The sequence below is a fragment of the Solea solea genome, chromosome 11 (genome assembly GCF_958295425.1).
Source record: "Solea solea chromosome 11, fSolSol10.1, whole genome shotgun sequence".
Classification (NCBI taxonomy): domain Eukaryota; kingdom Metazoa; phylum Chordata; class Actinopteri; order Pleuronectiformes; family Soleidae; genus Solea; species Solea solea.
In genome coordinates this window covers 23405821-23549999 of record NC_081144.1, presented here as the reverse complement: position 1 = coordinate 23549999, position 144179 = coordinate 23405821, and the positions used below count along the sequence as shown (strand labels likewise).

At 38.8% G+C, this 144179-nt stretch overlaps 3 protein-coding genes across 3 annotated transcripts; 2 read left to right on the top strand and 1 right to left on the bottom strand.

Moving 5' to 3' along the window:
- The first annotated feature begins 26452 nt into the window (after positions 1-26452).
- si:dkey-8e10.3 (serine/threonine-protein kinase SBK1) lies at positions 26453-31443 on the top strand. Its single transcript, XM_058641924.1, has 4 exons — positions 26453-26682; positions 27915-28077; positions 28963-29165; positions 30463-31443. Exons 2-4 carry the CDS (start codon positions 27915-27917, stop codon positions 31129-31131), a joined length of 1035 nt encoding a protein of 344 aa, XP_058497907.1. The 5' UTR covers positions 26453-26682; the 3' UTR covers positions 31132-31443.
- A 4465-nt stretch (positions 31444-35908) lies between these two features.
- On the bottom strand, positions 35909-52219 carry LOC131468226 (scavenger receptor cysteine-rich type 1 protein M160). The gene is made up of 19 exons (XM_058642251.1): positions 52104-52219; positions 51395-51703; positions 50512-50619; positions 49292-49501; positions 48415-48609; positions 46992-47146; positions 46766-46910; positions 45565-45876; positions 44736-45035; positions 43186-43476; positions 42006-42311; positions 41319-41609; positions 40921-41193; positions 39876-40054; positions 39632-39740; positions 39336-39494; positions 37073-37159; positions 36275-36385; positions 35909-36102 (listed from the first exon to the last, which is right to left on the bottom strand). The coding sequence occupies exons 1-19, from the start codon at positions 52183-52185 to the stop codon at positions 35909-35911; spliced, it is 3816 nt and encodes a 1271-aa protein (XP_058498234.1). The 5' UTR covers positions 52186-52219.
- A 27236-nt stretch (positions 52220-79455) lies between these two features.
- On the top strand, positions 79456-135380 carry opn7b (opsin 7, group member b). The gene is made up of 6 exons (XM_058644111.1): positions 79456-79774; positions 121126-121213; positions 121344-121506; positions 124092-124219; positions 133040-133374; positions 134178-135380. Exons 1-6 carry the CDS (start codon positions 79769-79771, stop codon positions 134661-134663), a joined length of 1206 nt encoding a protein of 401 aa, XP_058500094.1. The 5' UTR covers positions 79456-79768; the 3' UTR covers positions 134664-135380.
- The last annotated feature ends 8799 nt before the right edge of the window (positions 135381-144179 follow it).

The following is a 144179-nucleotide window of genomic DNA, read 5'->3' as shown; positions in this document are numbered from 1 at the left end:
CGGATGCTTATTTGTCCTCCTTTTTGGAGTACAACTTATATATCGTATGTAGTGCTGCTAACTGCAGTTTTCATAGTTGAATAATCTGTTGATTATTGTCTTGTTTAATCCATAAAATGTCAGGAAAATGTTGACTGAACGAAGCCTCCGACTGATACGCACAAGGGTAAAAGTGAACTACCACATAGCTCAGCCGAGGCTACAGCGTTAGCAAAGAGCACTGAACCTGCTTTGATGGAGAAGCTGCTCACTACCACTTTTCCAAAGAAATATTTCAGAATTCGGTCTGAACTTCTTGCAGAGCTTCGTAAGTCCCAAACGGCTCTCAGCTCTGGACGACCACAAGAACCAGATTTCAACCCCAGAGTCAACGCTAACTGGGATGTGTGGCTAGCCCGCGAATGAGAAACAGTGTGCTAACTTGAATCAAGGAGAACCGGCTTCTTCAGCAGAAAGATGACAACCTTGAAAACACGTGGGTACTCGTACCGAACAAAGGGATTTCATTTGGTTACAAGTCATTGGATGCAACAAGTTTGGACACTATTGGTCACTGTTTAGTCAAACAAGAGACATCTATACTTCCTTAACACACCATATCCAGGACAGACCCTCAAGCTTCCTGTCCTATACAGGATGCATATTGTAAAGGGTATGGTCTGACTGTCATGTGTCCAGAATACCCCCTTGTCTCATGTTTACTTATTAATGTCCATCATTAACACATTTAAGGATTAAACATTAGCTAACTAGCATTTGTCGGTTTAAGGTTACTTTAAGGAGACAATATGAATATTCAATGTCAAAATGATACTTTAAATGTGTAGAGAAACAAATCATTTATTGTGTCACTGATCACATGACAAACACAAACATAACAAACTGTGTAATAACAACAAAGAAGAACTGTCCATCCTGAGCCCTTGTCCTTGTGGATGCAGGGAGGTCAAAGGTGACACTGGGCTGGTCAGTGGTAGCTCTCTCTCTCACACACACACAGAAGCTGGGGCTTATAAAAATGCAGCAGGATGGAGCCATAAAAGCCCCCATTTAGCTGTCAAATAACCCCCGATTTATAACGTCTGCACACCCTCCGTCGTGTTGTTCGTCTAGATATGAGATAATCACGGTGATCTGTCCGCTCACATGGAAACAAAATGTAAATAATCACTTACTTTCATACACAAACGTTCACGCCATCATAGCCGTTTACTGAAAAATCCATACTGTATCAATAACCTTTATTAACCTATTGTGTGTGTGTGTGTGTGTGTGTGTGTGTGACATGTGGCAGGAATTCCATCTGGTGCATTCAGGTGTAAAACAATCTCGTAAAATGTAATTTTGTGCAGAATACATTTCACACACTGCAGAAAAAAAAATCGATTCTCAAGAAAGTGAAATAAACCTAATTGTTTTCTACTGTTCTGATGTTTTTTTGCCTAAGACAAAAAAAATATTTTATGAACCAGGTTTTGCACGAGGAAATGTTGTTTTTAAATAGCTTAAGTAGCTTTAATTACAAGTAATACGTTTTAGAGCATGAAATCTGAACTGCTCCTGCAAAAAGAAGCTACAATTTGATGGTGAATTTCACAAATTTTACTCCTTAAAGCGAAAAAGTAACCTGTAATATCTTTCTTTTAAAGTGGAAAAACTTTATTATTTTTCTTTTTTAGGCACAAAATAAGAACAATTTGACACCCCCTGTACAAAGGTATAAATTCTTATTAAAGAAATAATTTATTTTTTGTTTTAAGGGAAATGACAGTCTGAAAGTGGTTGGATTTACAAGTTTTCTAGCCAAGCTAAATTTGTTGACCCTGATGGCTGTATTTGTTTTCTTAAAATGAGAACATTTAAAGCACATGTAAGAATATTTGTCTTATTTCTAGTCGGGCTGTTTTTTGACCAGGCTTTGGTGACGCTCTGTGCTCTCTGAGTGATTTTGTTTTATTTCATTTTCTTGTTGTTTCGGCACACGGACATGAGCACAGCTATAGTTCAGTCTTCACGTGTCTGACTTTCTGTACATTGAGTCCTCGTGTGATGCAGATATTCTCTATTCACGAGGGGCAGCTCCTTCTCTGAACCCCAACCCCAACCCCGCCTTCCTCCTCCTCCTCCTCCTCCTGTGACGCCACCATCACAGTCGCCCTTATTGAAAACCAGTTGCCATGAAACAAGATTGGAGAATGAAGTGGCAGGAATCCTGTGATGCAGAGAAGGCTGAGGCTTCAGGGGAGATGGAGAGAGATGAGAGAGAGTGACACTGACAGATGGAGAGATGGAGGGTGACAGAGACACACAGATAACAGGAGAGACAGAGGTGTGTGTGTGTGTGTGTGTGTGTAAGAGAGAGAGAGAGAAGGAGAAAAAAGAGGAGAAAATCTGAGAGGCTTCAAAGCTAGATTAATATATTCTTAATTTCTCATTTGCACACTTACTGGTTCTACACTGCAGTCGACTGAACATCTCATTAAAGAGCTAATTTAATTAAAATTGCTCATTTATTTTTACATTTAGGCTTAAAATCTCAATTTACAATAATAATCAGAATGAAATGTAGGTCTTATATTATTATTTTCAATGTATTGTGACTAAATTGCAGTATCTTGTGTTTAATATTAAATATCAGACCATTTCCCAGTAGAACGCCATGTAATTCAATTTACACCAACTATTAATGTGACATTGTGACGTATCAATTACTACGTTGATTATTAGCCATAATCCAAATCGATAACTGGCTAAATTAATGACATTGAATGCTTTATATTTCCCACCTCTTTTGAAGGATGTTGCCCTGAGGAACTTTTACATGAACTAAAATTATCTATCTATCTATCTATCTATCTATCTATCTATCTATCTATCTAACTAACTAACTATAGCTAACTTTATCTTTCTATCAATTACCAGGTAGCTAGCTAACTAGCATTTAAACATTATGTCGTGTGAAGAGTCAGACTTTGTGTTTCCTCCGCACACAAACCCTGGTGTTGCATTAGGATTTGGTTGTTTGGCCTTTGAAGTACAGAAAACCACAACATTGACCACCGCAAAGTGCCTGAAACACGTGCTTTTAAAAAAAAGGTGGAATATTTATATTTGGACCCATTCAAACCTCACTCGAGAACAAAACATCCTCTTAATCTTTTACAGCTCCAGGAACAGAGGGGCCCTCTGGATGCGACTGCAACCATCAGCCTGTGATCCTGTGATTGATGAGGGCTTTAATGGACAGTGTGGCGACTGAGAGCCCGGCAGGAAATGCCTCTCATCTCCCAACCACTCATTAGCAACAAGTGCAGGAACAAAGTGGTCTTTTAACACCGTATTGGCAAATGTCGTGGTTCGTGTGTGTGTGTGTGTGTGTGTGTGCATTTTATATGCGAGCGTGTCCATAAATGTGTGGGTGAGGATGTGAAACTGGCTCGCGCTAAACCTCCTAATGGGAGAATATTTGATAAGAGACACTGACACCACTCAGCCAGACAATAATGTAAACACAGATCCATCCTCTTGGCTTTTCTATTCCGAGATGGCCCGCTTTCTTGGAAAGCTAAATGGAGCATTAGCAGATGGTGTGTGTGTGTGTGTTTGATTGTGTATTTTAGAGTAGTTTTTCTTTACCGCATAGTGGAAGTTATTTTCTGTGTAACCAGATAGCGAGAAGGGGAACACGTCTGAAAGGTTTTAATGTATAAAAAAAGAACATTAGGAAATTATTACGGTGCACCTAAAATATCTGTTGTATCGCTGTTGCACGTCAGTCTTCACCATCCATCTCATCACGAGTGACAGAGCAAAGTGTGCGGGACAAAAAAGCCAAGCCGCGTCCAAAGTTGTCAGAATGTGAATCATGATGGGCATTCAAGTACAAGACGGGAAAGCCTTTGAAGTCAAGGAAAAAAGAAAGAAGCGTTGAAGAGAAAAAGAAGAAGAAAAAAAGTGCCCGCCCTCACTTTCCCTCTTTTTTCCAGCCTCTTTGTGTCTCTGTGAACTTGCAATCCTTGGATGAGACACAAAGGACCGTGAGGAGAAAAGGCCTCGGAATCAGCGCGACCGCCACACACAGATCCTTTCACTGAGTCCGGTGTGTGTGTGTGTGTGTGTGTGTGTGTGGAACCCCCCCCCCCCCCCCCCCACCTCTTCTAAGAAATGTCTTCGTCTTCCCACATTTTACCCCAAAAGGAATGTGGTCACTAAATGAAGCAGAAACCAACTGATCAAGAAGGAACATAATGGGAAATATAGCATTTTTTGTAAAAGAAAGAAATATAATATTTGGCACTTTTCCATGATACAGTTCTAGTACTCGACTCTCGACTTCTCGGTTTCTATGACTTCATAGTTCCTCCTCAACATGGGCGGGGTTGTCATAGCTGCGTGAAACTGCCGTGACGTTGGTTTTGTGCGTAACACAAACACACAAACTTGTAAAGCAGTTGTTTTGAGTGTAACTGAATCATTAGAATCAGTCGATTAAAAAGCATGAACTGAAATACCACTGAACGTTGGGTCGTGATTCGAACTCACGATCGCCCGGCTTTCAGCGGTGCTGTCACTAAATACACAGGCTCCTCTGTGAAATATTGACATTTCACACCTATCCTTTGCTAATGTTTGGACATTAACGTTTTAATGTTTTCAGGGATTTTTAAGTCTTTTAAACTGATTTACTGTTGGACATTGTTCACTTTGATTCTTTGAGTCTAGCGGTGCCGAGTTGAGTGGTGCTAGAACTGAGCGCCATTGGAGAAGGTATAACATGATGAATTAACTTCAAATACAGGAAATATTTCAATCATTTAGTCCCATGACAGATTTCACAGGTAGACACACCTCCTCCGGTGCCTACGGATTGGCAAACTGCAGATTACAGATTATATTGTATTCGATTAATCCAATAAATGAGATTATACCTTTTTTCCAACATACCTAAAGATTGTATATTGAAGTTTGTCGATAAACTTGAATGGACATTGTTAGGGCTACAACGGTTATTTGATTATTATTCGTTTGCCAAATTAATCGCCAACTATTTTGATAATCAAGTGGTTTAGTATTTTTCAGCTTTTTAAATGTCAATATTTTCTGGTTTCTTTGCACTTAATAACAAATACATTTGTGGACAAAACAAGATATTTGAGAAAATCATCATTTCCAGGTTTGAGAAACACTGATCAACGTTTTCTGACATTTTATGGACCAAACTACTAAAATTAATCGAGAAAACAATGGACGGATGAATCCATTATGAAAATAATCGTTAGCTGCAGCCCTCGACATTTTATTTCATGAGCCGCACACTGGATTCAGGCTAAACTATAACAAGGTGTGACATCAAGGGCCACATGTGGTTTGCTGTAATGACTGGAGGTCAGTGCTGTGATGACCGAGCTCCGAGATGGTCTAGGCCTCACGTAGAAGAACTCTTGTGAAAACTTCCTAGTTCACTTCCTTGGCTGTGACCCCCACCCATTCAATCCCTCCCACAATGACCCAGCATGGGAATGCCAAAGGAGGAGGAGGAGAAGGAGGAGGAGGAGGAACAAGGCTGCCAGGCAACATTCCACGGCTCAGATTCCAAGAAATAAAGAAGAAAACTCTTGCATGGAAGGGTGTAGGTAATGGAGGAGGAGAGTGGAGAAGGCAAGAATATGGGTGAGAGTGGAGAAAGAAGAAGATAACAACAAATGGTATTGGTAGGGAAGAGGAGGTATGTAAGGGGAGGAGGAGAGAGGAGGGAGGCTTGTAGGCCGGACCTCGTTGCTCTTCCCATGGTCTGCACGGACTCAGGACCACACCGGGTCGTCTTCTTTTCTCACACAGCGCGGCCCTCAAACATCCGTCACGTCCCATTACTGCTGATGCCCGGCTCACAAAGAGAACTGGAAGGGCATGAAAAAATTGGGGTCAAAGTGAATTTGAAGGCATATGATGAGGACCATTAAGGTTATGGGGTGTCTTGTAGAGCGCGGACCTTTGTCTCTCCGTGGCGTCTCAAATTTAAGACCAGAGAAAAGAGACAGAGAGTGTCGGGCCATCAACGGAGCAGCTTTGATCATTTTAGAGATGATGTGAAGCTGCTTGTGTTAAATAGACATTTTGCAGAATACATTTGCTACAATTTCAAAACATTTATTTCAGTCCACAGTTGCATTAATTATCCACCATGACTTGGACCCCTGCTTCTCCAGCACAGTCCAAAGATTCTTACTGGAGTTCAGGTCTGGACTCTGCGGTGGCCAAGCCATGTGTGAAAACTATGACTCATGCTCCCTGAACCAATTTTTCCAAACTTGAGCCTGATGAATCCTCACACTGTCATCTTGGAGTATTCCCAAAAAAGCCCTTGTCCTTCAGTATATTTACTGAGTCAGCTGACCTTTTTCTTTTGGGCAAATAATATTGCTGAGCTTGACCAACAACACTGCCCATCATAACACAAGCTCACACAGTCAGCAGACTATAGGAGAATGGGACTTTGTTTTGGCCGGGAACATCAAAGTTTCTGGAAATTTGGAACAGCTTCTCAGTCACGATAGTATCCAAACATCTGGGCTGTTATGTCCACTGTAATAAAGAAGTAAAGACAGAGAACAACACTGAATTAAAGCAGTATTGTGTGGGCTGTCGCAGTCACCAGCCTGCCAGCAGGTGGCGCTATGCCCTTGGCTTAGTTTTCATGTGCTAATGTTTTCTGTCTCTTATCTCGTGTGAAGCTTCGAGCAGATCAGTCATTGTACGGCGAAGTTTAAAGACCACTTCCTGTTTCGTGGCAAAATGGTAGCAGAATTCAAAATGGACGACTTCCTGTTGGGTGAAGTTCACATTCGTAGACGTTCAGGGACAGTCTCTTGTGTTATGTATGAAGTTTTGAGCAGATTAGTACGGCAGAGTTACAGGCCACTTCTAAACGTGTGAATTGCCAAAATGGACGTCAAATTAGAAATGGCTGACTTCCTGTTGTGTTGAGGTCACAGTCCCAAGAGACTTTTTTGTTCGTCTTGGGCGGTGACATGTTTCCACCAAGTTTCGTGGAATTTGGTGCAATTTCATCCTCCCGGGTTTCCCCTTTTGCGGGTGCTACTGAGACACACATTTCCCTTATTTCATCATATTTTTCGCCAGTTCTGATTTGTGTGTCAATTTTCAAATGTGATCCTTTGGGGATAAATCAAAATAGCTAGGGCCCTTATTAGGATTTTCTTGTGAGTTGGTTTCTTGTTAGCAAGTTTACACTTTACTACTCAAACGATGTGTTTTTACCATAGATACTGGTAGATTTGATAAAAGTAAAAACACGGCTGATGTATGCCATGATAGCTTGCTAGGATTTTGGACTCAGATGCTTTCCAGTCCCTCAAAACTTAAAAGCACAATATCTTCCTTGTTGAGTCTTGTTGCACCAAAAATTGTACACAAAAGTGTCAAAAGTGCTACATGGAGCTTGTGAAGTCGTCATGTACAACGTGAGCAGACAGAAAATGTAGAGGTTCTACTGTAAATCACAGGGTCTGTGATGATATTTTCCAAAGGTCAGTACCTGGTCCAGATCTGGTCTCATTGGACACTTTTAAAGTGGTTTTAAATTATTCAGAAAAACCCGGCAGTACATGTTTTGTCCAAAAATGGTTGATTATATGATTTTTATACTACACTTTGATTTCTAAGGTGTATTGTATTATTCCTGCATTATTATTTATGCTGTATGCTGGAACTGGTTGTTATCTGTATACTAACATGGATGTGCTACTGCCTGTCTTGGTTCAGGACACTCTTGCAAAAGAGATTTTTAATCTAAATCTTGGACCTGCATGGACCGACAATGTGTGATTCTGGTCTAATTCCAATCTGATAAATGTGATATTGTTGCATTTGTGGCACCTATACCTTTGAATAGGATTCATATGCACTTTTAGCTCAGATTTTCTTCATGCATATCTGCACACATGTCCGAAGCGACCGTTGCGTGTGGCCTCAAAACTCCGCCTCCATGAAAATACACAGACACGTGGTGGTGGCGGCTGAGCTGAGGCTCTTCTGAGACCTCTGGGTTTTTTTTGGTGGGCACCAACATGTGCCTGAGGTTGTCGTGGAACTCATTATGCACGTGAGTTTGACCATGTGGCCCTCTTTATCTCAAACCCCCCCTCCTCCCCCCTGCTCCTCCTCCTCCTCAAAGAATGTCCAGGAGGCGAAACTTTAAGAGACCGACAGACAAAGCATTTCCTGGAAAGCTCCATTTCCAAAAAGGCGCCAGAACCACAGAATGTTGTCATTTCCACATCACGTGTAGGATTTTTTTTTCTGGTTGTCTCACTACATGTTGCTGTGCATTGTTTTTGGTGTCACCAGAGTAACCATTAACTGTTGTTTATTGACTAATGCAGCAGAAATGTTTGAGAGATAAACATCCAACGTCATTAACTCACTCATCAAGCAACATTAATGTTAAAATCCCTGGCACATTTGTGCTCGGACCCTAATTCTTGTTTTGATTTCAGGATAACCATATTTTCTAGTGCACCACTTGATGCACGTACCATGAGTGTTTACATCACAATCTACTGAGAACACATGGAAACACATGAACACTGCATTTACATTTACAGGTATTTTACAAAGGAAGCTGGAGCTTCCTGAAAAAAAACTGCCTCTCTCTTCTAACTGTGAGCATTCAAGTTTTATTGTACGTAACCTACTGAAATTTTTTTCTAGCAACTTTCACTTTTACTCCACAACATTTTTCAAAAATAAATCACTTATAAATCACTCGTTTTCTGCCAGTATCTTGACAGAGCTCCACCATGTGTGTAAAAACTCACCGCTGACACTCCCACCCTCCCTCCTGGAGAGAGTTTATCCCAAAGATACTTAAAAGTGCAACAGCAATAAACGGCCAATTTGGTCAGACAGTCGTTTCTTCATCCTCAATTCCTCCAACAACGGTTTTCTCTGCTTCTTTTTCACTGCCAGCACATCTTGTTTGCATCTAAAATAACACAATCACTGCCTTGATCTTGTAGCCGGACTTCACTTGCCCTGAACTTGCACGGCTGGTTTTCCGCCAACAGACAGTCGATGGAGTGGAGACAATCCTCCCTCTCTCTGCGACAAGACACTGAACCATCACAGTGACTCTAAATGTGATTTAAAGAGGCACAATGTAAGGTTTCAACTTTCAAATAATGTTTCCATGATTGTTTTTTTTTGTCAATTTTTTTGGTGTCACAACCCCTGGATTTATTTACCTTTGATTTTTAGTTCTATGTATGGGTTTCAGTTCCTTGTTCCCTGTTTTATTTTGTAGTTTTTCCCTGTCAAATTTAACTTCCTGTACTGTCTTTGATTGTCTGCCCCGCCCTAATATGTCTCACCTGTGTCTTGTTAGTCTCACCTGAATTTGATTGTCCCTGTCAACCTCTAGAGTATTTAGTCTCTTGCTCCTCCGTGTCCTGGTTGGTTCATTTTGTTTATTTGCGTTACTTTGTTCCTTTTTGCATGTATTTCCTGTTCCTGTTCTCCTACCTCCACCTGTAAGGGGATCCAGAGAGCAAAGCCTGCTTTGTGTTACTTTAAAAGAAGTTAATCTGCAGAGAGCATGAATGTAAATATGCCAGAAATAGCACAGTTGCTAAATGACGTCTGTTGTCTTAAGGCGGGAAGCGTAAAACAGTTACACGGAAATAACTCACAGTCATTGACGTGATATGAAGACATTGTAATCAAAAAATAGCAGCGATCACTACTTTATACGCAGTTAACCTTGAATTCTTTGCTTTGAGACAATGTTTAAGGTTTATTTTGAAGGTTAAGTCGTCGTCAAAGTCCCAGATATGAGCAGGTAGTGAAAAGTGGTCATTAGTTAACAATGATGCAAGGATCGCTGGTAGAATGACTATAGGGGAGCTAAAAATATAGCTTTTTATGTCCTTAATAGAAGGTTTGATCACAAAGACAGCAAAAAGAGCTACGTAACATATTAAACAGTCAACGTAAGGAGAGAAAAGGTAGAGCAAAGTATTGCGTGCGTCACATCTTTCAAAAGTAAACATGGATTTATTTTGATTTGAGCGTCTGCAAAAATAACCCAGGTGCTGTGACATCAGGATGTGTGACAGTAAATGCACTGACATCATTTTGTGTACCCACAAACACACAAACGCACAAACACACGCACATGGCACCTGCAAACAACTGTGCACACAGAGGAAATATCAGCAGCGCCACAGATGCGGTTGACGTTATTATTTAAAATAATGTTTGAACGTCGGAACACACTGGCTTGTCACGTTGTTTAAAAACTCATAAGCAGTCGTGTAGAAAGTACCTTAAAGGTGATTCTTTTAAAGTCAAAGTACAAGTATTTTACCTGAAAATGACTTAGGTAAAAGTCTTAAACTTTGACACTTACTGTACTTACATGAGGAGTTATGAGCCATGGGTGAAAAGTGTAAAGCAATTCATCAAGACTAGAAAAGCTCTATATAAATACAGACCATAATACCAACTCTTCTTCTTATGATTTTATTTGGTAGTAACAAAGATAGATGAAATGTAGTGGAGTAAAAGTCAAAGTTGCTAGAAATACAAATAAGTATTTGTACCGTGTACTCCATTATACAGTTCTTGCACGAATCGGCTCATCTCGACTCGTTAATCTTGCTTTTCCATCAGGGTTAGCACGTGACGAATCACGCTCACGACACTCTCTGACCGATCAGGCACTATCAGTGATGGAAAAGCAAAAAGAGCCGTGCCGAGTGGTGCTGGAACAGTGTCGTGGAAAAGTGTGAGAGTATTTAACACAGATTACTTCTGCTGCAGAGCTCAAAGACTGCACTGGAAAACAAATTGGATTTGTTAGAAAATGCGATTTCCAATGGAAATGTTGTCGTGTGTGTGTGTGTGAGAGAGAGAGAGAGAGAGAGAGAGAGGATGCATCCAAACACACACTGCACAGAGTATTAGCTCGACATAGAGAGAGAGGGAGAGGCTGAATACATCAGTGGCATCATCACGAATGAAGGACATTTCAAAGAGAGTGGATGCAGCAAACGTCTGCTGTTTCTCTGCACTGATCATTAAAGTTTCTCTGATTCCTGCCGTGCTTACATGTACTCTATATATACATTATATATATATATATGTACTGTTTGTGTGTGTGTGTGTTTATTTATATATATATATGTGTGCCACAACCACGACTGACCATATGTGGACACACGCGTGTCAAGAACTTTTATATACATACGATCGAGTGTCTTCTCTCTGCAGTCGACTGAGTCTGTGTGCGTGACGGCGAGTGAGTGAGTGAGGGAGTGAGGGATGGATGGGTGTGTGTATATTTAGGTTGGTGCTGATGCAGTGCTGGGACTCCACACTGCAGGGTCTGGCCACCGGCCAAAAACTCCTCTGTTACCAAGGAAACGGGGCTGCAGCCTGGCATGGAAGGGGAGCGACCCCAGGTTTAACTGTTTTTGGTCTTTGGTCTGTGGTCAAAAATTGTACAGACGTGCATGTTTTTTTTCAGACAGACAGAAAAATACGCTTTTTTTGTGTTAAAACAGGAAGCAAAACGTGTCACATGTTACATCACGTGACCCAGCTGAGGAAGACCACAGGAAGTGGTCGAAACATGTCAAGGTAATCAAAAAAACGTTATTTTTCTGTCTGAGTGAACAAAACTTAAGCTCAATATTACTAAGAAGAGCAGTAAGAACCTTTTTCTGCAGACATACACGTTTTTACATGTTGTGTGTAAATGCTCACATGATAAAATCTATGCCAGTTTATGTCGAAGAGTCTTTCATTGAGTTTCGTACAACATGAACACTCCCCACACCAAATTCCATACAGAAATCGACGATTTAACGCCACAGTGCACAGACGTTGCTGATCCACCGCTGCCTCCTTGAGTTAAATTAACGGTCAGTGTCAATGTTTATCAATCTTTTAAAAAGTGAAAGTTTAAGTGTTTATCCTTGGGCTTTAAGGACACTTAACTAATGTTAACTGTGCAATATTCATAAAAACAAGATGTGCAGTGCATTTCTGTTCATGTCATTTATTTATGTCTTATCTATATCAACAATAAAGCTTTCAACCCATTTTATAGACATACATATTATGTGTTTTCTTAGATAAGATTTATCTGATTGATTATTAAATGGGAAAATACATGAGGGGTCTTCTGTTGTAGAATGTACAGAAGCATAAAAATAACAGCTTTTATTATTAATAATAATAATAATAATAATAATAATAATAATAATAATAATAATAATAATTGTACCGAATGACCAAGCAATGTCAAATACAAATGTTTGAATGTCCTCGTGGACACCACAGGACAGTATGGACAGTAAACTGTGTTTGACTTTGTGATATGTCATTGTTTTTATTTAAACCCTGTGTGGGAGGCTGCCCGGCAAAGGAAAAAAAAACGGCAGGGAAATTCTTTGAAAATGACTGAAAAGAGGAAGGAAGGAACCAGAGTGACGAGACACAGTGGTTGACCACGCTGTCCTCTGGATGGAGCAGATAAGGTGGACGCTTGTTTTCTATTCTGCTTTCACCTTGACTTTTCTTCTCTATTTCTTTGCTCTGAAAACATGTGACATTGTTTTTCCTCTCAACGCTGACCTCTGTTTCTCTGTATTTTTTTTTTTTATTATCACAGTTTGATACAGAACTGAGATTAACTCTCATGTCACTGGGGAACACGGCAGTGTAACTTTGTCCTCTTTACATGCATCAGAGCGCCCTCTGCTGGTGTAAAAATGGCTGAACAAATGGTTCAAAGTGCTGTTATGTTTTAGTGCTTATTAAACTCACTCTGCTGATTATGGAATTCATGTTAATATCTATTTTACATACCACGTCAATAAATCAAGTTACTTATACACATCTATCGGTGTACAGATATTTATGCATTTCACCCCTTCTTGTGTTTTATTATGTTGTTAAATGTTAAATTGTTAAGCATGCTGAGCTGCATTTAATGCATTAAATGTGCAGTATTAATAAAAAAGTATAATATTAATACACATTGTAAATAATATAATAAATAATTGCAAATTGACCAAATTACATTGACTGTAAATGCAGGATTATTTAGCAACATCAAAACTGTGTCTATATGAATATACCGTAAACACAGCCTGTATAATCTATCATAAAATCATACAAATATATATTAAAAGAAAATGGGAAAAAACTAAAACTAAAGTTATGAATTGAATTTGTCTTTGATATTGTATTCAGTATATCTCTTGGAAATCTATTATTCAGATGATATTTGCCTTTGGAAAGAATGATTTATATACAGTGAAACGTCTCAGTGGCCACTTTAATAGGCACACATCACATGACACAGGTGGTTAATAACACATTTTCCTGTGCAGCGTCATGAAACCAGAAGTTTGTCTGACCTCTCAGAAAAACTGTACTGAGAGGAAAGTCATTCTGTCTCAAGGGTCGTTGTCGTTTCTTCAAAAACAAACTCTTCTGTCATTACGTGAAAAGTGAACTTGCTAAAAAAAAGCAAAACTGAACAAAACAGGAAGAAGATAATATATGTGGGGAAAGTGGCTTCCTCTGCTTCCATTAACTCCAGCAGTTCCTCTTTCTGTAGAAGTCCACTTCTGTCGCATTTTACTGTAAAAACATTCCTCTTCCTGTTTTAACGCATTCATTCAGTTATACTGCAAATAAATACACACACACACCCACACATACATGACCTTTCCCCAGTATCACCATGACCTCTCACTCTGACCTCAGCAAACACGTCCTGACCGTGGATGTGGAAACCTGACGTGTGTGTGAGAGTGCTGACTGTGTTGACTCTGTAAATCGGTCACTAAAGACTTTACCTGTGTGTAAACACTGAACACACACCTTACTGTGCCTTTAAAAAAGTGACATTAACACACCTGGAGAACCAAAGGGTGAAGCTATAAAAATTGTATACATTCAACCAACATCAGCCAAGTTTTTGTCAGGATACACCTTCATTTGATGATCTTAGACAACACAATAAATGAATTATTTTCTTCATGCGAACTTGATTTTTTTTTTTTTTGGTTTAATTATTACAGCCTGGCATATGTCAAAGGTTAGGAGAAACATTTATTTATATTACACATATATTATATTATTGTTTTGCAATGTCAGATTTTATAAAATACTCACATTAACACACCTAGAGCATTTTTTAAAGGTTTAAACCAACCTAATCATACATATCAAACATTAATTAATGTTTTAAAGTTTTAAACCCTTAAATTGCCAAGTTTTTGTCATGAAGCATCAAAAATAATGATTTGAATGGGTTTCAATGTGGACATTTTTGTGCATAAGGTGTGTTAGTGTGAGTATTTTAGTTCACGTTGTTTAAAAAATAAAGAAATACATGAAAAATTGAGAACACTCGGAAATGGCACAATCTGGCATAATGGCATCATTTATTTAACAACATGCATGAAAAAAGGATCAAATATTCTAGAAATTAAAAGCCAAAATACACAAAAATGTGTCTGAAAAATTACTGCTTATACACAAATAATCAATTATTAATCAAGTAACTGGTTATGGATGAGGCTATTATAATATTTTATATTATATTGTATTAAATATTATATATAATGTCAATGCATGTCTTTTAAAAAGACTAGTTTAGATTTAAGAAAAATTAGTTTGATTGAATGATGCAGTTTTAACCTGTGTGCGTGTGTGTGTACTTGTCAGGACCAGTCGCCCTTACGGAGACCAAAACCCTGGTCCTAATGAGGGAGAACCTGAGTTTTGAATTGTGGTTAGGTTAAGGTTAAAGTTAGCCAGAAACTGGTTATGTAATGTCCTCCGATGTCATGGAAACCAGAATGTGGGTGTGTTAATACTTGTATTTCTATATTTGTGAGGTCTAAAAACCACATACATCCATAAAACATGTCTTCAACTGACAATGTAATCATTTACGTACCCGTAAGGAAGACAGGTCCCCATTATGTGAGTGTGTTGTCATTTAGGTCCCCACAAGTGGGTACAATTACACGGTACTCTGTTGGGACACTTTGGTTTTCATGTGTTTACTTCAGGTCACTAAATATTATATATAATATCAATAGAAATTGAATCACATATCTATTTTTGTATTTGTTATGACCTAACCTTGGGTTGAGCTTCAATCCATGGCTGGATACGCTGGTTGATGTGCGCCCTCTGCTGGTTTGAAACGAAATTACACCTCATGTGAGGTCCAGATAAATAACACAATACTTGTGAAGTTAAATGGACTGTGCTGGTTATTAGAATTCATCCTTTCATTCATTGGTAAATTTACTTATGGAATAACTTTTTTATCATTTTACAAAATACATTAAAATTAGACACTTTTGTTTTAGACAAACACATAGTTAATATTTATTATTCTTATTGTTTTTCAGTTTCATTCATTTTTATTTGAACTGACTTGTTTGCTTTGTATATGTATCTGTTATATTTGACTTTTACCTTGTGCACATTTGTTTACCTTGTTGAAAGAAAACTTGCTTAGAATAAACAATATACATTTTTAATTTGGTTACATTTTAAATAATCAACTAACTTTTAATGATAAACATACTAAAACAAAGCCACACTTTCATTGACTGTTACGTTATGTCACAAAACATTGTGAGGCACAGCGGTAATGGAGTTTTCTGCTTTTTTATCATCATTTATGAAGCTTTCACAGTCATGTTTTGTATTTACACAATCTGGTTGTTGCATTAGGATCTAAAAAAAAGAAAAATGTTGTCAGGGTGACATCAGTGCTCTAGTTACACTCGGTCATGTCATGTGTGCAGATCGTGAGGAATCCAGTTTCTTCTCTCCGAGTTAAGCACAGGATGAAGCACGCCATGTGAGAATAGAACAGCTGAGTGTGTGAACACAAATCTGTCAAATGTGACGGAAACGTAAAGTTGCTGCAGCCCACTTTCAATTTTAAAACTCTTAAATGTCCCACCAAGAAACGTTTTTGCATATTTTTGCAATTTGCATAGTTTTGTCAACCTTTTACTGAAGATTTATGTGTAAATGTTTTAAATAACAAGCAGAAAATAACTTATATTTTATACTTTTATATTTTATTTTATGTATTTCACAAACATCTCTTAGAAATAATATTAGGTGTTACAGATATGGTAGTAGATTAGGCACTAATTTAAGCACAAAATTGCTCTTGTCAGGACTGATATTGTGATTTTTTTTAAAAGACGAATGTTAGATGGTTTGTGAAATGCTGCCTTAAATTATACCTTTATTCTGACTGTGTGTGTGTGTGTGTGTGTGTGTGTCAACCATGTGCTGTCATTCATGTATGATTGTACTACTATAACTCTATAAATAATAATGATAATAATTATTATAATTATTGGTATTAGTAGTTATAACAGTAGTATACATTATCCATAATTAGTCTCTAATAATCTATAGTAGTTATTATAGTTTATTACCAAACAGAAACTTAAAAATCCATTCATTAATTCATTTAATTAAATAATGTTTTTATTTTTTTTAAATCTTTTTTCCACCTGTAGTATCTCACACTTTGGGAGTCACTAATCTACAGTAGTTATATATAGTACTAGTTGTTATCTATATAGCACTTCTCAAAACAAAGTACTTCATTAAAAACATGTAAAAAAGAAAATGTAAAATAGAAAAAAAATGCATTTACTTAACTTTACTTTACTTAACATAAAATAATAAAAACACTAAAACTTAAGATTTGCCAAACAATAAATAAAATTAAAGCTCCTGTCAGGACTTCATTATGATTTCAAATTAAAAAAAGGACGTTCCCTTTATACTACTGTACTTACTATACTACTTTTTCCTTTCATTGTCACTAGATGGCAGTATTTTCTTCTTTCTACTGTATTTCACCACGTCTTCACTGACCTTTGACTTTAGTTACACACACACACATACTGTAACTAAAGTCACAGTATGTGTGTGTGTGTGTGTGTGTGTGTTTTGTGGTCCCCCATAATAAAAGTCATCACCATTTGACAACACAATAAATGGAGGAATCTGCTGTGGTAGAATCACAGTTAAAGTCCAATGCCGTCGACGACGTGTCATCATGACATGAGCTTATAAACCTGACACTGACCCCACACTGAGAACTATAAATACTGAGTGAGGTTACTCGCACCTTTCTGACAATGTGAGTTAATGCACTTGCGCTGCTTTGACTGTAGGAGCGGAAAATAACTCAAATAATGAATAGTGACAACGACATACCCACATTAATGTGGGATTATAGTGTTTGTAATAGAATAGAGAAGAATATCATAGAGTTACATGGCACGATGGCATCATATCTATTTAGTATTAAAAGGTTGAATTCATCATATGATCAAAGTTAAGACGTGGAAAAAATGTGTTATTTTATGGAAGAAAAGTTTTACTTTTTCCGGAAAGACACATTTTCAGACTGTCGTAAAATCACAAATTAAAGGGTATAGTTTTCAGTATATAAATAATATGATTAGACAGATATATATGTTTGCTAATCATTTTAAAGTCAAGAGTGTGGTTGTATGAGACACACTGAGCTCACTGTGCTGTGGGGACACATGGACAAACAGATTTAAGCAACTTAATTCAGTTAAATTTTATTTGTATAGCACCAAATCACAACATACAACATCTCACTGTAGGCACTGTACATGGACAACATCATTGAGAGCAGAGAAACAACAACAATTCGTAGAACATGTTCTCCACTATGAGACCGCCTTTTTGACAGGAAATTGTCTGTAAACCATCACTCTTCCACACCAAAGTCCATAGAGAAAATCTGTGTCTTGCAAGGCCACAGGAACTGCTGGTCTACTGCTGCCTTATTTGGTACGTGTTGCTTAGATACATCTGGAGGAAGGATTTCAAACACTGCACATTTGCATCTCACTTAGCGCAGTCAGCAGTGACAATGTGTCAGTACCTCATATAGCCAGCCTTCAAAAGAATGCTCAAAGAAAGAATACAGAAAATAAAGACCTGCAACGGGTTGTATATTTGAATGAAAAATGTATGTATATATTTTCAAAATGAATGTTATGGTGTACCAGTGATTATTGGGGCTGCTAACAGGTTATGGAGGCTTGTTTAATCTAAAGTTTTGAAGCGAATGAGATCAACAACACTGAGATTGTGTTGTCATCTTGGACACTTTTATGTGAGATGCAGTCATTGAGACATTTGCTTATAGTGCCACCTCCCTCCAAGTATTGCCACATGCCCGCCGGCCAACTTGAGACCCTATCATCTGCCATCGAGCTATTCTTAGAGCTCCACCACAGACGAGACACACGTCCACGATACCTGCAGTTGTTGACAAAACACAGCGTGGCGTATCCAGCAACTTGGAGGTCCTGTGTGGATTACTGCCTTGGTGCTGTGCCTGGACACATTTTCAACACTCTGTCCCCTATAAAATCTCTGTGGAATCCGTGTGCCACCCTGTTACTCCATGATAAGAATAACACAGCATAGTGTAATGCACAGGCATAGTGGTGGCTCAGCCTCATACCACACAGTTTTTCCAATTAACACCAGCCACAGGGTCTGCTGTAGACCCGAGACAACCACATTGTGTGGGGGCTGTTTTGGATCCAGATTCAGGATCAGATGGAAAAAAGGCTGAGAGTGGAAAAAGGGGGAGATTTTGTGTGGTAACATGACTCTGGTTTGAGTCTCTCGGCGCTCATTCCATTGTTTGATATTTGCCTTGGCAGGAACACGAGGGGCTCATAAAACATTCATCCTGAACATGACTTCTGTAAACCCACCAGGACTTAGTCCACCAGTCATCATATCTGTCTCCTCCGGCCACCTGTGCCGCTATCAACGCTTTGCTCATTTGTCACTGTCCGGTTACCGGAGCTTCTGCCCCACAGATACCAATACTGGAAGTGGAGAAGAGCAACAGATTTTTCGTCCATTATTCCATAATAACATGATGTAAATCACGTCACTTGAGAGAGAACTAGACTTCTGCACCTCCTCTTTTTACAGGCTCTTTTTACAGCCTTGTCCGGCATGTGGACAATGATGAGAATCTTTCACCACTGAGTTGGTTCAGGAAGAGGATGCTCCACCTAGTGGCTGTTTTGTAGAACAACCACCAGATCAGTAAACTTGCACTTAAAGAGCCAAGTAGATTTAAGTATCACTGTAAGGGCTTTGTACATTCAGCAAAAATGCAAATACATTGGCTGGATAGATAGATAGATCACAAATAATCATGTTCCCAGTTATTAATTTATCATGTATGTTTACTCCCTCATGCTGTTTTATGTTGACGACCATCCCAAATATGTGAGTCAATGACCGAGGGATTAAGTGACTCTCCATACATCATCACAAGACGGTCCTGCAGGGCTTTTGGCGAATGGGCTTCAACGATAATGAATGGTCTGAGTGGGTCATATTTAAGATAAAAGTTAAGCATATAGGAATAAATCATTACTTGTTTTTCTTAATGTCTAATTCCATTTCAATGTCATGTAACAAATTACTCTCCAGAAACTCTGGCACCATTAAAAAATTAGCTGATTATACGGAAAATAAACTTGTGGCATTGAGGTCTGACTGAGGTCAGAGGTACAAGAAATGGCATGTCAATCTGAGACCATACCCCCACAGTCTGTCTTCACCCACTCTGTCAACACTAGTACAGCCATAAACCCCATTCCTTCTCTCCATCCACTTACTAACCCTTCTATATTAAGCCCTACAGACCTCCTCCTCTTCCTCCTCCTCCTCCCCACGTCTCACTATCACGCTGCTCTACATACACGTTTCATAAGAGGTATTCTGTCGTGTATTACACCTTCACTACTCAGTGATCTCCAGTTACTGTTTATTGTGACCTCAGATTTTATGTTCACAAACAAATCTGCAGCCGCGGAGTCAATGCACATTGTGTTGTACAGTATTTAGTATGGGAGAGATTTTAATGTGTTGGGACTTGATTCTCCGTGATGACAGTGAGCAATCCATGTCTGGTCCATGTTTACAAAGCTTTGGGTTCAAGCCAGGTGTCACTTTATCATTAGGAACGACTATGTAGTTTCTATAAAAATGAGTTGTGTCATGGACATTCTCCTTAGTTCTTCCCAGTTCTCTAACTTTATCACTCATGGCTTTCTCTTGTTACATTTTATGTCACAAGTAGGTTTTAAGACATTTTATATCTTGCAAAATACTAAAGTTAAGGCGCACATTCCTTGACTATTTTAAAGTTAATAAACAAGGCTGCATGTATCATATGTCATAAGAAAAAAATTTAGCGATTTAGAGATTTAGCCAAATAACAATACAAATGACTTAATAAATTAGGCCCAGCTAAAGAAATCTCATAGCTAAGTGTAGCTATCACATGAAGATGGATGTAAACAAACATTTTCTTTGTTAATTAAACACAAAAATTAAAGAACAGAAGCCAAACTATCGTCTGTGATGTTAGCTAACAGGAGAATGGACATGAAACAACCTTTAAAGTTGGTAATGAATCACAAAAATCTATTTATAGAACAGACTAAAGCTAACTTAGCCTAGCTCCCTTTTGTGAAGTAAGCTAGCATGAATACACTTGAAATCACGGCTGTTTTGATAAACAATATACTAGCATTGTTGATATTTATATAAAAAAACAGACTAAAGCTCAAGACAGCCAAGTTATCACCTGTGCCGTAAACTAGCATGTGAAACAACCAGTGCTAAAGTTAGCCAAACGGAAACAAAAACATGGGGAACACTAGTAAAATCAAAATGCACAACACCTAAATAATCAATTAACTTTGTCAATTTCACTTTATTTATGTAGTTACATACAGTATGTAACAAGTATGAATACTTGAAAATAAAGCTGCATAACAGAATCAGATCTGATCAAATATTCCAAATTTATTTACTTACTTTAAAATATATATGAGGGTCATTTAGCATATAGCCTTTTGGAATTGTTTGCTTTACCCTTTCAAATTGGTGTTAAAAACATTCAACAAAAGTACAAATGTTCTCTTATGTTTCATGTTTTTAAATGTAGGAGTAGTTTAACAGATATCTTATTCACCAAAACCAAACAGCTTACATCTCAATAAAATGTTAATAAAGTGCAACAATCAACAATCATACATTTCCAGGACTTAATGACAGAGAAATATCTTCATAATGAGTGTTATAACCATTGAAAATCAAAAATTAAGGCCACTGTTGGTGAGTGTAAAGCTGCGTGTATGTATGAATGTATGAATGTGTGTAAAGATGGTGTGAGTCATGCTACATTACAATGTGAACCATCTGTCACCATGAGTTGGACATGTAAAGATGCACTTTCTCACGCCTGAGGGGTCCAGAAGCATTAGTGATTTTCGATGAACGTGTTATTCCACAGCAGGTGCTGACATCCTGCATGAACATGTCTACAGTATGTTTCAGTTTGTGGTGGGGTGAAGCATTGTCACCCAAGCAGAATGGGTGAAACTATTTTTTGAAGCATATTAATATGTAAAAAAGTGTCTGTAACTACAGGGAATTGGTGCATGTAGAACGAGTGAAGTCACAACCTCACATTAATGGCTTGGCCAATACTTGGACCAGCTGTTCGATGGGACCATGATAAGGGGGACACTTTTGGAAATGATGACACATTAATGTAGCTTCACACAGTGCTATATTTCTCGGTCTTAATGTGAAAGCATTATGCTAAATGTCATAAGTCATTCAGCATTCTGTCCGTTTGGCTTTTGTTCAGCACTCAAAACAACTGCAAAACAAACCCTACTAGAATTAAGCCAAATATATTTCTTTGCTTTAAAGAAAATAATTCTGACAATAATGTGAGTAAATTTTGCTTGGCTAGTATACTTAAAACTAGCATGTAAATGTTGCCACTTTCAGAATGTAATGTTCCTTAAAACAAGGAAAACCAGAAAAAAGAATCTGGACAAATGTATTAAGAAATGTTTACTTACAATTTGTCTTCCTTTTGTTCACCCTAACCCTAAGCTGATTATAAGAATGTATACACAATTAATACAGTATTACAATGTCTTATATTTTCACACACTAAAATCTGTGTTTTAGTTTGGTAATTAAAGCTTATTAATATCTTATTATCACAAAGTTTGATGTTTTTTTTTTTTTACAGTGCAGTTCATGCTTGCCAAGATTATTTTATTCTTCGGCAAAAATAAGAACAATTTCCCAGAAACAATGCTTATTTTTCTTTCTTGAAACCCGATTTTTGCAGGGTAGGTTGCAGTTTTGGCCTTTGGTCTATTCATTATTTTGCATTGGTCTCACTGACATCCTACACGTTTTGTACAAATATATATATATATATATATATATATATATATATATATATATATATATATATACATATATACCCGCGACCCTCTGGCAGAGGATAAAGCGGTAGATGATGACTGACTGACTGTATATATATACATATAATAAGGACAATGGTAGAAAAAAGTGTGAAACTTGGATGGGCTTCGGGACTTGATAGACTTCAAGAACAATGTGCTGTTTACCTTCTTTCTTCGGGATCAGTAGGCAACACGAACAACCTTTGTAAGTATTAATACTACTGCCCTGCCAGCATGTTCATGTGATCCCCATAAGGGTTCTATTCAGGCTGACAATAATGGGTCCCAAGCGGGTTTGTCTGTGGTTTCCATGGTGGCCTCACCTGTGTTTGCCCACATGGGCATCCCATGTTACTGAAACCATATGGGACCTGCATAATTTGCCCACTTGAAGCCAGTGCCCACTTCATAGCTTTTGCATGCTACCTGGGTACTAAATCTGCATGGTCTAAGGGCAAACACAGGAAATCACAAACAAACCCTGTGTCACATTGTCTTTCCCCCTCCTAAGGTGAGTTTCGTCCCAACTGCTTGTGGCCTTTTAACGGCATTGAAATAAATACTGCCTGTCGGTGCCACGTGCAGGTCGTTATCAGACTGGACCCGACTGGTAATTAGACGTGGGATCTTTGGGCTGCGTCAAAGAACTTCAAACAATCGTTTAAGAGCTTTTGAACTGTGATGGATACTTGTAGACTGGAGAGTGGAGAGGATGAGAAGACCTGTGACTGACAACTTCAAACTTTGGAGGGCAACATTGCACATCTCAGTGAACAGCCTGCCAAAATGTATTATCATTATTATTATTAGAAGAAGAAGAAATACTTGGAAGACGACTTTGTTGAAGAACTTCTGAAGTGTGAAGGGAAGCATTACAGCTCTCGATGTACCAGAAATTATAATTAGAAGAAGTAGAAGACTGCCCTCTCTTGAGGACATTCACCGCGTCACGCTTCCTCAGGAGAACAGCCACCACCTCTTTGCCCTGTGGCTGGTGTCACATGTTGGCCATGACATGCACATCACATATTCAGGGACAGTTAAAAGCAATTTACATTCAAAATAATGCATTAAAAACCCACTCACCCACATTTGACACCCATCGGTTCCTGGTGAACTTTCCATGATACGAGGATGAGGATGATGAATTTGGACTTAATGTTTTGCCCTGATGCTTTGGAACAGATAGTCTTGGCTTCATTTTCACTCCGGGAACATTTTGAGTGCGTCTCTAATATTGATGATGGAAAATCATCTTAATCCTTTCACTGATACCTCTGAACTGACAGCTGGAGCGACACTGCGTGGTATATCTTTGCACAGTTGATCTCCAAATGTTTGCCACATGGAACGGCGACAGCGGTTTGTGAGTCTTAGCAGCTCGGTAATTTCATTCCGGTCGGACTATGAGGGGCAGCCGCTTGGTATCGTAATGGGACAGGAAGTTGTGTTACAGACATTGGCGCCTGGCGTCTCTCCGTGACTTCTCGGTGCACCATCTTGGGATGTAAAAGATCCCAAACATGACATGACCGCATGTCTGTGGAGACAGCGTAACATGATGATCACAAACTTCAAAACAAGCTGCACAACATAACTTTCATGGTGGTGGCCTGACTCAACTCTCAGGAGGGTGCGCTGTGATGTTACTCAAACGCTGGCCACAGAGCAGAGAATAATATGTGTGGTAGAAAAATAGATACACAACATTTGTCTGTATGTAGCTTATCGCTTATTCTAAATAGACTGTAATTAGCTCATTTGATAATCAGATAAAGCTTTGCTGCATTACGTCTAACCCTTTTTACTTTGAAGGGGTCAAACAAAAGTGCTCTTTCAGGCTTAATACAAATTATCTCCAACAAAATGACCTTTGTAGCGTTTGGGAAAGTGAGCAGCGCTGAACTTTGGCGAGCAACACCTCATTAACCCTCCGTGGCCCTGCAGAGGCCGACACTCCATAGTATCTGTTTGCTCGCCTGGACACATGGTGCCCTCAGAATAACTACGAGGGGGGGTCACACAAATGAAACACTGGCCAACTCATCCACACACACACACACACACACATACAACAGCAGCCCGTTAGTTTGGCGCGGGTTGGAGGTGACATCCAGGGGATTTGTTTGTATGTATGCCACTGCTTGAGTGCATTCATGGCTTATGATTCACATAAATCATGAACAACACTGACCTGAACCCAGATCTGTTTCAGCTGTTTCCCACTATGAGGGGGAAGTTCTAACCAATTTCACTCCATTAATGCAGGGAACGTCTGTCTGTTGATGGCGTGACTGTCCATCAGGTCGTTTGACAGGCTTCAAACTTGGCAGGTGACTCACTAAGGGCACCAATGTGTGCAGAACTTGGCTAGTTTGACGATGTTCGGATAAGAAATGGCAGAGATGTTCCGTTTGATTTGCGTAGTTAGCAACTATAGAAAAGATTGAATGGGTACTGCACTACTGCATTCAAGAGGACTTGTCAAACACTTTTAAAGCTTAACTTATAAATGATACAATTATAGAAAAACACTGTCTTTGCGATATAATGTCTTATAGTTGTGAAATACACTTTACTCCCTGGTTTGTGTCTTTCCTTCCTGTCCTCTCTCTCTCTGTGTGTCCTCATCTTGCAGGTTGTAGGATCCAGAGGCTATTATTATTATTATTATAATATAATACATATTTACCTGTATGTTTGACTGTCAAGATTTTGTTTCTGCGTTAAAAATTCTCAAATCACTGTCCATCATCCATCCGTAATTATTGTTATAGAATGAAAAAATAAATACCCAAGGTACAACACTTACTGTAGTCGTAGTTGGGAAATGGATTGCTTGAAGGAACTGTATCCACCTCTGCACCACTAGGGGGCGAAACACCCCTTTCAGATTGTTAGTATTTGGCACTTTCCAGTTCAGCATTTGGTTAATTGTTTATATATTATAATTATAATTGCTTGTCAAGCACCAATCCAGGTCTGCCTACCATCTATTCAGCCATTTTTCACCACTTAATCATACAGGAGGGTCGCGGGGGAGCTGGCATAGGGGGAAAGGCAGGATTTTTGACTGTGGGAGGAAAATGGAGAATCCAGAGAGAACCCGCAAACACACTGAGAAAACAGAAAGGTCTAACCAGGGTCAGAGCAGGTGACTTTTTTGCTGTGAGGCAACAAAGCTAGCCACTTCACCACTGTATGGACCCTCCCAATCATCCATTTATACACCCATTCACACATAATGCATTTCTTTAAGCTGAAAGAGCATAAAATTGTTGTCCTCGTCAGTCCAAAAGAACGTTATTGTATTTATTATTTCCAAGTTTCAGCCAAAGGTGGGAACTGTGGAGCATATACAGAGCGTCTTGAGAGCACCTCGGGTCAGACCAAATGTGTATACATGCAATGTGTTAGTCTGACTTTGAGAGAATCAATTTAGTCCAATTTCAGTAGAACTCAAATGTTTTCATGTATTTTTAAGTCAAGTTTTTGTTGGATTCCCACAATAATTTGTTTTCTTCTGAGGTCACGTAAAAGTTTTATCCAGGCAGTTGATTTTGTATGATGTAAGAAGCCTTTTCTCATCCTATAGCTACTTTAAGTACTGGATCTCTTGTGTCTCTGGTCTTCATTTGTGCTTAATTACATGTCCATATGCGTCTGTTATCCTAAACTCTTGACCTTTTTCACAAGCAATTATTTATCTATTTACATAAATTTAGTTTAATTTACCTTTTTTATGTTTTGTTTTATTATGTTTTTTTTGCAACTGCCAGTTCAGCAATGCAAAACTAAAATCCTAAATTGAAGAATATGGTTAGTGCGAGGAATCTGTGGCTATCAGAGGTTTACACTTGGAACATGTGAACTGATGCTAATCATGTGCACGGGGATTACAAACACCTAGAATATGCAGCTGTATGTGGGCCAGTGTATGTGTGTATGTGTGTGTGTGTGTGTCTGCCCTTTGCACAGGCAGTTTGTAATCAGCTGTCACAGTGGAGTCTGTCAAAATCGCAGCAGTGGAAACGAGGTTCAGTCTCAACACTGATCCATGCAGCAGCAGCAGCAGCAGCAGCAGCAGTGAGGGCAAAGATTCATCCCGCACTTCTACAACAAACTGCTGTGTTTGTCGGTTCTGAACATGGTTGTGTGAGTGTGTGAGAGTGTGTGTGTGTGTTTTTGCCTGTTTTCAGACTTCAGTGCCTGTTTTAGGAACAGAGAAGAAACAAAGGTAGGATTGCAAAGTAATCAATGAATAAGCATGGTGAACATGAAGAAATCAGTGTCATTTGTGCTAAATATTCCACTTTACATTGTCTTCATATAAATGATGTATTATCAAGAAGCCAATGAGCAATGGCAGGTTGTTCTGCATCCATCTGCGCATCGATATGTTTCACCCCAATGTCTTTCAGTTCTCTGACTCATGATAATGCTATGCCACGACATGGTATCTATGATGTTTCCCGGTTCCAGATGTTGTGTGTGTGCATGCATCGGCTATCACGGTAAAAGTTAATCAGCAGTTAACCGCTAACCTTTTTAGTAAATTTACTGTTATTGCCCCGAAATTTTAAGAATCAACATATAAAAACACGAGTTAACCTGCAAGTGAGGCCACGACTTTTGTTACCTCTTCAACAGTGCAATTTCCAAACAGCTGGTTGTCAATCTGGAGACTGTGATGCTAAATGGAATAGACCACTCTGAGATTGGGGACCAAGAAAATCAGATTTTTTTTTTTAAATTTGATCTTTACAAAAACGACAAAGTCATGCCTTTATTCAAATAAAATATAAAATGAAAGAGAATTCAAAGAGATTCTGTTGCTAGAATTGACAATGAACAACTATTAGCATATAACACACAATAATTATTGACGGTACAATAAGGGAAAATATAGTTTGTTTACGAGCACATTTTTGTCTTCGTAACACCAGGAGACTATTGTGGGTTTTTGTCTCCGACTGAAGACGTTTGAACCAAAACATCTTGTTTTGTCTGTATGATGCAACCGAACTGGGGTCACTACAGTTCCCCTTATTGTTTTTGTTGTTCCAAGTATAGACTCTCCATGGAAGTTGCAGCATCAGAAAACATGGTGCACATTACCGTGCACCATATACAGTCAGTGCGATGGTTGTTCATGTTGAAGATAAGTGTTCACACTCACCTTACCCGCCTCCAAACTGCAAATGATGTGACCACCAGTGTCACAAACTTTTTTGGAGGACGTTTCCTCAAAGCTGTTTCACACCTGCTGAATAAGCTGCTGTGAAGGTGCAGCTTCCAGAGTTCATGAGACCTAGTTTCTCAGAGTTTTGTGCCATTCCATATAAATGTAAAGTCACTGACAGTGGTGATGGTTTATATGTAAGCTACAACAAATACAATACTAGATTCAGAACATTTTCATAGTGTAATAACCTGAGTTTTCTTCTTTATTTTGTTCTGCGTATGGAGATGATTGAGCTGGGCCTCGCTGACGGCAGCCTGATCGACGAGCTGATGGAGCTGACGGCTCAGAACATCAGTCACCTGGAGATCAAGGAGCACTTCAACGTCGTCAAGGAGATTGGCAGAGGGAAATATGGCAAAGTGCTGCTGGTGACGCATCGCTTCAGGGGTATGTCGCTGCAGTTTTTAATCTCTGACAGTGGAGACTGAGTCTATTAAAAAATGAAACTAATATAATCATGTTCATAAAATAATTCAATAGTTGAAGCAAATAGAAAGGCTTTATTTTAAGTGTAGTTGACACACACAAAAAAAAATGTTTGTCTCACCTAATAAAATGTACACTCACTAAAATAAAGTCGGAGATGACACAGGAGATGTCCAAAACTGCCTCCATTAGTCAGTTCAAATGTTCTATTTGGTGATTTCACTGTTTGAGATTGTTCATTTTGATTACCTCAGTGACTTCTGTGTACAGTCAAAAACAAAGACTGCATGAGGGTAAAATACAGCAGCAAACATATTATGAAGATGGCATACACTAAAGCTTGGGTAGATTTTATTAGGTGAGCCTTTTAGGGAATGGTTAAAAAATGCTTTAAATGAGAGGGAGTGTCCATATCACAACCTGATTCCTAGTGTCGGGCACAGTCAGGGCTGATCTTGTATCACATACTGGACTGAACTATCACTTTCTGCTTTATTTAAATTCAATACACAAATGTTAGGAAATGGAGGTTTGAAAGACAGTAGTTTAAGGTACATGTAAAGAAACGTTACTTTTGTTTTATGTGAATATAGAAATTTAGAAGGGAGACGTGAGATTCTTTACCTGAGCAAAAAAGAAAAGCACCCCATGAATGCCATTAATGGGTGAACGGTTTGAGGTTGTCGTAAAGCAACAGTATTTTAGCTCATTATCTGAATGCAATAATCTTAATCAGTCTCAATGAAGTAGTCATAGATATTTCTCTGACTGTGCAATTGTATAAGAAAAAAGACTGAGTACTATTATTAGGACTGTTAATTCACCCAAAGTATGGATGGTCTGCAGGGACCCCCATGGCCTTGAAAGTGATGCCCAAGGCCTCGACTAAGCTGCAGGGCTTTCTGCGGGAGTACTGCATCTCCTTACACCTGTCCCATCACCCCTGCATCGTGGGCCTCTTTGGCATTGCCTTCCAGTCTAATGAGCACTACTGCTTTGCCCAGGAGCTCGTCATTGGCAGGGACCTGTTCGCTGTCATCCAGCCAAAGGTGAGTCGAACAAGACCAAGAGACTTAAGGGCTTTATTTTAACAATGATCCCATGATCGGAAACATGGGAGGCAAGATCAATAAACATTAGTCGCAGAAGCAACTCTTTCGCATCCCTCGGCATTAAGGTATCCTTCCATGTCTGAAAGAGACGCAGTTGACTCCAACCTAAATCCACTGGCGATGCATTTAGACACTCAAAGCAGAGCTGGGGTAAAATAAAAGTCAGAGTGTGAGCCAATAGTGCATATCCATTCCATGACAGAATGTGAGGGTTGGGGACCAGGATAGAAGGACTGTGGTGAAGGTCCGGGCCAAGGATTGTGGTTAAATATCCAGGTTAGGCTTAGTGGGTATCCACTGTTGGCTCGCACTCTGACTTTTATTTTAATGATATCATCAACATTTCCATGACAAATACTATATCATAAATTATTATAAACAATTTAGCATGCATTCCTCTTGGCGTCTAAATGACCCGCCAGTGCGTTTACTATGGAGTCCATTGAAATCCCGTCTTTTTCAGACATGGAAGAATACCTTGTGCTGCTGAAGGACGTGACAGGGCAGTGGTGTACAACTGTCTTTGGATGAGAACGAGCTGACAGAAGATGTCGCTGCATTTCAAAAGGGTTGAAATCAGTCTCTCATCACAGTGTTTCATTCATATCTGACCTATTTGTCCAGATCACATCAATACCACACATACATGTGAGCTATGGCCTTTAAAATCAAACCCTATATGGCAGAACATCATGAGGAACATTTTTCCAATGCGTGTATTGGTTGAAATGTTCCTGAACTTATAGGACAGCGAATGCTGTGGCAGTAGTCCTCCACACACTGCCGGTCTTGCACTTGTGTTGTCCAAGGATGCACGGAGACCAGAAGATCCAGGGGTCAAAGCGGTTGGAAGATGATCAGCTCTATTTTTATTTCTTTTAATTGAGTTAATCCTCTCGGCAGCCCATGGTTGCTGGTTTGAATCCTGACAGGTCAAGGACCAGGGTACATCTGAGCAACACACACCATTGGTCCCCATTGACTGGGTTAATTGGACACTCAGAAATTGACACCAGCCATGGAGGGAACTCACCCAGTTTACCCCTTGTGCCAGTTCCAATTCCGGATAAATGTCAACTCAGATATCGCGGGTCGCTGAAAAAGCAGTGGTCTCCGCTAGAGAGGGAGAAGCCAAAAGAATCTTTATTAAAGACAAAAACAGTATCATTTAAAACTGTATCAGGCTGTCGGACTGTTTTTGAAAACGTCTCTCCTGCTCTTTTAACTTGCCCAGGTGGGTATTCCAGAGTCTTCGGTCAAACGCTGTGTCCTCCAGATCGCCAGTGCTTTGGAGTTCATCCACAGCCATGGCTTGGTCCACCGCGATGTCAAGCCTGAAAACATTCTCCTGCTGGACACTCACTGCAGCCAAGTCAAGCTAGCAGACTTTGGCCTGGCCCAGAAGCGAGGGACCCTAATACGATTCATCACAGGAACCCTGCCCTACATGGCCCCGGAACTGTGCTCCATGGTTCTGCTGGAGGGCCAGACAGAAGTGACCACTGCACCCCTCAGTGTGGAGCCAAGCCTGGACACCTGGGCGTTCGGAGTGGTCATCTTCTGCATTCTTACGGGCTACTTCCCCTGGGAGTGCTGCATGGACTCAGACGACTTCTACCAGGAGTTTGCTGACTGGTGCAGGATGGAGGAGAGACCTGACACTGGGGAGGATTTTCCTCCTCTGTGGCAAAGGTTCACTCCAGAGGCCATGGAGATGTTTGCTAAGCTCCTGGATTTGGATGCAGGAAGGAGGTGCACAGTGGGGGAAGTGAGAGCATACACGGAGAAGGACTGGCTTAAGAAGCCTCAGGATGAGCCGAAGAAGACAACGGAAAAAGAGAAAGTCGGCGTCTGCAGAAACAGCTCTGGTCATAACAAGATGGAGGAACATGTAAACGCTTAGTGACTCAGACTCTTGTTTAATCTTTGGCTTAATGCACACAAAAAGAATCTGCTAATGGGGTAAGCTAATTTAGCTAGGCTAGAATACTTAAAACTAACTTGTAAATCTAGCTACTCTCAGGCTATAATGTGCATTAAAATGGCAAAAACAGGCCAAAAACTAGACAAAACTATTGCCCCAGATTTGAGAAAGTTGTATATACCACAAACAAAGAAACTCATATAATAAATGTTGTGCTTCCTTTACTTGGTGAAACTGACTTAAGAATGTATACATTATAATTTCTTAATCTGTGATGGTGAATTTATTTTACCAGTGGAGAAGAAAACACAAACCAGGAGCAGTTGGGTTTTCATGCAAACCATTGTTTTAGTTTATTACCAGGTAATTAAAGCTGAAAGTAGCAGATAGATGTTTTTTTTTTCTTCAATTAGATAATTTTTCTTGTGAAAAACCGTTTTAGGAAAGGAAAATGTAAATAGAATTGTGCTTATTTTACTTCTCTAGGAAAGTAATGTGTGTTTTTTAATTTCATGGTTGTTAATAAAGTCTGTGTTACTGAATATTTCTGTTTCAGTTCTTGCTGTGTTTAGTTAGTAAAAAACCCAAAAACCCACTGTTTACTGTGTGTGGACTAACCGTTAAATAGTTTTCTGCTATTTATACCTTTGGAAATATTCAATGTCGTCTAGTCTGCCATTTGATCTGAACCTTGGAGAGAGTAAGCGAGCCAAAAAAACAGTGAAAATGGGATATTAAAGATGGGAACTGCTGACTCAGCATTACAACTATTGGGAGTTGTAAAGGAAACAGGAAAATGTCACAATTCGCAACCAATTTTCCTCAATAAATGCACACGTTTAGGTTAGGTTAAGATAAGGTATAAAAATGTGATTCCAGACACACAACCATCAATTGTGAGTCACTCTTAGTTGTCAAAGTTGCCTTTGTTCCTTAATCCTCCTGGATCACTGCTCTTGTTGGTTCTTCAGCACAGATCAGATTTATTTATTCCCAAAGTCCATCAACATGTCTCTGTCAGAACCACTTTAAATGGCCAGATGAAGATTCTTCTCAATATTGACAGAGACTCGGTCAGACAGTTTAACAAACAAGCACCAACACAACTAAAGAATGGCCAATTGTCTCTGCATGTCCACATGTCCATCTGTGTGTCCTGACCGCTCCTGCTCACTCTGTCCCCATAAGAGAAGATGCCAGTGCCTTTATTCTGTATATTTCTGGCACATACTAAAGGTTATGTCCTACAAACAAACTTGGTTGTCATAGCAACAACAACTTCATAACAAAAACTTGTAAGGCAAAAGATGAGACAATTTTGCCAAGAGGTTAAAAGCCGTCTGTGTGATGTCATCTGACGTCACTGCAGTGAGTTTTTGCAGTAATTTTTTTAACGTGAAACTTCTTCACGAGAGGAGGAGAAGAAGGTTTTTGATCTTAGTTCATAATAAAGGAAAGGGGTAAAAGGTGAAAAAGTATGGGTTTCACGCTGCTCTCCGTGTGTCTGACTCCTTACAAGTGCATCACAAATCTGGTCTTCTATTGCTTCGGCTGTAACGACGCGAGACGGAAGGAGACGTTTTCTTCTCAGGAGAGGATCTATAACCCCAATGATGTCATAGATGAAGACGTGTGGTAAATTGTCCACCTGAGAAAATACTGAGCTCTCAAAGTAACACCATTACAATACCATGGAGTAAATGGAGGCAGATTTATTCCCAGTAAGATCATTTTTACCCTGTCATCATTGTCTTCTCTCTTGCCCAGGAAAACTTCGGCATGCAGACCAGGTCACCGGAGGATCAACCCTGACGTCGCGCGGTCTGAAGTGGAAACGCTGTGCCCTCTTAACCACAGCCAGAGTCAGTCGGTGTCGCAATTTCTGAGTTCCTAGTTGAAAAGTTTAAACTGAAATGCCCTCTCAGGATGGATTCCCAACACTGTTGTTTCTTCTACTGTTATTTGAACTTCTGTCTTATTTTTAACACACAAATTAAGTCGTACACATGGTTGGTATAAATCAGTTTTAATCCATGGACAATGGCTGCTAGCCCCAAGGCGCTATTTCCGATTTATCAACTGGAACACGGTCAAACACAGTTGAACAACCAGAGGAGCGTGAGAAGGTCATTTTGTCACATAAGCAGCTTTACCAGAAGAACTGTGGTACAACGAGTTGGTTCAGAGTTTGAGGAGCTGAAGTTTGTGAGCACTGAATAAAATATACATTATGCATGGATGGATGGATGGAAAATAAATTATTAAACAAGACGTTAGAGAAGATATAGAATGGTTGTTTGTCTGAGAAAATCTGTGTTCTTACATCAAGGCCCTCAGGAGTTGTTGATCTACTGCTGCCTTCGCCATGAAATTCATACGTGTTATTTTGTAACTTAAATGTCTGAATTCCTTTGTTTGCACAGACTTATCAAACAAGGCAGCAGTAAAGCGCTGGCTCCTGTGTCCCTGTGAGCTAAAAACACAGATTTTCTCCATGGATTTTGGATTCAAAAGTGAGCGATTTACAGACATATTGAGCGAGCGAGGATATTCTCGATTATCCACTGAAGACTTCAAGTACGACTACATACTGTAGAGCTCGAATCATTTAAGTTGCCTCTTAAGCCTCACAGGATTCCAGTGCCGGCTGACAGAAGAGGCAGAATGAAAACATGACTTTGTCAACATACAGATCACCATGTCGCTGCCGTATCTATTTCATCTACAGCCAAACAGCAGACTTCATTCCACACCCTGCTCTCCCAGCAAAGCCCCGTGAACAGTGTGATGTTTACATATCGTACCAGAGTTACTGCTGCTTACAAATGAGTCCCTGTGGGTGTATCACTGGCTGTGATCTCAGCAGCAGCAGAACCGGCTCTCGCGGTGAATGTGAATCCCTTGAAAGCAGTATTCGCTTGTCTGTCAGTGGCTTTGAGACGGTGGACATTTGTAGCGGGACAGCTGCTCCTTACACGTCTTTTGCAATGGGGACAAATGTTTGAGTGATTATAGAGAACTTCCAAGTGCACCGAGACGTAACTGCACGCCCAATGTGTGCTCGTTTGTTTATTTGTTTGTGGACAAACGCAGCAGATACATAGATAATTAGTTAGAAATCAATTCATTAAAATAGATGAACTTCCTTTTATGGGGAAGCCCACGGCCTACAGTGGAAAAGGGGACTTGGTTTGTAACCGGAGGGTTCAAATCCCGACAGGTAACAAGGGCTGGGGTTACACAATCTCCATTGATTGGGTTAATTGGACGAAAATGTGTCCAGTTGCCTTCATTTTAAGCACTTAACTCAGAGTTTGTGCGGACAGCAAGAAATCATTTTGTGTTTTCTTACTGTACGTATGACAATAAACTCTTTGAATCCTATAAATGTGGGTGTGTACGTGACTAGGTCGCCTCGGATGGCAGCCACGACATTTGGGTGCAGTGGAATCTAGTGCCATTCTGAGTTATATCCATAAAAATGCACTTTTGGGGACCTTTTCATGCACAAAAACTCTCCAATCTTACTGTAAATCACATCAGGACCTGTGATAATCGCGATCTGACCGAGTTTTAGTTTTATGATACGTTGAATTTTGCTGGAGTTTTACATCAGAGTGCGTTTGCCCCGTCTCTCAAATACAAATTTCAGACAAAAAGCCCTTGAATTTATGAACTTGCGTGCCCACTTTGTTGAGATTGTACCCGTTGTGTTTCGTAGAAACGTTAATTTTACTGACAGAATTGTTTTGAAAACGTGAGAAAAATCACAAAAGTGCATAGATTTCACACAAACATGTGCCGACTCATAAAATTTTACTTAACTTTAACCTTTTTCCAGACTTTTTAAGCACCCTGCACATTTTGTGTTCCCACAAGCCACGCAGCACAGACTTCTAACCAGAGAGACTTTGCCTTCCTTTGATCTGTATGCAGGTTACCATGGCAACCAAGCTAGAGGAGGTGCATGGAGATGTGAGGGTTGCCATTCATTCATACAGTATTTTAAATGTTCTTATTTCAAGTTAGCATATTATATTAACTTTCAATTTGCACACTTTGCACAGAACCTTTTGGTCAACTGATGTCCTATAGACTTAAACCTTGACTTGACTTGAGTATTATGCTGATGTTTCGATGCTTTGTGGAGAAAACGGCTTATTGTGCTGTGTATCAAACTATACATGACAAAGATAACATACAGTTTGATACTCAACATCTGAGCCGTCTCCAAAACCTCAGAGTCTCAGCGTCCTCTTTAGACATGAGAAGACGTGTCAGTTATACATAATGTATAAAAGGCTACACATGAATAAAATGGATGACCTTTTATACAGTGAGATATTTCTTGAATGTTCTTTATTTCCGTGCAACGACCACATTTTTTGTTGACTAATAAATGAAATAACTCACATTTTGTGAATCATTTTCAACACGTTTTATAAAAAAAATGTATAAAGCGAAAGACAAAAGCAGGTGCATTTTAAAGAAAAACACAAAGATGAAATCACAACTTCATACATTTGAACAAAAACTCTACATTATACATGTATTACTACAAACTGTATAAAAATAGCTTTTGGTAATACTTTTCTTTTTTGAATGAAAACAGTTTTCTCTGTTCATGAACGCTGTAATTGTATTTGCACATTTAATCTTAAACACTTTACAAAACGTCTGATGCATAAAAGGCATTTTTTTGTATTTGTATTTTGGTTCTGACTGAAGGGGAGCTGGGTTTTACCCAGTGTTTTTCTCACCCTTCGTCGTCTTCTGACGAAACATAATCTCCCTCCTCCTGCTCTGTTCCTGGAGGTGCCACAGCGCCACCTACACCTGAGGGGTTGGGACTGCGGTGAACTTCAGCTGTGGTCTGTGAGATCTCAGGAGCCGCTTCAATGTCGTCATAGTTTTCCCCCAAGTCGTCCACCTCGTACGTCACCGTGTCCGCTAGAGAGAAGACGAGAGACACTCTGGTTAGGTTTCTAACAAGAACTGTTTCATTCATTCATTTTACCAATATAATGTGTCCATGTATCATCATTATTTACAATTAAAGTTAGATTGAAAGTCACATGCTCTGGTTTTATTGAGAGAACTGAAGATTGACGGAGTTTAAAACCTTGTGTGGGATGAGACGTGAGAGGCTGAGCCTTCTCTGCTTCATCAATGTCATCGTACGAGCTGTGAGGGTCGTTCTCTGCGACCGCGACTTCAGCCTCGTATCTGACTCCTGCAACAACAATGACGACAACGTGATCAAACCAAACACAGACGCTTTTAATACGATTTCAAATCACATTATATTAAAATGTTTCATTTTGTAATGTAAAACAATATGTCTTTATAAAGCAAAATGTTTAATTTTATAATGAAAAAAATTATGTCATTATAAATATAAATATAAATAAATATAAATAAAGTAATCTAAAATTAAAGCAAAATATTTCATTTTATAACGTAATAAATTATGTCTTTTTAAAGTAAAATGTTTCATTTTGTAATGTAAAAAAAATTTCTTGATTAAGCAAAATGTCTCATTTTATAACGTAAATAATTGTCTTTTTAAAGTAAAATATTTCATTTTATAGCGAAAAAATGTCTATATAAAGTAAAATGTTTCATTTTATAACATAATAAATGTCTTTAAAAAGCAAAATATTTCATTTTATAATATAAAAAAGTTATGTCATTATAAAGCAAAATATTTCATTTTATAATGTAATTTTTTTTCTTTTTAAAGTAAAATGTTTCATTTTGTAATGTCAAAAAATTGTCATTATACGTAAAATGTTTCCTTTTATAAGATAATATGTCATTATAAAGCAAAATGTTTTATTTTATACAGTGAAATATTTCACTTTGTAACGTCGTATCAGTTCAAGATGGAAATGAAGAAGAGGACATTTTTCAGACTTACTTGAATCTTCCTCGTCATCATTTTTGCTGACTTCTTCATAGTCGCCACTTTCAAACTGAATTTCTTTTCTTGAAACTGTTCTGGCTTCTGTTAAAAAAAAGCATTAGACCTTTACCGATGATACGTGACAAAAACACCAGGCAAAGCATTCACTTATTCATATTATGTTACATTTAACAGTTGCAACATGAATCCTGTAAAATAGAAGCACTGATCACAATGTCTTAAATGGGAATAATATACAGTAAAGAGGTTATTGCAGAAACACTGGCCTCTTGTGGCAGAATGTGTCTAATACACAATTTGTTTCAGACTCATCCAGGCACTAAGTCTCCGTAACCCAGGTTAAAATAAAAATAAAACGAACCTTATGTGTTGCCTCATCAGTGTTTCATTGTAAGTTGAGGAAAAGAGCTGCCACAGCTTTTAGAACTTACACTTACACAATAAATAAACAAAATAAATAAGAGTTACTTCCAGGTCAAGTGAGGTCACTTCCTGTTTCAACCAGAGAGACTCTGGCCGTTTCTCAATATCCATACTTGTGCGTACTTGAGCGTACTTGCGTACTCCCGTACTTGTGAAAACGTCATCAGCCTCAGTCTAAGTTCTGTTCCAATTCTCAAGTAAGCGAACAGCGAGGACGGTTCTCATACCCGGAAATGTTCTTGCTCCGCCCATTTTTACCAAGTATGCATCGGAGGTGACTTAAGCGTACTTGCGATGGCCATGTATCCCAGAATACATTTCGGCGGAGCATAGCAGCAGATAATAGAAATATAAATCTGAAATAAATATTTTTCTGTGTCCCGGAACAAAGTTTTAACATCATTTGAGGCGAGAAATGAGTCATATAGAATTCAAACATGTGGTTTGTGTATGAAGATATGAAGTATTTATAGTTTGGCAGCGACGTTTGTCGGAGGTGATCAGCTCAGCCTCTGCGGACGTTCGGCGCTCACTGTGCCCGGCACAGAGCAGCGTTACCTCGGCCTGTCCTGATGAAATGATCCGCTGGCTCAGACGTCGCTGTCATTAGATGCTCGGTGTGATCCATAGATTTGTTGTTGACGTGTTATTTTGTTTTTAATGGAAACGTTTTGACCTGAAAGTTTGAAGGTTTGTATATTGTTAATGTTTTATTTATTTTAACTTTGAATTTTAGATTTATATTAAAGTCGAGATTTATATTTAAATATAATATGTAAATATTAGCTATGTATAGTATAGTATGTAGAGTAGTATATATTTGTACACGTACATATATGTCATACATACATATATATATATATACTACTCTACAATGCTGTAATATATCTATTTTCCACATTGTATTATTTGTATTGTATATTTTAATAGAAATAAATTAATAAATGAAGCCTCTAACAGACTCACCTGAAAACCTACAAACAGAAAAATGCCTCCAGTCATCGGTGAGTTTATTTGTTTATGGACTTGGGTTGACCACTAAGCCTCTTGTCTGTTAGCATTTCTCTGTTTTCCACTTAATGTCATATTAATAATGCTTTTAATAGTTATGCTAGCGCTCTCTGTGAGGCTCTTCGTTTGTTAGCATGTTAGCATTTGCTGTTTCTAGAGACCTTTTTTGTGTGCGCCTGTTGGGATTGACATGTCCCAATTAATTTAATGATAATAATAATAATGCATTTATATTTATGCATTTATTAGTTATCATGTTAGCACACACTGTTAGGCTTTTTGTTAGCATGTTAGCATTTTGATAATGATGATTATGTTGAAAATCATGTGTGTATACAGCTTTATCACTGATATAGTTTTAACAGTTCATTAATTATACTTTGACATTGTATAGGTTTGAAAGAAGGAGGAAAAGGAATTCTATCTTCTACAGAGTATGGTAGGATCCTGAACTTTATTTAAAAGTAACTAAAATGATAATTACTTCAAATTGGAACTGGAACAAGTTTGACAATGCATATTTTACTTGATTAAAATGACAATACATTGTCATATAATCGCTTTAATCCCCTAATCCCCAGCCTAAATCATAGTTTTTGGACAGTGGGAGGAAACTTGAGTAGCTGGGGAGAGGTTATGCACACACGGGATCTGAACAGATGACCTTCTTGCTGTGAGACAACAATGCTAGCCACTGTACTGCCATGTGGCCTCTTGCTGTAATCAACACAACATTATTATTTGGACTGCATATTTGTGTCGTACTATCCAAAGCTACATTTACGTCCTAAATTGGGAACATGAAGCAGAAGGAAACACTCACCTGGGTTTTTCCAGAAATTCTTGACTTTCTTCAGGATGCAGATTTGTATAAATATAACGATGACAATGATCAGAGCCAAACATAGTCCCACAGCCAGGATAATGGGTACTATGCTGGTAGAACTCTTTCTGTTATTTTCATCTGATTTGCCCTTATAACCTGAAATCAAACAAAACCACATGAAGCTTTCTGCTTTGGCTTGTGGAGAAGGACAAGTTTTTAATTTTAGTTTTTGTGATTCATGTCAATCAAAGCAGCAACTGGTGGAACAAGAATAAGAAATTTGGCGTGGTCACCGTTACAGTAGATGTGAGCGGGTATGACTCCTTTACAGGACCTCTTAGTAACGCAGTACTTGACGTCGTTGTGGTCGTCGGTGCAGTCCAGTGCCGTCTCCAAGTTTTTCTTGAATCAAAGTCAAACTCGTCTTAAAGTTCACCCTTTTCCATATAGTCGAGTAAGACAACAGTGTGGTGGAAACAGAAAGTCACAGGTTCCGATTTCCTCAGAACAAACATAATGGTATAAAAGAATATTTACCAGCCTTGTGTTTTCTCTTGTGTGTATTCTGTTGTTATAACCATCACAGCCGATCTCGTGGCACAGCTTTTCCATTAATGCCATGGAAAGGTTCAGGGGACACATTTCCTTCAAGCCATATCTAGAATTAATTAAAAGCTTGCCTCCACATGTTTCAGTCGTCGTGAAATTTACACTACCTGTGAAAAGGAAAATTGACATTGATTAATTTTCATTTGCATTTGGGAACAGTGCAAGTTTTAAGGAAATAGGCTTACAGTATGTGGCTTTTTTTTTCATGTCTTATCTGTCCACTCTGCCTAGCTAAGCCGATTTGACCCTAGCTTAGCACAACAAATGTGGGAGCAGAAGTTTAATGGTGTCACTGTGGTAGGACAAGATGGTCATTTGTTGTGGTGTTTGAGATTTAGGTCATCACATTTTTAAGTATAGCTTGCAAGGCTAGCTGCTCTGTTATACATAGATGTGTATATATATATATATATATATATATATATATATATACACATATATATGTGTATACATATAAACACATGCTCTTCATTCTATGGAACGGCAAAAATTACACATTACATGTGCAAATGGAATACAGCATATTTTCTGTAAAATAATCTTAAAACTTTGCTACCTACAGTATCTGTTTTAAACGGAGAATACATTCTTTAAGCCAAATAACAATGGTTCAATTAATAAAATATCTTAATATTTTTATTGTTTTTTGTCAGTATTAGGTTTTTACATCTGGAAACTGAAGTTCATGTCACTTTCTCATACCCTGCACCAAATCCCATTGAGAAATTTGTCGATTTTACATCACGGCACGCAGTAGTTGTTGATCCACTGCTGCCTCCATCAGTGAGTTCAAATGTGTTATTTTGTGAATTTGTTGTTTTAAAATCCTTCATTTGGATATATCATAGTGACAAAACCTTACGAAACAAGGTAGCGGCAGACCAGCAGCTCCAGTGTCCTTGTGTGCTAAAAACATGTGTTTTTGTCTATGGAGTTTGGTGTGGGAGCGTGAGTGTGATTACGCGAACCTTACCCACACAGCTAACAAGCACATAGCCTGTGTCACACTTTCCCTGGACTCTCTTGCACTGGCCAAGTTTATAATGGAAGTCATCACATTGGACATGGTAGTCCTCGTAAGAGAATGGCTGAATGCCAGAGGAGGAGTATTCGATTGCGTTGCCGCATTTCTGTTCTTGGCAAACTAAGTGTGCATATTTAAAGTTCCAGTTACTGTAACACACGTTCCTGCGATTAAGGGTTACATAACCGTTGCATTTGTCTGACAGGGTGACACGCGGCTCATCTAGGAAGGAAAGAAATATCATGATTTAACGTTAAAGGAGTACACGATAGTTGAACGGTATCTGTTTATTTCACTTTGTGTGACTATTAAGAGAAATGACAATCAAACAGTAAACTATAATTTACCTTCACATTCAATAAAGAGCTGCTCTCTCTGTGAGGACGAGGTCGATTTGTTTTCACAGTCCCAGATATTTTTGGGGGCCTCTCCACATCTGAAGCTTCCGTTCCAGAAGGGAAGCTGCTGCGATGTTTTGTAAACCTTTTTTGACTTGAAGCTGCCACATCTTAAGTCCTTACAAAGCCTCTTTCCTTCAGTTTCTTTCCAACCGTTGACAGCGACAGCACTTTGTCTTCCTTTGGAGTGAACAGATACGGCTCCACTGCAGGTCTCGCTAGCCTTGATCTTTCTCCAGTCTGAGATAAAGAGACGAGAGTTGATGAACTCAAAACAAAACTCACAGATTTGAGCCACTTAAAAGCTATATCTACACTTGCTGAAGTATGTGCTGGTTTATCTCACTGTGGATGACCTGTACTGCTTGGAAATGTTACTGCAAAGGAATATAATTGTGAGGGAACAAAGAGTTTACTGCATAGGAATGTGAAGGGTACATCAAAGCAATGTAAAGGTTACTGTGAAGGAACGTAAAGGTTGCTGCAAAAGTTTGCTCTAGGGGTGGCTCAGTACTATTCTATTGAACTTAGTCTTTTTGAGGAAAAGTGTTTCTACATAAAGAGTCAGATGCTGGAAAGAGTTTAGGTACGAGTGGTTTCAAATATAATTTCGAGGATAGAAAATATCGTACAAACCAGAGCAGATAAGTCCAGCAAGAGAACAGGGAGTGTTTGTAAAACTGATGTTACATGCTGATAATGACTTCACGCCAGTTTCGGAACACTGCACTTTTGAAAGGGTGCGAGTTGCCTCCGGTTTCGGTCCAAAGTATTCAATCCAATTGACCCCTTGGCCGCACTGCAGCTGCTCACACATGGTGTGTTGTGCCTGTTTTTGTTGAAGAGCATCAGCACACACGGGCAGCCACTGTCCTTCAGAGTGGACCTCCAGGTTTCCAGAACAGTTGTCTCTGGAGATGCTAAACCTGGGCATGACACTGCCTGTAAACGACAACAACAACAAAAGAGACACAGTTTTCAATTGTTCAAATGTCCATGTGAGGATTATATGAGAGTTTATAGATTCAAGGATTTGGAAGAAGAACAAAACACAGGAACCAAGCGGTTCCATTGTCTTCAGATACGAAGTTCAAAGTACCAACACTTTTTTTTACTGAGCGTAAAAACCAATCGATCTATCAACTTGTCAATCCTTCTGTCTGTCCTTTCATTTCGATCCATCATCCATTTGTTTATTTATTTCTATTTGTCAGTCTGTCCATGTCTTTCTCTATGTCCATCCGTCCATCTGTATGTCCATGTCTTTCTTTCTATCCAGGTTTCCTTTGTTTTTTTCTTTCGTTCTGTTGTCCACCCACTTCTTTCTTTCTGTCCACTCCTCCATCTGTGCATGTCTTTCCATCTAGCTGTCCTTAGTTCCATTTTTTCTTTTTCTGATGTTCACCCACTTCTTTATTTCTTTCCATCCACACACCATTCATTTCTTTTTATCTAATGTCTGTTCATTTTGTTCTGTTTGTCAAAGTTTGTCCATGTCTTTCTCTCTGTCCATGTCTTTCTTTCATTCTTTCGGTGCATCCATTTCTTTCTTTTTATCTGTCTGTTAATTTCTTTCTTTCTATCTGTCCTTTGTACCATTTCTTTCTTTTTTCTGTTGTCCACTCATTGATTTCTTTGTCTATCTATCAATCTATCAATCTATCTATCAATCTATCTATCAATCTATCTATCTATCTATCGATCTATCTATCTATCTATCGCAAACTAACTAGCATCTTTCTATTGCTAACTTTTTATCTTTCTATCAATTACCAGGTAGCTAGCTAACTAGGGCCTGTCTGTCTAAGCAGTTTACCTGAACAAACAACGTAAGCAGGTGGACACACGTGTTGTTCACTCTTCATGACGAAGCTGTAGTGTCTCGGACTCGTCGTGTGTTTCGTCTTGTACAAACTCTTGACCATCACAAATTCCTGTCCAGGTAGACGGTCGGCAGCCTGGATGGCGGTTCCGCAGCCGAGGCTTTGACACAGCTCCACCGAGTGTGCGTTTGTCCACGAGTCTGCACACACACCCCCACACCGTCCGTCCAGACACACACTCACTGTCCCCCAACACTTGTTTGTCATGGTCACTGTGATCGTTCCTGTGGACACAAAAACACAAGCGGAATACTTCTATTTATATAGTCAAGTATGACAATGTAAACTTCCTGTCAGGCCTCCTTCTCTGGCGCAGAAGAATAAAACATTTTATATAAATAAAAATTAATACCTGAATTAAAATGTTTTTTTTTCACAAAATTCACAAAAGATTATTTAAAAGAAAAACTGAACAAGCAGGACATGTTTGCTACCATTAATTCAGGTACTTGAGAAAGTGTCTTGTTAGTTTAGAAAAACTATAGATTTTTTATTAAATTATTAAATTATTCAGAAAAAAGAGCTGAATATTTTTTGTAGCTCAACGAATCAGAATAGCAGCATTAATAGATTTCTTCATGAAACATTATCTCAAATTCAGGGGAAAATTAAGTCTTTAATTTTGAAATATAGTAGAACACATTCAGTAATGTGAAAGTTGAAATAAATATTGAGCATATTTTCAGAAAATATTTAAATCTTTAGGAAACATGATCTAAGCAGAAATGTTGTTTTCTAAACAACATTTTGTTAACAGTTTCAGAAAAATTAATATTAACTTGTTAACTCAGAAAATGCAGGACAATTTTTGTTTAATTTATATTTAAAAAAAATTATTTTAATCTCCCTAGTTTGTCTTTTCCCTCCTGTCCCCTCTCTCTGTGTCCTCATTTCGCAGGATCCAGATTATATTATTATTATTATCATTATTAGTATTACTATTATTAGTATTCATATTATATAATTAAAGTCGATATCAGTTTAATTTTTTCTAAATCCTTTTTGTCCATTTTTCCTTTCACCCCAGCCTGCTGAGGCAGATGGCTGCACATCTTTAAGTCTGGTTCTGTCAGGAAGTTTTTTCTCTCTCCACTGATGCCTCTAGTGCTTGTTCATTGTGTGAACTGTTGGGTTTCTCAGCTCTCCATGTTGTTGTCAATGTACAGTGCCTTAAGATAATGTGTGTTGTGATTCGGCGCTATAGAAATACAATTGAATTGAATTAAAGTTTTATATAATTTATTCAGGAAAGATTGTTCAGAAATGGATTTTTTCAATTAATTGAACAACATCTTGTTCATAAAAACCACAGCCAGAATTTTTTTTTTTAAATTCTGTTAATTAAGAATAACGGAGCCATATTTAAAAAAAAAAAAAGAATGTACCAAAGTAAAACATTTATTTGGACCTTCTCTATGACCTTTAAGATTAAAAATAACAATAAAAAAATGTATAGATAAATAGATATTTTTAACCATGTTACCTGAGCAGGTGACGTTTGCTATGGTGTGTTTGTGGTCATGTGAATTTGCGGCAGCATCGCAGTCAAACAGAGACGTGGCGTCGGATGAGCAGTTGTAAGAGTGATCCCAAACCTGAACGTCAGCGGTGGCGTTCGGGGCCGAGAATTTTAACGCCTTCCCACAATGCACCTGCTTGCAAACAGCGTCCGCTGACTCTTGGGTCCACGTGGTCGCGGACCCGGACAGCCAGTGGATGTCGTTGCCGCTCACTATCCCCACCGAACCAGAGCAGGAATTATTCAGAATCAACACCTTGTGGTCTGACAGGAACAAGAGAGGAGGAAGAGACAGATTAGTGTATAATAATAATAGACCCAGCCCCCAAACTTAAAAAAAACATTTGTAAAATGTTTTAAAAAAAACAATGCTTGTTGTTAAATGTGGAATAATGAGCAACACAATCTATTTAAAATTAAATCTAAATAATGAAAACAAAGATTCAAAGATTGTTGAGATCCCTGTATTTTATTTTAAAACTCACATTCAGCGTGCAATTTTCAATTTGTACGTTTTTAATGCCATTGTTTTTGATATTATACATTTAGATTGTTTTTTATTTTAGTTATAACTTCTAGAATCAGTTGAATGCCTGTGTTTATTATAGACTTACTTTACACCTTGATCTGCTGCCCCCTGGTGGCCAAAAGGGCGCACATTTATTTTCCTTCTCTTTTTTTGTGTATTGATAGTTTTAATGTCTTTATACACTGATGTTAGTGTGATATTGTCTTTTTTCTTTACACTTTAATGACAGTTAAAGAATAGAAACATGTAAGAACAAAGACTCACCGTCACAGGTTATCTTCACTGCTTCTGTCCCAGATGCTTTTTTAGACGTTTGTGTAAAACACTCAGAAATGCTGGAAGTGGTTTTGCTGCAGTTTAATGTCTGGGTGAGAAAATCCCCCGAGCTTCCGCCGAACTGTTGCTCAGGACTGTCGCTCTTTTGTCTCGGTCCACAGTGGATTTGTCTGCAGACGGTGTCCGAGTTGTCATCTGTCCACTGATCTGTGGACACTTGTTTCCAACTGCCCTCGTACAGGACCTCCACTCTGCCCGCACACTTTCCAGGAGCGTCCGCCAGTCTCACGTCTAAACTTTCTGCACCGGAAGAAAAAATATGAACAAACACAGACGGAAAGAAAAATAACTAGGACTGCACACAGTCATTACAGGGCCCTCACGTCCAGATGCAAGTCGGGGAGTGCAGCAGTTCCCTGACCTCACTTTTGAATCTTATTGGAAAATGACACTAAAATCCAAAATGGCCGACTTCCTGTTGAGCTGAGGCCACGGTTACGGTCAACTTTTTTGTTCGTCTTTGTCTATAACATCTTTCCACCAAGTTTCAGGAAATTCAGTGGAACTCGATGTATGGAAGTTATAGGGCACTTTATGTTTCGTGGCGAATGGTCGAAATTTACCAAAATGCCATTTTTAATCTGCAAAACCTTTCGATAACTTTTCACCTTTGTTGTGTCTAGTACAAATTGTCGTGTTTTTTTATGTCTGTTCAGCAAACGTGCACAGACGTGTTCGCTCATTTACATAGGGTGCATATCGCCAAAAATGCAAACCAAAATCCAAATTAGCTGACTTCCTGTTGAGTTGTGGCCATGGTTACGATTGACTTTTTTCTTCTTCCCACCATGTTTGGGGAAATTTGATGGAACTCAATTTCGTCTCCGTTTTCACCTTAGTGGGTGCTTTAGAGCCCTAGAGCAACGCATGGGTCTACTATGCCAATATCGCATTTTCACAGACCTGACCTCCATGCCAAGTTTCAAGAGTTTTAATGCACGTTAACCCCCTAAAAAATGACCGGAAAAAGACATTGATATAATAATAATAATCTGAAGGAAAACAATAAGCTCCTCGAACACATTTGTGCCAGGAGCTTGTTTCAGCCCCTGCCATTTGTGGCTCGGGCCTTAAATATCTATTATTATTATATATATTATATATAAGTATCTTTCCTGTTGTATCTCACCTGCGCAGACGACGTAAGCCGTGGTGGAACATTTCATGCCTTGGTCATGTATGGCCTGACAGTGCCACAGTGACGACTCGCTGCCTAAACAGCGGACGTTGTCCATTATTCCTGGTCCCGTAGACTTTTTCTCATAACTGATCACCTGGAGAGAAATATACCTTCATATCACAGAACATTACAGAGACTCTAATGTTTTAATATTGAGCCATGAATGAAAGCTCACTTTGCCACAGTCCAGCTCTCTGCAGGTCACCTCAGCTTCTTTCATGGTCCACGTGGAGGCGCACACAGAGTACGTCGCTCTGTTCACTTCCATGTGAACGGTGCCGTAACATCTGCTGGCTTCACCACGGTCCATCAGAACCACTCTGACGCTGTCTGTGGAGAACAGAGTCAGGTATGTGATTCTGATGATTAAATCGGCGTTCTCTAACACACACGATTCAAATGTTCAGCTCGACTTTAAAGATTTGAATCAGGCTTCACTCGGCTCTCAGCCCATTTCTTGGCATATAAATCAGGCAGTGGGTGGAGTTCAGTGACACTTTAATCTGTCGACTATTTTCTCAATCAGTTACTTGTTTGGTCCATAAAATGTCAGAAAATGGTTTAAATGTTTTTTTTAATCAGTGTTTCCCAAACTTCATAATGATGATGTTCTCAAATGTCATATTTTCTCCACAAAATGATATTATTCAGTTTGAATTAATCCTTTGTACAAAAGAGGATTGGGGACACATGTAAAAAGTAAAAAAAAAATAAAAAGGAAAGAAACAAAAAAAAACACCCTGAATGAGATTCAGTCAGGATTCTTAGATTTCAAGTCAGATATCTATTCTGGGATTTTATGTCAGAATTCTTAGATTTTAAGTCAGAATTCTATTCAGAGATTTTAAGTCAGAATTCTTAGATTTTAAGTCAGAATGTTTAGATTTTAAGTCAGAATTCTATTCTTAGATTTTCTGTCAGAATGTTTATATTTTAAGTCAGAATGTTTAGATTTCAAGTCAGAATTCTATTCTGGGATTTTATGTCAGAATTCTTAGATTTTAAGTCAGAATTCTATTCAGAGATTTTAAGTCAGAATTCTTAGATTTTAAGTCAGAATTCATACATTTTAAGTCAGAATTCATAAATTTTATGTCAGAATGTTTAGATTTTAAGTCAGAATTCTATTCTTAGATTTTCTGTCAGAATGTTTAGATTTTAAGTCAGACACCTTTTTTTTAACAACTTTTAATTTAAAAGTTGTTAAAAAAAGAAAATTTGAGATTCAAAGTCTGAATTTGACTTTTTTACATTTTTCTCACAATTTCCCCCCCCCCCCCCAAAAAAAAATCCCAATTGTGGCCTATAATCCTCTTCTGTGTTAGGATTCTGTGCCTTTGTTATAAGAAGCAAATACATTTGAAAGAAATGTTCAAAGAAATGTTTTAATTATTTATTAAAAGGAACTCAAAAGTAGCAAAACAGTTAACGACTAATTTATTAATTGATTTTAACCCTATTTGTTTCGCACTTTTTATTGTGCCTGTGTCAGATGTCACCAACTTTAAAAAGGAAAACAAATTCAAAATTCAACAAGATGATTGCATATTGTATGTTTGTATATTGTAAAATGTTCAGCCCTAATTGAACTGACTTACCTGAGCATGTCAGCTCTGTCCCATTGAGACTGAGTGAAGAACCACAGTTCATCTGCCGACACCAATCATCAGGACTGCTTACATTTTTTTTAAAAGGAACCCATTTTTCTTGTTCCTCCATTTCCAGCTGCCCAGAACACACACTCACACTCTGTTTCTTCTGTCTGTTTCTTCTGAGCTGCAGTCGCTCATAACCTACAAAACAAACCACAAGAAAATATCGAGTATTGTATTTTTTTGTTCTTCACATCGTGGTCAACATTCCTCAGCTCCACTCCGATCACAAACCCTGGTATATTCTAGGGATGAGAATCGGTATCATTATTGGACCGATACTGGTCAAAATCACTGGATCTGATATCGGAAAGATAAAAATGTAGAATCCGATACGATCCAAAAATCATATTTCGCAAACGTAAATCAAAATCAGCAAAAGCATTTTAGCTGAGCCATGTTTGGGCCGTTTATTTCCTCCTTTTAGGGAGAACAATATTTGTGACACAGTTGGAGAATTGTCTTTGAAATGACTCAAATGTGTTATTCTAAAATGACTATCTGAATAATATCAGTAGATACTTAAGTTTTTACATCATTATCGGGCACAAAAAAGTGAAAAATCCTTAGTTTATAAAGTACAGAACAGTATTTCTGATTTTCCTCCATGTACCACCAGGGGGAGCTCATGTACCACTGGTGTTACAGTACACGTTATCCAGGTACGTTAGTCTGACTAAGACTAGCTCGATTTTAGTCGGACTTAAATGACATTAAGAAAAACAAATTATTGTCTTAGTCCGGATTTTTAACATCTGTAAACACTGTAGGTCACAACACACGTGTGTTCGTGTGTGTGTGTGTGTGTGTCAGTGTTTGTTACCTGTGCAAATGACAGAAGCAGGATGTTTGCACTCGGTCGACTCCTGAGTCACACACTGCCACAGATTATTCAGAGGCTGAATGTTTCCACAGTCCAGCTTCATCTTCCTGGACTTTGTAAACTCCTTCCAGATCATCCAGTTGTGCACAGCTATCTCCTTAGATTTGCCACAGCCGAGGCTTTCGCACACATAATCCGCTTCTTCTTTACCTTCACGTCGGTAAAATAATCATTATCGTGGTAGTAAACCCAGCACGGTAACACTTTACAATTAAACATTAATTAACAATAGATAACTCTGTTATGAGAATTTAATTAATGTTTTTAACTAACCGCTAACACAGCCGCTGTTGATATCAGTAAAAACTGTTAACTGACATTTGTTAAATAAGTAACTTGTAAATGTCTTTATTAAGTTAACATTTCTTAGTAGAAAAACAAGTAGAAAATGTGTTTCCCTGAAGTGAAACTTAACTAGGATTTCATAAATGTACAGACTAAGCATTACTCAACTACAATTAAGGATTTGTTAACCATTATTACCCTTTTATTAATGCTCCGTGTGGTGCCTATTGTTAGGTAGGAAACATGTCCGACAAATATTTAGTATTGTTGTGGTTATTTAAGCATTTAAGCAAAAAGCATTAATGGTTAATAAATGCTGATTCAGCAATTCCATTAAGAGTTAGCTGGTGTTAATGGCAGTTTTGTAAACCTTTAAAGTATTTGAGTTAATATCTTGATTTACCTGAATAACATTGTTAAATATTTAGCTGAAACGTGAATTAACAGTTAGTAAATGTTTATTACAGAATTAAATAACTACCATCAAACAAAGGTACTACAAATGGAAAATGTAATTACCACCTATTGATGAAGTATATTAATAGGTAATTAGAGGAGTCAAAAATAAAGGTGTATATTGGAATCCTAAAGGGAACTGATTTTTAAGAAATTTAATAAAACAGTCAATATGAAGTCAGTTACAATAATAATGATATATTCAGAATATTCAACTTAACAATAACAATGAAATTGGAAGGGATTGACCATGTTCTCAGATTAAGATGTGTACATTAAATTGAAAGGAAAATTCAATATATGACATTTTCAAAGACAATGTTGGTGGATTTGTTGGATTAAACTGCCATAAAAGTAGGTAATAATTGTGATAAATTAAAGAAAACCAAAAATAATACTGTGTGATGTTAAACACTTACCCCAGTTTTCAGCACAAAAGTAGCCTGGCTGTTTTTTCCCGTCGACTGAGAACGTAAGAGCTCCAGCACATTCAAACCCGTCCAGGGAGATTTCGATTTTATCTACAACTGCAGTCACACAGTAAAAACAGTGTTAGCACTGTTAGCCCGCTTGTTTCACAGAATATCTGACAATTTAAAGGTGTACGTGTTCTTAAAGGGAACTGTTTAGGTTATTTGTAGTGAGGTTCTATGAGACATTTTCACATTATTAACACTTGGGACACGCTCGCTGATAAATTGGCGGCCGATATGGACAGAAAGCAAACAGTAAACAGGTTTTAGCCGCACAACAAAAGATTCACCTGTTAAAATCTGTGTCCGTTTAAGTCTTTCATATCTTAAAGAACACTTTTGCCACATCATCTCTCTGTGAGACAAACATTTTTGGCTGGAAACTGAAGTTTGTAAAATGCTCGCTCCCTCGCGCCAAAGTCCATAGAGAAAATCAGCGTTTTTAGCTCACAGAGACACAGACGCTGCTGGTTTACTGCTGCCCCGTGTGGTAAGTTTGTGTCACTGAGGTGAATCCAAACAATGGATTTCAAACACAAAATTCACACAATAACACATATGAACTTAGTAATGGAGGCAGCAGTGGACAGACAGCTTATGTTTGTTGTGATTTTAAAAATGCTGATTTTCTCTATGGACTTTGGTGAAGAGGACCAAACGCATTACATATACTAACTTGTTCTTAAGATGTTGTAAGCTGAATAAGGTGTTTTTATAAGTGTCTATGTCCAGAAGTCAGTGTTGATAATAAGTTAATATCTCATATAACATATAACAAACCAGCACTCTGCCTCTAGACAAATGTAGTAAAATAAAAGTCGAGTCTCACGTGAGCATTTGATTTTCTTCACCGTATCCTTGAAGTATTGGCTGACTCCTAGACCGGGATAATCGCAGTCAAACAAATGATTCTCGGTCCCGTTGCATTTCACTTCGTTGAGCCACACGTCCCCGGACGGCTTTGGCACGTCCTCTGTGGCGCCCTCCACTGGAGTCCCACATTGAGTGCTTCTGCACACCACCTCCTCCGTGGCTCTGTTCCAGTCCTGATCCCCGACGATGCCCCATTTGTTCTTGTATAAGATTTCAACGTGACCGTGACATGGATGCTGTCCACCGCGCAGAATCAGCCGCATACCTGCAGTTGTACGGAGGTTGTAGGATTATTATGGGATGTATAAGGGCAATGGGTTTGTTATTGTTGTCCATGTCTTAACTTTTCCATGGAAACATTTTTTATTAAAGCATTTTAAAAAGTTTATGAATATTGTCTGCTCAGTCTAGAAATTATGACGGAGCATTAACGACCAAAGTATTCAAATAAAACCAATAAACTTGACTCTTATTGTACATATTATAGTTACTGCTGTTCCTTTTACATAAATCATTTCTATATTTGAGCTTTAAGCACCTGCATACACATTATGTCCACATATTTTTTCTTCATGAAGATTATTTTTATTTTCTTACTTTAATTCTATCTAATTAACATTTTTTAATTAGATTTATATATATCTATATATACATATATATATTACCTGCGCGCTGCTCTATCTTGCCGTGTACGTGTGAGATCAGCAGCAGCTCAGTGTGAGCGATGAAGACGAGCAGGAACCACATGTTTGTTTCAGCTAAGACCCACAAGAGTGAGACAGGAGAGACTTCAGCACAGCTCTTTTTATTTGACAGGGACGTGTCGATGAAAAAAGAGCTGATCTGTGTGTGATTGACGTCGAGATCGCAACTGTGCAGGAAGGATAAATAACAGCTAGTTATTGATTTTTGTAATAACTACATAGATTCTACATTTTTAAGAAAAACAGCTCAATTTAATAAATTACTACATTTTGATGAATATCTTTCAGTAAAAACACAACCGCCTTGTTGTCTTGTCTTTAAAGTAAGTAACTAAGTTCTCTTAAGTCTTTAAGGCGGGGTCCTCAAACTCGAAATGACCAGGAGGCCAGTGAACTTCTAGTCTAGTCAGGAGGGGGCCGGTCATGTAAAAAAAGTTTGGGAAAAATGAACTGTTTAGTGATAAGAAATTAAAATTAAATATGAAGTGTTTGTTTTAATGTATGATTTACAAAAAAATATGATTCAAAATGTATCTGTAAATAACAAAAAAAGACATTTATGATGCAAAATGTATCTGTTAATAAAAAAAGACATTTATGATGCAAAATTTATCTGTTAATAAAAAAAGACATTAAATCAAAGTAATAAATAGACAATAGTAATTGAATGTTGAATTTAATATGTGATAAATATAACCTAATGTATTAATGTTATATCAAAATAAGTATAGGGCCGCAGGACATCAACTGTGGGGCCACAAGTTTGAGACCCCTGCTTAAAGCAGTGGACGGCGTTGTTATTCTTCTTAAAATTCAATACCATAAAAAACAGGATCAGGCCCAAAATGGAACCTTGTGGGACGCCATAAGTGAAAGGAGGCATAGCTGAGGAGGATTCACTGAAGCAGTACAGTATGATAATAGGATTATAATAAGATGCTTTCAACGTGCGCTTGTTTTTTAAACTCAACTTGGTTCAACATTACTCCATTTATTGTTAATAATTATTGCTATATTCTTCTTTGATAAATAACATTTACATTTTTAGAAATAAATATATATATATAAACATTTAAAATTCAGGTTTTGTGAGTGCTATAAAAAATATACATATTTTATAACCTACTAAATTACTAGGCAAATTATTACTTAAAATAAATTCATTGAAAAAAATTCTGAATTATTACAGGCCAATTATATTATATGAGAAAAGCAAAATATAGAAGGTTTCAGCACTTGAGTTAGTGCAATAATTATATTTGTGTAATTAGATTCAGACCTCAACTAATGAGACAAGAAATTCTTCAAAGAAAATATATTTTTTCTCCGTATAATGATTGCAAACAATTATTTTAATCATCTTTACATCATTTTTTAATGGTCTTAAAAAAGTAATTTGTCTTCAAATTGTAAATCAAAATAAAAAAATGCACACGTTAAATATAATATTTAACATCAAAAAATCATTCATAGAAATCCAGTATCATAAGATTTATTTTTTTTTTTAATCAACGTACATACAATTATTATTTATTTGATAGTGTTTTTTTATCTTCTCATTTAAATTTTGACAAATATTATATATGTATATACTATATATAAATGTACATATTGTTTAACTCTACAGTTGTATACAGAGTTAATGTGCAATTAATGCTGTTTTATTATGAGAAAGTTGAAAGAGTTATATTCTTGTTTTTGTCAGAAAGTATAAAATATTAAAGTTACCACACACATCAAAGGTCTTTTTAATTTGTCACCAAATATCACGTATGTGCTCAGTTGACGTGTACGACACGACGGTTTCGACCACAGGTTTCTCGCTTATCAGCGAAACGATCTGAGATTGCGCTTAACTGACTCGACCACCCGCTGGTGGGCGCAGCTTAATGTCGACTGAGCAAAAGCCACAAAACCGGTCTTATATCTAAACAGGAAACCTTCCCCCGGCTCATTTACTTTTCATCTCAGGAAAGTATTGTGCAATAATAATAACAGAAAACGGATGAAACTGTTACATGAGTTTAAAAATCACATTATTGGTAGTTTTGGAAGTTCACACCGAAGTGTACATTTATGTTTCTGTTTTACCCGAATAAATAAGTGAAGGCGTGGCCACGGCAATCCTTGGCGTTTTGGGTGAATTTCGACCATCCGACACGAAACAGGAAGTGCCCTTTGACATCAGCACACGTTGAGTTACACCAAATTTCCCGTAACTTGGTGGGAAGATGTTATAGACCAAGACGAACAAGAACATAACCGGGGCCTTAACTCAACAGGAAGTTGGACATTTTGATTTGCACGCTACGTAAATGAGCAAGACACATCACAGGCAAAACTTTGTCAAAGGGTTTTGCGGATTCAAAAGTGAGACCAGGGAACTGCTGCACTCCCCGACTTGCATGGGGGACACTTGCGTGGGGACGCGAGGGCCCTATAATGACATCCTAGTTATTAATACCTTTTAGAAATTGGACACAGATACCGACACTGTGGAGGTGTGTAACTTAATTTATCTTAATTTAAAAGAAAAATATATTCATCACCATGTATTGCTTTTTATTATTAAAATTGATTAAATGTATGTTAGTGAAGCCTGCGATTGAACAGGAAGTTGTAGAGTAATAAATGTCTTCCTATAGAACAAAAAAATGCAACCAACTAAATCATATATTACTTCTTTATTTGATGTATTTTGTCATTTAGTTGTTTTATCTCACTTGTTTGTTCGTAATCCAAAAAAAATAGTATTGTCAGAGTTTAACCAATGAATGATGTTATTGATCCACTGCTGCCTCCATTATTAAGTTTAAATGTGTAATTTTTTTTTCAATCCATTATATAAATTAATTGTTTCAGATTGACATCAGTGACACAAACTTGACAAACACTGCAGCAGTGCAGCAGCTCCCGTTTCCCCACAGGCTAAAAACGTCAATTTTCTCCATGGACTTTGGTGCAGGAGAGAAAAAGTAAAGCAAGGCGACAAAACTTTAGTTTCCTTTCACAAAAAAATGTTGTCAAACCACACGAGATCATGTGAAGAGCTCAAACACAAAACATGTACTTAAGGTGGGTGAAAATGTTGTTTCCTTTGGTTTAACGATTTAGAAAAGTAACCCGTGCTTTTATTTGATCAAGACTTGACTGCAGTGAACTGAACACACTCAGATCACAGTTGATAATAAAATGATGATTTTATCTTTTAACAGGCACAGAGAGATAATAGCACATCACACCCAGTCTCACTGCTCTAAATATACATTAAGATGTTTTTTAAATGTTTGTATGAGTTCAAATACATTTTAATCACCAATTCATTCACTTTAATTTCTGAATTAAAAAAAACAACATATTTCTTTATTGCAGATGGTAAACAATAAAGTGTTGTAAAAAATGTTAATGAAGTAGGAACTTAAGTTTTTAAAAACAAACAAACACAAAAACCAAATACAATGATCTTAATTTAATTTACCAAACAAATAAACAAACAAACAGTTAACACAAGGTCTTGTTTTTTACAACTAGAACAGTTTTTAATACTTCAATGGAAAAATTTAATTTTAACTTTCTCTTTTGATTTAATTTTAAATTTCTCTTTTGATTTAATTTTAACTTTCTCTTTTGATTTAATTTTAAATTTCTCTTATGATTTAATATTAAATTTCTCTTTTGAGTTAATTTTAAATTTCTCTTTTGATTTAATATTAACTTTCTCTTTTGATTTAATTTTAAACTTCTCTTTTGATTAATTTTTCTCTGATTGATTTAATTTTAGGGTTTAAATGTGATTTAAAAGTCACAGTGTTCTTTTGTTACAAGTCAAACATGACTCTTTTTTTCCCTGGTGGTGGAAAAGAGTAAATGATAATGATAATATTAATAATAATAATGATAATAATAATAATAATAATAACAATAATAACAATAATGATGACTAATCTGTCTGCGTTCCAGCTCTGTAGTTTCACCAAAACTATGCAAAACCATCAGCATGGGCTCCTTATACTATTACTACTACTACTACTACTAATAATAATAACAATAACAAAATGACTGAAACTACATAATATTTAATAATAATTGTCTCTGCAGTAGTTTTATTACTGACACACACTCACAAAAAGACGCATCAGATTTGCAAAAGCATCTTTTCACCACTAGGTGGTAGAAAGAGACAGTGTCTTTGAGCTTCAGTGGAAGACATAACTGTCGTAAATGTCACTATTTATTATTATTTTGTTTGAGATTTTTCATGGAAATCAATATGGAACCATTTCAGGTGAAAGGATAAAGTTGTTCATATTTAGATGGATGTTTTGACAAACAAATTATTCACTTCTTCATTTGTCAGATGACAGGAAAAACATTTTATCTGCATGTGAAACTGCGTGTGTGTGTGTGTGTGTGTGTGTGTGCGCGCAGTTTCTTCCTGTGCTTGATTTTATCACTTTAAAACATGTGCAAAGTGTCTTTGAGCGCAAAAAACACTTTAAAAACGCTAAAAAACACTTTAAAAACGCTTTAAAAGTGACATGTGAATAAAATGTATTATTATTCTTATAAATTAGATTCTCCAGGTAGTTATATACTTGATCCAGCCTTAAATCCTTGTAAAATTGAAACTTGTGCTCTCATATTCTAACAGTGAGCGGTCTCTGTGGTTACGGCAGAGAAAAAACATCCTGTTTGGTAGTTTCCTTTCGTGCACCTGCAGCTTCAAGATGGTCCAGATATGGAGCGGCTGTAAATGGTATATCAGTGGACTCCATTGCGGGTGCATGTGTGTACATCACTGTATATAAACACACTCTTCAGCAGCTATAACCTCTTAAATTAAATCCCAGGTTTGAATGTGTTATTACACAACCTGAGATTAACATTTTATTTTTAGAGTTTTGTCTGAGTTTATAAATAAGAATTTAAAAAAGGACTTGAGACTTGTATTTGAGAAATTCCTAAATTTCAACAACCTGACACTTAATATAAAGGAGCAGCAGGTGGATTTGTCAGTATTTAGACCAGGGTCTGGTCTTTTGGAGGGAAAAAATAGCAACTATTCAATCATATTATGATATTCCATCATGATATCTCATTATCTTTCATTTCATTTATTTGATTAGGACAATGCACGTTGATCAACATATCTGCAAAAGCATCAACATTAATATGCCGGACTTAGCGCATTTGCTACATTTCATCCATTGTCCTAAGGCAGGTGTCATAAAAAAAGCTGGTGGCTATCAAAGTCCAAGGTTTTGTACTTATTAACAATATTACAATAATGATAACGTGTAGGTTTTTTAAGTAGTTTTAAGTGTTCTCTTGAAGTGAGCCCTGCGGTACTCCAGCAGAACAATATGAAGACAGCGAATCACCAATTTGAACTGCCTGTTTTCTGTCTGACAGGTATGGTTTCCTCCAGCAGAGGACGCTGTTTGAGAAGTTGAAATGAGTTAATTTGGCATAGCACAGTAGAAATATTTGTAGTAATTGACATTTCACAGAATTTCAAAATAAAAGTGTCTCTGTTGACATGGAAATATATAGTACCCAATAAAAATGTATTTATGATGCAAAATGTATCTATTACTGAAAATAAATATAGATAAATAACATTATAATGACTTTAAGTATGGAGGAGAAGTCTGTTAAAAGCCTTCACTTAATTCAAAATGCTGCAGCACGAGTTCTGACAGGAACTGGAAAGAGAGATCATATCACTCCAGTGTTAGCTTCTCTACACTTGCTCCCTGTACAGTTGGGAATTCAATTTAAATTCCTCCTCCTCCTCATGTACAAAGCACTTTAATGATCAGGCCCTTTTTAAAGAACTAGTTTTACCTCATCAGCCTAGATCACTTCTGTCCCTAAACACAGGCTTACTTGTGGTTCCCAGAGTCTGTAAGAGCAGAATGGGAGGCAGAGGCTTCAGTTACCAGGCTCCTCTTCTGTGGAACCCCTTAAACCTTAAAAAGTCTTTTTAACCCACTTAAAAGACTTAAACCTTTTTGATAAAGCTTACATAGGTTCACATTAGGAGAGGAGGGGAGTACAGAACTTTCAGGGCCAACCTCAATAGGGTCATCAAGTCCATCCAGATTCACACAAAGGTCAAAAGTCCATACACAAGACAGAAAAACCAAAGAGTTATTCCAGTGTGTGTAGAACAACGTAAACTGGAACTTATTCAACAAGATGATCGACATGTTGTAAATCCATAATTCAGTGAATAAAGATTTAGCAGTTTTTCTGCAGATACACAACCCTACATGTCAGCAGTATTGTGTATTGTGTGTGGTGGCGCTGTTGCACACATACTTGGATATCAATAATAAAGGCCGACAGAAAACAATCAATTTTGAAAAGCCAGTCTCCATCTAAACTCCCAGTCACCGCTGTAATTCCCTTATTGTGTCCTTGTGTGAGCATCGGGCGTAGCATTGATTAGGCGGCAATTTTATCCGTGATTGCATGTATGCATAGCTGACCCCATATCTGCGACTATAAGCTGCAAGGCTCCGATGGCTGCACAAACACTAAGCAACACAATTACACACACACGTAATCATGCACATACATTTATGATACGTGTTAAACTTTAATTACCCCCGAGATGGTGTTACACAATACTGATGACAGCTTATAGGACTTGTGTGTGTGTGTGTGTAAATAAGTGAAGAGAGATGAGCATCACTGCTATTTTCCAAGAGCTGTCTAGGCTTAATATTTAAAGGGGAAGTTTGTAGTTCCTAGTGACACCTAGAGGAAACTGTAACTTCCACAGAGGTGAAATGACCTTGGTGTTTGCATCATCAACACACTCACGCAAAGGCAGGGTGCTATAATGTTCATCACAACAGTGGAGAGATGAACAACGAGTGACAGAGTGAGTGCCTGGTTTACAGGGGAAAGATAAGTCACTGTTAGGCTGCTGCATTCACACCAAACGCAAAATTATGCGGCGTGCCATTCACGCCACGGGATCACTTGTGCACTCGGTGCATTTGTGTCTTGAACAGTGTTGTAATGTAACAAAGTACAAATACTTTGTTACTGTTACTGAATTTTCACATACGTATCTGCACTTTACTCCGTTATTTATAGTCCTGACAACTTTTACTTTTACTCCACTACACATTTCCGAGATAAAATGTGCACTTTTACTCTGATACATTTCCGTTAACCGTCTTTATTACTTGTTTCTACAAAATAAAAGGCCAGGTTTCTGTTCCAGACGCCGGGTTTCAGCTATCAGCTGTTTCAGCTCTCAGCTGTCACCTAGCAAGCTCACGCAAATAAACCGCAGATTAATGTGCCTTAAAACAATGAAGTTTAACTTATATCAAGCATGTTAGAAATAATTACTTAAATCCTTTAATTGATTAAGCTGACCAGTGGCGTGCACAGACATTTTGTGTTATTATAGCAGTGAGAGATTATAAAAAAAAAACATTACAGGCACTGTAGCACAAGTTCAAGGTAATTACATATTGATTTATGTCAACATGTTAAGAACTAAAGGTGTCAGAACTGTTCAAAGTATCATGAGTGAGTGAAGAGTGAGCATTGCCACTCTAAGGTGCTATAGCACCACCTAGTGTCTACCTGTGCACGCCACTGAAGCTGACTTAAACCTGAGAATGTCTTATATTTTCACACTTTCTTATATTACCACACCAATCTGTGATAGTGAATTTTACTTCTAATATTTACTTCTATATAGACAACAAATTAAATAAACTCATTAAAATCAGTCAGAGATGTAAAAACTGTTGAAACCAGGCATGAGTTCAAATCTGATTAAATCAGATAATATCAGGAAAATGTTTTTAAATGACCAGAAATGTAAGAGATTTGAGTTCCTATCTGTGTACAAGAGAAACATATGATCCTGGCAACTGGTTTTCTGGTGTTCGCCCTCTATAGGCCACAGTGTCTCACACACTCACGGTCACATCCACAGCTGACATTATAATCCCATGAAGCTCTTCCTTGTTCACGGCAATAAATCCCTCCACCTCTGCAACAGTGAAGTTCACAAGAGTAATACATTGTACATCTCCTCATCCTGCTGATAAAAAACAATCATTTGAGACTGAATTGAGGTCATGGCCTCGTCTCTTTTTTATAATTTATCTATTACTCACCCCTGCTGGGCAAAAATAAAACTTGCATGACTGTACATCAACAGTAATGTAACCTTTCCTCTGTTTTGAAAAAGAATGGGGAGGGTCATGGAGAGAGACAAGCAGATGCTAGTGGAGATGGAACTACGAGTGCAAATATATGTTTTGGAAGAAAGCTCTGCTCTAAATCTACACATTTTTTTGGACAAAACTCCAGATTTTCTGATGGCGATCTTGTCTACAAAAAAACTTAAGAAACGCTTCACAAGTTAAAACCGATGACAAGAATTTGTGAATTGGGCAACATTCAGTAAGTTTTTTTTTAACAATTGTCTGATATTTACACCAGGAAAGTGATTTAAAAGGAAGGAACAGCAGAAAGGCCATCATCTGCTACTCTCCCACATGGAGTCCCCCAAGGCTCCATTCTGGGGCCTATTTTATTTTCAATTTATCTGCAGCATGGCATCGCTTCATTTTAACGCTGATGATTCCCAAATCTACATGTTATTGAAAACTAATGACCCAAGTTCTGTATAGCGCTTGTTTGACTGCTAAGCAGACATTAAAGCTAAGCTCATCTTGTTAGGACCAAGGGGTGTCCACAACGTCCCAGTGTAAAAAAAATAATACTGTAACTAATCTAACTAAAGATTTTAAAATGGATCTACAGATACATTTGGTGGTTCAACTGCAACTTTCATTGAAGGTCAAGTCTTTCCTTTTTTTCAATGATTTTAATTTCTAGCATTTTTAGCCAGGCTGCCCTCTCTTGCTTGCAGTTAGTCCAGAACACACAAGCACTGGTCTTGCCCCATCTTACCTCAGTGATCCTTCACGTCCTTATTCACCGTCACAATCACTGAGGTCTGCAGAAAGATTTCTTCTTGTGGTACCTACTACCTAGGTTGAGATGAAATCACTGGGGAGACAGAGCCAGTGCTGTGGTGAAACAAACTGTTTTATTTGTATATACAGTATATATTGTTTGACTTTGCTTCTGTGTTTTATTTCTTTTATGTCCTGTTTTTATTGTTTTTTTTTTTACACTGCTTTTAGTTTACATTGTTTCATATCCTGTCTGTTTTGTACAGCACTTTGGTCAACTCACTTGTTTTTAAACGTGCTATAGAAATACATTTGGATTGGATCATGACGTTTCAATGTCTGGGGAATATTATCAGCATGCAGATAATATACGTATGTATGTGCTTATTAAGTGATATGACAATAAATAGATTGCATGATTGTTAAGCAGAGAAAAGCAGTTCAAGTGACTTGCTTAAAATGTCAATATGCCGTCAAATCTGGGTTTTTATCGAGGCAATATAAAATATTGTGTTTTACATATAAAATGAAAGAAAATGTTATCTTAAAATTCTAAATAAGATTCTCTTGGAACCCATGTGACTTTTTATGCAGATGACACCCAGCTCTACCTATAAATCCACCCATCCCCACCTTAACAGTGATAAAACTGAGGTTATCCTCATTGACATCCAATCCACCTTAAGCAACCTGACAGTTTTTCTCTTCAGTTTCTCCCTCCCCTCAGGGTAAGAAGAGACTGGGTCTCATTCCCAACAGCACCCTATCATTCAAAGCTCACATCAATAATGCAATTCCATATATACATATTTCTCTGTATGCAACATTAATCACTTTTGCTTTTCCCTCACACAGACTAGTCTCCTGTGGGTTATTTGCCAGTGTGTTTTCAAACCACAGATGCGCGTGCATGTGTGAGCTCATGCTGAACTAAAATGATGTTACTTACGTTTCTACAGACAAGCACGTCAAAATAAAAGTGGCAAAAGCAGACAAGGACACAAAGTGAAGGTGAAAAACACTTTTCTTTAAATGGACAATTGTTGAAGGTGGAATGATAAAAGGTAAAGGCTGGAGAGCACAGTGAATGAGTGACAGATGACAGGAGCGGTGACTGGAGTGGCAGTTACAGCGTCCAGGTTTAAATGATATCCTAAAGAATCAGGGAGCAGAAGGTATCTGGGTTTGAGCAAGGGTCTTTCCATGTGTGGGTTCTTTCTTTCTCCCTCCCGTAGTGGTTGACTGGATGGTGTAAATTGACAGGAAGAATGAATGTGGATAATTCACCCCCCCCCCCCAACACCCTTCAGTCACAAGCCAAGTTCACAAAAAATGTGGAATCAAAACACAAAGATCACTTAAAGAAGAAGGGTTATAGCTTATAATCTGATTGTCCTCCAGGATTTATTATATTTCCCTGTTTTCCTGTTTACACTCTGGATCAATGAGGAGCGAAGCATTAAGGACATTGGAGCAGGAGGCAGTGGTGGGGGGTTTGGAGATGGTGAGCTGTCATTTACAATGTAGGGCATGTCCTTGAACATAAACACCCCCTTGCATTTCGACCAAACGACTCTAAAAAACGGCAACAGAGGAATCGTAATTGACCGTGAGCGCAGGGTGCTGACGGGCTAAAGCACTCACGGGCGTGATGCGACTCACAATGAGCTTGATGGAATGGTTCAAAGAACCTGATTAACAGCCACCATCTCCCGCGTCCCGTGCGCCGTCTTTATCTTCAACTGAAATACAACACCTGGGATAAATTGGTGTGCAACCAGCTGTTGCTCATAAATTTCAATACTTTCTTGTCGCCCAGAGAAATGAAAGTGTATGGAAGGGACTCAAAGCTTGTGGCAGTGCGTCACTAAGCATGTTTCCAATGCTTTTCCAATGGCAACCCATCATGACGTCATCCACTGGGGTTTGTGAGCTGCCTTTTTAAAGACACAAGTTTGGTATTTTGACCATATTATGTGGAAGAGCAGGAGTGCGTCCACTGCACATGCCCCTGTCACCATCTCAACTGACCTATGAAAAGCACTGATTACACTGTCATGATGCTTCAATATTATGTTAAAGTAATACAGGGCATTATTTAAAATTTTCGACTCACAAGCGCCCCCACAGTTGCTGAGTGTAACCAAATTATCGTGTTTTATGGAGTCATATCACAGATATTGGAAAAAAATAAAATTTTTATTGCAAGTAAATGTATATAATTAATTATATTTTATATTGTTGTGCCAGCATTAGTTTTTTAACTTTTGTTTTATTTATTTACACCAGAGGAATAAGCTGATCTCTGGAGCAGGAGACTCTGATGATCTTATTGGCTGAATTCTCAGTTGGAAGACTACTAGTAGCAGATAAATTCAACATTTCTGGAACTCTCCTGGCTTCCAACCTCAAGCTACAGATCACCCCTCTCTTCCCTCTTCTGTCTTTTCTCTTTCCTTCTCTCTCTCTCACACACACACACACACACACACATAATCAATTCATATCCCTCTGAAACTGAACTGAAATTGTATTTACTTTCCCCATTACCTCACACTTCCCCACACACATACATATGCAAACATACATAATAATCCTAATCCATTCATATCCCACTGAATTGAAATTCTATCCAAACCCCCATCTATCACATCTCTTTTATGTTCATGTTATGTTGGCATCTATTGTAGCATAGCGATAAGATAACCGGGTAACCTCTGTTGTTTATGTGTGACCCGTTTCTATCTCAAGTCAGGGTAGATTATTAGTATTGGGTAAATTCATATTATTTATAGATGTTCTCAGATGCCTGGAGAGATGTGCAGCTATGGAAAAGTGCTGCATAAGGCACGATGTAAGAAACTGATTCAGGTTTGAATAAACAAAAAGGATCATGACATCTGTGAGGGAAACATTTATTTGGACCAATACATATGAAAAGTAAAAGGTGGATAATTACTCAAGGGAAGAAAAAAATCAAAGTGTGAAGGAGCAAGAGATCTGACCATTTTAATGAGGTCAGCTAAGGGTCCGTTATGCAGAAGTTCTTCTTTTATTATTAATTGGTGTCACTGGTGAGTGGGTTTATAGTCTACACCCTAAGTGTGTGTGTGTGTGTGTGTGTGTGAACACTGAGAGGGAGGAGATGGTGTGAGTTCTCCATCTGCCCCTAAGACACCATCTACTCCCTCCAGCTGTTGCTACACCACACGCACGCAGCAGAAGGTCTGTGAGTTGGATCAATGAATGCATGCATGTGTGCACAGAATGTGGCTGAATGCAGATGACAAGTAAACACACTCATAGCGAAGTAAATAGACCTTGTTTTGAGAAGAGACCTTTCCTTATTTTGCACATTTTCACATCATTAAAGAAAGACCTGAGGGCAGAATCCTGACTCCAATTAACTCCAGTATCTAGACTTTCCAATATTGTTCATACAAATATGTAATTATTTTGACAAAAGTTTACTTTTACCAGATGGTTGACCATACTTGGTGGCGAAACATCAAGGGATATTTTATATTAGTATCCATAAGCGGTGTAATGGTTCATATGACGCACATAAGGTACGGTTTTATGGTCATGGTTCAGTACGAGTTCATTACAATGGCAACAAAACCAACAAAAAGTCCCAAATGCATAGTAGTAGTAGATTTGGACTCATTTATCTTAAACCGTCATGTTTGTACCACCTAGTGTTGAATACAGCTGCACACAATAACATGTTATACTGTACATATCTGCACAAGTGACAGTGACAGTATGCCTAGTTTAAATGTTAATATCTACTGTATATCAGCAGCAGTGTGTGTGTGTGTGTGTGTGTGAGAGAGAGACAGTCTGTGTCTGTATTTAACACCTTGTTTTGTGCTTTATATCATAATCTTTGTGAAACGATCGTAGATATATACGTAAAGCTTTTCTGCTTCTCTGCTTTGTTCACTCCTCTCTCTGCAGAGACAGTGTCTCTCCATTGGTGGAGTGGAGTGAAGGAGAAAGGAGCTGTTAACATAGATCCGGCGTCACGTGACTCGCAATGCCAAATTGTCCGGAAAAGCTTCTGAAAAGTGTCATGTGACAGTGCCGTAAGACAGGATTCCCTTTGAAATACTTGAAAGTTTGTGAATTTGACTTTTTTTGGAAAATCGCCCTCAATAGACATGGGTCATTGAAAGTGCTTGAATTTCGGGTTGAACTGATGTGACCCTTGTTTGTTACGATGCCACCTACTGTTTCAACAGTTTGGTTGTCAACAGTGCATGTGAGAACAAAGGGCCTGAAAACTCAATCAATGCTAGCTGTTGTCTCTAAACCTAATTCTCTCATTGCTCAGACTGTAAACAGTAGTATACACCTTCATCCAAGATTGATGTTCCTCCATCCATTATGTCATCTCTTATCTTCTGAGGGTAATGTGAGAGCTGGAGCCAATCCCAGCGGACAATGGGAAGAGGTGGGGGTACATTCTGGGTAGGTCAACTGTCATTCACAAGGCCAATAAACAAACTTCACATCTGAGTGTCCAATTAACGTACCCAATTTGCATTGAGAATCCCTCCAGGCAGCAACCCAATCAGTCAGACTTCTGGTTTTAGACATTTTACTGCAGTGGTGAATACGTCTGACCCAGATATGAATGGACTATTTTCCCGTTCTTTAAAGCGACAAAATGTAGGATTTCAACCTTCAGATAATGTCTTAGAACAACTTACAACAGGGTGAATGTCACGCCTGTCAAAGCCTGAGCAGGTCTGCATCGTCTGTATTTATACTGGCACTATGTCACTTTTGATTCTGGGTCCATGCCACATGAAGGTCTACAAAATTCTTCATTACGGCACATTTTTTTATCGGTATTGTCTAGTCTTGTGCACGTTCCAGGAAGGGTAGTGGGCAATTTTTGGTTTCAGTAATACATTGGAAGCCCACATGGGGCAAACATGGTTGGGGCCACCATGGAAACCACAGAGAAACCAACGTGGGACCCATATTGTCATCCTAAATATAACTCTTATGTGCCCACATGGACATGCTGGCTCTGTAGTTAGGCTTTTGTTTTCATAACCTAACAGTATGGCTTCACAGGTACTTAAGCATCATAGAGGCCACTATCTTGCATGCATTTGGCGTTTAGAAGCAGAAGCCCACTATGTGAACAATGTCAACATGTAAAAGGCTGCAGGTTCCCTAATGAACTTAGGAAAAGGAATGGTGAGTGAGCGTGTGAGCGTGCATTCCTCAGCATTCAGGGTCTCAGAGTTCTTCATGGGGCCAGAACTCATGACTTCCAACTTCTATTCCATAGATATTAATGGTCTGTAATCACCCTCCCAACAAACACAGGTACCCCAGCAGTACATCATCAGATACCTCATCTCCTTATCACCTTGCCTTGCATGCCCACATGGCCGGCTGCCATGACAGCTTGAGCTTGAGCCACTTTTAGTTTAGTGTGTGTGTGTCATATATACAGAGCACAGTATGGCCACGTGTGAATGGTCCCCTCGTACGTTACTGAAGGGCTTTCCACATGATGTGCAGGACAGAAATAGTCCCTCTATAAATGAACCATGAGCAGTGTCTGGTGTGGTGGATGTCCTAATGATATCTTGACCTATGCACATCTGAGTGAATCCTGCAGGGTTCACAAAGTCATTATCTTTCTGACTTGAGTGTCTGATGTCAGTGAAGGAGGGACCACAAGCTTGTGTTAAAGACCGTGCCATTGATGGATCGCGTATAACCTCCCAGCACAATCACTCTGCTTATGTTGGGGCCTGAATGAGGATGATCTTTTCTGGTAGGGGAAGGGGGTGGTTGGTACAGCTGATGTAGTTGGTTAGACATGTCCTCTGGATGTCACGGAATCCTGAGGGAAAAAAGGTGTCACAAGAGGCTATCAGGCATAAAAGGCGACTGCTCTGCTCTGGGATTCTTCCCTCCTCGCTTTGGCCTCACTTTCCATTGCCTCCGTTTTGTTCCCATATACCTCTGTAATTGTAACTGTTAGGTTGGGAATCATTTTGCATTTGATTGATTTCGATTCTGCTCATCTATTCCAGTTCATCTTGATTCGCGTTGATTTCAGAAGATCAAAAGCCTGGGTCTGTTACGTCCCAGCTCGTTTGGGGTAGAAGGGAAGCAACAAAAAATAACCAAGATGTCACATGGTTAAATAAAATAATTTATTTTACAAAGGAGTTGATCGGAAATTTGACAAAATAATGTGGCATAGAGGATAGGAAAAAGCAAAGGAAAAAGGAATCTTCAAAAAGAGTTAAATTACTTATTAGTCAAATTTCTTCTTCCGTTGTGAGGGAGACAACCGGAGGTTCTGCGGCCGCACCAATCGCTAAATTGGACCGTCAATCCACACAGACTAGTTTGCATATCTAACTAGGACGGTGTCCAGCAGCCATAACAGGGTCCAATATTAGACGACATTTGATAGAAACAACAAACAATACTATTTACTAACTGAAGGGGGACCCCTGAGCAAATCCTACTTTGTGTTACTTTAACCAAAGTCCAAACCCTCCGAAATACTTTGGAACTTGTGGGGACCGTATCCTCACAACACCAACATGTCCCCATAACGATGGCAATGAACCCGCCACAGAAAGAACATGCATGTGCTGACACTATTCCAGGAAGTTACTATGCGTCCAACTAATCTGAAATGTCCCACATCTTTCATGTCTGGCCTGGATCCATCGCACTACAGCACATAGGGCTATTTTAGTTAACACACAGGCTGCAGGCCAGGAGAAGAATGAGCCTCATGATGAATCCTGTAATGTTCTCCCTCTTCTTTCTCCATCTCTCTGGTGGCGTTTTGATTATGTAACTGCTCACTGGAAACATATGACATGGATGTGACTTGTAGCCACGGAGACACAAATACACACACATACATAGAGTACATGATCACTGCAGGCATTATAACTAAGCATGCACACACACACACACATCTCTTGCACAGCTGAGAATGTTTGTGTGAAGAACTAACTTCCTCTACTTTCATTGTCCATGCAGCTGTAATTTTGACTTCATCTACTCATTTATTTGTTCAATAATTAAAGATATTAAATTGAATTCCTCAAGTGTTTATATTATGACCCCAGGGTTATGTTTTCCCATCCCTCCTGTGTGTGTTTCTCTCTACATGTGTGTGATTGGTTGCAGGTGTGCAGGCTTGATTAACTGACATGTGTGCAAGTGAATCCTGGGAGCTGATTGGTCAGGCACTGATCATCCCAGCTGCAGCGTACTTCACTGTCAGCAGACAGTTTGAGCTTGTTTTTTTTATTGTATTACTGGTGTTTTATTGGGAGTTGGGAAGATGGAGTCTACTCATTCTGATCTGATGACTTTTAGAGAATTTATGAAAACAAACTAGACTTCTTTAGTTCGTTAGGTCCTCAGAAAACTCTTGAGGATCGTTTTCACGAGGTCGACTGAACACGACGTCCTTCAATTCAATTCAATTTGTTATTTTTACTTCACACTCACCACCGCTTTCCACAGATTTGCCTCAGGCCAAACATCATGCTCCTATATTTTGCATTGACAGGTGTTTACCATATTTTAGCCTCCCAATCTGTGCTGCAGCAATGGCTTCTCTCTCCTCCTTACTCTCCTGTTCTTTCTTGCTCCTTCTTCAACATGCACCTCAATGCAGGTGCATCTCAATGAAGTAGAATATCATGGAAAAATTAATTTATTTCAGTAATTCAAATCGAAAAAGTGAAAATCATAGATTCATCACACACAAAGTAAAATAGTTCAAGCCTTTATTTGTTTGAATTTAATGAAAACCCAAAGTTCAGTATCTTGGTATCCCAGTATGTCTTCTAAAGCTCGGAGCTTTTCAAAATAAGGGGCATTGGAAATTGAACAGGCACAAAGAGAGGACCAGTGTGTACAATTTACCAACATTTATTTGTGATTAATGAAAAGCAACAATTAATATGATCGGGTGATCGTATGAAAAATTCAATATTATGATTTTATTTTCAGTGTCTGCCAATAATTTAATCTAAATTTTACACACTGGACCTTTAAAAATAGCAAGTGTGGGTTTAATATTTGAGTGGACGTCAATATAAATAATGTGCTATTATACACAGGATGCAACTGGGCGATATAGCGCTGTTTCCTGTGCCTGAGGGGCGCGGCGACCCATGCAGGCATGAAAAATGAGATATGGTCGTCATCAATACAACATGAGAGTGGGCTCAAATGAAATGAAGACAATAACAATGAACGTGTGATTTATCACTGCTGAGGGTGGTTTCTGCTACACAGAAGGATCCCCACTCTTTTACAGGATATTATGACTTCTCTTCTCTGTGTGCTGCTGTCGTACAAAAGGCAATTATTCACCAAAGAAAACTAAGAGCAAAGGCCCAGTGTGTGGAGGTTTGTGGGCAGTTCATGTAAGTCTATAACTACTTCAAAATAAAAAGGATTCTTGTTGTTACTGGAGCTTTAGAAGCCTTATGTACTTTAGACAGTGGCCTACTCATGGAGGCAGAATGGACAAACCAGCCAAATTATACTGCCATGACCCGGGGTTCTCCACATGACTTACCTTGGGCTTTTTAGTTCTGTTGTGCCTGCTTTTCTGTTCCTTGTTTTTGTCAGTCTTGTATTAATAAGTACCTTAAAGGGATGCTTGTACAAGTATCTTACCAGAAAATGACTGCTGGTAGAAGCTGAAGTCACTTTTTATAATTAAGTTAAAGGCGGCTGTAATGCACTTTATTTTGTTGGCCAACCGCCAGAAAGAAGACGATTATCCACAGATAGTGAATTTAGTCTCTGTGCTCTCGAGTGTCTTCATTAATTCAATCCACACAATGAGCTGCTGTGGTTTTCTGGTCCTGTTCTCTGTGTTTTGAGGCATATTTAATTATTGAAACTGAAGGAGTTATTCTTCTTCCTCCTACAGAATTGCGTTTTTCAGGGCCTGAACATTCGGTAACAAAGTGTCAAATTGGAACAAAAATGGAAAAACGCTTTCATGAGGTGATTTTTTTTTTGGGAAATATTTAATGTACATGAACGAAAGTTGGTACACATGTTAATCATGCCAGGGCGGTCCAAAAAGTCATTGAGGACGTTGTCGTAAGTTGTACAGGAAGGCCACCATCTTGACTTAAACGGCCATTTTTTGGGGATCTGGTGAATTTGCACCAATGGTATTTGAACGAACTTGTCCTATAGAGCTTTGGTCCGATCATCCTCAAACTTGGTGAGGTCACTGTGGACCAGTTGAGGATCTACAGTTGTTTGCGGTCCGTGATATATACTATATTCTCTATCTGTGTGACTTTAATTACTCAATATGACAGTGGTCATTTTGGATTTTGTTTTAGTTATAGTCTTCTGTCTAACATACCATTTAATTTTAGTCATCTGAGATGTTTTCGTCTAGTTTTAATTAACTAAATATTATCATATTTAGTCAACTAAATAGTCGAATGAGTTTGTTTGTATTATATAAATGTGTTATTAAGGTTTGAATTTTTGTATTTTTATTTAAAATCCAAGATTAACAGTGTTGGTGGTTTGTTTCGTTCAGTTTGAAGTACATTTTAAATGTTGTGACAGAAAAATAGTGTGTGCGCTTTACTGAACCTTTGCATGGATTTCTGAATGACTCACCTCCAAATGTCACTTCAGGTTTGTCGTGTTTTCACCTTTGAGTTTGGCTCAGCATGGCTTACAAAGGGTTTTGTCTTCAACATCGTACGTGAGATTCAAGATTCAACCAAATGTCATCTCTTCTCTTCCTAATGCCGTCATTTCTGCCGCATTTCCTTGTGTGTCCTCCTCAGTGTTGACATTCGGGTGGATCAAGCAACCTCCGTACCTCACAAAGAGATTAATCAGATTGGATCTCTTCTTCTCTTTCCCAGTTCGTCACGCGCTAACATTGTTGTCTAGTTTTTATTTGTTGACCAAAATGTTGTCATACTTTTTGTCATACCAACTTTATTGTTGGTATGACAATAAAGTAACTGTCGTTACATAAACAAACTCATTCGACTATTTAGTTGACTAAATATGATAATATTTAGTTAAATTAAAACTAGACAAAAACATCTCAGATGACTAAAATATGACTAAAACTAAATGGTATTTTAGACAGAAGACTATAACTAAAACAAAATCCAAAATGACCACTGTCATATTGAGTAATTAAAGTCACACAGATAGAGAAAACAGATAGAGAAACACTGCTCTATAGAATCCAGAGACGTGTGTATGGAAGCCTACACAACATGCAGGCTGAGGTGACATCATATCTGGTGTGTGCGCCCTCTCTCTGGACACACTACTATGGAATGTTAAAAAAAAGCAAAGCCAAAGCAATAAATAATGAAAGTGCACCTGTTAAACCATACAGCTAATATGCTCTCAAACACAATGTGGCCCTGAGGCCGGCATGGTTCATGGGATTTATGTGTGAAGAGGCAGCACACACTTTATGGGATTATTAATCAAAAGACAGTACACAGTGTCCAGCCAAGCGGAATATACGAGTACGTGTGCATTAAGTGACTATACTACACAATGATAACATCTATCCATCCATAGGGCGATAGGCGGGGTCACACCCTGGTTCACCAGTCCATCGCAGGGACACATATAGAGACAAACAACCATCTGCTCTCACACCTCTAGATTTCCTTTATGTAAATCCTGCTTTAATATTCTACTGTAAGATTGTTACTCAGCTTGAATCTGTTTTCTGTTTGTCAAACTCTGCTTGCCTCATTTCCTGCCTCGACCATTTGGAGAAGATTATTCCATCTAATAGTGGATAGGAAAAACCTTGTGACGCTCCAATCTTTTGATAATTGTCACTTCCTGGTTTTTCCAATAACCCAGCCCAACTATTTCCATTAAAGCCTGCCCCACACTCGAGGATCTTCAAATCTGACTTGATTTTAAAAACGTGGGAGACCACACGCGCTATGAACTTGTTTTTAGTTCTTAGAAAACACAGACTAGACGATCCAGTCCAGACGAGATTCTGGATTTGTACGACTACTTGTCGTTCGTATTGGAATTGTGCCCATTGTTTTGAGTAAACCGCCAAAGCCTTCATGCTGACACATAACACCCTTGACCCCTAAATCCAGATCCCTGCTCATCTCTGACAGGTGCTGCTGTCTGTTAGACGGAGGTCAATAGCAGAAGCTCTAACTGTATGGTTGTAACTATTAAAAACCCAAGTTATGAAATATTACAAGAAACAAAGAGATTACACGCCATCTAGAGCTGGTACTGCCATTCGTGGACAGATTGAGCCCCCATAAGGGTCAGTGTATTATGTATATTTTTAGCTCTTTAAATTGAAGGACAGTGTAGACAACACTGACACAGTAGTAGTTGCTTCTAAGATGATGCAAATGTTACGCACAAACTTGTGTTCGCTCCCATGATCGTATTATAAACTGTAACGGGAACATGTGAGCGCCTGTTACTAATATGAATAACAAACCAACCTGATGTGCTTGAATAATGTGTGAATGACACAGCTTTGTGTATGAAGTATTGACTGTGATGCTAATGATTTAGAAACTATGAGCGTTAGCACATTCAACCATCCACACCAACACAGAGCCACTTAGACGAATTGTATTTTTATTTGATATTAGAAATATGTATCTATATTTGATCCTTCTAACTCTTAAGTATATTACCTTTCTTGTTTTTCATTTTTATGAAATTTATATTCATATTTCATTTTATTTTTCTCTGGGACCTCTTCATAGAACCCTCAGGGCCCCTAGACCTGTTATTAATAACCATTATTATTAACTACTACAATACTTTCTGTCTTGTGGACTAACAGATATCAGATGTCACTGACAGTTTAGACCAGGAGGGGGTTGGACTATGCAAATGTGATGATACTGTCTCTTGGCTCCCAGAATGTGTAAATCTGTTAGGCTAAAATTCTCCCTAAAGTAGTTTGAGTGGCACATAATGAGAAACACAAAGACATTTAATATTGGCATAAGGAGTGATTGTTTGCTGCAGAGCGTTTAGTTGTTGTTCTGTCTATTTTACCACAGTCAATAACCTTATTCTCTCTTGTAAATAATAAATGATAGCTCAATCACCAAAGACTGTTAATGTGGCGATGTAAATTACAGCAAGCTTGTAGGCTTTAGAAATGTATGCTACTACGTCATTAACAGACACAACCAGGGGTTCATAATCAACAACATTATCCACAAATGGGCGGTCGATGACAGGAACTTTGTTTATTGCCCTCGTCACTGCGATATTTAAACCACCTGTGCAACCTCAGCCGCTTCTAATGAGCTCAACAACCGCAACAAGAAAAAGTGTTTATCAAACCTCTGACAACAATAGAAACTTAACAAAATCCATGACTAACAACATGAAATTAACATTAAATAAATGACAATATAGTGACTTGCTTTCACCTGCTCTAGTACACACATTCTTTTTTTTTAGACATTTTCCACTTGACAATTCAATTCAGATCCTTTAATTAATGCTATGTATGAGGTAGCAGGTGTAAACAATCAGAACTTCTCCAGTACTGAACTCAAAATGATAGAATTTGTCTCTCTGCTGGTACGAAGATGCTAGGGAAATGTCCTCCCCGTCTGAGCTGGACGGGATGCGACACAGCATCACATCCCATGTCGCAGTTTGAGAACCTTGGCACTAGTGACTCGTGCATGGGCCTAGAATTTGCCCGCCAGGTTTTCAGAATTGTCAGACCCAAACTCAAGCAAAAGAATCAAGCAAACATTTAGGCTGTTAATGACATAAAAATAGGTTAATTATGGGGTTTCAGCATGGTATTAGGCTATATTCATTATATGTTTGCTTTATGGATTAAGTTAAATAGGCTATGAATTTATTTAACTTAATGAGTGAGAGTCATGGTGCAGTTCTAGACCTCCGACTTTATCTGAGCACTTTTAATCGTCTAAGTAGGTATATTTCGTTTCATTTCAATATTAAGTTTGCTTAGAATAATGTTTGAAGCATTTTTGGGGTTGTTAAATTGATTATTTTCTTTTTTGACATGACTGGGCAGCACAAGCAGCAACAGTTGACCTGCCTATCGCAGGTTGGCTCGTCGTCTAGGGTTGTAATGAGTTTAAACTTCAGGATATGCAAACTCATGCTCGATTGCCTTCGGTTTGCCATCTCTAATCTTTTTATTTATATTGTCCATGTTTGTGGCGGGCGGAGGGAGTGGGATCAGTGTAATCTCCTAAAGGCTTATGTTACCCCTCGACGACTCCGTTCTTCAGAGGATTGTCGTCTGGCGGTGCCAACGCCCCACACGAGACAATCCAGACTCTTTTCATGTAACGACCTACCGATTGCTAACGAGCTCTTGAAGATAGTCAGGGTCGCCCCCTGCTCTTCCAAGAGCATCTTCTGTCCTAGCACTAACCTTACCCCTCCCCCCTCGCCCTCTCCTTCTGTACTTGCCTCCAACTCGGCACTCTAACCCATCAGCCCACTGTTCCTACCGAGTGGAGTTCTTTCCAAGACTTCTTCTGTGTTGCTTATTCCTCTCTTGTAAGTGGATAAAAGTGTCTGCTAAATGCTTAAATGTAATGTGATCTGTGAATCTGAGTGACAGTTCGGGGGTGGGAGCAATTCAACTGTTGCCGTTTAAGTTGGTTTAGGTTTAAACACAAACATATCTTTCTAATTGGCAGCTTAAAAAAAGAGTCTATGGTAATGATATGGTAATTGTGCTTTGGTTAATAAGGTAAGGGTTAGGCTGGTTAACTGGTTATGGTTGTGTAGGGGTGTGTTCTTTTTTGTGTCAAAACATCACAATAGCCCGGGGTGTAGTCCATCCTCTGAGCCTCTGGGTTCCATGTGATGAAAATGTGACTTCCTGCCCCATGATATGTGTTGTGTGTATATAAGGGAGCATCCTCATGATGATGCATGATCGTGGTGATGGTGATGCAACAAGCACAATTTTTGTAAAGATGCAAACTGTAGCAAATGCTACTCTCTTATTGGCAGACCTGTTACCACAACATATTCATTTAACAGGGAGGCTGGCACATGGGCAAGAGAGACATCATTTAGAAAATGCTAATGTTTAAAGGTTGAATAATAAAAAAAAAAAAAGTGATATAGATGGGTTCTTCATTCAGAGTGAAAAACAACCCATGAGTAAGTTGCACATAAGGCAAGACGATTTTAAGGTCACGATTCCATTCAATTTTTTATCTCTTTCAGCACAGATGCGTCTACCAGTTTTAGACATGCGCTAGTTATCGCTTTAGTGCGACTTTTGAGAAATTTTGACAATTCTAACTTGACATTTTCAAATAAATTAGAAACATTTGTATATATGGATAATTAATATAAACAGAAATGCAATAATAATATAACTGATATCAGAGTCAAGTCAAGCAAACAGTGCTGGGTGATAAACTCTGAGGTGAGAAAAGGTGACCTACGGCCGTATTGAAATACTTCAGCTCTCCGGTTTCTCCAGCTAAAGCCAAAATACTGCAAAATACACACTGTACACATACACATACACATACACATACAGGTCTGCCATATCTCTGTGTGACGTATGAAGCCTCCACTTCTGTGTGGATTTTCTTGCAAAATTCAATATATGATGTCAAAAAATCCCAAATATCGTGCGTATCGTACAGTATAGCTTTACCAATGAATTACCCTAACACAACATGTCACTGTTAAGCGCTCTTGCCTTTGCAAGAAGACCTGGGTTTGTGACCCGATCGGAACAAGGGCCTTTCTTCATGGAGTTTGCATGTTCTCAGCATGTGTGCGTGGGTTTTCTCCGGGTTCTCCTGCTTCCTCCCACAGTCCAAAAACATGCATTAAGGGGATTAGGTAAATTGGACACTCTAGCCCTATGAGATTGGCACAGCCCCCCCCCATGTGGAGGATAAAGCGGTAGAAGATGGATGGATAGATGGAACCTCAATAATGATTTCCAATAAACTCAAACATGAAATCGCTTCACACACAGTTAACAGTAGCTTGCTCTGCTGACGACTGATTACATGCTCAGGGTATGATGTCCTGATGGTTGATAAGATAGCTTGGCTGTAAACCTAAGATAAATAAGAATAGAAACAGGGAACACAAAGTTATGGTTTTAAAAACGCGTCTACATCCTTTGTGCACTGGGTCTGCAAACCTCACTGGTGTCTTTGAAGTGGTCACACTGGGCCGCAAGACAGCAGCTGTGGCCAGAGGGAGATCAGCTAAAGATTGGCTAAAATCCCCTTTGCTGTGCTCAAAGGCACACACGCAGTAAAGTCAGAGCTCTTGTGAAGTCATAAACACAATTCAAAGAATTTCATTGAGAATCAGGCTGTGCTCAGGATGTACATCGGGTCTGAGACAATGGGAAAACAAATTATAAATACCCACCTATACATACCTAAACTTCTATGATATATCTTCAGTTACAATGAAAGTACTACTGTAAATGGTAGTAATGTATAGAATTTATTAAAAAAAACTTTCAATCCTTCCAAGCCATTTTACTGTCTAATTAACTTCGATTAACTTCTGTTGCCAAAACAGTGCTAATGTTGCTACCCCCCGACTTACCCCTTGCCTCAGATGAGCCTGGAGAGCTTTATGTAAAGATGACTCTGAGTCCGTATTTCAACCATCAACGTCTGTTTCACCTCATTCATGTTCAAGAAACTGGGGATAATTCCTTAAATGAAAATTTGCTGTCTCACTTGCCGTCTCACTTTAGCTTGAAGGCTCAGTCTTCAGTAATCATATATCCTGCTGCAAAATATTCATTTAAAATCCTAAGAGGTGACTGAGCCTCCATGTGTTGGAGTGTTGCAGTGTGTTTTGTGCTTTACATCACACACGATATGAGGCAACGATAAAACTATGCATTTTCTCTGATTCTTCAGCTTTGTCCGTGCTCTGCGCTCTCTCAGCGTCTCTCCACAAGAAAGACTGCATTTTGCTTTTCTCACATTACCAAGCGAAATTCCAACCCGTCTCATCTACTGCTGCTCTGTCACGTCCCTCTGTCGCTTTACAGATGCACAAATGATTCTTCAGCGTCTGAAAGAGACACATTGGACTTTAAGTTGACGACAGTGTAAACCCACTGGTGGCACTTTTAGACACTCGGAGCAGAACAGCGGTAGACGAGTCAGAGTAGGAGTTTAGGGATCAGGACTGAGGTTAAGTTTAGGATACATATCCAGGTTAGGCTCAGTGCATATTCACTGTTGGCTCACAGGTCTTTTATGTTATTCAATTCAATACAATTCAATTAAGAACTCACCTCTTCACTTTGGCATTCGACTCAGTGTTAGTTTGTGCTGTGTATGTTTTTGGATTGGATTGGATACACTTAAAATGTAATTATTAGACTAAGTATATGAAGATAATAATAATAAAAATAATAAGTTAAATTCTTTTAAAAAAAATGTTTAGTTAATCTCATCTCACAACCAGAAGATAAAGCATTAAAGTCCCTGAGACACACTTGACAACACAAAAGAATAAGGACCTGGAGTATCGAGGGGGTTATTAACGCAATATCAATACACAATATTCTGAAACCAGTGTTTATTTGCTTGCTTTCTTTTCCTTTATTTGACCAGTGTTCATGTTCTGCACGTAATGCTCAGTGTGAAAAAAAACTGAAATGGGATTATTGGTATTGGCTGACTGTAGGGTTGGATTGGATATGAATATATTCACACTGTGTGTGAATGGGTGAAAGGCAAAAATCCACAAAGACTAGAAACGAGCTGTATGAATAAAATTTGAGACACATTCCTGTAAGTTATAGAAAAAAAAATTAAACATTTATGTTATTGATACAGCTACCAAGGTGTGATCAAGCTTAAACGGGATTATGTGAATACCAATTGGCCTTCGCTTTGCCCCACCCCCATTTCCATCTCCTTCTCATTTATTGCACTTGCGTACCTCTGCTGTGAGCGTCATTCCTTCATTCAAGTCAACAGGAAAAAATGAATTGTTTTCCAGGCTTACACAGGAGGATCATCCAATTCTTGTAAGCAACAAAGAGATGCAGTACTTCTTTTTGTCATTTCTTCATGAATCATTCTCCCAGTGTTTCCTGTGTGGATTGTGGAGAAAATTGTTCAGACAGACAAAGGAGTGAGGTGGCACACAACAACTGCTAGAGGCAACAATTGGCTCTCACTATAGCAAATGTTTACAGGACATTTTGCTTTCACTTGCATGTTAAAGTCAAATCTGTGCACAAATGTCATTCTCACCCTGAAAAAAAACTCATGTTCTCATATTCTGACATAATTTTTCCTCTAAATATCAGTCTTTCCTTTTTCACTGATCATCAGTGGGATTGCGCCCACTATATGTTCTGTTATGAACGTTAACTTTTTTGGCGTACATCATCTACAACATCGAAACGTCATTCAAATTTCTAACCATTGAGTTCAATAGACACAACAATCTCTGTTTAAACTGTGGAGTGGGCCCCCCTGGGGGCGTGGAGACTTTTTAAAGGGGGCGAGAGTTCTGTTTTTTTTTTTTTTTTTTTTTAAGTCCTAACTTAAGTTTAGCAGGTGGAACTTTTGGTCTTGTGGTCTTAGTGACATACTACAACAACATCTACACTAGTGACAAGGTTTCGACGATGGAGAAGTTTCTGACAGGGGCAAAAAAAAAAACATTTTGAAAAATGTTTTTTTTTATGGCCTGTTTGTTTAGAAAAAAATTATGAGAATAAAGTCATAAATATATGACTTTATTCTCGTAAATGTACGACTTTATTCTTGTAAATGTATGACTTTTCTCATTATTTTTTTCTAAACAGGTTAGAGTTAGTAAATGTATAACTTTATTCTCGGAAAATCTACGACTTTAATCTCATAATTTAAGACTTTATTCTTGTAAATTAATGCTTTATTCTTGTAAATTTACTACTTTTTTCAGTTTATATAACCTTTGAGCAGGGATTGATTGGGTTTAATTGGACACTCTTACTTGACCCCAGCCATGGGGGGGGGGGCACATCCAGTGAACTTATACAACCAGTCCAAAAGTGGGAGGGTTATGTCAGGAAGGACAATCTATGCCAAGTCAAATGTGCATATTTAAGGATTTTAAAACACTAAATACTAAGACTATCAAATAAATTCATGGGAATTTCAGGGAGATAAAAACGTAGCAGCACTTGTAGCTGAGTAGTGTGTGTGTGTGTGAGCGAGACGGAGAGAGAGGGAGAGGGAGGAGTGGGGGTCGAGAATGCATGTGTACAAGAAGGATATTTAGAGGGGGAGCAGAGCAATAGAGAAGGGGGCTGGGGAGAGAGAGATTGTTGGTGCTGCAGACTCAGAGACAGAGAGGAGGAGGAGGAGAGAGAGAAAGAGGGAGAGAGAGAGAGAGACCAGCAGCATTCTGTCACTATTTGTTGCTTCTTACAGCTGCTGCTGCTGCTGCTGCTGCCTCTCACTGTCACTCTCAGTGTCACTGTGACTGTGACTGTGTGAAGGAGCGCCTGCACCGCAGAGTCTCCTCGGTGACTAAAACTGCACAAGTGTGTGTGAAGCTGCTCTGGAATTGACTCAACACCAATGATCCCCAGCCAAACCTGGCACACACCCTCTCATGAAGGTAAGGAAGGAAAATGTTTGATTCAAAATGTGATGTTTTTAATCTTTCCTGGGACTTGTTTTTTTTTTTTTTATTGTATGTTCAGCTGCTTTGCGTTTGTGAGGGAAAACCATTAGTTTCAGTTTGCGAGCGCTGTGTGCTTTAACGTGGGTAAAACAAGTGTGACTCTGACGGTTCAGTTCAGTACATCACACTGTGTTCATCCCAGGCTTTAATTTCTCTGTTTATTTATTATTGTGCCTGGTCTGACCTGTTTAGTGTCTGCAAACATCCTTATACACTTGGCTTGGCTACTGTAGCTCACATTTCAATATTCTGTGTCATTGCCGCACTACAGTTGATGTTGATCAATCTGGTTGGTAGATTGTTTTTAAGGAAAATAAAGATTTTTATTATGAGGCTGAGTGTGAGCTGGTTAATTAGCTGAATGCAGCTAATTAAAGAAATTAACGTGAATGTCAAGCGGACTGCTCCTCTTTTTGTGATACTCAGTAAATCACTTGCTATGAGTTGCATTCATTTCACGGCAAATGTTTGTGTCTATTTACAGTAAATGAAACGTGTCCCAGATTCTGTATGCTCACATAAAGTTGCTTTTTGTTGTAAATCAATGTAAATGTAAATTTTCTGTAACTTCACATAAGTAATGTAATGCGTTGCCGTGATTTAATGTTTCCTGTACAAATAATGCACTTTACATCTCAGTTCTGTTATATGTTTCTGTGATTTAGCAGTGGTTTTCTGCATAAATACGGCATTTTATTATTAGTAATGACTTATATCAGTGATTTAGTAGTATTTACAGTGCCAGTGTCACTGGTGGGCACGTAACAAAGAAAAGAATGAAGATATGTCTCAACTCAGGGGAAACTGAGGTTGGGAAGCGTCATTTTTCAAAAATACTACCCCTGTTCTAGTAATACAAAGCTAAATGCAAATCTGTGAATTATTCCTATAAAGCTTCATTTTTTACAGTACATTAAGAAACTGGAGCGCCATAAAAAAAAGTCATAAAATGTAATGTATGTATGAAAGCATGCTCGTGTCCGCCTTTTTTTCTTCCTCTGTGGAGGTGACATAACCCAGTAAGTCTGTCTTGTGTGTGACAGCATGGAGGTGTTACGATGAGCGGGAGTTTCCACACAAGTGTGGGAGTTGAGGGTGTTTTACAGCTACTTGCCAGTTGGGGGTGAAAGGCTGAGTGCACAATTAATGCAGTTTATGGGATGAACAGGTGAAGCAGCTTTGGAATGATGGAAGGTGATGATGGTTTGTAAGAAAAAAAAAAAAACTGTCCACCACTAGCTCTGTGTGTGTGGGGTGGGGGGGTGGGGCCGGGGGGCGGGGTTACATCACGTCACATCATGTTTGTAGCAAAACAAAGTACAATGCATTGTTGTGACAAAGTGAGTGAACCATGTTGTGGTTGCGTAACATCAATTCAATTCAATTCAATTCAATTTTATTTGTATAGCGCCAAATCATAACATACATTATCTCAGGGCACTGTAAATAGACAACATCAAAGAGAGCAGAGAACCCCAACAGTTCACACAATGAGCAAGCACTAGGCATCAGTGGAGAGAAAAAACTCCCTCTTAACAGGAAGAAATCTCTGGCAGAACCAGGCTCAGAAATGTGCAGTCATCTGCCTCGACCGGTTGGGGTGAAAGGAAAATCAGGGACAGAGGAGAGGTGGAGGACAGAAAGGGGAGGGGGGAGAGAAAGGACAAGAGGGAGATGAGGTAGAGACAGAAGAGAGAGAGAGACCAGGAGCAGATACACAACAACTGTATCAAGTTACAAGTTAATACAATTAATAATATCGACTTTTTAATTATAGCACAATAATAATGGTGATGATGTGGGTAGCCTCGAAAACTGGATCTTGGTCCCGCAACCTGCATGATGAGAATACAGAGAGAGAGAGAGAGGGAAGGAAGGAAATACACAAACTAGGGAGAGAAAGAGACAAGGTTAATGACATATAAAAAGTCAAAATCATATCCTGAGTGTGAGAGAGTGAATGTGCGTGCACCACATCAGCATTAAGCATTGTCGTGGTCAATAAGTCCCTGAGTCCCCACCTTTGTGTCCACGCATGAATGGAAGAGAGCGCGGGCGTATGTCTGAACAGTCATCATAGATTCTGTGTGGGTAGATTGCCACTTATCACATCAATACACAGCCTTCTCTTGCATAACATCACACAAGCACTGAAAGTCAACATCCACATCTGGTCCACTTTGCTCTGGTTCATCTCCTGATGTCACTTCACTTTTTTTTACTAATGATTATAGATTTGTCACGTTTGATGTCATTAGCGATAAAAGAAAGCAACATAATCATTCAGACATTTATCACTGTGTCATGATTAGGTTTACATATATATATATATACATAGACTTTATTGGTCCCAAAACTGGGAAATGATTGTGTTACAGTAGCACGGCTTGTTTTACAACTCTTATTCTAAGAAATAGAAACAGTCAAATCAAAACACATAATTATACATGTAAAGAAAAATATAATGTAGCATATTTCAATGACAGCTATACAGGAAGGTAGAAAGTATTAATATTAAAAAAATTAAATATTATGATTCAGTGTCAACATATCTTTAAACATAAAAAAGTAATTTAATCAGCTAAACAAACAAAATCAACCATAGCAATAAATGTTTAGTGCATTCAAAAGTTATGAATGATAATGATATTAGAGTAACCTAAGTGAACCAATCAACAAATCCTTTTATTTAATTATACACAGTATATATGTATATACTATATATACAATTACAGAATTGGTAATGTTTAGAAAAATAAACATTCAAATCATTGTCAAAGGCGTTTAAGTTGTTCAGCTCCACACTTTGTCTGTGTCTGTGGAGACATCCCCGCTGAAAGCACCAAGACGCACCTACCAAAAGTTTCAGAAGTGGATTTATCACAAGCACAATTGTAGCCTCTCACACACGTGATCGTCTGATATTGAAACAGCAGTGCTCCTCCCCCCAAAAAAGTGTCTGGGCTAATGTGCCTGTGTGGTAAAATACAAGACTGACTTACTGAGAAAAACTCTCTCTCTCTCTCTGCTAAAAGTCAGATTTTATTGGGACTAAGACAATAATTTAATTTTCTTAATGTCATGTAAACACATTAGTCTGACTAAAATCGAGCTAGTCTTGGTCAGACTAACATACTGGATAACGTGATTGATAGTCTGATTACTCCTGCATGTATACACTTAGTCGGACTGGACTGTGGCATTCTGCGCATGCAAAGAGTTTTTCATTCAAAAGTATTTCATGTTTTATACATTTGTTTGTCAAAAATGTAAGTTTGTTTCAGCTTTTGTTCATTTTTTTCTTTTTTTTTTCAATGTAATAATGGTTTGTACATCCAGGCCACCGTACATAGGTCCATAGGATTTGTTTTTAATGAAAATCGTTGTTTTTTTTCACTTTAACTTCCACCGATGACGCTCCCCTTGTGCTCGTGTAGTTCAGATAAGATCCTGGACTTCACTATCATTGATTTAGGGGACCGGAGAATCTCAAAGGTGATTGGCTTTCCCGACCTGACGTGAAAATCCTCGTGGCCAGTGAGACCAATTTAAAATCCAATGTCTATGACTTTGTAAATGTCTTTTTATAGAGCAAGAGGAAGTGGAAACTAACTGTCCTCGTTAACATACAGCCCTTGGAAGGACCAGTTAACGAGAGAGCAACATATATAAGGATAATACAATGCGGTGCATTGATGCATTCCACGTAAACCAACGTTATCATGTAATAACTGTAATTGATTACTTTGAGGTGCAGTTATTTTATCTTTGGAGAGAAACACTGTTATTCTTAAGAGAGGGAGAACATTGAATTAAGGAGAAAACAACCGTCCCTTACAAAACCACTGTGCTATAAAGGTTTACTATGATCCCTGACTGAATGTGATGGTGTGTTTCTGAATTGTAGAAAGATTTGGTTTGCATTCATTTACAGTACATGAATAGATTGGCTTATTTTCTTTGCTTTCCTTTCACACTGTCTGCGGCACATTGATCACCTGTTCATTAAGCAACATGACCGGTGCATGACTCTTCGTGGTTGCTAAGAACAAACAACTCAGTTTCCATGCATCCACTCATTATCTATGTACTGTTTTTCCCTGTGAGGGTCATGGGGAGAAGCTGTCCCTGTCATCCACGTCATGGTAATCCCAAGTGTCTAAGGTTAGAGTCAATAAGTCCAATCAGAATTTTTCATCCTTTCGTGCAAAGGTTCATCAGTCTATGTCATTGTAGGCCCCATAAGGGTTATATTCAGGCTGTCACAAGCGGGTTTGTCCGTATGGGACGTGCACGGCCCTCGTGTAGGACATGCTGTCATGAAACCGTCAATTCTTGTTTATTTATATCAGTTTTGCAAATACTTACGTAGAATTTTCACATATCTATACTTTACTTTGTTATTTATATTTCTGACAACATTTTCTGATACATTTCCCTTAACCATCTTCGTTACTACAAAATAAAAGTTTAGTTGGTGACATAATGCCGGTTTGTTGTAGCAAGTTGTTTTTCAGTGGCATTTTCTGGTAAAATACTTGTACAAGTATTGCTTTCAAGTACTTTATACAAGACTGATTTATATACATGCTTTCCCTTGTTTCTTTTCACTCCCTGTCAAATGTCTTGCCTCTGTGATTGCCTCTAATGTCCTTTAGCTGCATATCATTGTCTTCCCTCCTCCATGTGGTTATACAGTCAGTGTCTCCTCCAGTGTTGCCAACTTAGCAACCTAGTCGCCACATTTAACAAAGAATAGTCAGATTGCTCTAGTGAGTCTTTTTCAACACAAGCGACACGTGACAAATGAAGCGACTTTTTCCTGGTGTTATTGGAGACTTTTGGAGACTCACCAGCAGCGTTTGTCGTAACCTTAGAAATCGCGAATCAAATTGAATCAATGATTTGGAGAATTGTGACACCCATACTACCCAGTTAGTCTGGAAGTGGTATTAAATGAATGAAGTGGACAAATGTGGGTGGAGCCACCATGGAAACCATGGACACACCTACTTGGGACCCATATTGTCAGGCCAAATATAAGCTAAGGGGAAGGCTGATATAATATAAGGTAAGATAAGTGGCCCACATGGACATATTGGCCGGTTGACTTACGTTTTACCCTGTTTAATATAAGCAGGCTTGCTATCACATTTTTACCATCAATCTAAAAACCATCCATTACAAAATGACCTTTATTGCCCTGATATAGCAGTAGTGGACATCTCCTTTAAATTATGTCTTAGTCATTGCTTAGTGATACACTGACATCATATGTTACTTATCTTTTGCTTAGTCCAGTGATTACTATCTGCTCATCTGTATTAAATGCTGCCTTCAGTCACGAGGCAGTCTGATTGATCGTTGCTGTTTAAATAATATGGTGAAACATAGCAGAAGCTCCTCACCTGGTGTGAACTACAGACGTGCATGAGACAACAGAACAGTGCTGCTGCTGCCACGCTCTTACATCTAGTGTGAAATGGTTTTAAAGGTGGAGCCATGGGGCGAGAGCCAAGACACACCCCGAACAGGTCAGCAGTCGATCACAGGACAAAGATAAACAATCATTCACACCCACATTCACACCTAGAGTCATTTCAAAGTGTCAAGTTAACCTCAACCTAATGTGAATGTCTTTGGACTGTGGGAGAAACAGAAACCATCTCACCACAGTGCCTTAATGAACTCATAATCAACATAACTGGGATAAACATTTTGTTGCCCAGCACATGCCATGGTCTGAAACTTGATGAAATTGTTGATGTTTGATTACGACAATTTAGAGCAGAAGAAAAACACTTTTACAATCAGTGACCCAAGTTAGAGTAATTGGACATGGATAAACTAAACTTTATGACCTTTAAATTGCACACATTTTGTGCTACAACTCTTGGCTAATTGAAACACAAAGCTTTATACAGCACATCAGAGGTACTTACACATAACACAAAAGATGGTACTCTATACATTTTATGTATCTATTATTTATAATTTTGCACTCTATAATCTCTGTAACAGCTCCCCCATGGTCTCAATGTAACTTTAGGATTTAGTTCAATGGGATCAAATTAACTCCTTATTGTCCATTTATTTTAGCACATAAATTTAAAGCAGTAAACTGCCCGTTTCTTTATTTCTCCATACTAGTGCAGTGCCCGTGTAAAATCTGTTTTTGTGTGTGTTTGTAGTAATTGTTGGTTTGGTGTGGCAAGATGCTATTCTGTCTGTAGCTGGTTGTGCTTTGCATGTGTGGGATTCTGAAACGTCCTTACATTTAGGACAATTCTCGCTTGTTTAAATTTGGGACCTTGCAGTCGGAATTGTTGTTTGTTTATTTAAAGTCTAATTCCAATCCAATGTTGGTAATCCTGAGATTCATAAAATAATGGGGTGGGAATTGCTGAGGTCACTTATGAAATGGTATGCTACACATGGCCTATAGTAATGATTATGTCAGGATACAGTTTTGCAATAATAGATATATTGATATTTTCTTTCTCTTCATTGTTGTATGCCATTATGGCAGGGACATATTCCACATTAGACATTGGTATTTGGTGACAGTGTTTCGTGTCATCTCATGAGTCAGGACAGTAAAAGTATGCAGTATCAATACTAGAGAGAGCAATTTCTGGGTTAATTGCAGTGGAGTTTCCTGGGCTGAAGTTCTGAAGAGTAAATGCAAAGTAAAATTCTGGAAAAGTGTGAACAGTCCATGAAATTTCAACCGTAACATGGGAAAAATGAGTGGGAGTCATGAAATAGTTGACGTTTTGTGAATGCTTTGAAGTTTGAATGAAGCTTCTACGTTGAAACAGTAATAGATTATGAATGTGTCTGAAGTTCATTTCATTACATTTGAAATTGAAATTGCCTTTAAAAAGTTGAATATTTTGGAAAGGACTGAATAATTATGTAATTATGTTGAATTATTTGGAACCAATAAGTCGTAGAATATTAGTTCATTTGAATGAGAAATTGTGTTTGAAAGAAGTAGAATATTTCATAATGTATGAAATATTCCAAGGCTCTATATAGACTGAAATCATAACTTCAAATTTCAAGTATGTGGAACTGCTAAGAGGAGGATTTATGTTTTTGAGGACTGAGAAAAGAACCATTTCAGAAATTATATAATTAAAAAATGATATTTTTAGTAATGTGCATTTGATAAATCAGCTTGGTGAACTTAGACTGAGTGTTTAATTTTGCAGGGACATATGACACTAGAATAACACACTGCGTTTGTTTTTTCAGGTTCATTAAATCCTGGCTCATTTAATCAGGTCTGGATCAGTTTAAACAGGATTAACATCTTTCTAACCAAATAAACAGTAGTCCAGCGATTGACGTTACATTGTCAAGACTAAAATAATGCTTTGTATATGTATGTATGCATATGTTGTACATACCTTTGCCAATGCCAAACAATCTTAAATAAGTTCAAGTTCAGGTAACATTTGAGAAAAAAACAGATACACATTTTGGATGAACTCCCGTGTTACACATCATTTGCTCTTATTTAATCTTCACTCAAGACAATCAAGAGTTGAGAGTGAGTCGTAAGAGAGACGGCTCTACTGTTGGCTGTTTTATTTCATCTGCTGTCCAGAAAAGGTTGCTATTAGGGATGCACAACATTACACGCGCAATTTTGGTATCAGCTGATATCCAATGTATCATTGCAGACACATCAAGATCCCCCATCTGCTGCGACATGAGTATATTAAATACTTAAGACCAAGGGCATTTTAAAAGAGGGTGATTTTGATTGTAGTGACTTAAGTGACACATGCCGTGTTTCCACTATAGCTCGACGTCATAACCAGGGAAAATGTGCGACGTCGTTAGACTGCCAACACAGGAAGAGGCACAGGAATCAAACCGAACAATGCTCAACTGTAGATCCGTTAAAAAGACTTAACAATCCTGAAAAAGTGGGTTAATCTCTTAACATTTAGCAAAGTAAATGTCTAAAATCTCATCATTTAACAGAGAAGTCTGGTGTATTTAGCAACAGCACTGCTGAAAGCCTGCAAATGCAAACCTTTTTTCGGCACAAGCTCGGGTCAGGTGGTTGTGTAAGGGTTAGGGTTTAGCTTTGGTGTTAGCTCTTGGTTTGGTCATTCGTTTTGTCTGATTTAGCGAACGTGGACACATCAAGTCCACTCAACCGAGCTCTCCGGTAAGAGCAGCCAAAGATATGGATATCAGAAATTGGCTAGAAAAACCAACCAATATTATGCATCCTTAGTTTCTATTTTATTGATAACAACTGTCAAAATCGGTATATTATACACGATAAATTGGATCGTTTCAAAAGAAGGAAATATTACCTTGATTAACCTGTTGGGTATGAAATCTGTGCGTCAGGCTGAGGAAAGAGAGGATGTTTTTCCACAAAGATCCACAAAGGAGCTGGCAATGACACTCAGAATGTTTTCACCCTGGTTTTGATTTTTCTTTATAATGGGGACCCTGATCGGGATTTGGACCCAGATACCATCTTGTCCGGATCTGGACCTATCTCTGTAAATTGTTGATAACTGCCATGTTTTCGACAGAGAACTTTGTGTTTTAACCCTTTAGCGTATCTAGGGAACTTTCCTGCCGTTCATTTTTTAATTGTTAAGCCATTTTGGCTGTGTTGAATGAATATAACTCACATTTTCCAGAGGATATTCATTTTTGGTAAACATTAGAACTGTCATCTCAGTTTCTTATCAGCCTAAAATGGCTAAGCTATACGCAAGAACTTACTCATTTGTTCCTAGCGGCAGAAAATGCCACCTTCCCAGAAACAGCTGTAAAAACATTATATATTAATATTTTTTTCCACTTTAAACAAGATATTGATAGTATTTTATGGATATGATTGCATTGTTTTGTTTTTTTTAGTTTAAACAGTGGAGTTTTTGGAAGGTGGCACTTTCTGACACAAGGAACAAAAGGGTCGGTTTAAAAAAAAATCTTACTTAAAATGCATCAATATCAATGTTTCTGCCAATCATTGACCCATCCCAGGGCCTAATAATAATTATTATCAAATTCTCCTTTTTTCTGGTAGAAAACAGCAGAATTTTGTAAACAAACTGGCCTTTAAAGGGTTAACATATCAAAAATATTATCAATATTTGATATGTATGTTTCAGGCTGAAGTAGCTTTAAAAGACTGACTCATTTAAAGTGGAAAAAAAATATTAACATATAATGTTGTTATAGCAGTTTTTGGGAAGGTGGCATTTTCTACCACTAGGAACAAATTAGGAAGTTTTTTTAAAGGAACTCTTAAGGGTTAACTGGCGCAGCTTTTTCAGCACTTGAGTTCCAGGAAATGTAGACCATTATGTGACAACAACACTCAGCCAATCATGTTTAGGTCGAGACACATGATTACAACCAAACTGGGCCGGTTTTCTCACAATTAGAACTGCTCATTTCACAGCATCATATGCAGATAAAATTTGTTTTTAACATTGCATATCGCAATGTTCCGTTTGTCACGTATTCCACATTCCATTCATTTTTAAACAAGGCTTTTATTGTGAAGTATTTGCATGACTGACAGATGTGCAGCGTCATACCGAAGAGTACTGATGTTTCATTGATTACAGAGCAGTGTGGAACTTAAATAAGTATAATTTGCACTACATGTATTGTAGTCCCTTGAAAAATCTCTAATATATGCTTCTAAATCTAAACCTTTTTATGTTGTTGGTGTGTTTTGATTTTCACCCAACATTTATAACAATTATTACATGAAACTTAATTCGATTGGAATTTCTTGTTGATTACACGCAGCCACATATTTAAATATACAATATATTAGGCATAACCATTAAACCAACTACACGTATTAGACCTTATGAAGCTCCGGAACTTAAAGCTTAGAACTTAAAGAAATAAGTCTTCTTTCTGGACCTGGATCTGGATTTTAATTGACTGCCCCTGCTTTTATAAACACAAACAGACTGAGAAGTAAACATTTTCCTCCACCTGACAATTGCACTTGTAGCACACTAAACATAATTGAAAACCTGAGGGTGTCGCATATGAGAAGACAAGATAAAAAATATAGGTCACCACTTCCTTCCCGCTGCAACCTCAACATTCACCCTCCAGTAACTCGAGGGGAAAACCCCATAATCACGCACAGAGCCTAGGAACACTTAACTGTAAATATCACATGGAGCTCAGCTGTGCATTTGACCAATCCTGTGAAACCGATGTTAGCTGCTTCTCTGGGATTAATTTATGTGAACTTGTTTGTGACAGAGGAAACAAAAGAGCCATATATGAAACAGTAATATATGTTTATTTATCAAGAGTCATACTGTAATTTCTGTATTGGACAATGCTGTCACAAATAACTGTAAAACAAACTGGTTTGATATTATGTGACACAGTTATGTGCCTCAAAGCTCAATGGAGCCTTTGACTTTGACAGGGACAGCTGTCATTTACAGTCGCCTTAAGAGAAATACACATTCACATTTGACAGCAGCGTGTGTGTGTGTTCTTGTGTTTGTAGCCTTGTGAGGACCAACAATCCTTTTTGGGAAGACCTGGTTTTAGGGTTAGGGTTAATTGGTTTATTTGTGATAGTTAAGGTAAGGGTAAGGTGTTAGTGAATGCATTCCGTCTATGCGGGTCCTCACGTCTAATGCTGCACAAATATCTGTGTGTGTGTACTCGTCAACCAGTAGAACAGGGGACTTTGGCGTCGTTACACACACACAAAGAGGGGACTCACCGTTGAACAGGGGACATTTTTCAGGTCCCCTCTTTGTCCGGCTTTAAATCAACCTAAAATCATGTCTAAGACGCTCTGGTGAATTTTTTTTTAATATTAAGCAAAGTGGGGACTTGGAAGTGTGTGAGTGTTAAAGCCCATACTCAGCAGCACTCCTGGTGGCTGGAGCAGGGATTTTAACACCTCATTCACACACGTCGTTTCTTAACACTCCTCCATTGTCTGAATGGCTCACAGCCCCAGACAGTCTTTCAGATAGTAGCAGGACTATTCATCAAACTACTTAGTGAAGAAACCTGTCTATTGAAACACAATGTATTCCTTTTGAAACAAAATATAAAGGTTCAGCTTTCGGAGATTTCAAGTAGATAAGTTTCAAGCTTGTCACTGTATTAAAATAAAGAACTGCCCAGAAAGCAGGAGAGCAATATGTATTTTAATATATTAAAAAGAAAAACAAAGGGATAAAATTTAAAATAAAATGGTCAGAAGAATTAACCTTTCTTTTCTATCTTAAATAAGCACTAACATATTTAGAGTCTGACTTAAAATCCGATTTTGACTAGACTGTTCCAAATTGTGTCGTGTGTGTGTGTGTGTGAGCTGTGTAGAAATACCCACATGTGATTACATGCAAGCCCTGGTCATTCCCCAAGGGTAGATGTATCCTGAATGACAACTAACCATGTGTCAGCTATCCTTATCCTCATGTACTCCATGCATTATGTATGACACTGTCACTAAGAACAACATGAGCATACACACACACACACACACACACATACACATTAACAGTAAATTACACTGACAAGGGTATGGGTACCAAATGTGTAGGCTGTGTTCATGGTCAAAAATGTCATGTGTGGCTACAACCTACATGTTTACATGTCGTTGTAATTGTAGCGTCGCATTAACAGGAACAAATAAAAACATGGCTAAACAGGTGTGGCTCGTCTGTCACACAACAGCTTGTTAACGGATTGGTTAAACCACTTAGCCACAAGTAGCCTGTGACAAAGTTGAATTTGGCTCTGGTAATGTGGAAGCCAGCGTTAGCATAAGTCCTCCTCAAACACTGTGACCCTCAGCGCACATAAGCAGCGGTTTTCCATTCCATGAGTGAATGGTAAACTGCTGCTTATGAGTAATTGCACCTGCTTTGGTTTGCTAGCTAGCTGGAATGTGTCCCACAAATGTCTCTTCCCTGGATGTAAAAAACACACACACACAGAAAAGCTTTGTCTCTTTATTTAAAATTGCTTAAAATTAGGAAATGAAGTAGAGAAGAACAGACTCCTGCTGTGAGGCTGCAGCACCACTGATAGAGGAAAAGGGAGACAGAGAGAAGGACTATAGCTAAACCAGCTCTGTGTTTGTCTGCAGTATGACTAGGGTTGCCAACGTTGTCACTATGAAATAAGAGACAAAAGGTTATGATTTTGTGTGAATATACAATGTATTTTTTAAGGCATTTGTCATAATGATAGCAGTTTTCATTTCAACTTTTTATCTCATCATTTCGACTTTCTATCTCATCATTTCGATTTTTTATCTCATCATTTCGACTTTCTATCTCATCATTTTGACTTTTTATCTCATAATTATGACTTTTTGTCATCTATAAATATAAATATATTCTATATAATATATAATCTGCACTAAAAAATAAGTAAACTAAATCTTCCCTGTTTTAGATGGGCCAATATTCTGAGTTAGTGTGGACAGCGAGCAGGGGAAACCTTAGCAGATGTGATGCATTTAAAAACAAAAATGTGATACTGAGGATGTAGTCCACCCCTCTCTTCTCTTTATTGATGTTTCTTTGCCCTGGGCACAACACTGACCCATATCATCTACAGACTGCACCACACCCTTGTGCTATTAAACCATAATAAAAGACGTCTTTCGGTGCTTTCCTGCAGAAATGATGCACATTACCTGAACAGAATCACTATGAGCAAACAGGACAGCAGATCGCACTGCATTCAATTCCAGTTATATCAGAATTATTCTTAACTTGCTGGTAAAAAGTACAAGGATATCAGTTAATCAAGTTTTGACCCCATTAATACATTTTTATTTGGACCAGCCATGTAAGTAATGCTTTAAAATACGATGCTAATTTGTTATCGTGCGATTGTTTCTCACCATCGGCATCAATGCTTCAGGACGTGAAATCCATGGGTGGGTTCACAAACGTTTGCAACCTAGCACATAAAATGAGCACCATCACCAGGGGAGGTGGGCTACTGGGGGTACTGCAGCATCCCCTACTGGCAAGAGGTGGAACATGCAGTGTGTAAATTGTTAGTTGTTTTTTTTCCCTTTTTAAAACAAAAAAAAGAAAAAAGAAAGTGATTGTTTTTGTTAAACTGTGAATGATAATTTGCTGTAATATATTAAATCATAAATTATCACTATCTAACGTGATGACATCAGCGCACTCAGGTCAAGGGTCAGCGCTGGTCAAAAATGACATGGGGAAAAACAATGGCACAGAAAATAATCCTGGATTTCTTTATTTCAAAAAAAACCAAAAGCAAGATCAAACCGACACAATCGAGACATTCATACACATTTAAATAACGGCACAGACGGCAAACTCCCACAGCATGGATTATGCACACAACTGCTCCAATCTCATTAACTTTGAAACGACTCATTGAAGCAACACTGTGGCTTCTGCTTTGAAGTTGGCAGAGTCTCTTCTTGTCATGTCTCACAACTTTCTTTGTCCATGGAAGAGATTACATCACAGCCTCCCTCAATGTGCTGCCCTCCTTCTGGAGCTTTTCCTGTCATGTCTGTCTGACACAGATTTTAAGCAGATCTTCTCACTGTTCTCACTGTAATGCTGCATGTCTTCCCCAAGGACACACGTCGACGTGTCCTTTGTGCACACAAACAGTAGGGGTAGGTTAAAAGATTGATTTGGTGATATATCGCCGTCCTCTCTCGATACGCCGGGGCAAATATCAAGATTTTAATTAACAAATTAAAGCGCTAAAGTAAACAGTCCCTGCGCCAGCACTGATCAAATTAATGAGGCAAACTTGGGTGGAAGTTACCTGGAAGTTGGAAGTGACCTGGGCGAAGAAGAGGGAGTTGACAGTGGGATAATGACGGAGAACGCTACGTTAAGGGATGCTCCATCCACGTGCGATACATGGACAGAGAAATATTTACTTACTTTACCAGCAAATACAAGCACCAAACTGGTAAACTGTGTTCACTGTGTAATCATGACTGCATTTCTGTGCTAAAATAGCACATTAACTTAAATCGTCCTGTATGCTTTCAAGGCCATCCACAACCTCGCCCCTCCGCATCTCTCCGACATTCTCCACATCGCCACCTCCTCCTGCTCCCTCACATCCTCCTCCTCTTCCATCCACCTCACTGTGCCCTCCGCCAGCCTCAGCACCATGGGGAGCAGAGCTTTCAGCTGCTCTGCTTCCCATCTCTGGAACTCACTCCCACCAGACCACTCTTCCCCTCTTCAAATCCCACCTGTTTAAAATAGCCTAGTCTATTTTCCGTTTGCTGTTGTCCTGTTTGTGTTTTTTTTATTGTGGTTTGTTTGCTCTGTACATTGTCCTTGGGTGTCTGAAAGGCGCTTGAGATAGAATGTACTATTATTGTTATTATTGTTATTATAAGTCAAATTGTGGCTTGTTTTGTGCCAGTTTTCCCGAGGGCAGGGAAGAGCGGGGGAGGAAAATGTCCAGACAAGGGCGTAGGTTTGGTTACAAGACTGGTGATGACGCTTTAAGTCTGGCCCTAAAACCTCAGCGCTGTTTCTGTTGAAGAAAAAAAAAATTTACACATTAAGCTGGAATTATATAATCACTTTAAAATGGTTTAGGCATCATAATCGAATTGTGAGGTACCTGAAGACTCTCACCGCTAATGAATAGTGAATTAAATGTCTACCGTCTTTACATTTCCAAGAAAAGGAAACCTCAGGGTTTGTTCTGTGAATTGGTCATACTGTACCTCCACTGTGCTGTTGTCGCTGTGGTGTTTATGTGTGTCCGCTGTGAGTCTCTGAGCCATGTGTCTCGTGCCTGGCTCTACCCCCCCCCCCCCACACACACACCCCGCTATCTTTACATGAGTCTATTTTTTACCGCGTCTGCATGTCCAAGTATTTGTTCAATCATGTGGCAGCAGTGCAATGCATGAAATCATGTAGGTCAGCAGCCATAATTAATGTCATCATCAGAATGAGGGAAAAATGTGATCTGACTGACTTTGAATTTATTATTAGAGGCAGAAAGCTGAGTTCTGAAACTGTGTAAACCAACAAGCTATTATGTAAATTTTTTAACATGCAATACGAGTTGTATTAGATAGATAGATAGATAGATAGATAGATAGATAGATAGATAGATTACAACAATTTACTATTTTATTAATTTCTGTCCAATATAGACGGTATATTCACTAAAGACTGAATTGAATTTTGATGCAGTGCTTTATTAATGTTAGTAAGTTTGGTTTGAGCGGACAGAAAGGCAATGAATTATCAGGGAGATGTGACAAATGACAAAAAGCTTCTTACAGTCGTGTAAAGGTCATGGCAGCAGAGGACATGGATTTCTGCTTGGACATGCAGATGCTAAGGTCAGAATACAGAGTCAACAACATGAATCTGTGGACACAATCTGTCTTCTGTCACAATGTCCAATCGGGTGCTGATGTTGCATGGTGTGCAGAAAATGTCATCTTGGCCTATATGTCATTTAATATCAATCACATGTTGTTTATGGCCACAGCGTCTTGTTTCAGACAATGTGCATCTCTTGACTGCCAGAGTTTAGGTTTAGGATACCGTAACGTTAAATAATGTAAATAACGTAACGTTTAGAGTGCTCAATGTACCTTATCCCCATATTTCATGTTTTTGGACTGTGGAAGGAACCCGGAGAAAACCCACGCAAACACAATTGTTCCAACCGGGGCTTGAACCCGGGTCTTCCTGCTGCAAAGGCAAAACAATTATTCACCTGAAACCATGTTTCTCTTTAGATTTTGACCATGTGCATTGAACCTGAGTGATGACATTGTTTTGTGTGACATGAAAACAAGAGCTTAACACCCTTGGAACGATAATTATAGATTAGATGACAGTTTCCTTCCCATGGAGCCTCCACCTGTACTTGACACTCAAACACAAGTACATGTATGTCTTCTGTCAGAAAGTCAATATCTCAAAATGTCAATAGCAATCACTTCAGCTACTACAGTGTGAGGGGAAACAAGTGTTTTTTTTCGTTCAGAAAAATCTCTTCTCTGTCATGGTAACCCTCCTTTCTCTATCAGTGGTGCCTGGGGCCTCACAGCAGGAGTCTGCTCCTCTGCTTTCTGTTCTTCTCTACTTCATTTTCTCATCTTTTAAACAAAGTGTTTTAATTAAGTGGCGGAGCTTTTTTGTGTGTTTTTGCACACAGGGAAGAGACCAAAACATCTCAGCGAGCTACTAAACCAAAGGTAGTATAGTGCAGGAGCAGGTGCATGTTGTGTGAAGAGGAAAATGAAATGGAATTAGATTTGTGTCAATATTATAACAACACTTTTTAAAAATCAAACAAAAAAAACAATCAATTTATTCTTTCAAAAATATTGTATTTTATTGTTTGAAAATACACTCACTTGTCCTTTGCACTCCCTGGTTTGTTCTGTGCGCTCCCTCACTCGTTCTTTGCGCTCCCTCACTCGTTCTTTGCACTCCCTGGTTTGTTCTGTGCACTCCCTCACTTGTTCTTTGCACTCCCTCACTTGTTCTTTGTGCTCCCTCACTTGTTCTTTGCACTCCCTCACTCGTTCTTTGCGCTCCCTCACTTGTTCTTTGCACTCCCTCACTTGTTCTTTGTGCTCCCTTACTCGTTCTTTGTGCTCCCTCACTTGTTCTTTGCACTCCCTCACTCGTTCTTTGCGCTCCCTAACTCGTTCTTTGCGCTCCCTCACTCGTTCTTTGCGCTCCCTCACTCGTTCTTTGCGCCCCCTTACTTGTTCTTTGCACTCCCTCACACGTTATTTGCGCGCCCTGTTTTTTTTTTGTGGGCGGGCCTTAGGATGCAGCCTGCTGATTGGCTACTGAGCTTTGGAGCGACAGCTTAATGGACTGGAAGTCATCACAGGCTTGGAGTCACTGTCCTTCTGGAACTCGTTCCCTCAGTTTTCCCCATCAGCATCTGATAAAATAATTGTAAAAATCTAACTTTTGTCATAAACATTAGATACTTACAATTATTTTGTCGGCAGCAGGGGGCGGGGTACATCCTGGAAGAAGTCGGCAGTCTATCAGAGCCAAAACACAAAGACGGACAACTATTCACTCTCACATTCATGACTGCAGTCAATTAATCTCTGCATGTTTTTGGACTGTGGGAACAAACCAAAGAACCTGGAGAGAACCCGCATGCATGTGGTTAGAACTACACACAGAACGGCCCTTGGTTGAACCTGGACCTTCTTGCTGTGAGGCAACAGTGCCAGCCACTGTGTAACCCTCTCTCTGGCTGACATCTTAAATGTAACCTGAGTAACTGACACTGTTGTGTCAATAAATCCGTTTCTTCTCTACAAACAGCGACTGTGAGCTGTGAATCTGAAGATCTGCCAGTGGCTGAAAATAAGGAGTGAAACATCTATGAAACACTCGGTTAGGAGTTGTTTGACCTTCACTTTGCTTGGATTTAAATTAAATTAAATTAATTTAATGGGCAAGCTTTATGGATGAGTGAAATCAGGCATTCTGCCAGCACTTCGTAGAATCCCTTCTGGAGGCTTTTAGGATGCATGTGATTTTCCACCCACAATCCATCACAATCCATCAGACACCGCAAATTAATGAGGTGTAGCCCCTCGTGGAAATTAATCTCTCTCATGTCTCTCTTGCCATAATACATCTGATTAACCAACATTTGATTTACTCTCTTCGGTGTAAATTTCCCCCAGGGAATATTTAGTAACCAAATGACATCACAAACAACTGTTTCACTTTGTAGCATCAGGATGATGTGGCTGTCACATTTCATTTTACTCCAGACTCTGGCACAGTAATCATCTGCAGTGCTGTTAAAATACATTACTCAACCAACACAGCATTCATACTGAATGACCCTGGAAACTGGGATTATATTTAGTGGCGATACATTTTCAATGCTTCCAACCGAAAAAAGGAAAAGATCAACTCAAACAGTGTGTTTGAGTTGATCTTTTCCTTTTTTCCTGTAACATTCATGAGATATATACAGTAAGAAATAAAGTGAGGAGAAAAAAACAATGCGTCCACGGGGGAGGGAGTAATATTTTGAGAAAAACGTTGCAGATTTATGAGATTAAAAATAGCAAATCTACGAGTAAAAAGACGCAGATTTATGAGATTAAATGGAAAATCTAAGTTTTTAATACTTGTATAAATTGTATAATACTGGACTTTCAGTATGGTGTGTTACGAAAAGTACAAGTATGTAAATTACAGTCCAGCAACAACAAAGTCCTTCACCACGGCCATCCCTGCTACAGCTGGGACATCAGTCATTTAAAGCATTGGCCAACATGAAAACAGTTCAGCTCTTCAAATGGATATGAATTAGCTTGTTTTTTGAACCAGAAAATTAGCTAACTCACTCAGAACAAATGGTACGTCTTCTTAAGTGAATGAAAAAGAGCAAGCATATGCAGCTCAATTGGTCATTACCCCCCCCCCCCCCCCACACACACACACACACACGACCAGCAAGTCAGTTTTCTCCTGATAAATTAAAATTAAAAACAGTTTTTTTTTTATTATTGTAACTGAGCCCTTGATTGAGGACCGTTATTTCCTTCAGTAAAGGACCTTATTTATTTATATAAATAATGTATACATATGTACAGTATGTATGTATGTACGTGTATACAGTATATACATCTTATATGACATTTATTATTTAAACATGCATATATCAAAAATTAGCTAGCAGCTAAATACCAATCACTGTAATCTCTCTCTCTCTCATTCAGCCACTTGTAAGAGATGACTGTTTCACATACACTGGTCCGACCAGCGCTTGATGACAGACCATCATGGCGGTGTGCCTCAGGCTTAAATCAAACATGTGCAGAAACACACTCACATATTTGACTCTAAACGGGACCATAGTTTACAAAGTGGACATCATGCTGGATTGATGAAGACATGAAACAAGTCATTGAGTCCGTCAATCTCTCAGGACAATATATACTCATACTGTCATAAATCAAGTGAGCAGTGCTGTACAGGCTTACTGACAAACCAGTGGAGTAATCCCTGGTGATTCAAGAGCCAGGCACTTCTTCACTGGCTTGAGTTTCTAGTTTTGGAGACTACATCCTTTTTTTGTTTTTATATAAAAAATCTACAATATGGTTCCTGTTTTTCTACATGGTTTGACCGACCTCCTGGTCATGACCCACATTTTGGTCATTTGTAGTAGGATCATCAACTCTCCTGAAGGTGGGTCCTTCGGGGGCTGAAGTGATTTGGGACAGATTCCGATTTTATTAACATTACAGATTTCTAAAGTCAACTTCCTCTGGTTTCTTTAGTGTAACATAATAAAGCACTAACACAACATTTTAACTTCCTACCCTAATGGAGGGATGAAAACCTATGATGTGAAGATATGAACTCTCTCTCTGTCGTGTTTGACGACGGTGGGTCAGTGACCGAGCAAGTTGTGTCTTAAATGGAAGGTTGTGGGTTCAATCCCAGGCTTCGTTAGTCTACGTGCTAATGTGTCCTTGGGCAAAACACTTAATGACAGATGTGTGCTGCACTTATCATAGATGCACTGTATGAAAGAGTGAGTGAACGGGTGAATGGTGAGTGGTTATCAAGACTAGCAAAGGGATATAAATACTGACCATTTACATAAAACACTTGTGACAATGTGTGTGAAAATGATTCACTCACCTATAGCTGAAGCTGAAGATTATGTAAACCTCTCAGTATAAGAGCCTCCTGGGACTCATATCCTAGGTCATGCAGCAACACGAGTGACTGAGTATGAAGAGTAGCTGAGGTCTGTGGACTCTGAGGAGTACTGGGCTGGTGAGTTAAAGGAGCTACTGTACATGAAAGAAATAATTTATAAAATGATGGTGAATGGTACAGCCAGTTTATTCACAATTTAAATGTACACTCTGCAAATGCTGTTATTGTTTTAGAAAAGGGGGGTAAGTGAAGTTCCTTGTAGATCCATATTTTGGTTAATGCAGCAACCTCGAGTCTCTGGGAAGGAAAGGTGAAGCGATGGCATATTCCTGGGTACAGAGCTGATAAAAACACTGGACCTGTACCTGTAAAAACATGTCTTTTAATTGATGAATAGATGCTAGCTAACTAACGATGGATAGATAGATAGATAGATAGATAGATAGATAGATAGATAGATAGATAGATAGATAGATATGCTAGCTAACTAACGATAGATAGATAGATAGATAGATATGCTAGCTAACTAACTAACGATAGATAGATAGATAGATAGATAGATAGATAGATAGATAGATATGCTAGCTAACTAACTAACGATAGATAGATAGATAGATAGATAGATAGATAGATAGATAGATAGATAGATAGATAGATAGATAGATAGATAGATATGCTATGATAGATAGATAGATAGATAGATAGATAGATAGGCTAGCTAACTACCGATAGATAGATAGATAGATAGATAGATAGATAGATAGATAGATAGATATGCTAGCTAACTAAAGATAGATAGATATGCTAGCTAACTAAAGATAGATAGATATGCTAGCTAACTAACGATAGATAGATATTCTAGCTAACTAACGATAGATAGATAGATAGATAGATAGATAGATAGATATGCTAGCTAACTAACGATAGATAGATATGCTAACTAACGATAGATAGATAGATATGCTAGCTAACTAACGATAGATAGATATGCTAGCTAACTAACGATAGATAGATAGATAGATAGATAGATAGGTAGATATGCTATGATAGATAGATAGATAGATAGATAGATAGATAGATAGATATGCTAGCTAACTAACGATAGATAGATATGCTAGCTAACTAACGATAGATAGATAGATAGATATGCTAGCTAACTAACGATAGATAGATATGCTAGCTAACTAACAATAGATAGATATGATAGATAGATAGATAAATAGATAGATAGATAGATAGATAGATAGATAGATAGATAGATAGATTCTAGCTAACGATAAACAGATGCTGAAAGACAGTGAAAATGTGTATATAATGTACAAGTATGCCTCCATAAATGAAAGCTGACAGGGCTGTTGAAGCCGGTGGCTCCCCCTGTGGCACAGCATCATCTCAGTGACCCAGCAAATGAGGAGCTGAACTTGGCATGGAAGGGTGGCAGGGCCACTGGCTGCACTGCTGGAGACATTTTCATATTCTATGTACACATGAATCAAAGGCATCTTTCAGACATTGTATGAACAACCTTCCCCAGTGACGCAGTCATGTTAACAGCATTAAAGTGTGACTACTGCGTCCTGGATGTGTCTCCTGTGACCACAGAGCAGATTAGATCAGCCTTTTATTCAAATGTACACTGACTGGAGCTGCTGGACACTGTGTGTGTGTGTGTGTGTGTGTCCTGACAGGCCTGCCAGTGGGAGTCATCCAGACTTTGACTGTGATTCCCAACCACATTCATTCACAAGCCCTACACACACAGTCTGCGTTCCATGCCCACAGAGGACATTATTACATTGACTTACTCTCCTGGAGACTTACTATAACTACTACTGAGTTAACCTTAACTCTAACATCATCCTAACCATGCAACCCATAGCAGTCTTCACCTTAAAATGTCCTTGTTTTTCTGGGCTGATTTGTTTTAACTAGTATGAAGATTGATTTAATGAATTAACACTAACTTTGTATGACAGCATTTAATCAACTGTGAAATGCAGCATACTGCAAACATTCCTGGAGTGAATGTTACGTGAATGTAAAGTGGACGTAATTAGATAACTGCAGGCACAAAACTACATTAACACTGTTTGTTAATGCTGGGAGTTTTAAAACAGAAGGTGACTAATATTTCCAAATAAATTAAACTACTAACAAAACCAACAAAAAAAATAAATAGATGATTTAAAGAAATGTAGTTCCATTTTGTTACATGTAGGTATGTTTGCAGTAATTGCTTCTTTGTGCATCCTTAAAGGCATAATATAAAGTTCTTAAAGTGGGGTTGTACTACTGATACCTAGGCTTCCTTTTACTACTATGAATTTATTTTAAAATGACATTTTCAAATAATATTATGCAGTTTATGTCTCTTTGATCACACATTCCGTTGCAAAACAGCAAGTTTAGCTTGCAGGACATTAAAGTTACTGGTCATGTGAGTATGTTTGTGTAACCCTGGTAAATCCTAATAAAGAAGAAGTCATTGGAACTCACTGATGGAGGCAACGGTGGACTTACAACTCTTTTGTTCTGTGAGATTAAATTGCTGTTATTCTCAATGGACTCTGGTGCAGGGGAGTGCTTTCGTAAAAACAGCTCACACTCTAATACAGACTTTTACTGAGTGAGCCTTTTGTGAAGTGGCAATCTGTTTCTTGTTTGTCCCTGCACGGGAGCAAGCTCACGTTTCACTGCGCTTGTGCACATTGCATATGGCACATATATGGTGGATTTCAGAAAGATTGATCTTAGTATGATTTACACAGATGAAATGCTGTTGTGTCAGGATGTCGGCATGTGACTGTGTCGGCATCATTATTTCGTTTTGGTTTTGAATGTCAACCAAGTCTTGAGAGCGTGTAAAGACAAACTGTTCCCCAATGAAGCAGGCAATTGTTTTGAATGATGTGACATTTAAGTCTCATGTTCCACCTCGATATATATGACTGCTGTTTTATCTTTGCTCTCGCCAACTCATATACAGGTTTAGTGCCTGGGTAATCAAGATGTCTGTATCTTATATGCTCCGATATTGTTATGACCACTTTCTAAAATTAAAAGTAGAGATTCAGTGTCCGTTAAAGGGCCGAGGTCAGGTTGTCACGTAAAACGAGATGCAGTTGAAACTGTCAAGCTAACACTACAGAAATATAATAAATAATATAATAAATGGTATAAAAACATCTTAGACAAATATAGTTACTATAGGAACCCTGTTTTGTTCTTTGATGTAAAAAAAAAATCGCAATTTTTTTCAATTTTTGGCTCATGACTGAGTGGGAAACCTTTTGTATGTCTTTATCTTCTCTGCTATGTTTCTGCTACAGTCAGTACGTTTACATGAATATAAAAAAAGTCAGATTTTAATCGGACTAGAATAATAATTTGTTAGTCCAACTAAAATCAAGCTAGTCATAGTCGGACTAACATACCTGGATAATGTGATTCATAGTCCGATTACTCCTGCCTGTGTATATATAATTAAATGCATCTCAAAAATTCGAAATATTTCTCTACACGTGCATGAAGCTTGAACAGAGGGGGCAAAAAGTACAACTGAGGTGACTAAGCCCCCTTAAACCACCCTCATGGCCCCGGCCGGGTCCAGATGGGTGGATGTATGGATAGATTAATCAGATGGATCCAAAGTCCAGGCAGAAAAATATTCTGATCTTCACAGATGCGTCTCAGTCCACGTGCTTTTCCGTCTCAAATCGAATTTGAAAGTGGCTTAGATGAATCGATTACAAATAGCAAATAATAATGCAAAAATAATGAATTACCACTACATTATCCTTAAAATGAGACGCATATGTGACCACACTATGGCTTTTCTTGACTTTTCTCCATGTACTCCAGCTTCCTCCCACATTTCAAAGACATGTACATAGGTTGGGATTAGGTAACTGGAGACTCTAAATTGACAGGAGGATGAGAATTTGAGTTAAAATGGCTGTTTGTACTCTGGATAAATGACCAGGGATTTGTCTGCCTTTCACACAATCTCGGCAGATATTGACTCCAGCTCCCTCTGTGACCCTCAAAGAGTAAGTGGGATGGATGGATGGATGGCCGGATAGAGTGGCTAAGTGGATAGGTGGTGCCAGACATGATTTCCATGCTGCTGCCTCCTTCATCATATGTTAGGCTCTGTCAAGCAGCATTATCAGACCTGACTGAGAGATAAACACAGTGTTTAATTCTCTTATAAAACTTTTTGTGGACGCCTCTTTATGTTTTCAGTCCAGAGGCGTTGCTTGCCAACAGGCAAAGCTGGCAAATGCTTTGGGCTCCCAAGGACTGGTCAACTTTGAATCACTTACAGCTGTGATGCAATGACAGTGGAAGGCCGGTGCGGAACCCACCCCCATTCTCACTCTAGCAGCAAGTACCAGTGCGTCTTATGTAAACAAAGTTTTCCACCTGGCAGTGAGAAAAGAAAGAAAGACAATAAAGACAATGGTAAACAGTGCAGATAATACAGTTAGTTCATTTAGCTCAGAGCAGCTTACGTCGCATATCAGGGACCCTGGTATTATGGAGGACTGAAAGTGCCACAATTAAATAAACAAATACACCATTAAATAATGTCATTAATGAATTTAAATTGGAATTAAATACATAAATGTGTTTATAAATGTGTCATTAATTAATAAAAAAAAAACCATATGTAATTACTTGACTATTTCATTCATTATTTCATGGTCCTGTGTTGCAGTGCATCATGAATGTATTTTATCTGTCAAACTTGCCCATCAAAGTCAGTGGACGGGGCTAACGCTGCTCTAGTCTGATCCATTGCTTTGGTATGAAGTACACTTTTAATAACACATTTGTGTATTTAATTCCAATTTTATTTATGTAATTATTTAATGCTGTATATATTTATTTATATGGTTTGGTTATATTTATTTCATATGATATATAATTTCTGATTGTTTCAGCTTCTTAAATTTGAATATGTTCTGGTTTCTTTGCTCCACATAAAGCAATCATAAAAAACTGAATCATTTTGGCTTGTGGACAAAAACTAGACATTTGAGAACATCATCATTTCAGTTTTTCATTTTATGGACCAACCGATCACTCGAGAAAATAATCGACAGATTAATCGATGAAGAAAATACTCGTTAGTTGCAGCTCTAATCAAATGCGTCTCAAAAATTCGAAATATTTCTCTACACGTGCATGAAGCTTGAACAGAGGGGGCAAAAAGTACAACTGAGGTGACTAAGCCCCCTTAAACCAGCCTCATGGCCCCGGCCGGGTCCAGATGGATGGATGTATGGATAGATCCATCAGATGTGCTGAAGTCCAGCCAGAAAAACACTCTGATCTTCACAGATGCGTCTCACTCCACGTGCTTTTCCGGCTCAAATCCAATTTTCTGTGATTGGACAATGCACAAGCAATAATGTCCAAATGTCAAAGTAAAAGTAGCTCCTCCTCCTACTACATTGTTACTACTGCAACCTGTGCTGGCAGATTGTTGGCATGTGCAGACACAAATGCAGTCTGAAACTAATCTGCAGAAATACAAGCTCACAACCCCCGGAACAGTGGGTATTTTTACCCTCACTCTGTGTTAAATTGATCAATATCCTTCTGTCGCTCTCTGTATTAGTATTTGATGAACAGTGTGGGACCCCTTACTCTGAATCATTATTCTTCAATACCTGCAAGCTTCACAGTTGCCTTATGGGAATAGTTATACCCTGTGGAAAGGTCTCAGCTGTGGAAACACAGGGATTTTGTTTATTGTCTTTCTCTTGTGTAAGCTGTTGAGTTTGTTATTCGAAGCAAGCTCTTAATTCCACTCTGATTATGAGGTCGTCGCTCTCTCCTGAAGCAAATTGAAGGAAAGGACATACAGTGTATATGGGAGCAGTTAAAAAAAAAATGCCACAAGATGAGCGAGACAGAGGAGACGGAGCTGGATCTTTGCAATTAACGAGGAGTCATGTACACATAACCGATTTGTAATGATACATGCTTTTGATTAGTAACAAGCTGTTCTTTACATGATCCCATTTTCCAAACAGAAGCCAATGGACCTACATTATACACAGCCTAATGTGCAGTGTGTGACAGCCGCAACGCTGATCTGCTCTGGGATTTTTACCTTTGAAAATCATGAAAATGATAAATCTCTACCCAACTAAGCAATAGAAATCTTTAGTTTACTGCAGTGGAGGCAAAAAAAAAGCACTTGAACATTGAAAACGTCAGTTTGTCGTGAAGGTCTTATGTGGTGTAATTATTGCGATCTACAGACTGTTTGAGATGAATGAATACATGTATTTATATTGTTTGTGTGTCTTGATAGATAGGGATCGGGATGTGGGATAGCTTCTGTTTCTGAATTTGAACTTAAGGGGATTAATAAAGGCACATGTGATCTTATCTCATGCTGTATACCTCCCACTTTAATCGTGAGTGGTTTCACACACATGTCATTTGATCTTTGCTTATCGTGAATGGTTGTTTGCAGGTGTTTAATAATAATTTAATAATCAAACACACCTTTGTCAATAGAGATTGGACATTGTGTAAAAACAAACAACCAGTCACGATAATGACATATGCGTGTAACCACTCAGTATTAAAGTGGGAGGTATACAGCATGAGATAAGATGTGCCTTTGTTAATCCCCTTCAGTTCAAATTCAGAAACAGGAGCTATCCGTTTAGATTGGATTCAAAAATGTTGTTTCCAAAATGTCCTAATTTTTGGACAGTTTGAAGTTTATTATAACTATTATTATAACTTCAAATGGTCCAAAAATCACAATATCCCAAGAAAACCTTGAGGAAATATTCTTCATATAAATAAATATTCTATTCAGTTGGACTCAACGACTGTTTAGACTGTCAAGAGTTGTGTTGTTGTGACCTTTACAGAACACATGGTTTTTAGGATGTGGGGGTTGAAGGTCAAAGGTCACGGTCACAATGACCTTACAAAACATGTTGTATCTCATGACGGCAAAGTCTCACGAACACCGTGAAGGGAATTTATTTAAATTTGGCAGATATGGTCAAAGATGAATTGAATAGAATTTGCGGGTTAAAGGTCAAAGGCTAAGATCATGAAGACCTTGTATTATAGATTCATTCAATGACCACTTTATTGGGTACAGAGGATGCCCAGCAATGTGTCAGGAATGATATTCTGCTTCATGATGTGTTGTTTGGTCACAGATGGCCCTGCTGTAGGGTTTGGGGATTTTTGAGTGAATTCATTAGTCATTTCCTCCCAGATAAGAGATGGTTCCTAGTAGAAGAGCAGTTTCTCAGATACTCAGAACAACAACCAAGCCATGTCCAAAGTCACTTAATCGTCATTCTTCTTCATTTGCTGTTCAGTTTAACTTCTTGACCACATTTATATGATTAACTTCATTTAGTTGCTGGATTTAACTGATTTAACTGTGCAAAGTCCTGCTCCTGGTCTCACTCCTCTCTTGTGCCCAAGCCACTTTTACCTTTGTGGTTTCTGTGGAGGCTTAGTGTGTTCCAGTTGCCTATTTTATTGTTGTATTGTTTTGTTCTTGTTGTTTCATTTATGTTATTCTGCTGTTGGTTCATTGATGGCTTTTCTAGTATTGTTTGATTGTTGATGTAACGATTTATTGTCTCTGTCTCTCCTTGTGACTGCTTCATCTCTGTCCCCTAGTTTCCTTGGTGCACATCTTTCAGAGTCTGGTTCTGTCTGGAGTCTTGTTCTCTCCACTGTTGCTTCGTGTTTGCTCACTCTGCCTTACCAGAAAAGACGCCTTGTAATATTTGATCAGGCTTGATTGGGCACATTGTAACATTTGTTAAGAAACATGCTATATAAATAAAGTTTATTATTATTAATAAATCTTTTACCTTTCAAATACAGATCAAATCTGCATTTTACGACACCTTTGTCTCTTCTGTTTGACAACACGTGTGAAGTCATCACGTTTGTTGACACAAGTCATTACACAACATAAGATGTGGCAAAAAAGAAGGGACAAGAGAGAGATGAGGTAGAGATAGAAGAGACGACCATGATACATAACCATTGTATCAAGTTTTTAGTTTAGACAGGACAGTTCTGAGTCAGCGATGACATGTTTATGGAACTACGATGTCATTTATACGAGCAGCAGCAGGGATTGTTGATAAAAAAAGTAGCGTATCAGCATCATCAGCATCATAACTCGCAGAACACGCTTCTTCAATAGCTTCTTCCCTGCCACAGTCAGACTGATGGCAAAACAGAACTAATGAACACGTGCACTACCTCACTTTATGTATAATGTCAGGTGTAATTGGTGGTGCATCACCATCTGTGAAACAGATTTATTTATGTGTCACACAACCCTCGGATTAATGTGCAATACCTGCAATTCCACTTGCCCTTTACCCTTGTTTTTAACACTATGTACAGATCCCACCTCTCTGTATAGGTTTTTATATTTGATATTTATTGTACTTTTTTATTATTATATTTAAAAAAAAAATATATATATATATATATATATATATATTGTTTTACTTTTTTATTATACTGTTCTTTCCCTTTCCTTAAATGTTGATTCAGAGAACTCCGCTCAAGAATTCCAATGTGCTATGGAAGGATATTCAATAGACTGCAAGTTTATGCACAAATGGCAAATAAAAAACCTTGTATCCAGTGTTGTTTTTGGCAGCCATTTTAGATTTAGTATTCGTCTTTTGGACTAAAATGCTTATTAGTTTTCGTCAAATTTTACTCATTTCTATATGTGATAGTTTTAGTCCACTAAGATTTTAGTTTAGTCAGTCAGTCAGTCATCATCTACCGCTTTATCCTCTGCCAGAGGGTCGCGGGGGGTGCTGTGCCAATCTCAGCTACATCGGGCGATAGGCGGGGTACACCCTGGACAGTTCGCCAGTCCATCGCAGGGCCACACACAGATAGAGACAAACAACCATTCGCTCTCACACTCACTCCTATGGTCAATTTGGAGTGTCCAATTTACCTATCCCCACATTGCATGTTTTTGGACTGTGGGAGGAAGCCGGAGAACCCGGAGAGAACCCACGCACACACGGGGAGAACATGCAAACTCCATGCAGAAAGGCCCTTGTTCCAACCGGGGCTCGAACCCGGGTCTTCTCGCTGCAAGGCGAGAGTGCTAACCACTACACCACCGTGTGTCCCGATTTTAGTTTAGTGTTAAAAATAAATATTAGGTCAATAAGTATTCAACTTTTCAACTGTTTTTTTTTATGAATTGATGCTTACTTCATCATACAAGACTTCACACACACATTTTTTAAAATTGACATGCTGGTCAATGAAGGCATGTTGTCAGGAGGCCAGTGAAAAGAATAAAGCCCCTGGCTGCACCAGCAGTAGTGATGTTATAAGCAGGAGCGCAGTCAAACTATGTTAACCTCATCCTTCTTCCTTGCTGTGTCCTTCTGTCCTTGTGTGGTGATCTGAAGTCTTAATGTGCTCGAGACACAATGAGGAAGCCTGTGACCCCCAGTCCGTGCACATGAATGTGTGTCGCTCCAGTTCCGCCGCACTTTCGATCTATTGATTAACATTATTTCATGTGAGGAAGCACCGGAGTCCATCCTCCTGCCTCCCTTAATAGTCACAGGCCTGAGTAATTGTTTTTTTCTCCCGCAGAGCAGCGCCGATCATGCCAGCAGTTACATTCTGTAGAGGGGCAAACATGAGAAACCCCTCTTTGACATCATTACACGAGTCAGTGTAGCGTAACACAACTGCCAGCGGGTGGAAATGTCAGCTGTTTCATCTGTAACCAAGATAGTGTGAATATTTTATAGGTACAGACACGGCTGGTACTGTACCTGCGGCCTCACAGTGTGAATATGCTCTTCTTTTTCTTTTTCTTCTTCTTCTTCTTCTTCTTCTTCTTCTTCTTCTTCTTCTTCTTCTTCCCTCATCTTTAGGAATTTTAAATTTTTTTTGTTTTTGGATCCAGGGGAAACAGATTTGTGAGGCAAAGGAATCTCAGCTTGCTGGGAAATCAAAAACAAAGGAGTTATTCTATACTCTTGTGTGTCATCAAGCCATTTTTTTTTTTTTTTTTTTTTTTTAAGAAAAGGGTTGTTTTTTTGTTTTAAAAAAATTAAATAAAAAAATAGTTTCCAGAGTGGGAAAATCTCAAAATGCTGCCCTTGTGTAATGAACATGTTACTTTGGATGATGTCATGGTCCCACTCACTTGGTCACTTGGTGATTGTATACATTATAGCATGTTTTTTACACATGTTCCTCTAGGAAAATCTTTGCATTTGTTTTTACCAGCACTTTAAAAACAGCCTGTGCGTTACTTTTGTGTTATCTATGAGGTGAGGTGTTATTGACATGGTCGTGGTCAACACACAAAGCTAAAGAGATTCCACCTTATATTGGCCAGTCCACCTGTTGGTTGTTAGTGTTCCTAGTTCATGTTTCGTAATCTCTGAAAAATTTGATTTGGTCGATCTAGACCAAAGTCCTTCATTACTGAAATAACAGTAATAAATAGTCAAAAACATTTAGTACATAGTTGTTAGTGGTTCTGTGTGTCTGATTCAAGAGTCAAGGTTCAAGAAGCTTTATTGATCCTGAGGGAAATTGCCGTGCAACAGTTGCAATACGAAGTATTAAAGACAAGTTAACATAAAGCTAACAGAAAGTAAAATAAAATAAGCAACTAAATGCAAGTTAGTGAAGTAATAAAAGACGAGGTACATAAAGCTAACATGAAATAAAATCAAATAAGTAACTAAATGTGTTACACTGTTTGGGCTTCTGCACTTGCACTCGCCAATATGACCAACAGAGGCCGACAGAGGCTTGTTGGGTGGATGGGGTGAAGTCTGCCATCTCTGATCTGCCTTATTTGTTCAAAATTCTCCTCTTGCATAGATAGTGAAAGAGAGGAAGCTAAAAACTGCTGTGTTTTCTTTAACCTTGGGTTTTTAGTTTGGTTTTCTGCTCTGTTTCCTGTTTTAGTTTGTAGTGTGTGAAGTTTTTTCTCCCTGTACTGATTTGCCCCTTGATTGTCTGCCCTGCCCTCATCCATTTCACCTCTGTCTTTATTTCACCTCTCGCTATTCCCTTGGGTTGTTTCTGACTATTTAGTTCTGTTATTTCAACCTGCATTTGTGTCCTAATTTTGAAAAAGAAACAGGTTTTTGGACACGTGGGTTGGGACTCATCCTGTTTACACTTGTTGTGAATGGGGCCGACTAATATCTTCATACCAGTTTTCACATGAGCTGAAAGAACATGTATTCTCTACCCCCCCAATTTCACAAGTGATTTTGCTCACACAGCTGATTTTTGCTGATTTTGTCAACCCATGAACGTGCTTCTCTACGTTCTCGCCATTTTCTTACGCAATTTAATGGCAACAAGTGAGGGATTTGTGAAGGTAAAGCAGCAAAAAACCCAAACAAACACAAAACGGGCTTCGCTTTCCTGCTGCCGTGTGTAGGCTTCTGTTTGGCACAAGGAATGCACTTGTGATGTATTAGTGGAAGTCAATCCGAGATTGTGTTTCAGCTGCAATAAAGGCAGAGCTGATCTGATGCCAGAGGATACATCAGAAAATGGCTGACAGCCAGTTACTTTCAAGGACCCTTTATTCCAGAAAGCAGCAGTTTGCTACAGTGATCAAATGTTTCTCAAGCACATTTTGAGGCAGGGAGAGAGCAGACTTGTCGAGCAGACTAGGATTTTGTCATCTAGACAGACAGTAACTTTATTCTCTACACGAGGGTCAAACACTGTCACACACACAATACTGAAAAGATGTGCTTAAATATACAACTGGAATGTTCTCATGGTATTGTCAAATCCTTTCATGCAAACCGTTGAAACGTGTTCACAGTTATTAGTGGAAAAAAAGTAGTAAAACTTTGTATGAGAGGATTTACAAGTATCCAACTGCGATTATATGGACTGAAATTGTGATTGTATGACGGCGTATTAGGGCCAAGTATGAAAAAAAGAAAAAGAAATATGGACCCGGGGGAGGGGAGTAATATTTTGAGAAAAAGGTCACAGATTTATGAGATTAAAAGCAACTTAATTTTTTCTCGTAGATTTGCCACTTCACTCATAAATATGCAACTTTTTTCTCAAAATATCCCCCCCCCCCCCTCCTCCGGGTCTGTAATTTTTCCTTTTTTTCATACTTGGCCATAATATGCCGTTGTATGTGTGGGTTTTGGGAGGATCGCTCAAAGAAGGCACCGTTATAAATGAACAAAAAAGTCAAGATCAGCCTCTTATCCCTGAGGGGGAAATTGTGGTACAGCAAACACACAAATAAATAACAATGAATACATGAAGATGACATACAGTTAAAACCACACAGGTAACTCATGTGAAACATGAATGACAACACTTAAATGTGTTTGTCCTGCACTGAGGCATCGACACCTGTGGCCAGATAGAAGCAAATCAAACTCAGAGCCAGAGAGTGACACTGCGCCGCAGGATCTGACCGAGCCCTGCTTAGAATCGTCGACTTACAAAGTCAGAATCGACTTTATTGGCCCAGTTTGTGCACACAATCAAGGATTTTTTGTTTGGTTTCACTTGTCTCTGTTTTTTTTCGGACTGTGCAGAAGTGACCATCGATTGTTCGTTGGAGAGACAGTTTGGGGGAAGAAACTGTCTCTGTGGCCGTTTGTTTTTGCAGACCGTGCTCTGAAGCTCCTGCCTTCAGGCCGGCAGCAGTTTAAACAGTTTATGTCCGGGGTTGTGCAGTTGTGACAGTTGTGTCATTTAAAGTGGTGCCTGCCACTTAGCAACACACCTGCACAATCCACTGAAGCCTAAACTATAATGACTCATTTTCAGTGTAGTTTCCACCACCTTTTCCTCTCACTCACTCATGTCTCGGGGGAACTCGAAGTGGTGTAAATATTTTTTTCTCACACAATTAGAAAACATTTCTATTTTGTTTATTTATTCAACAGCACTCAGACCTCCTGATGAATGTACAGTTTATAAATGGAAAAAAAGACTAATTCTGTAGGTTGACAGGTTGGGTTAGGGTCTTATTAACCTATACATGTTTGGGCTAGGTCATACAGTACTATTCCCCGAACAATGCATTGCTACCATTCACCCAGTCATACCCATTCACTTACTTCCATACAGCACATCTGTGTTTTTTTGGTCACAAGGCTCTATATAAATAAATTAAAATGAACCTTGTTGTTATCAAAATGTTGCCAAAAACGCATTAAATGATAAAAAAAATATCTCATTAACAAATTGACATGGCAATTTTTTTATTAATTTTTTTTATGTGTCAGGCTTTACAGGGTTAAAGATTTTCTATCTCATTCACATTAAATCACATTACAGGGAAATTACAGAGAGAAAATAGGGAAAGAAAATAGGAGAGAGCAAACATGACAACAATGAATAAAGAGTTAAAGATTTTTTGGGAGAAATAAAAACATTTTAAATAAAAACATCTTTTTGGGTACAAAGACCAATGGCCCTTTGAGTTATGGGGAAAACTGAGGACTAGAGTTTGCTGGACTTCAGGTGAACAGGTGGATGAGTGATTTGAGTTTCCATTTGAGTGCAATGTATGCTCAGATTTGAGAATATATCCCATTTTTTGGGATAATCCCATTCTAACAATTTTAGCATAATGCAAATGCAGTGATCTGAGAGAGAACAACACTTCTGTTTACTGCTAATTACAGGGTAGATCAAAGAGAGACTGAGGTGGAGAGATCACGACTATTTGACTATGTTGTAATTGTGTAATGGTTCAAGTCAAGCTTTCGTATGGACCTTGGTACGGTATAATTTTGATGATTTAGATTTATTTGTGTTTATCTGGAACAGTAGCGCAAGTTTGGTTCCACCTATAGAGTTACAGTCTCGAAACCTACAGCCGAACCCTCCGGATACATTAACATGTATCGTATTGTATCTTCACATATCTATAACATGAGGTATTTTCTCACGAGTTTCACAGGGACACATGATAATGTATATCCAGTCTATTCAAAGAGTGGCCTGTGGGCCACAACCTCCACAGACACTGAGAAAAAACCCCCACAAAGATTCATACATGAATCCTGACACTAGGACTGACCATGAAGGCAACACTCCGCTCAGGATTTCCCTCTAAATCACGAGGGGGAAGAGAGGGAGAGGGATGTTGTTGCTCACATATCCAAAGGCAACTCATGAATAAGTCTAAAATCATATCAGAGTGTGATGGTTTTTCATTTATATTTTAGAATGAAACATATCGACGTCTGCAGAGAGTTTCAGGTCATCTGTTGCATATAAAACCAACTGCATCTGTCAGTGTTCACGTGATGAGCTCAGAGAGTCGGGATCCAAGAATCAAACATCTTGTGTCTTGTGACTAAAATACCATTTGGTTGCAGTCTGAGATGTTTCAGTTTTAGTTTACTAAATATAATCGTATTTAGGGTTTGTCTGTATTATTTAAATATTTGTCTCTCATCTATCATATGTTGTCATTAAGGTTTGAATTCACAGCACAGATATAACTGTTGTGATACTACAATATCTTTGTCTTAATAATAAAAATATTAAAATTAAATATTTTTTACATTTTAAATGTAGAGACAGCATTATGAATGCAGACATGACAGCATGTTTTTTTGTTATTTTAGGTAGTTATTATGACGATAATGTATCCTCAAGTGTTTATTTTCATCTCTTTTAATTGTTATTTGATTCTATTAACACAGCCTGACCTCCTCAAGCTTTTATTTTGGTACTTCCAGTTACAGGCAGTCTAAGTCAATATTTAGATTTAACGTTTAGATTTAAATTTAGATTTAACATTTAGGTGTAACATTTAATATTTAGATTTAACCATTTAATACATTTCTAAGTTAACAAATATTGTTGTAAATGTGCTAAAAAAGTGACTTTCAAACATTGTTTGAAGCTAAATGCGACAAAATGTTGCAGTTATTTTCAGCACGAGCCGCTTTACAAATGGCACCCCAGTCTTGTCTGTCTAAATGGGAGCTCAGTGTGTTCTGCAGCAAAATAGAGAACATGTCTTTTTCAACAACGCTTTATTGGAATGCATTTGCATGACTGACCCATGTGAGTACAGACACTATTGTTATATAAGAAGGCAAACTCTATGTGAAAGTGAGTTCAGCTCTGGCCTCAGAGGGTGATGAGGAGCTCAAACATCCAGAGGGAGTTAGGCTTGAAAGGAGCTAATTGAATTTCGCATTTGATCAGGATGACTCATGGGTGGTTGGGAGGTTTTCTGGGGCAGGTCCATCTGGTAGGAGACCTCTGGGGCTACCTAGAACATTCTGGAGGGATTACTTATCCAATCTGACCTGGGAACACCTTGGGGTTTCTTTGGAGGAGCTGGAAAGCATTGCTGCAGAGATGCAGCCTCAGAGGAATATGGATGGTTGGATGGATATTATGCATTCATTCATTCATTCATTCATTCATAGCATTGCAAAGGGGCTGAAAATTCCCAGTCAGTGTTTTTGTAAATTTTGAGAACTCTAGTTTTGGAAATATTCCAAATTGGAATTATGGGAATTTATGGGAATTAATGAGAAATAAATGGAAATTTTGGATAATTTAACAAAACTGTGTCATAAACAAATGTTGTTTTGTCATAAGCAGACATGCATCCAAGATTATACCATTAAAAAACAACATGATGCAGCATTAGTGAGTATTATTTGTGAGCAGAACGTTATCAACTGTCGTGCAGGAGGCAGAAGAAACAGCATCGTATTCCATGATAAGCAAGCAGCGCTGTGTGTGTGAAGAGAGAGAAGCCGTCATACAGGCAGAGTTAGCATTAGTCACTATGAAGTGGGGTAAATATGTGTTTATAGAGAAATAAATGCTCAGGCTCTTCCAGATCAACATGAGTGTCCGCCTGTTCATCATCTATCTGTAGGAGTAAGGGTGTTAACCTGGAGCAGCCACAGCTCCAGCCCTGGAGCTAATTATCTCCCCTGTGCAATTATGTCATTATACATACAGTCATTCCTAATTTGTCCCCTGGGGTCGCATTTTTATTACCTCCCACTTTAGTTTCAGGAATACTTCATCAATGTGTAATAAAATCATTTCTAGGGCTTGACGTGTTCTAATCATATTATGTGAAATATGAGAATTTTTTGTTCCAGATACTTGTGACTAAATGTTTTATACCTTTTGTTGATCCACTGTGATCTGTAAGTTGTAATGCACATGTGTACAAGGTAAACTTAAGCATAACATCTTCAGGTTAAAAAGGTTTAAATGTAAAACAAAGGGAAAACATCGTAGTTGTTGTTTATAGGTTATTATGCTATTATTTTAGTTTTTACACGAGTGTTGTGCATAACTCTGCTGCTCAAATGTATTTTTTGCTGGCACATGGTTCTCTCCTTTGGGTGCTCATTGTCATTCTGTGGGAGGCATCTTCTCATTCCACCAAATGAAAGAAACAGAACTAATCAAACCTTTAAAGCAGCCTTTCAAACCCCCTGAAGTCTTTCATGTACCACGCAACCTACCTGTCGACCTCCTCAGTGACACGCTGCTCAGGTCATCAATAATTCAAGAGAGATTTGGTCTTGTCATTTTCAACCTGTTTCAATCTCCAAGGCAAGATGTGATTTTTCCACATTGACATTCATGAAAATGGCAAAGTGTCCTGATGTCTTGGTGAGTTACAGAATGTGAAGATTAGTCATGTAGATGTCAGAAAAAAAAGTCTTGTTTTCCACTTAAGTGCACATTGTAAATCATGTTAATGTAGCTGAAGAGAAATGTATTCAAATGTTGCTTTTTCCAACGGTTTACGTTAAAACAAGGGATTTTCTGAATACACTATATTATAATGCAAGGTATGTGGATATAAAACTGAAAATTTTAATGAGCAGCTACAGAACTATATGTTTTATTACATTTATGTGTGAGTTAAGAAGTCACACTGATGTGGTGAAGTGGCTAGCATAGTTGTCTCACAGCAAGAAGGTCATCGTTTCAGATCCCAGCCTTTCAATGTGGAGTTTGCATGTTCAAAATTAGGGATAAGACCATTAGTGTGAAAGTAAGAGTGAATGGTTGTATGGGTTTAGGATTAGGGTGAAATGTCTTTGAGAAGCAATGTTTATTCTTTCTTTTGAAAATGCACTTTACTATACATATTGACTGTAATAAAAGTTGCTTATTGTTCAACTTATTGACAGAAAAGTAATTAATGCCCTTCAGCCAGGTGCCTCACTTTGGCAGTCAAGGGGGGAGTATGAAAAAACGATGTTTGAGATGTTTGCAAAAACTCCCTAACCCTGAGAACTTTTTTTAACAGTTTTGTGTCTCAGTTCAGTGAAAAAAAACATTATACCTAACCCTGCTAAATACTTAATATAACATTGTAAAAAAGCCATTCAAAACACATTATATTAAATGCCCTGTGTGAGCAGCTCCATAGGAATGAACAGAGCCAAATGGGCGGAGCTCCATCCAGTTCTTATAATACATCCATGCTTGGAACACAAGACAAGTTTGATGAGGTGCATTGAGAAAATAACAGCATAGCAGCTTCATTTTTGCATATTGATACAGTGTCTGCATAACAATGTATCTCTATCTTTTTCTTTATAACAGATTACAGATCTGAATCAGTTTTTTTTGTTACGTCCCTAATTACTTCATCGTCTATTTTGTTTTCAATTTCTTTTCAATATATGTCAACATCAATAAAAGCAAGTGATGTACTTTGGAACCCATTCTTGATCCCAGTATCTTTCAGTCACTGCATTTCATGGGGGATGATTTGTGTTGTAAATTTGAATTTTGAAATTGGCCCATGCCCCCGTTTGTCTTATGGCTGATCACCATCATTCAACTTTCAAGCCCAGGCTTTTGACACCTCAAGTTATGGGATTCCCTGCGCCCTGCACTTGTCCTTGGTTGTCATCAAATCCTTGCCTCTGCTGCACCTCTGGCCAATTCTCCCCCACTCAATGTACAGCATATGTGTGTGTGTACTACATCTGTGCTAGGGTTTGGTACCGTTCATAACTGAACCGATACGGTACCGGTAGCAGTATCTGAAATTTGGCGGTACCTTCTTTCGGTAGTTTTAAAATGTTTGTTCAGCTGTAAAACAAAGTCTACACTTCTCAATAAATAAATAAAAATAAATAAATGTTGGTTAGAAATAAATATAGAACACTTTGGCACCGATTCATTAAAAGTGAACCAATACTCTGTAGTACCAAGTACCAACCATAAATCTGTGCATTGACTTATTGACAGTCAGTGTTAAGTTGTCACAGGCGTCTTCTACAATTATTATGCCCAGTTTCAGCATTCAGCTCATGGCTGGCATTTTATGACTTTTGCATACTGTTAACACTCTCCACTGAGGATAAACAAGGGTTCCGCTCTCTCCATCTTTGGCCTCTCTTATTTTTAAGTGCCTTGACTTCATCCTCTCAGACATTCCAATCTGGCCCCTAAAGGACAACAGACTGTAAAGATGGAACCTGGGCAATAATGTAATCAGTCAGGCACATATGTTTATGAGCGGTCTCTTCGAATAACTTGGTTCTCAAACTGTGGTATGTGTACCGCCAGTGGTATGTGAGCTTCCTCTGGTGGTACTGGAGGAGAAAATAATAAGTCAACTTATATCTCTCTATATCTTCATCTGATTTAGCTATACCAGTGTGTGAAGTATATGTGTGGAAGAGGAGGATCTTATTGACATGGACATGGACATGGGTGGGGGAGTGGAAGAGGTCCTGGTGGAGGTATAGAGCTGGGTGTCATCCGCATAGCAGTGGACGGAGATGTTAAATTTTCTGAAAATATGGCAATGGGGAAGGAGATAGATTATGAATAGGAGGGGCCCCAGGACAGAGCCCTGGGGAACACCACATCTGACCGGGGAGGATTGTAGTGCTTGATATGAATAAAGTGGGAGCGGTTAGACAGATAGGAAGTGAACCAGGTGAAACAGGTTAAGTGAGGTATTAAGAATGGATGAGTTTATGGAAAACAATTTGTTTATGTTGTCCAAATGAATGGAAGTCAATGCAGTGTCCTAAGAAGAATAGCTGTGCAAACCTGTGTGTGCTCACACACGAGATACAGAACTTGGAAGGAGGAAAGGAGAGAAATGACGGAGAAACACACACTGACCTGACATTAAAACAAGCGTTGCTACAAATGAATGGTGGAGGAAACACACTCAGCCCGTTGATATTAACGGTCGTGTCAAAGTTAAGAAGCGACGCGCTGCACACAGTTCCCTGAGGGGGCGCACGGCTCCGGCACTTGAAGCGCAAGCTATCGTTTGTATGTTTATCGCAATTGTGCAGCCTTACTAACCACAGTTCAAATTGTAGTCCTAAACCTCCTAACCAGTTCCTCAGGAATTAGTTTCTGCCTCATTAGGAGCATATTTTTGGTCACCATGATTACAGGTCCTGACAAGGTCAGTGTTTATGCCAGAAAGAGGTTACAACTACACGCACACACAAACACTTATTTGTGTGCATCCGCTGGTGTGTGTGTGTGACATCTTGAGCTCCCCTCAGAGTTTAATAAAGCATCATTACATCTCATCCCTTCTGTGTGCAGTCACCAGATCGCAACCCCTCTGAACATCCGTGGGAAATGGAGGAAATATACTGTAACATCACAAGACGAGACATATTCGGGGAACAGTTGTATTGCACATTTAGCATTTGACACAAACATGTTTTATAATTAAGAAAACAAAACAAAACACTGGGGTAATTTATGGAAACATAATGAACAGTTGGATGCTGCACAGTAGATAGGAAGGATGTTTACTGTCTGAAAAACACATACACATACATTCATGCAATACAGGTAACAATACAGGTCTTTTCATGCAGTGTATGCTACATACAACTATAATAGATAGGAGAATGCAGAATGACCTTGAACTAATTTCCTCACCTCCGGGTCTCTTGGGAGATAATCTCCTGGTACTGGGGATTTAACTATTTCTAAGCTCATTCACTCTTAACCCTGCACGATTTCACGTGTCTCTTCCCTTTGTTGTATTTGATATGCTTTGATTTGTGAATAGAAATGAGATCGCTGAGCAAATAGAAAGGCTATGAAAACATTTTCAGGTTATCTCAGTGTGTGTGTTTGAATGTATAAATGCAGCTTGGATACATTGTGATTATGTTGCTAAACTGCCAGGTGTTGAAAAGCAGATTTTAATTCCATTTCATTCCTTTATTTGTCTCTAACAGCATTGTTAGGTAAAAGTCCCACCCCTTCATTTATGGTTAATAATTTTTGGAGTAAAAATAAAGGAATATATATACATACATATATACCTACACACACAAACTCACACACACTCATATACATATACACCCATATACATATATATGTATGTATATATATATATATATATATATATATATATACACACATTATACATATATATATATACACATTCATATATATATATATATATATACACATTCAGTTCTATTTACTGTTTGAATAACCTGGGCAACACACCTGTCAGTCACATGCTCCAATACTTTTGCTCACATGAAAAATGGGTGGGTTCAAACAAACATGCTGGATCTGGATCCTGCAACCTGCAGGATGAGGATACAGGGAGAGAGAGAGGAAATGAAGGAAAGACACAAACTAGGGAGAGAAAGAGACAAGATTAATGACATATAAAAAGTCATATACATACCCTGAGTGTGAGAGAGTGAGTGTGAGTGCACCACAGGAAATTCCCCCAGCAGTCTAGGTCTATAGCAGCATAAGTAAGCATAATAAATACCTGGAAGTAAAAGCTGGAATGTTCATCTTCTTATGTCAAACCCAAATGTGCTCACTGTTCCAATACTAGAGGAGGGCACTGTAACACCCATATTGAAGTCCCTACACTGGCTGCAGAGGTGCTTCACAATCTGATTAACTTTGAACCTATAAGCCCTTAGGAAACCTCAGGTGTTCTGGAACACCCGAGTTGCCTTTTAATGATTCCAAATGTCACAACAAAGACCCTGGTTTCTTTTTCTTATTACAGTCCACGACTTGGGAACAGCCTGGCTGAAGACCTGAAGGCAGAACACAGACCCAATACCTACCTTTTTAGTTTTATATTGAGTTCAGTATGTGTGTGCTCATTTATTTATCAGGTATTTAGGCGTTTATTTTAGTTGGGATTTTTTTTTTAATCTATTGTTCATCAATTTCTTAGATCACCCTTGTATGTACTACATCTTTTTTAACTAGAGATAGAATTTCCTCAAGAAGTGAGATATGATGTTGCTCATATCTGCCTTCTTTACTTTTTCAAGAGAAACTTGGCAAAACACGTGCAAGTGTTGAATCAACGAGCGACCCTGTTCTCAATGTGCTGATGGGATCAGACCACATCTTCATTTAAACTTGTTAGTTTTAATGGAGACTTTAGTGACTTCTGGTTCAATGGTCAACATCAAAAAGATGATGTTGCTGGAGGCAAAGACATAAAGTGAAATATTCTTCTCCCCTTGTCTATTTCTGTATTAGATGGGAAATGCCTCAGAAACATTTCTGATGGTGTCCAACATATCGAAAGACAATGACTTTCTTATGGGAACTCTCTACACAATCTTTGGTAAGTATTTGTTTTTCACTTTATTTTCACCTTTTTAACTGAAATGAACCTCAGACTGTATATTGTCGTCAAGACAATTTGAAAGCAAGTCAGATGTGCACTCCCATACTTACATGTTCTCTCACTCCAGGTGTCCTGTCAGTGCTAGGAAATGGGATCCTGCTGTTTGTGGCCTATAGAAAGAAATCCTCCCTGAAGCCAGCAGAGTTCTTTGTGGTCAACCTCGCCATCAGTGACCTGGGTATGACCGTCACCCTGTTCCCAGTGGCTATTCCTTCAGCCTTCGCTCACATGTGAGTGACTGTTCAAATTTCCACCATTCTCTTTTTTTTTAACCTTTACTAAGGAGGTTGTGTTTTCATTGGCGTGGGTTTATCTGTAAGTTTGTCCTTCTGTTATAACTTCCTGTCTACAGTTTTTTTTAAAAGATCAACCTGAGTATTTTGTGGTGTGTAAGTGATCACCCAAGAATCTACCCACTGATGACGTCACAGTGGTTAGATTCTCTCTTTTAATGGGCAAAAATAACATATATCTGTCAAAACACATTGGATTTGGTGGCAGTTTGAATTGAACATTGGAATTCCCATTTGACAAGTTCAGATCTCAGCAACATTTCAACACATCAGGGTGAATTTGGCAATAGCTATTAGCAGGTAAGCAGAAAGTCTTCTGGATCCAGCAGACCAAATGCAAAAGTTAAAAATGGAAAAATGCATGTGACAAAGTGTTTAAACCTTGGCGCAAGTCTGTGCCCTCTGAGTGACCTTGATTTTTGGTTGCTTTGGCTTGTTGCAAAGAATGGAGGGACATGGAGAGACTTAGAATAGTAACAATCGTGCAAAAGTCTCCAAGTATTATGGTTTGGGAAACAACGGCTCTGTAATAATCAATGTTTGCCTGCATTGGTCAAACATGATGCCATAAACCATACGTTTTCTACCACTTTATCCTCCACAGGAGGGTCGTGGGGGGTGCTGTGCCAATCTCAGCTGACATAGGGCGATAAGCGGGGTCACAGCCTGGACAGTTCGTCAGTCCATATATAGAGACAAACAACCATTCAACCATTCACTCTCACACCTATGGTCAATTTAGAGTGTCCAATTTACCTAATCCCCAGATTGCATGTTTTTCTACTGTGGGAGGAAGGCGGAGAACCTGTAGAAAACCCACGCACACATGGGGAGAACATGCAAACTCTATGCAGAAAGACCCTTGTTGTCCCTGGGCACAGATACAGTGCATGTAAAAAAAATAAAAATAAAACATTACATGATTTTTTCTTTTCCATTTCATCCCTGGGTTTCCGTGCTGGCTTCACTAATCCCTGGAGCATATGTATGTGCTATGATTGCTTCAAAATGCATCACTGCTCTCTGGAGGGAGCAATGAACCCAAGAGAAGCCAAGGGAATGAATTTCCTGCTTCTCTCTCTGACCTCTGGGTCAACGCAAGTGAGAAATTGAAAAGAAAATCTGTGAAATCAATTACTATTGTGTCTATGATTAAAGAGAATAGTCTCACCTGTTCTGCAGAGTGGTCCCTTCTGGTTGGTGTTAGGTCTCTGTCAGATGGCAACTGTTGAATTTGACAAACAATAAAATGTGTTCCCCTTCTCTTTGGATCCCTGCATAACTGATGGTGCAATGCATAGACATGCATTTATCTTCTGGCCATTAGCATATAGCTATAAGGCATCTTTTTACAACTTGAAACAGTGCTCAATCATTTCATCTGACTTCATCCTTTTCAATTTTATCCAATTTGTTCACTTGATATTGAGTTTTAATGGGGGATTTAAGCAGCTCAAACACCCCTGTGCCGCACCTTAGGGCTCCATAAGTGATGAAATATGATCAGAATTTTGCATCATAGGGTGCCGCAAAAAATAACTTTTTGTGTTTAGAACATAAACATAAACCGAGTTAACACCGTAATATACCGTAAATTTCGGCCTATAAGCCACTACTTTTTTCCCAAGCTTTGAACCCTGCGGCCTATACAACGGTGCGGCTAATTTATAGATTTTTACTGGCTAACTGCCACCGGGGGGCACTCTCTAGCAGTAAATGCAAAAGTGAGACAGACGTGGGGAAAGATTATGTTCTGAAGATGAAGACTTCAGTGGCTTTAGTGCACAAGAAGAAGATGAAGATAGAAGATGAATCCTTGCGCCGCTACTGGTTACAACATGAAAACCTGCCGCTTATATTCAAGTGCGGCCTATACGTATATGTACACAATTTATTTTCATTTAATATTTAGCTGGTGCGGCTTGTAGTCAGGTGCGCTCAATAGGCCGAAATTTAGGGTAACTATTATTCATATTCTGGAGAATAAAAGAGCAAATATAAACTGAGCACGGGCCTGACAGGGGCTATCAAGGAGGCCACCATTGATCATCAGAGCACAGCTTTGCCAGCAGAGTTATTCCCACCAGACGAGGTGGAGACTGACTATCAACAACTCAGAATCACATTTCCAAGAAGTGATGAGTAGAGGTCAGGGGAAGCCATTGATTGTGCTTCTGGCAGCAGTGGAAGCTGTGGACCTTCAACGCCACCCTGGTAACAATTCATCTCAAGACGAGGAACCAACTGACCCATATCTCGCTCCAAACAAGCCTCTCGCCACTGAAGCGATTGGAACTGCGATTGAAAGTGTCAGCCTGGTTTGAAGGTTTGAATCTGATCAGGAGAAACATTACCTTAATCCAGTATGGTAGAACCATGAAGTAGGAAGTTCTGGCACCATGGGGGTGGCTATGGTTAGTTTCTTGCCCCAAATTGAGGCCAATGTTAAACTCTTAGGTAAACCCTTAGGAAAACAAGTCAATAACAAATGCACTCTCTTCTCCCTCCCTCCCTCTGTTCAGGTGGCTGTTAAATGAAAGCGCCTGTATTTTCTACGCCTTCTGTGGTGTCCTGTTTGGCTTGTGCAGTCTGACCAACCTCACCGTGCTCTCCTGCGTCTGCTGGCTCAAGGTTTGCTGCCCAAACTATGGTAAGACATGAAGTATCCAGTACTGCGTGTGAAACTACCATCAGCCCAGTGATACTATGAGGAGAATGTATTGAAAGTCATTAATGAGATACTGCTGAATAACTAGGGAGCTGCTTTACCGGCAGTATTTCTCATCTCGCCGTTGAAAAATAGATTTCTTGCCCTCTAAGCTTAAAAAACTTGGATCTGAAACGATACATATATTAGAGCCTCAAGGTCAACACTTAAATGGCCTTTTACAAAGTAAAAGTGGCTGTGTCTGAATAATGCTAACGTCCACGGTTACGTTTAACGTCGTTAAAGAGCAGAGAATGCAAATGAGGAGATGTTTTCAAGGCCTAGTGTAATTTATTCCCCTCCCCATATGCTCGTTTAAAAACCTCACAGACCATCGAGTCTTTCTGGCTACATTCATACTATTAACACTGTGAACTGAAAATTGTGCTGTTTATTTCACCGAAATCAGACATTTGAACATAGATTAGTCTTGAGCCAGTTAATTGGTCTGTTGCCCCATTAATGTGGCCATATCTGCCAGGATCAGGCTTTTTCCAGAGCGGTCTCATCTGCAACTCGAGGCTCTGTGTCTGTTCAGCAGGTTCAGGAGATGGATGAGTGGGTGTGATATGTCCTGTGTTATTATGGTTGCAATTCATGATATGGCCTTTACTGTTTCTGGGAGTAAAACTCATCATCATCATCATCATCGTCTCAGCATTTTCCTTGAAACCTAACGCTAATGAAAAGTCTGTGGAATTTACCAGGGAGTTAACGCTCTATGAAGACTAACAGCTGCAGTATTGGCACAGTCTTTACGGTGCTCGCATCATAATTACACTCGCCAGAGTCTTTTTTTGTTCCCCAAAGCATTTTAGAGCGGATATTAATTATCGAGTGATGTCGAGGAGAAAGAGCAATGTTTTCATTATAATCCAGAGGAGCTTAAGGTGAGCTGTGTTCACTATACCCGTCTGTCATCAGAGCTGAAGGAAAACAGAAGGATACGTACTCAATATGTCAAGGATCACTCTGGTTGTTGTCATTTTTACTGCTTTATTGCTATGCTCTTTTGCTATTTTCAGTGCATAAATACATTCAAACTGGGCAACATCATTTTTGTCTGTGACATCCTGGCATGTTTTAACACTGGTTATCGAAAAAGATTAGTGTTTAAATTGGTCCGTACAAACAAATAAAGCAACAATTTTCAGATATTTAAGATTGATTTTACAAATCTGAGGTAGATTTTAAGGTCGATTTTAAGGTCGCTGGTTAATAGACGGCATGTAAACATCCGACCGACATGGCTCGGGATGGCCATTTCCATAGCACCAAAAAGTAGGGATGAGATACTCAATTAATTTCAAGACTATTTAGTCTTTTTAACTGATCTACAGTTGGGCAGTGTTTGGTTTGATTCTTGTTTTGCACATTGTGCCCAGTCATACTCTAACACTTAAAAGTCACTGTAAAAGTTACACACAGCTTTAATTCTAAAACTCTAGTCTAATACTAACAGTTTGTTATCAGTGGTGTTTCTGCCGCCTCAAACTGACACAAACCAACATGAATTCATGCTGTCCTGACTACAAACATCCACAGTGTACAGTATTTGTGCAAATGTTTCTGTGAGCTTGATTTGCTGCCAAACGGTAAAGAATTCTGATGTTGTTCAAAGGGATGAATGGGGTCAGCTCGTTAGTGATATATGGTGCTACACATCTCACTCCCTCACTGACCTCTGGAAAATGTCCGCCCTGAAATACTGCAGTTTTCAAAAACACGGCCTGACATTTATGTTCGAGTGAGTTGCCACCATACCGTAACATACTCGCTGACTGCAGCGGCATCACCTTTCTGCTTCTTTTGCTTCACTTTGTCGTAAATGCAAACTGCTCATGCAGCTAATTACTAATGAGCATAATTAATGTTTTTGCCAATTAAGCCACTGAGGATTTATATGCAAGACTGGGTCTCTGTTGAGTTATGGTCCATATTGACGTGTCAGAATAAGAAAAAATCTAATTGGATTTCATTCAGATGTTGCTAATGACATTTTTTTTTAGAGGCGATAAGTTCCTTTGAGTTTTCTCGAGGGTCATTGCTCTCCTCATTAAACCCTCGTTTGATTTTAATCTTCTTGACTTTCTCAGAACATTGTGTTTTTCAGCACGCCGATCACTGATAACTCATGCGTCATAATTCATTTAAACACCCTCTATATCTGCAAATGTTCAAACTGTAATTATTCAATGCACAGTTGACCTCTGCAATAACTATCCCTCACTCCAATAAAATACACGCCGCGCTGCAGAATCCCACGTTCCAAATTTCTGTCAGACATTTTGAACATCTGACAGAAAGTATTGCATGCGGGCATGATGTCTGGGAGACCCTTCACTGCATTTCAGTTTCTGTTTCTGTGTGAAAATGTCTTTCGGACACAACATGACTGTGACGACTTGTCCTTATAATGAAGTCCCAGGTTAAAATGTAGCCGAACTCCTCGACTGTCATTTTCACACAGAAACACAAACCAATATGCAGTGGATGGTCTCCCAGACATCATGCCAATACTTTATGGTGGGCATGAGAAAGTATCTTTTAAATGTTTTCTGTTGTTTTACTTTTTACCCATGTCCCTTTAAGGTCTTAAGGTAAAAATCAATCAAATGATTCAACACTAAATAATAAATTCCCTGCTGTTATGAATTACCCAGAAACACATTCTGCAAACTCCTTTAAAGGCAACATAGAATGCTTGTATCACACATATATGTTAGTTATGGAGGTCTACTTACATATATTAACTTGTTTTCATGGTTAAAAACCTCCTAGTCGCTTCAAACGAGCCGATCAAAATATCTCCTCACTGAGAGAGACCAAAACCACACCCCCAGAACCAGGACTGTGTTGTGATTGGCCAGCCAACGAGAGCTTTCCTACTGTACTGTGATTGGGCAGGTACCTGGAAGTGACTTAATAGATAGGCCGGCTCTCAGATACACAGCTCCCCCTCTGGCACGGTGGATGCTCTGCATCTCAGCAGCTACAACGAGAGTAGTTCTTCTTCTTCTGCGGTTGAATGTACGCAACCGGATGTGCCTGGACTAGTGCCCGCACCAGGAGGCGCTACGGTGGTGAGAGGAGTGGTGAGGATTTTTGATGACGACATCAAACTACGGAAGTGCCGATCCGCTTCGCAGAGCCCAGGAAAACAATACAACACTATTTTCTCAGCAGTGGCTGAACTGTTTGTTCTGAAGCTTTAGGGTTTCATAAACGAGGTAATGACGCAGATACACACCAAACGCAGCGTTAATTGGAGCTTCCGGTCTATGTGGGATTTAAATATAAAGACTACTTTACTGTAACTTGTGTTCACTTGCAAGTGCAATATATGAAAAAGTAGGCAGGAACATGTGACACGGTTGGCAAAATGATTTACAAATATAAATCTGGAAAGTGTTTAGTGCTGCTCATCCGACTAGACAGAAATGTTATGTTAAAATAGATTTGCTTATGTTTTCTGGTCAGACTCATGGATGCTGACACATTGTTGCCGGCAGCCAAAACACAGCTCGACATTGTATAAATCTGCTGGGCAGTCTTTATAATACATTTAAATTACGACTCACAACTTGGACTTAGACTATATCCAACTTCACAGCGACCTGCAAAAATATAAATGTGGTTCCACTTTAAATGCATAGGTTTTACTTCTTCCCTGAGTCAGAGCTGCAGCCTCTTACTTCTGCTCCAGCAGCTGCCCATGTATGTACTTAAAGAACCACACTGGAAGGTAATACCTGCAGGCAGTGGTGACATGAGAGCCATGGGAGTGTGTGCTGTTGGCTCAGCTATTGCTGCTTATCAGCACACTATAATTAAGGCTATGTTTTTTTTTTATTTTCTGGAGGAACACAATCTGTGATGCAAAGTGTAAAGCCGCAGAGATTTCATGCCTCACAAATAAATGTTTGAAATGCAAATGAGCACAAAAGCTATTAAAAAAAACGGAAAAAAAACATTTCTTTCAAGGAGCTTTGTAAAAATATATGCCTCTGACAGATATTGCATTAAAACACACTGTCCTTATGTTTCTAGTTTATATATTATATATCATATTATATGATAACAAACATACAGACTCACTGACAACCCAAATTTTAATTTTGTCATATGTTACAGTCTCACTATATCATGTGCAACAAATGGGCCTTAATATAATATTCATGCTTGTTTTAATACGGGATTATAGCAAAACAGGCACCGTGGGCTGAGCATCCTGTGTGGACATGAGTGAACCACTGCTCAAGGAGGCGTGTTTTCCAAGTTGTCCAAAATGTGAAAATTCTAATCCTCAAAAGAGTTGTCCCTTGTCTCCTTCAGATGTAGGTGGACAGCTCTGTCCTGTCCAGATGAGCTGGCTCTTTTGTGCTGTGATGTGTGTTTATGCAGAGGCTGTTTGGTTTCTCCAATGTCGAGGTCACGACAACTCCTCAATACATCGCACTGCTCTGGTTGTGTCTGGGGATTTTGTCCTTAGGATGAACCAGTTTGTGTCATAAGGTGTTGCATAGGTTTCTGGTATACATTTTATTTAACTAGTTCTACTAGTAAACATTTGGAGTTGCTCTGGCTCTTACTAGTAGTACTAGTATGGTGTTTTTGGCCTACTAGTGGCACTAGTAAGGTTCCAAATGTTCACTAGTAGAACTAGTGGACATTTTGACTCTCACTAGTACTACTAGTAGGCATTCTCAATGTTACTAGTAGTACTAGTGAGGTAAAACATGCCTCACTAGTGCTGCTTGTGGGCATTTTGGTGCTACTAGTATGGTCCAGGACGCTACTAGTGTAAGTCGTGAGCTCGATATCAAGGATATCGTATAAATGCTCAAATGGCTTTCCATAGAGATGTAGTGTTTGTTGAAAATCCTCCTGAGTTTCTCTGAGACTTGAGCAATATACAGAATAACAATGTTGTTCAGTCTATGGCTCTATTTTTTCTCCATCAGTTCTCTTTCTGGAGGATTTGATGAAGGCCCACACAGGTAACCACCTACTTTGTTGTCGCTACGTTGGTTGTGCTCCAGTGGGTGGAGGGAGTTGAACAGCAGGTATTAGGTTTTCTGTATATCTCGATGTTGAGGTTTCTGTCTTCTACAATGTGCACAGCACAGATGTGGACGACACATTACAGACCACACCAACAACTCCGAACCAGTGACTAGGTGCACTACCAGTGTACAAGGCCAAAGCTCTGGTTTCCAGCTCTTCCCATGGTGTCTTCCATGAGCCATTTCCTTGTCATCTTCACTGCTTCCGTAGTGGGAATGCATGTGGAGAGGGATGCTGTATCGTACGACACTATGGTTTCCAGTGGGTCAAGTTTAATCCCCATTGGCTTTGATTGTAAATTCCTGGGAATGCTTGATGTGGTGAGGTGCTTTGTCAACTGGTTTTTACCACCATCCATCCATCCATCTTCTATCACTTTATCCTCCACAGGACGGTCGCAGGGGTGCTGTGCTAATCTCAGGTGACATTGGGCGATAGGCAGGGTCACACCCTGGACAGTTCACCTGTGGTTTTTAACTACCAGTTTATCAGAATTGAAGAAGCCTCTTGAGGTGAAACATCTTCAACTCGACTCAAGAAGGTCAGATTCACTGTCACTAATTAAATAAAAGCATACAGAAACTTAAAATCTACTGATTCCTGATTGTTGCTTGTAAGCTGAGGAGCCCAGGAACAGATGTGCACTGAACAGAGTGCCTCATCCTCTTTCCACCTCACATGGACATTGCTGTTCTTAATAGACCCTGGTTAGCAAATTACCCTGCTCTCTGTGATTTAACAACTGCATGTGGCTCTAGTGCATTTGATTTACAGCCCCCCCCCCATGAGTGCTGATTAACTTGTGAGTGCTTGGTTGAAGGTGGAGGACTCATTCCACTCCTCTGTGCTTGACTAAAGTAGACGAAGGCGGGACATCAATACCACAGTTAAAGGAGATTGACTTGCAGTTCAGGATCAATGTTGGGCATCTGTCCTGATGTTAAGTGGTATTGGCTGTGAAAATTGAGTCCTTTCAGTAGCAACTAAGCTTAAAAAGATTCAACTGACAGTCAGAGTCTCCCATAATATTTGGCAGTGGATGTAATTGTACAGTCAACCTGGTGGTATTAGCATTTATGTTTTGTGCAAATCCTTGGACAGAAAGACAAATGTCATCCCTGGTTTGACCGGGCATTTTTATCTTCTGTGTGCACTTCCCTCAGACCAAAAACATGTAAATTGGAATTTGGTTGAGTTAACTTGGTTATCAATACATTGATCATGGGTGTGAATGTGAGAGTGAATTAGGACTTAAAGGAATACTTCACCGATTTGCATTTAGCTTTGTATTACTAGAACAGGGGTAGTATTTTTTGAAAATTGTGCTTTCTAACCTCAGTTTCCCCTGAGTTGAGAAATATCTTCATTCTTTTCTTTGTTACACACCCACCAGTGACACTTGGTCCTGTTAGCGTAACTGTTAGCAAAGATGGTGGACACTGTTTACATTCTGGGAATTTTGCAGTTTCAATCCTCGGACCAAGGCTGGGACCAAGTGTCACTGGTGGACACGTAGCAAAAAAAAAGAATGAAGATATTTCTCAACTCAGGGGAAACTGAGGTTAGGAAGCACAATTTTTCAAAAATACTACCCTATTCTAGTAATACAAAGCTAAATGCAAATTGGTGAAGTATTCCTTTAAAAGTCATATTTCAGTCATTTCAAGTCATTATGAAACGGAAATTTCACAACAGTCAGTAAATTGCAATGCATGCAATTTTGAAAGTTCTAAATTCAAAATTCTCAATTCTTGCATTAGCATATACTGTAGAACAACTGCATTATGTGATAATGCTCCATCACATTTACTATTAATAGATACTGAACCACAGCTTAATTTGATTCTGCACGCTGACCCAGTGATTCCCAAAATCACTGTCAGGACCCACATAGTGGTCGCAGGAGATTTTTTGGGGGTCAGCAAATAAATTTGTGTATATATTTAAAAAAAAAATTGAGTTGCTATATCTCGTCACTATTTATAATGTGATTGGGTCAAGGCAGTTTTCCATCTTTAAAAAGTAGATCCCCATATAGAAAGTTTGGGAAATACTGGATTAATGGATGAATTTTCCACTACTTTTGACCAATTAGTTGCTAACAATGTCTTCTGTTTGGTGCTGAGCAAATTTGGAGTATTGAACTTTTAGTTTTTTCAAAGTAAATCTGAAAACTGTTTGCAGCTCACATCTCAGTTCCTTTTGCCTGAGCCACCAGATGTTCCTGACTAGCATCGACCCAGTTGATTCTGCAGTATCCTTAGCAGGCATTGGAGGAAAATATCATCAATCATTGCTGAGAGCTTTTTTCCCCCCAGAAATTGCAGTTCTCCATGTAGGAAAAGAGCCCGGGTGGAATCCTTCATGTGCCGCTCAGATTGCTGGACAGTTCAATCAGTGATGGGATGCTTCACATCTGTTATCTGTAATAGCTGCACCTTCCCATACAACACACAGCTCAGTGACTTCCTCAAGGCTTTATCACCACTACCACTCTCAGCATGAACTGCACTAGAGGATCACATTTAGCTCCAGAGGCTGGTGTGTGTTTCCTGAGATAAAGCTCCCTGTGTTCCTACTCCACACTGAAGATGCTCTTGTCTAAATCAACTACAGTAGACTGTGGTTGTTGCTGTGTTGACCCTTACTTCCACTCAAGCACATGATTGATATTTATTTTACTATGAATAGAAATACCTCATAAACACCACACTCAATATGTGCTACTGTAAATTTTTTATTAAGGAATACAACTGTAGAATGATGAGATTTATTAAAACAAGGAGTTGTGAGGGACTATAAGTGATAGAAGGTATAGCAACCTCACTTTATAGCATAGACCAGACTGAAATATGTATTAAAGCTCTGCCAATACAAGAGACACCAATATGAAAGTGCCTGAAATGGGTATTATGAGCGACCCCACTGTTCAAAAAAGAGATCAGTTTGTATGTAATGGCTTATATCCATGTTTAAGCATCTATAGAGAGTTGCTTGTTAGAGTGGTGTGCAACACAATTGTACCTGATCCTACATAGTGTCCTACCGGTAACATGTGCACAAGGGCCTGTGGGTGGATGACGTTCATGTCACGTGGATCATAATGGACCAGCCTGGCTAACACCAGATTGCATCTTAATCTCATTTGAGATTCAGCCGGGTCTGGAAAGGGTGCAGTCACCTCCCACTTTCAAGAGACAAGACCAACGGACATAGTATGCAATTTGATAGACGTACAACCAATCAGGCCATTGATCCAGATGACACATGCAGAGTGACGGAGAACATGTCAACAAACATAGTTTTGTAGGAGCGATGGCTGTCCAGTAATGGTGTCTAGCGTCTGTTGTCTGAGGTGAGCTCCGTGGATCAAGTCGCTTGAAATGGAGGCAACAGCTGAATGGAAAGACAGCTGTCCCCCATATTCCCTTTCACCCCAACCGGTCGAGGCAGATGCTGCACATCCATCTTTGAGTCTGGTTCTGTCAGAGATTTCTTCTTCTGTTAACAGAGAGCTCTCGATGATGTCGTCTATAACAGAGCCTTGGGATAATGTATGTTGTGATTTGGCAAACTCCAGAGAATGTCCAGACCCGTTTCACCAAACCTTTACCACAGCTCACCTCTAAAGGCAAATATTGATTTTTACCAGTATCAGGTATCTGTCAGTAATTAGTCTCTCCAACTCTTCCTCAGGTAACAAGTTTTCATACTGCCACGCCTGCCTCCTAGTCGCAGGCGTCTGGTGCTACGCTGCTGTCTTTGCTGTTGGCCCCCTGTCAGGATGGGGGCAGTACGGCCCGGAGCCGTACGGCACGGCATGCTGCATCGATTGGCATGCACCGAGCCAAAACTCTGCCGCCATGAGCTACATCATCTGCCTCTTCTTCTTTTGCTACATTGTTCCTTGCACCGTCATCTTCCTCTCCTACATATTCATCCTGCTGACCGTGAGGGGCTCTCGCCAGGCTGTGCAGCAGCACATGTCGCCGCAGAACAAGATCGCCAATGCACATGGACTTATTGTTAAGGTACTGTAGGCTTCCAAGATTACTTCCAAGATCCCTTCAAAAGTATTGGACTAAGCCAAGTATCAGGTTGAAAAATAACAGAAATTAATTAATTCTCTTAAAAAAAGAGAAATCATAATGATTTATAAGGAACAGATATCTTTAAAAATGTATGGAATAACCTTATCACAAACATCAAAAGTTTGGTATTTTGGTGTCAGTTATTAAATCACTGATGAATTAGATTCTTTCTTCTTTCTGCTCCACTTCCTTCAGAGAATAGTATTCATTTTATGTTCAATTATTAAATTTTTTCCTATGAATGAAATAATCTAATCTAATCTAACATTGATTCAGTCCCCCTCTGCAGCTATACCAGTTTCCAATCTTTTGTGAAGGCTTGTGTAGTGTCTATGGGAATTGTTACCCTTAAGCCTAGAGGAGCATTTGTGAGGTCAGACACTGAGGACGTTGTTCATGTTTGATGAGGTTGGGGTTGGGGTCAGGGTTCTCTGCAGTTCAGATAAGTTCTTCTTCCCCAGACTCACCAAACCATGTCTTAGTGGACCTTGTTTTGCATGTGCACTGGGGTGTAGTTGTAAGGGAACACAAAAAGGGCCTTCCACCCAACTGGATTCACAAAGTTGAATGCATAGAATTGAATCTTGAATTTTTCCCTTCATTGGAACACTAGAAAAACAACCCCATACCATCTTTCTTCCTCAGTGATAAACAGTGTGGCTCAATAATTGTGTCTATATGTATATATTTCTATCTAAATGTGTGTTTATGCAACAGATCAAATTTTTTCTTCTTTTTTCCAGCTTTCTGTGGCTGTGTGCATCGGTTTCCTAACAGCATGGAGTCCATATGCTGTTGTGTCCATGTGGGCGGGTTTTGGTAACCCAGCAACTGTACCGCCCATGGCTTTTGCTCTGGCAGCAATATTTGCCAAGTCCTCTACTCTTTACAACCCTATCATCTACCTGGTGTTCAAGCCCAACTTCCGCAAGTTCCTGTGCCGCGATGTGGCCCAATGCAGGAATATGCTCTGTGGATGTCTTTGCCGGCACAGCTCCCCACAGAAGTCCCACAGCAGAGAAGAATGCAATGCTACAAGGTTGTCCAATGGGCTACCAGAGAACCACGGCATCTGCAAACACTGCACCTGCCCGGAAACAGTCCAGGATAGCAGAGGAAACCTCACAGGCTCCAACCCGCAGCAGACTGCCAGGATACTGAAAGGATCAATACTCAATGAGGTGGCTGTCAGTCAGCTCTCCAATGAGATGCAGAGTGATTTCCTCTAGAGAAACAAACAGTGTCAGACAGAAACCAGGGTTGAAAAAGAAAGACAAGGTGGGGGGGAAATGGGAATTTAATTAAAAACAAAAAGGTCAAGATTGACTGGAGGGAAAACAGTTGGCCAAAGTGGTAAAAAAGAACTTGATTCAGGCCTCAAAACAGCCAACATGCAACAACAGATGTGTACATCTGTGTTTCATCAGGTCAAACCAACGTGATCATTTTCACTGGTCAGCAGAAATCAAACAAGCCTGAGCCTCCACAGTCGAGGAGCCAAGACCTTTTATTCCCTAAATCACATTTTATGTACGTATTTATTACGAGATGCTGTATTTAATGTTATCAGTATTTATTCATGCATGCCTCACATTGAGGAATAACAGGGTTGCTATTGTTGTGTAATAGAAAATAATTGATGTTCTCTTGTTGCTGGAGATCAGTGATGAACAGATTCAAATTAAGCTCCATTACTTGCAAAGCGTCAGCGTCTACATTAGGGCTGCAACTAACGATCATTTACACCATTAATCGTTGTGTGAGAAAGTGTTGAAAAATGTAGTCCAGTGTTTCCCCAACATTGAAAGAATGTTTCTTTGTCCACAAACCAAAATGATTCAGTGATAATGATTTCTTTGTTAGATGCAGTAAAGAAACCAGAAAAGATTTGCATTTAAGAGGCTGAAAAAAGAAAAAAAAAGAAAAACAAAATAGTAGTAACTGATTCGTCGTTGCAGCCCTAATCTACATTCGTCTTCATAAAGTAAGCCTATATGTGGTGAAGAACAAAACACTGTGGTAAAGATTTGTAAAGCTTAGTGATTCCTTTGTTACACGTGTTAACATGTTTTACCTCAGGCAGTTACATTGATTCCTCTGTAGGGAGGAGCTGCCAGCTTCAATTACGCCTCGTCAGCTGTGTCCAGGGCAACAAGAATGAGGTTTTTGTAACAAAATCTCAAACTCTCAGTAAGCTCGTTTCTCTCTTTTCTCAGGAAAGCATTTTGTTATAAACGCACAGTTTTCAGAATGTGGAGACCACATGTTTTAAAGAACAAACATAAAACAAAAGCAATTCAAAAAAAATCATAAAAATAATTAAAGTTCCGGTTGGAAAAATCATAAAAAAAAATAAGATTGATTGCTAAAAGATCGTGGCTCTCTGACCTAAACACAAACAGACACCCTCGTTTCATATGTGACGGATCACTCTTGTGGATTATAGTGATAAACTCTTTTCTTTTTGTAGGTTTCTTTGCAGCATAGGCACTTGTTGCTGCTGGTGGTAGTGGATCGCCCTCGGTCCTGTCTCCCTCTCTGAACAACGCCTCATGTGATGTGACAGATTTAGTTTAGTAAAGGCCTTTTACACACCAGCCACAAATCACCCACAATTTCAAATGTCAGTCATATCCTTTGAACCTGAATCCAGACATGAAGAGGAGACCGAGAGCGAACAGCGAGGGGACGAGCAGACACGTGCAGCGTTTGTTTACTACGGAAGCAGAGTGAACACACCACAATCAGATCATTTTAATTTTGTGTCCGTGTAAACAATGGAATTGTTGTTTTTTTTTGTAATGGACCGGTCGATTTTTGACAGGTTTTCACTTCCACACCTAACCAATCCACCGGGGCTGATTAAAAACGAACAGATCCTTGCTCAACTCTTCAAACTCTTCAAAGCGCTGGTGTTCTCAACCAAGTGAGCTCTCTTTTTCAATGCTGCCTGTACTTTTTTTGTCAAATGACGTTTTGCCTATAATATTTGCCATAGATGCATCGTCATACTCTCATATCAGAGAATTACATTTACAGTTTCTGTTTAATAATTACAACATATGCCGTCTGCTGTACCTTTAAATATGAGCATAATTGCTTATATACCTTTTAGAACTGCGTGATGCAATAATGCCGCATTATGAAATAACGTAATACATATTCATTTCATTATGTAATAAAAATGTGCTGCATTTTATTATTACATACTATTTGTAATAATAATGACTAATAATATGGTGCATTATGTAAATATCAACTAAAATACATCTTCATTTGTAACCATGATACTTTTTTGAACAGTTAGGCTTAATTAAAGTTTAAAAAGCCAGATTTTCTGTACTATTTTTAGTCTGAATAAGACAGTGACAAGATCCATTACTTCTAGCTCTTGTTTGCACTTATTGTAAGTCGCTTTGGATGAAAGTGTCTGCTAAATGACATGTAATCCATACATTAAGCAAAAATGTATTACATTATCACATAATGCGGTGTTATTACATTATGTGGTTTTTAATTTAATTAAAATAAAACAAAAAATCACAAACAAGGTTAAATGGGGAGCTACCACAAATTATACACTATGCTATATCTTGATCTACTATATGTACATCAAAAAATAGCGAAAGATATGTAATGAAAGATCTTTGGACACACCATACAATCTCTAAGTGAATTGGAGTCAGTGTTGTGTTTACAAATTGGCATCTGTAGTTTTTTTCAAGAGGGGAATCAGGAAGGCAAAAGGAAGCTCTTTCTTTTATCTGAAACGAAGGTCAATGCAGCAGAACATCAGAAACACAAGCATCATTGTGTGGTTTGTTTTTTTCCACAAATCGTGGTCATGGGTTCCAGTGGTTTTGATCAAAATCAAAGTGCACAATTTGCAAACGGCAAACAACAAACTCTGTCATGGCAGACGATCACCAGATCACTGCACACGATCACTTAAGCGTCTGCTCTCGACGTTGCCAGAAGGTCTGTCTCTCAACTGTGAAAGGACAGTTTAGGTCACACAAGAAATGTTGCCTCTATTTCCTCTTATAAATAAGTTTGACTGTCTTTGGGGGTTAATTTGCTCTCTCATCATCATCCTCATCTTCCTCACAAACACTTCAGACACTGGAATAGTGAAATTAGAGTGCGAGAGATAAGTTGAGCTCCAATCACACACTCTCTGTAGTACCACCAGAGGAAGCTTGTGTTCCACTGGTGGTACATGTACCACAGCTTGAGAACCATGGGTGTAGAGTGGTCAATTAACCTAATCCCCAATCTACTATCTGTCTTTGGACTGTGGGATGAAACTTGAGTACCCGGAGAGAACACAGGTCTGCACTCATGGGGAGAACATGCTAACTCCACACATTGGCTCATTGGCTGAAACACCTATAGGGGATAAAGATTTTAGATTTTAATTGTGGTTTGGTGGTCTTAAAGGAATACTTTACCGATTTACATTTAGCTTAGTGGTAGTATTTTTGAAATACTGTGCTACCCAACCTCATTTTCCCCTGACTCGAGAAATATCTTCATTCTTTTCTCTACAACAGCATTAATTTATAATTTCTTATTTCTGTTGTAAGGACCAAATGAAAATCCGACCTAAGACTCAGACCAGATCAGTGTGTTGCATGAAACTTATTTTCATGTGAACATTAAGATGACAGAACGCAATCATGTAGTTCATTTATTGTGTGTGTGGTTTCGTCATTCCCAGAGAGAAACTAACAGCACATTAGCAAATTCTGTCACGCTTGACACACACAATCACCAAACTGAGCATACCAAATTATATCAAATGAAATGTTCCTTGAGCCATTATGTCAATATAAAATATGTTGGGGAGATTAACTTTATGGTGATGCATGGATGAAGGCCCTCTGGACTTCTGTGCTTCTCTCGCCTCTTTGAAAACAGACTGTTGACTGCCCTGTTTTTCACTGATAAGATTTGTAACATGAGAGACGCAGGGCTTTGCCCCAGCACATGCCAAAATTATACCAATAAAGGAAAGAGCCCAGCGAGCGGAGCTTGAACGTGAAAACAGGATTTTTCCAACAAGCGGTTTAGTACTTTATCCCTTTGCAGCGCAGGAAATCAAATTAACCCGTAGTACAAAAAGACCTGTCACAAAGAATATTAATCAGATCTGATCTAGCCTGACATTCATGCCATGGCATGATTCCTTTTTTCTAATAAGGTGAAAGGACTTTGTCAGAAACAACAGTATCACGTCTCTCATGTTTCCTGGCTGCATTAGTGCTTTTGAAGCCCTTTGCACATCGACAATAGTAAACCATGATAAATAGCACAGAATTGTAAATAATTCAGAGGCAGATTTTGACTCACCTTCAGTGTTTTTCAGTGAGGGAACATTCCGAGATTTTTGGACCAGGGCTCTGTGTTTACAAGTGTGCATGTGTAAGTGAATAGCACTTAAAAATAACTAAAATGTGTGTAGTGGCTTGGTTAAGATGGCAGCCACAAATTGATGAGTGTTACCAATTGGCAGCTAAGAGAAAGGAATGAGGCAAGGATAGGGGTGCCCCTGTGCAAGGCACCCAATCCCCCATTTCTCTCCGTGCTGCTCCTGCGCCCAGCTTGTGTGTAAATGGTCTGTATTTATAAAGCACTTTTCTGACCACTCAAAGCTGCTTAACACTACAGTTTTGTCACAGTGTCTTGCCCAAGGACACATGGGTACATGGACTAGTGGAGCTGAAAATGGAAGCCTTTCCAGTTGAAACACGACTCACTCTCCCACAGACCCACCGTTGCCCCCACTCACTACTGGAGAGGTGTAGAGGTCAAATTCACTATGACTATAATTGGTGTGTGTACAATAATATAAAATTCTAATTCTTGTAGTATCCTTTAAAGTTTCTCAACCATTTCACTGTTTTCAGGGCACACCCAATAGTACTTTTACGATTAGTTTACTCACATCTGTGCATCAACTTATGTGTGTATGTATGTAATCTGGCTGCATGAAAAACAAGCAGCGGTAAAGTCAGTATGTCTTTACTGATGTCAGCATCTTCTGTTTGTTTGTACAACAGCCTCAGTCTTTCAGAAATAGCAAAACTAAAATCATCCTTGGCCCTAAAAAGAAAATGCTAAGCTAAAACTCTGTAGTTGATGATCCAGGACACATGTTTGAAATATAATTATTAACACTTCTTCTTGGCTCTTGAAGGAATGAATGCCAAATCACTTTTGCCACCTGAACTAATAAATACCCTTTATAGTAATACCTTGCCTTGGGGTGAGACCCCCCCCAAGTTACTTTAGTTCTAACTGATATGTATGGTCTGGGATTTGGTCGTTGTTAGAACAATATTAGTCCTGCATGAAAGGGAAACCACTCACCTCACGTTCATTTGAGCGATGCGATTATCAGAGAGTAACCCCACTGTATGTGCAAGTGCACATTCCTTCCTAACATGAAGGGGGTCAGACTGTATCCACTGTTTACCTGCCAACATTGATAAGACGATTGAATAAAAGCAATATTTGTTGACCAAACATATATACACATATGAGGTTCAAGTGTTGAGTCTAGGGCTAACTTGTGAGATAAGGTGAAGGAAGTTTCAGGCATTCTGGCCAGGGTTACTTTCAGATATACACAAGTGAAGATTTACTGCTGTAAAACAAAAGTAAAGGCAGAACTTTCTGCCAACAGAGTCAGTAAAAGTGTTCCCGTCACTTAGCAGAGACGGAATAAGTGATGATTAATGTGTTTAAAGCTGAGGTCAGTTTCTGAGGCTTCAGTTTTCTTCTTCATCTTCCGACTTTTCCCTTTAGGGGTCGCCACAGCAGATCCTCTGCCTCGATCTTGCCCTATCCCTTCCTCTTCTGTTTCAAGAACTGTCCTCATGTGCTCTATCACAACATCCATGAACCGTCTCTGTGGTCTTCCTATTTTCCTCCTGCCTGGCAGCTTCATCTTCAACATCTTTTGTCCAATGTCATCACTATGCCTCGTCTGCATGTGACCAAGCCATCTAAACCTTGATTCTCTTACTATATTTCAAAGCCATTCAACCTGAGCTGTCGCTCGAACATGCTCATTTGTAATCCTGTCCATCTTGGTCACTCCCAACACAAATCTCAGTATCTTCAGCTCTGCCACCTCCCACTCCACCTTCCATCACAGCAGGTCTCACTTTTGCTGCAATCTTTCTTTCACACATCGCTCCTGACATTCATCTCCACCCTCTCCACTCACTTCTTCGCCTCTCTTGTGCACTTTCCATTGCTTTGGACGGTTGACTCCAGGTATTTAAACTCATCCACTTTCTCTAACTCTACTCCTGTCTTATTGTCATCCACGCACACAGGTATTCTGTGTCTTGCTTCGACTAAACTTCATCTTCTCGTGTAGTGCAGACCTCCACCTCTCCAGGCTCTCTTCCACCTGTTCCCTACTCTCACTAGAGATTACAATATCATATGCAAACCACATAGTCTACGGAGGCTCCTGCCTGACCTCATCTGACAAACCTCCATTACCATTGCAAACACGAAGGGGCCCAGAGCGGATCCCTGATGCAACTCCACCTTCCCCTTGAACCCATGCGTCAGTTGAACTGCACAACTCACCACTGTCTCACATGTCCTGCACCACCCTCACATACTTCTCTGCCATACCATAGTTCCTCTCTTGGCACCCGAGCATAAGCTTTCTCCAGATCCAAAAAAGACACAGTGCAAATCCTTCTGTCCTTCTCTACAACTTCTCCATCAGAACTCTCAAAGCAAAAGAGCATATGTGGTATTCTTTCTTGGAATGACTGGATGAACACTAAACTCCTCAAAAGTGGCTATGAACAATCAAATACCTCCACATCTCCACTGCAGACCCCAAATCCTCTTCTCAACTGGTCCAGACATTTTTGACAGGGATTGTGAGGTGATTTCAGGTTCGGTAACATTTAGCATTTCTGACCCATAGCTTTAGCCTGTTGTATTTGAGCAATTATTCTAACGCAGGTGTCAACGTGCACACCGAAACATAGACAGTAAGCATGCTAATTTGTGATCATTTTTATAATCTCTGATGACATGTGATGGTCATTTTATGACAATAATGTACCTTTAAAAGTGTAAAAATGTTGGATAAAATCCAGTTAGGACTTCATCCTGGTTTTGTTTATTTAACAAACAGCTGTTATATGCAACCACGTGGATGTACTGGGTAGCAGCTCATTACCTGTTCTCTAAAATACTGAAAATACGATAAATTGTATGTTTTTGTTTCTGGAAAAAAAAATATGTGCACTGATAATATGTCTGATGCTGGTTTCATGTTTACTCTAAGATTAAGGAGAAAAGGGGTGAAATGCAAGAGGATTTTCTTTCTGTTCTCATCATGCGGGAACCAAAGGACACTGTCACCTTTACTCTCAGTGCCAAAGCCAAAAACCTTTTTATTTTTTTACTGAAGAGAACTTGCATTCTTGTGTGCTGGACAACCAAGCCTTCATTCCTGGACAAGGACAGACGACAAACCAGGAAACACAACTGTGAACAACCAATTCTGATGTCTTTTTCTATTCTATAATACTCAAGGAAAAAAAAAATACTCAAAATACCTGGGTGATTATTCTGTATCACTAGCCATTCCCACCTGGGTCATTTTCACTCTTTCCTCTTCATTCAAACTTTAAATGAAGATATATACTGTATATGTATATATATATATATATATATAGACTTTATACATGTGCATATACAGTATACTCTATGTCAGATGTCAGGGATTTCATAGATGTTGTTCTGCATGTAAATAGATACTGTGTCGGTGTACAGAAGCCCAATTTAAAGCATATATGATTATGGCTATCAGCCTCTGTGTATGAGTAGGGGAAGACCTAAGCTGTGTCTTGAAATGGGGATTTTATTTTTGTTATTTTGGCTTCTGACTGGTGGCATAGCAAAATGTTTCCATGTTTTTTTTCTCATAAAAAGGTTTTAGTGTAAAACTGTTTCCAGGTTTGTGACCTCCCTCACAGCAGTCGGGATCTATTTTCTTTTAATAGCTGTAAGAGTTGTGAGGTTATTGTACATGCAGCTTCTATGAAGGTGACCTTTTCTACCTCTCAGTTAATCATGGAATGTATCTGTGGCGCTTCTTGTTTACTTTGAATTGGAGATAATATGTTACCAGCATTTATGCAGCGTTCCATTCACATCAAAAGTCAGAACTTTGAGCGACGTCACGTCATGTTTCAGGTGAGAAGTAACAAACAAAGATAGCAAATGTATCTCAGGCTAGCCATTGTTGGAAATACCATTTGATAGCAACGATAGCAACATGTCAATGGTTAAAAATGCAACAGTTCTAAGTGTACAACTGTTTTACTGTGAAAGAAATGAGAACAGTGCTATTAACGGCAAAAGTAGTAAAAGTGTTTGTATGGTGGCAGCCATCTCGGAATCCCATAACGGAGTTATTGAGGTTTTTCTATGACCTTGGAAATCACCATTAATGCAAAGGGATTTTTAGTGTTTGTTGTGATTACAGCTGCTTTAATTAAGACTTTCTGCAAGCGATATCAATGTCAGCATTGTGCATGAAACTTTTCAAGCTGGATGCAGTTATCATTCGTGCTTTGTCGGAATAAATGCAAGTCATCATGTGTGCAACACGCCTGTAAACTGTCCCTACTTTGTAAATCTCACCTGTCTAGATGCAGCAGTGGAAACACAACAACGATTTTGGAGGAAACAAGACAGAACCAGCAGAAATTCTTTATGCAGTATTTATAATGATATATTATGTACTTAATTAACTCTCGAAGCCTTCTCTGGGTCTGAATGATATGCTCTCTATATGTCCGCTGTAAACAGTAAACAAAGTTCAACGCGAGCAGGAGGATGCAGCTGAAATCTTCTGACTGCTGATAGAAAATTAAGTCTTTCCTTGTTTTTTCAAGAGATTTGCAGATGAGACTGCATTGTAAAGTAGACAAATACACCCCCCAGTTTCCTAAGACACAAATAAGGCTGAATGTAATGTGATGTGAATCTCTATATATTTGTATATGGGAAAGGAGGCTGTCCATATATAAAGGTCTAAAAAATGATTACATTATAATTATTGAAATGATTATTGTTGTCGTTGAATTTTCATATGCACTGTGATTTTTTTAGATACATATTGAGGACTTCATGAAACATGTTACAATTCTATACAAGGGAATATCATTTGTTTTGGGGAAATTTGAAATATAAAAATAAATAAATGAATAATGTAATGAATTCTAAATAAATGAAATAAATATAATTCAGGATTCCCTGAATGAGATCATTGCTACATTTATGTTCTTTTGTTTGTGAGTAACTGGTATCATGGAATCGTGGTTGGAGTACTCTGTCGAGGTAGATTCAGCTTTCTGTTTTTCATGTAGAAAATGTTGCTCCCCATGTGCCACTGCCAATGTTCAACATTTACCACAAAGGGATTCTGCAACTTAAAGAATGCAATCAGATCTAACAAAGAGAACATTTCAATTGTCGTTGCTGAGGACTGTATGGATACCCAAGGACAAGCGAAAGTGGAAAACCCACAAACTTCAAGTTAAAAGACAACTTATCTGACAAAAGTCATACTTTAGTATGTCGTCCAAAATGTAACAAAAACGTCATACATTAGTATGTCGTCCAAAATGTGACAAAACAGTCATATTTTACTATGTCGTCCTAAATGTGACATAAAAGTCACACTTTAGTTTGTC

Excerpts from the sequence above, each read along its gene's own strand:
- si:dkey-8e10.3 (XM_058641924.1), top strand. The coding sequence starts at position 27,915 with ATGATTGAGCTGGGCCTCGCTGACGGCAGCCTGATCGACGAGCTGATG. Across the intron at positions 28,078-28,962 it reads GGTGACGCATCGCTTCAGGG|GGACCCCCATGGCCTTGAAA; the intron begins GTATGTCGCTGC and ends GATGGTCTGCAG. Across the intron at positions 29,166-30,462 it reads TCGCTGTCATCCAGCCAAAG|GTGGGTATTCCAGAGTCTTC; the intron begins GTGAGTCGAACA and ends TAACTTGCCCAG.
- LOC131468226 (XM_058642251.1), bottom strand. The coding sequence starts at position 52,185 with ATGTGGTTCCTGCTCGTCTTCATCGCTCACACTGAGCTGCTGCTGATC. Across the intron at positions 46,911-46,991 it reads GAGAGCTGGACTGTGGCAAA|GTGATCAGTTATGAGAAAAA; the intron begins GTGAGCTTTCAT and ends ATTTCTCTCCAG. Across the intron at positions 36,103-36,274 it reads CACGTCTCATCCCACACAAG|CGGACACGGTGACGTACGAG; the intron begins GTTTTAAACTCC and ends TCTTCTCTCTAG.
- opn7b (XM_058644111.1), top strand. Across the intron at positions 121,214-121,343 it reads AACTCTCTACACAATCTTTG|GTGTCCTGTCAGTGCTAGGA; the intron begins GTAAGTATTTGT and ends CTCTCACTCCAG. Across the intron at positions 121,507-124,091 it reads CCTTCAGCCTTCGCTCACAT|GTGGCTGTTAAATGAAAGCG; the intron begins GTGAGTGACTGT and ends CCCTCTGTTCAG.